Here is a 129,481-nt window from a genome sequence, read left to right on the forward strand (position 1 = left end):
CCAGGGATCGAACCCATGTCTGTCACATGCAAGGCATGTGCCCTACCTGTTGTACTATTGCTCTAGCCTACTTCCTTCCTTCTTCCTTTCCTTATTTTCTTCTTTCTTCTTTTCTTCATTTTCCTCCTTCTCCTTCCTCTCTCCCCTTCTTCCTTCCCTTCCTCCTTCTTTCCCTTCCTTCCCACCTTCTTTCTCTTGTTCCTGCCTTCCTTTTCCCTCCCTTTTTCCCTCCCTCTTTCTTCCTTTCCTTCTTCCTTCTCCATTCCTTCCTCCCTAATCCTCCTTTCCTCCCTCCTTCCTACCCTCCTTTCTCCTTCTACTTTTTTTTAGTATGTGTGCTTCAAGATAAAGCAAGCTTCCATGCATTTCTACCATGGTTTTTCTTTTAAACATATCACATGTCTAGCCAGGGAATTCCAAAGAGGAAGAAATTTGTAATCAAAATTTATAAATGATTTTCTGTTCTTTTTTTGAAAGAGGGACTCTTTTAAAAATCGACATTTCATAATCCAAATGATTTGTTCCAAATGAGGAATGGTTATACTTCATAATTATAGTCTTGTTATTTAACAAGCACTTTTTTGTCAGAAGCTGAAAATTTTTCATGACAGAAAGACAGGATGCTGGCTATAAAGCAATTGACCCATTAATTAAATACAGTGGTTTTCCTAGAAATGCATTAACTGCAAGAACATAAGATTGGAGCTTTGGGTTAATTCCCACATCTGTGATTTTTTAAATTATTTTTGAAGTATTAATTTTTACAGTTATGGTTATATGTTAACAATAGTATTAATGTTTATGGTTTTGGTGTAGAGTTAATCACACCTCACCATCATTAAAGTAAGTACCCACTACCCTTCACAAATGCTTCCATGTTACTTCCCATCCCCCCTCTTCATTCCCTTTTCTACTCCTACTCCACTCCTTGCTCAATCTACTCAGTTCTGTAACCCAGGGCCAGGGCTTATTTTTTTTTTCTTTTTGGGTCATGCTCGGCGATGCACAGGGGTTACTCCTGGCTCATGCACTCAGGAATTACTCATGGTGGTGCTCAGGGGGCCATATGGGATGCTGGGAATCGAACCCGGATCGACCGTGTGCCAGGCAAATGCCCTACCTGCTGTGCTATCACTTCAACCCCAGGACCAGGGCTTCATATCATATGATAGTGTCTCTTTCTTTGTTTTGTCTTCCTATATATATGCCAGAGATGAGTGGCATATACCAGTGATTCAGATGAAGACAAATGATACACAGATAAAGACAAATGCCAGTCAGCTGGTATTTGTCTTCTCCCTCTGACTTATTTTACTTAACATGATGCCCCCCTTTTCCATCCAAGTTGCACCAAACTGTATGATCTCATCGTTTGTTATGACTGCATAGTATTCCATTGTGTGACTGTACATATATACATATACATGTATATACACACATAATTATATAACAAAGATATGTTAAATAATATTTGCATTATATGATTATATACATATATAATTATATGTTTATAAAGAGATACATATTCATTCATCTATCATTGGAAATTTGGCGTGTTTTCATGTCTTGACTATTGTACTTGGCATGAACAGCAATGTGTGCATATATCTTTTCTAATTAATGTTTTAAGTTTTGGGTGTATCTGTCAAGAAGTGGAATCACTGGGTAATATGGGAGCTCTAGTCTTATTTTTTAAAGACTCTCCATTACTACTTTCTATAGAGGCCAAATCAAATGACATTTGCTCCCATTGTGAATGAACAAGTTGGAGGATAACAATTTTAAAAGTTCTTAGATGTCAGGGGCCAAAGAGATAGCACTGAAGGTATAAAGTGCTTACCTTGCATACTGATGACCCCAGTTTTAATCCTTGGCACTACATACAGTCTCCCCAATGGTCAAAGCACAGAGCCAGAATTATCCCCTGAGCACCATTCAGGTGTGATCCCAAAATAAAACAAAACAGTTGTTACATGGCCAAATAAACTCAGGCTAAAATAAAACAACACCCTACTGAATGGGATAAAATATCTGTACATCATGCATCAGATAAAGAGCTATAAAAAATTAATAGCCCTATACAAAAATGGGCAGAGGAAATGAACAGATACTTCCCCAAGGAAACCATCCAGATGGCTAACAGCATATGAAAAATATTCATCACTTATTATCAGGTAAATGCAAATCAAAACAACAATGAGATAATGGTTCATACCAGTGAGAAGACTTGAACAAACCAGTGTTGGTGGGATGTGATAAAAGGAGCTCTCTTATACTGTTGGTGGTAATGTCCTCTGTCTCAACCTCAGTGGAGAACAGATTATAATCACTTTTCTCTTTATAGGTAAAGTGTAGAGACCTTAAAAAATAAGAGTAATGGAATTGGAGAGATAGTACAGGGGTTAAGGAGCTTGCCTTGCATGAGCTGACCCTGGTTCAATCCCCAGCATTTCATATGAGCCCTGAGCACTGCCAGGATTGATCCCTGAGCAGAGAGCCAATAATAATCCCTGAGCACTGATGAGTGTGTCCCCATACCCAAATAAAAGTAAATCTAGAACTCCCCTATGGCCCAATGATTCCATTTCTTGGTATACATTACACAAATACAAAAACATTCATTTGAATATATATGTATACACTTATGTTCACTAGCCAGGGTATGGAAACAATTTAAGTGTCCAGTGATATATGAATGGAATAGATAAAGAAGTTGTGGTATATAGACAATGGAATATTATATAGGTATAAGATGAAATCTTTCAGTTTGCTCCAATTTGGAACTGGAGAGTATCAGATTAAGTGAAATAAGTCAACGGAAGGGGCCTGGAGGAGCACATACTCTTATTCCTATGTAGTTAAGACACATATCTTGCATGTGATTGATCTGGGTCTGATCCCCAGCACCCCATATGAACCCCTTAGCATGCCAGGCATGATCCCTAAACACAGAACCAGGAGTAATCCCTGTGCACCACCAGGTATGGCCCAAAACAACAAAAAAGTGGAAGGGAAAAGAACAAACATCAGATAATTTCACTCATTTGTTTTATGTAGAGAAACAAAACATGGAATAGATAATATTGAATGCTAAACCTTTGACCTTTGGTTACAGAACTGAGATTACAAAGCAGCGAGGGGAGGGAAGAAGAGGGGAAGAGTGAGGACTAGAAGGGACACAAGGACAGTGGTAAGGGGTCTTGGGCAGTTTGGTGGTGGTGAAGGAACAGTAACTTTGTACATCAAAATCATAAACAGCCACACTATTGTAATTATGTTATCTAAACTATAATGATAATATATATAATTAAAATAAACAGATTATAATGTGACGGAAGAAATTTTGCTCTTTCACAAATGAAGAAACTTTGTATTTTCCTTTCTTTTAATCAAATCTATAATAAAGTCAACATAGAGCACAGGAAATATTCTAGAAAGACCTAGAATCTTCATTATCCAGGCAGATAATATAGCAGACTATAATCACTTTTCTCTTTATAGGTAAAGACACAACTCAGCAAACTAAGACAACAAGCCCACCAAAATGAGGTACACTCTGTTCAGATGGGGGGTAGGAGGTGACCCTGTCTTGCCCTTCCTTTTTTCAAATAAGATTTCTTCTAAACTGGACCACCTCATCTCCTGTCCTCTGCTTTGAGTCTTAACTGCCCAGACAAGAACCCGAGTGCGCTGTTGCTTGCAGCTCTTCTGCTCATGTTCTCTCTAGGAAATCAGTCACCTACAGTGCCACCCAGCTTCAGGATTAATCTTGGAGAGACACTGGGAGCTGAGTTACTCCAGTGGGCCCAGCCACCACCGGGCCAAGATCTCTGGACACTAGGTGGGATGACGGCAGACCGAATCCCAGCCCTGCCGAGGGTCCAGCTCTCAATGCACCCACACAAGGCCCTGCCGCTGCCAGAGAAATCTCTAAGCCTTCTCAGAGTCCACATGGGCACCTCCCCACACCTCCCCGTACTTCCAGCCACGTTGCAGCCATACCCATGCCCTTCCACCGCCACCATGTAAGTCATCTACTGGCCTTGCTCCAGAGACTCATAAATAAATCTTGAAAGAGATCAACTAGAGCAAAAATTTCTTGGATACCTGGTCCCGGCTTAGATCTCTGGAGTGACCTCAGGAGGGCGGGGCAAGTTCCCTCCTACCAAAGTACCTTCAACCTCACTCACACCCCAACTGCCCTCAGCGTGCCTCTGACTGGAATGCCCCATTAAGTGTTCTGGATTTTCTGGAGTGACATCTCCAAACTCTACAGTACTAACATCCCAGTAGGAGCACACCAGATTGGATGGGAATGTAATGTAGAAGCCAACTAATCTCAACTAACGAAAGCGTTAACACAGAAGGCTGAACTTGCAACAACAGCTTAGTAAACCCTCAGACGAGGACTTGAGGTCCTCATGGTGAGGTACAACAATTTTCACAAATTTATCTTTACTGAAATAATTTTTATCATTTCATTAGTCATCATGGGCCTGCTATGGGGGCAGGCTTGAGGAGTGGTTGGGAAAATGGTGACATTGGTGGAGGGAAGGTGACAGTGGTGGTAGGGTTGGTGTTGGAATATCGAATGAATGCCTGTAACAAATCATCATGAACAATTTTGTAAACTACGGTGTTTAAATAAAGTAGGGGGGTGGGGAAGAAATGGCCCAGTTTCACCACTGATCTCAGAGTGATGCCAGAAAGACATCTGCAGCTTATTGTCCCAGCTCCAAAGCCCCTGACTCGAACGGCCACATATGCAGCCATGCAACACCTCCAAATTTCACTAACTGACAGACCAGGAGAGAAAAGAAAATTAGATGGGAAAACTGAGTGGAAGCCCACGAAGCTCAGTGAGTGAAACAGTAACACAGAAGGCCTCACTCCCAGCTAACAGCTCAGCAATCCTCAGGCCATGGCTTTAAGCAGCACCTTTACTAGATGTATGTTGTAACAAGAAATATAAGGTAATTTAATTAGTGCCTGCTAAGGGAAAAGTTCTGTGAAACTAGGGACCCCAGTGGAGGGAAGAGCACATTGGCAGTGGGACTGGTGTTGGAATATTCAATACCTGAAACAAGTGTATTATAAATAATTCTGCAAATTATAGTGCTTAAAGTTTAAAAAAAAGCATGCTAGTACTTCTCTTGAAAAAAAAACTTAAAGACTTCTTTTATCACACACAAAAATAAAATAAAAGATTTGAGATAGAGGAGGGAGAGTTCACTTTTTAGTTTGTTGCAGGTAGTTCAGTAAAGTGGGGGATGAGGGTGGGAGTCCCGAGAAAGAGGCTTCTGTCTCCCTGCTGAGCCCCCAGGCCACCTGGCCACCGGGGAAATGGTCAGCGTGGGTTTGGACTGGTAAAGTCTGCCATGAGCACCAAGGCACCGGGGATATTCACGTTCCGCCAACCCCCAGGAGGCAGCCACCCAGCTGCACTTGTTTTGCCCAGCTACACAATGGCTCCCCACCACCCAGTTCTTAGGGAGCTGGGGACTCAGGCTACAGTGTGAAATCGCTCTTTGCAGGAAAGCTGGGCCTAACCTCAACACACGCCTTCCCTCACAGAAAAGATTTTCAGGAGGAGGTAAAATAGTGAAGCATGATAACTTTAATTGAAAGAAATTTACTTAGGAAGACATGAAGGGGAAGAGAGGAAGACATGTCCAAGGAGAACACGGGCTTTTCCAGAGCGTAATAAATGTTTCTCTCAGAGAAGTAGAAAGATATGTGTTCAACAGCGAACATAGACTTGAAAGAACAAGCTTGGAATGGCTTTGGGAGCAGGTTATATACGTTTTCTCCAAATGCTCTTGGCCGGGAGTTCTCTACACCATAAAAATTAATCCAGGCTTTGTCACAGGCCTCCATGTGACATTGTATTTTTTTTTCTTTTGGGTCACACACGGCGACCCACAGGGATTACTCCTGGCTGTACCCTCAGGAATTACTCCTGGCAGTGCTTAGGGGTGCTGGGAATCGAACCCGGGTTGGCAAGGCAAACGCCTTACCAGCTGTGCTATTGCTCCAGCCCTGTGACATAGTCTTTTAATAATCTCATGAGTTTCTAGATTTTTCTGCAGCATTTCCTTTTATGAAGGGTCACCCTTCTCTGGGTGGGGTTCGGATTTCTGCATCTGGGTGGTGTCCCCTCTCAATAGAGTTCAGGATTTGTATTTCAAAGAGATGTGACCTTCATGCTTTTGGGCTACTTCAGGGCTAGAAAATTTCTTCTTTTTATTTTTATAAAGTTGTTCATGATCATTTATTTCTTTCGCTATTTCAACACCAATCCCACCACCATTATACCTTCCCACCACCATTATTTCGAATTTTACTACCAGCACCCAAGCCTGGCTTAAAGGCAGATGTTAAATAATTTATTTTGTATTGCTTGTTATGAATAATCAACTAAAAATTCACTGTCACTGTCACTGTCATCCCATTGCTCATCTATTTGTTCGAGCGGGCACCTGTATCGTCTCTCATTGAGAGACTTATTGTTACTGTTTTTGGCATATCCAATATGCACAGGTGCTTGCCAGGCTCTGCTGCATGGGCTTGATACTCTCGGTAGCTTGCCGGGCTCTCCAAGAGGGGCGGAGGAATCGAACTCGGGTCGGCCACATGAAGGGCGAACGCCCAACCGCTGTGTTATCGCTCCAGCCCCAATTAAAAATTATCCAAAAAATTTTTCTTAGAGGAAAGTGTGTGAAAATTATTTCTTCTTAAGTTTTATCATTTCCCAAAATGGCATTACCAACATTTCCTCCCCCACCACCCGCCCTGACACACAAACACCCCTATCCGCTTGCAATAATTCGTATTTAACTTTTATAACAGATTAATGGGATCTTTCCCACCTTCCTATCCCAAATCTCTCTTACTTTGTTAAAATTTTTACACGCTACAGGAACTACATTTCTAACTTGAGTATTATTAATTTAGGCAAATAAAATTATTAGCACAAATATGGGTTTGTCCCTAAGCTGGCGGACTCTTGAGAACTATTGAAAGGTTTGCATGCAAAACTCAGATGCTAAAGGAGTTAAAGTTTATTGTCCAAATTAAGTAGATGGACCTGGGTCTCTCCTGGGACTCCTCCTTTTACCCAGCACAGTGTCACTTGTCCTGTCCTTCACCATGAGCTCACTGCCAGTGTAGAATGAGTTTGTAGTTCTTGTCCCTACACTTTTCTCTGTCCAGTACAAGCATTCCTGGAATCTGCAGCTGCAACCCTGTCACCTCTGTCCTTTGCTGGGACTTGCTGCTCCATGACCTGTCGCTGGGTCTCTCTAGCACTGAACCCCAGTGGCAGCCCATCCCCTGCTTCCCTTAGTATCTGATCACAACCACATGCTGGTGGGTGAGGTCCCACCTGTCCTACCATCTCTCTGGGCTTAGGTGAGGGCTTCCTTAAGTGACCAATTAAATTAACTGTCTCAACTGGCACCCTCCTCCCCCATAACAAAATCACTTTCCAACTTGTTTTCATTGTGTTCTGTCATACAGTGGAAAAAACTGTAAATATATTTAGTTTTTTAAAAATAATGAGTATGGATAAAGGGAGTAGCAGTAGGAGTGAAGATCGGAGTTTAAGAGAGGAGACTTCTCCAAAGGAGAGAGAACCTTAAGTAGGTTGTGTGTGTGTATATATGCTATTTCTCTCTGGCCCTACTAGTTTATTAATGGGAGTCAACCGATGGTTTGTTGGGTTTTGAAGTTGTCCTTTGATAGAAATGGAATCAGAGAGTAGGTGCCTCTTGGACCTGGGCCAGGCTAGAAGGGGTGCAGCTTGTCCTCTGTATGCCGGAGGTTTAATTTTGATCCCAGCACTGCACGGTTCCCCCCCCCACCCCCCCCCCCCGCTCTGCTGGCAGTGACTCCCACCAAGCAGGAAGCAGGGAGTATTCTCCCAAGAAATGGTGACTATGACTCCAAACAACAACAAAAATAACTTTTCAGTTAGTACAATGCTTTCAAGGATAGTGCATGATGTAACAGGCATCAACACTTCATTGTTTTTTATGGCCAAGTCATATTTCACTTAAAGAGATGCCACTATTTGTCTGTTCATTTATAAGCTGCTGGGCATTTCAATCATTTGCACCTTCTGCTATTATGAATAGAGTGGCCATGAATGTTTGTGTAGGAGTTCTGTTTGAACAGCTGCTTTTGGGGGGCCCAACCAAGAGTGGAATTGTTAGATCATATAATAATTATATGTTTAACTTATTATAGGACTGCCAGGCTGTTTTCCATAGAGACTACACTATGGTTTGTCAGAATGTAGAAACTTTCCACTTCTCCTGACCCTTGCCAATATATACATTCCCTTCCTGTGCCCATAACTGGGCATCTCCTGGTTTGGGACTTGCATTTTCCTAATAGCTCAGTTCTTAGGTTTTTGACTGAACAGAAAAGCTGTTTGCTCTCAGAGGCACGGGTGTATGTTAAATATTTATTTCAATATTATTTATCCAGGATGAGGATGCAGTAGGTGAGGAACCTGTGTACAAAGCTCTCATTAAGCGAACATCCACAAGACAGCCTGAGTGGTGTACAGCGACTCAGTGCCAGAGTTATATTTGGCCACAGGAGGGAAGAAGACCTGAGCACTCTACATGGCAAGTCTCTGCAACTAGAGGCTCGAGCTGGCAAATTCACACGTGCACAGGAAGCAGGCGGGAAGCTTTAGAAGCTCTCTAATAACTGCACCAAGTGGTGACTGAAGGTCAGTTACCATTAAACCATGTATCTGCTGCCGTTCTCCTTTCCCTTCTCATACTTCATAAAATATGTCTTGGCAGAAACTTCTTAAGGCAGATGGTGCCCACTTTCCAGAGCTGTTTGGTGGATTCATGAGAGTAAAACATGCCATGATAATAGGGTTTCTGCTGTCATTGAAGGCCCAGGTGCTCTTATTAATGAGACTTTTAAATCTGCATATTTACTCCATGTGAGAGACTATTTACTAATAACTGAGTATGTCGTACACAGCTTTCAGACATTATCTCAAACTTGATGATAGTTCTTCCCCTGGCAGTTGCACGGGTCTGTCTGGGAGCAGATCTAGCTGTCACCAACTAGCTATAAGATTTAACCTCCATGACCATCAATTTCCTTATTTATCAATATGAAAATTAAAATGCTCCTCAGGCTATTTTTAGAATGAGCTAAGATACCTGCTTAATCGACCGTGGCTAGTACATGAGGGAGAGAAGTCTACCTGTGTTAGTTTTCTTTGCCTTTCCTTAAAAGTAGGGGAGATTACTGGTACTATTCCTTTTACTACTGAAGGAAAAACCGAGGTACAAGATTAAAGTGAATGGTAAGTCATCTTTTCATGTGTCTTTTCAGCTCCAATTTCCTGAGGACTGCATCTTGCATGAGGATGTTGGGTCCAGGTGGCTACCTATGTGCCACCAGTCACCCTTCCAAGATTGAACTGAGTGACAGACTAAAGCAAGCCCATTAGGATCTTGTGCAAGAATTTGGAATTGAGAACTAAAGCAAAAATTGGCATCTCTTTGTGGCTAAGATAGTATCACCTAATTTTTTAATTTTGGCTTTTTGGGTCACACCCAGCGATGAACGGGTTACTCCTGGCTCATGCACTCAGGAACTAACTACTGGCGGTGCTGAGGGGATCATATGGGATGCTGAGAATCGAACCCAGGTTGGCTGCATGCAAGGCAAACGCCCTACCTGCTGTGCTATCGCTCCAGTCCCAGTTTAAGATCCAGAAGCTACTGTGTTCTGGTCTATGAATGGCAGATTGGAGAAAACCTGTCCTCAGAGAAGAAAGAAGTGATTCTGCAGAGAGAAGCAACATCAGTGTTCTTGTCGGTTTATACTGTTGACGTTTTCATAACTCATCTATTTTGCTACTCCTTGTTTTGTATAGAGCACCACTCTTGCCACTTCTTGCCATCCACATCAAACTATTTTAGCCTCAGCCAAAGGGAAATGTCCATTTAAATCCCTGCCACTTCTCTGTGCCCGCCCCTCCACCCGGCATCCCACCCCGTCTCCACCACAGGTGCGGTTTGGTCTCCCATGGAGCCAGACAGCAGCTGTCTCACTGTGAGGTCACTGGGGCGCACCCGTCGGGAAGTGATCCAAACTCCAAAAAGGGAGGCATCTTCCAGACTCTGCTGCACCTCCACGGCCAATGGGCTGGGCTTCTACCACTGGAAGGATTTGTATAAACCCCTTGGCTTGTAGAAATAAAAGCAACTTTCAACGTTTTTCTGCTTTCTGGTTCTTGCCAAGTCCAGAGCCAGAGCTCACTAACTGGGAGATTATCCCCCTGTCTCAAAGACCACATGGGCTCGTTAGTGCTCAGGTTCAGTTCTTTCTGAGTCCAGCTCACCCCTTTCCCTTGGGGTGAAAGGTCATGAGTTCAGATGGACAAGTACCTGATCTTGATTTTCCTGCCATACACGTTTGGAACACTCATTTCCCTGCAGAAAATCAATCTAGGAAGCTCCAGGAAGGGTCAAATTTTTAGGTATTTGTACATCTCACTCATTTCAACATGTCCTCATGTTCTTTTGCTCTCTGTTTTGCATTGCTGGGCATCCTGGCATCAGGGGAGGTGTTTTGTCTATGTTCAGCCTCCTGGAGAGAGATAGAACTCTGACCCCAGGCCATTGCAAACCCCTCTCTACCTACCTTATTCTGAATGATAGAACTCCACTGTCATTCCAACTGCCAGACATTTCTGTGCCTCATGAGGACCTCACCAATATCTATCTATCTATCTATCTATCTATCTATCTATCTATCTAGCTAGCTAGCTAGCTAGCTATGACTCCTGATGGTGCCTGGGAGGACCATATGGGTGCCAGGGATTGAACCTAGATTGGCAGGACCCTTCACTACTATGCTATCTCTCTGACCCTGAACATCTACATAGATTTATGTACTTTTTCAGGTTACTGCTGAGCTGGGGATAAAATCCAGGGTCTCACACTTGCAAAACCTGTTCTCAGCTACTGATATACATCCCTAGCCCATATCTTTTTTTATTTGTATTTATTATTTTTTTTTGCTTTTGGGGTCACACCCAACAATGCACAAGGGTTATTCCTGGCTCATGCACTCAGGAATTACTCCTAGTGGTGCTCAGGGGACCATATGGGGTGCTGGGAATCAAACCTGAGTCAGCCGCGTGCAAGGCAAATGCTCTACTTGCTGTGCTATTGCTCCAGCCTCTCATACCTTTTTTTATTTTTAATGAAAAGGTTTTTTACCCTTATGGTCTGAGAAATCTCTTTAATTAATCTATGGAAATAGAGCTACCTAGTCATTCATTTTATCTGTTATCTATTGTTTTTAACAACATTAACTTTGTACTTTTGTTCTTTTTTTTACTTTTTTTTTCTTTTGTATTTTGGATCAAATCCAAAAGTACTCAGGGATTACTCCTGTCTTTGTGCTCAGGGATCGCTCCTGGCAGGGTTCAGGAGACCATATGGGGTGTCAGGAATTGAACCCAGGTCAGCTTTATGCAAAGCAAGTTCCCTACCCACTGTACTATCAAACCTGCCCCTCTATCTTTGTACTCTGCTATTTATGAAAAGCATCATTTTGAAACATAAAATTAATTTTTTCCCTCAGAAATTCTGCCTGTTGTAATCCCAAAATGTTGGAATTCAAGACCAGCTTTTTTTCTACTTTAAGTTTTAAGAACGTAACTTGGAGCTACTTTGTGTTTCAGGGACCCAATTTAGAACTTAAATCCTTTTGGCTGAGAAATTTCATGGTGCTAATTTAACTGGGAGGAACAGGGTGTAACTTAGAGGAAACATCTACATAGCATTTCCTCATGTTGCAGAAGCTTGAGTTGATTTCTTGATTAATGGCAACTGAAAACCTTGGTTTCCTTAAAATGTTTTCTGTCTTTTTACCATTCCCACCTCTTTTAATGTCCAAGGTTATCTGCTCCATGATGTTCAGTCTGATTTCCACAATCTTACATCTACCAGGACAAGGTACCATAAAAAGGCTTTGCTAAAGTTAGACCTGCATTCTCAAATCTCAGGAAAACAAACTGCCTATTTCTCCTGAAGACAAGCCACGTTTAGAAGGACAGAAAGGGAATGCCATTCCATTAAGCATACTTGTCATTCCCCAACTTTGGTTTCAGATCAAGTCCATGCCCTGGCGCATGCAGTCTTATTAATAAATTTTTTTCCTCTCACAATCCTTGCCTTGCAACCATGGGTGTGGTTAGCCACTTTAGACATTCCAACATTGAATGAGAAAATTTTTCAACAACAGAAACTTTCAATAAAGATGAATTGGAGCGCAGCTAAGTTATTGGTTCAGCAGATTGGACACCAGATATGTTCAGAATATAATTAGTTATTCAGAATAGTGGATGACAATCAGTTCTGTAATAGAGAGGCAAAATCTTCCGGCTTGAACTGTAAGGTAAGTATCGTGACACCCAATTAGGAGAGTAGGTGCAAAAATGAGGATTCCCTTTTTAAAATTTCTAGGTTAAACATAACAAATAACTCATTTTACAAAAACAGTCATCAAATACAATGCACAAAACTGCCTCCCATCTGTCTTGAAGCTTCTTAAGATATATGTCTTCTTTAATTGATTATTTCTTGAAGAATTTTAACAGTAGGACTGATCAAAATCATACACTTTGCACAAAGATAACCCAAATTCAATCTCCAGCACCCCACACAGTCCCCCAGCCCTCAGGAGTTATCCCTGAGCAGAGTCAGAAGTAAGCCCTAGTACTGCCGGCTGTGATTCAAAATCAAACAAAAAATAATTTTAATCATATGATAATAATAAATGGGAAATCCTCCCCATAAAAAACCTCAAGATTAAGACAAAACAAGTTTAGATATGAGGGCAGCAAACATGGGTCCTGGAAAGAATCGAATTAAAAAGTTTAAGATTTTTTTTTCACATTTTCAACTGTTATTGTTTTATTTTTATTTTTTATTAGTGAATCACCATGAAATAAAGTTACAGACTTACAGATTTTCATGCTTGTGTTTCAGTCATACAATGATCGAGTATCCATCCCTCCACCAGTGCCCATTCTCACCACCAATGGTCCCAGCATCCCTCCCACCACCCCCACCCTGTCCCCTCCACCCCACCCTGTGGGTGGCAGGGCGTTCCCTTTTGCTCCCTCTCTCCTTTTTGGCATTGTGGTTTGCTATAGAGGTATTAAGTGACCATCATGTTCAGTCTATAGTCTATTTTCAGCCTGTATCTCCCATCCCTAGTGGGCCCTCCCAGCATCAAAAAGTTTAAGATCTTTTTAGAGATGAGGGCAGAAAACCTGAGTCCAGGCAAGAACAGAGTAGGAAACTGTCATGAATTTACAGTTTATGAGTGCCTGATGATTGACTGTGTGGAAAATTCCAGCCACTGCTCTTAATGTACCTGTTAAATTTTGATGTGTCTACTAACTATGCTTAATGTAACTGTCAGTGTAAAAAAGGCTCACGAATGGGGAACCAGACTGGAGAGTGATATTGTATTGAATAAATGAGCATCCAACCCATGATAATAAAATAGAATTAAAAAAAACAGATTTTAAAAAGCAGTAAGCAGGTGTACACATATAAATCCTGTTGTATGATCTATACATATGTGAGTGTCCTTGTAGACATATGAGAAGAGAAATGGAAAAAGACTAACAATCTATCCAGGAAGTATCAATGTAAGAGTAGCTTATATTTTCCTTCTCACTTTGTGCCTGCTGCCTCCCATTTTTTAAATTATTCTTATCAGGAAAAAAATTTTGCATCATACTTTTACTTCTGAGTGTTTTAGTTCCTTTCCTTCCCTTTCCTTCTCTTCTCTTCCTTGCATGTTGCAATCATGGGCTTTTGCACACAGACTTGCTTAGAGTACTTGCACTTTTTAATCGTGGGGCTTGCCTGGGAGTCTCACAGTTGTTGTGGTGCTGGGGCTCGCGATGGCAATGCCACGGAGATAGTACTCAGCATGTAGGTTGGTGCCAGGGATCAAACTCATGGCCTCATACCTGCAAGGCAGGAGCTCTATCAATGACTTGCTCTTAGAAGCTGAAATGAGCCTTCCAATTTTCATAAAATAAGATGGGAAAGATCATTCAAAACCTTTCCTACCACATTGACTAGAAATGTTTGCTAAAGCATTTGATGGCAAAAATTATTTTAAACATCTGAGGTAACTGGCAAGAGAAAAAGGAAGCCCAAACACATGAAAAGCAAAGAGGAAAGTGAGTGATAAAGATGTTAAATGTCACAGTAACTGTCGTGAACCTGGGGTCCCAGAATAACAATGTGTTTAGAGGGCTGTACCTTTGGAAAGAGCAGATAAGGAAAATCGAATGACATGGGGGTACAAAAAGGAAAGTGTTTACTTCTTCTTGGGGGAATAATGTCCATCTGAAAAAACAACCATCCACAATTTTTTCTTACCTTGAGTTTGAAAGTTTAAGTTGACAGATGATTCAAGAACCATAATGGAAAAATACCTTCAGAGGATAAATGACAAAAATGTGGTCCAGGTCTGGTGACCTCTGTGTGACAAATGAAGAATATCTGTGTGGATCACAGTTAAGACTCAGAACATAGGGTAGTCTCACCAAAAGAAAAAAAAATCTCACAAAAAATATAGGTGTTTGGGCAGAGCACTTACCTTGCCTGTGTTAGGTCCTGGGTTTGATTTCTAAAACCAAACTGGGCAGGTAGGCAGGGCAAGGGGGAGTACAGGAAGACGATTTCTCTAGGAATATGATCACAAACAAAAAGTATGAAATGCAGGCAGACGAAATTCTCTGTGGTGGCCAGAGAGAGAGAAGAGTAGATAGGACATTTGTCTTGCACATGGTTGACCTAGATTCATTCCCAGCACCCTATGTGATCCCACAGCACCTCTAGGGGTTTTCCCATCAAAAAAATAATTCTTCCATGACAATTAATAGACATAATAAGAGGATACCAAAATATTATCCAAACTTCCACATAATAGTATGATCATTTAAGAATAAATGATGTTTAAAATGAGCAGACAGAATAATAATACCAAGATCAAGTCCCGTAAGCGGTCCTGGTGTCTAATAGTTATGAGCACAGAATGTGGGACACAAGGCTAGCACCTTGAAATCCCAGCACCATAACCCGTGCACATGGAAGCACCTATTTGATGAATTTCTCAGTTCCTAGGAGCTAAAATTCCTTCTCTCCCAAGACTGCTTTCATTGATCGCTTCTACTCATTTCTTAGAATTTCCAGTGTTCTCTCCAGCAACCCATATATCTATTGGGATGAGTCATTTAGTATTTCTGAGCCTGAGGCCCTTCATCTATACAGTAGGAATGTTAATGGTATCTGGATTGATGGATTATTTTGAGGATTAAATGAGCTCATATTAATAAAGTAACTAAATCTTGCAATATTTAAAGTATATATATAAACACATATACATGTACATACAAACTGGCTTTATATATACATATACATATATATATGTGTATATATTCTAAGTCCATGAGCTTTATATATATATACATGTATATATTCTAAGTCCATGAGTTAAAAGACAGACTCTCAGATATCAGGAATAAAACTCTAACTGTAAATATTCTTTCTCAATAAGAATGCTTAAAATCTGATGACTGAGAAAATATGAAAATAATACAATGGCAAAAAACATTATACCAGGAAATGACTGTTTTAAAATTGACATTATTGTCAAATTCAGCAATATATAAAAATTATTATACATCACAGTCAAGTAAGATTTACTTCAGGCATGCAACGACTGTTCAGCACATGCAAATCAGTCAATGCATCCAACTATGTTAATAAAATGAAAGACAAAAATCATAGATAATATCAACAGTTGTGAGGAAACATTAGGCTAGATTCAGCACTTGTTTATAGAAAATGATCAATAAAATTGGAATAAAAGGAATGTATCTTAGCATAATAAAGGCTATATACTATCAACCCACAGCTATCATCATATGCAATGACAAAACTCTAAAATCTTTTTCTTTGGGAAGAAGACCACATTATCCACCATTACTAACAATCATAGCCAGAGCAATAACCTACTCAACAAGAAATAAAAGGAATCCAGATTGGTAAAGAAGAAAACTACAATTATTGAATCCATACAGGTTCCATTAAAAAAAAACTATTAGAAGGAACCAGGAATGAGGCTCAAGTGGTAGAACATACGTATGTGCAAGGCCCTGGATTTGAGACCTGGCACTGATGGATCTTGAGCATGACTAGGTGTAGCCTTGATGTCCTTGAGCACTGTTGGACTGCCATTTCCCCCCCAAGCTCCCCCAAAATCAATTAAAAACATGGGCTGGAGTGATAGTACAGAGGGTAGGGTGCTTGCCTTGTATGGAGCAACCAGGCTTTGATTCTCTAGCACCCCATATGGTCACCCAAGCCAACCAGGAGTGATCCCTTAGTGTAGGGCCAGGAGTAAATCCTGAGCATTCCTGGGTGTGGCAAAAACAAACAGACAAAACTACTAGAAATTATGAATGAACACAGTAAGGTAGCAAGTTACAGAACAAACAGGCAAAAATCTGTTGTGTTATTCTATGTAACTAATGAGTGAAAGGAGAAACCAAGAAAGCAATCCCACTTACAATTGCACCCTAAAGAATTAAATATCTAGAAATAAATTTTACCTTAAAAAGTGAAAGATCTAATACAATAGAAACTAAAATTGTATATTGTAAGATCTATATAATATAAGACACTATTGAAGGACACAGAACAGCTATTAGGAAATGGTAAACTTTTCACATACATAAATAGCAAGAGTTAATAAAATCAAGATATCCATTCGAGTCAAAGGAATATACAGATTTAATACAATCTCAATTATTTTAAATAAAATAAGATTTATAAGGAATCATAAAAAGGCCAAAGAGGTATAGCAATCCTGAAGAGGAAATATAAAAATGAAGACCTCGTATTACCTGACTTGAAGCTCTACTAAGAGTGACATTAATTAAACTATATGGGATTTGGATAAGTATAGACACGGGGGAGCTGAAAATGTAGCTCAAAGGCAGAGTATGTGCTCCACATGTCTGAGGCTCCAGGTCCCATAGAATAGAACTAAATGGCAGAAATAAGCCCATACTTTTTTGTTTGTTTGTTTGTTTTGGGGCCACACCCAGCTTGCACTTGCCTTGTATGCAGCTGCCCCAGATTTGATCCCCAGCATCTCTTATGGTTCCCCAAGCACCACTGAATGCAGAGTCAGCATCACAGAGTGTGGCCCAAAACCATTGCAAACAACAGTGTGACGTTCATTCTTCACAACAGTTAAAGGACAGTGCACACGTTTTTTTCAAAATAGATGAAGGAGCTTCATGTAAGACTCCAAAGAATACAATACATGGAGGATAGCAGGTGGATTGTTATATGACACTAGAACTAGATATATCTGGGGAAGTAGATTCCAACAACAAAGGAACTGAAAGGGGACAACTGGAACTTCATTAAATTGAAAAGATTGTGTGAGGAGGCCAGCAAGATAATGCAGAGGGTAAGGCAATTGCCACGGACATAGCTGACCCAGGTTCAATCTTCAGCCCCCCATATAGTTCCCCCCCACGTGGCCAGGAGTGAGCCCTGAACACCACCACAAAAAGCAAAAACAAAGATTTTGTAAGCCCTCAAAGGAGAGGGAAAGAGGGAATGTGCCTGCCACAAAGGCAGGGGGTGGGAGGGGATGGGGGTGGTGGGAGGGATACTGGGAACATCGGTGTTGCAGAATGGGCACTGGAGGAGGGATGGGTACTTGAACATTGTATGACTAAAACGTAATCACAAAAGTTTGTAAGTCTGTCACTGTATGTCACAGTGATTCATTAAAATAAAATTTAAAAAAGGTTTTGTAAGCAAAAAAAAATGAGAAGAAGGAAGAACAGCTGAGAGAATAAAAGAACACATGATGAATTTATACCAGTTAAAAAAATAAAAAAGAATGCCAAACAACCCAATAAACATATGAGCATAAGACTTGAATAAACACTTTTTATATATTCTTTAATTAAATTAAATTAAATTGGGGGGCCACACCCAGCAGTGCTCAAGGATCATACCTGTTGAAGTTCAGGGGACCACAGGTGGTTGCAAAGATTGAACCGAGGTTGGCTGCATGCAAGACAAAGAGTTTAACCCCTATGCTTTTCCCTGGCCCCTGGACTAAACACTTTTCATAGGGGACATACATAGAGGTCAACAAGAAACAAGAATATGAGAAAGTGCTCATGATCACTAACCATTAAGGATATGCAAATTAAGACTATAATGAGTTACAATTTCACATCTGTAAGATTGGTGGAATCAAAAACAGAACCAACTCATTTTGGAGAGGGTATTGGTGGTGAGAATAAACTGATGCAATCATTTTGGACAATGGAGTTTCCTTCATTTGGAAGCTAAAGACAGCTTGCAAACTACCGTTGGGCATCAATCTAAAGAAATAAAACATTGACATGAAAAGTTAATCTACTTCTGGGGCCGGAGCGATAGATAGCATAGCGGGTAGGGTGTTCGCCTTGCACGCGGCTGACCTGGGTTTTATTCCCGGCATCCTGTAAGGTTCCCCAAGCACTGCCAGTAGTAATTCCTGAGTGCAAAGCCAGGAGTAACCCCTGATCATCGCTGGGTGTGACCAAAAAAGCAAAAAAAAAAAAAAGTTAATCTACTTCAGTGTTTACTGTTGTGTTATTTTACAGGAACTCAAATACAGAAGTAACCAAATTGCCCATCAGTAGATAATAAAGGAAGATGTGGTGTGTTTATACCACAAAATGTTATTTAGTTTGGAAGATGATGAAATTCTGTTTTTTAAAAAGTAAAATGGAAGAAATTCATTGTATCACTGTCATCCCATTGTTCATTGATTTACTCAAGCGGGCACCAGCAATGTCTCCATTCATCCCAGTCCTGAGATTTTAGCAGCCTCTCCTTACTCATCTTTCCCAATGATTGGAGAATCTTTCAGGGTCAGGGGAATGAAACCTGTTATTGTTACTTATTTGGCATATCGAATATGCCACAGGGAACTTCCAGGCTCTTCCGTGCACTAGGATACTCTTGGTAGCTTGTTGGGCTCTTCGAGAGGCATATATATATATACATATATATGTATATATATATAGTGATACAGTGATACATATATATATATTTCCCTTTTATGATGATGTGTTGTGTGGCTGCTTTTCGGATTCAAAAAAAAAAAAAGAAAGGCTAAAGGAATTAAAATTAAGTACTCTTTTTTTTTTTTTTACTTAGGTCATGCCCAGTAATGCTCAGGACTTACTCTTGGCTCCACTCAGAGATCACTCCTGGCAGGGTTCAGAGGACCATATCAGATACTGGAGACAAAACACAGGTCAGCCAAATTAAGGCAATTTCCCTACCTGCTCCAGGATCTCTCCATCCCTCAGCAATTGTCTTTATACCCACTCAGTTATTTTTTAATTTTAATAAAAATTTTAAGGTCTTTTTTCCCCTTCCCTTGGTTGTTTCAATGGTCAAGGGTCACACACATGCCTGGCTGTAGTATTTGCACATTTTCAGCTCTGGTACTAAGGAGGGAATCGCCCATCTGGCTGTGTGGCTCACACACTCAGACACTGTGATCAGCGAGTTGTTGTGGTGTCCACACGCGACCCTGTTCCTAACTGTGGCATAAGAGTTATGGTGGCTATGTTTACTGGGGGTCCACTGTGGTGCCTACATATTCTCACTTGCCAGAGAATGCACTCCCTGAGTTAGCAACTAGTTGGGGGTGCACTGCATTTTTGCAGGGCTCACACAACTGCTGTAAGGCAGAAAATCACTTGCTGAGCAAAGGGTCAGAGAGCAGAGCTACAGGATCCAAATCAGAGCTTTCAGAACTGAGCTCAAATCACATGGACAACAGGGATCTGCACTGATGACCACTCACTTGCACACAGATGCTCAAGCCCTGTGATCTTCCTCCCAGCCCATTCTTTCTTTTGTTGGCTTTGGGGCCATGCCCAGCAGCACTATGATGGCTCAGAACTTGCAGGTTGACTCCTGGCAGTGCCAAGGACAGCCTTCTGCACAAACAGCAATAGCCCTAGCCCACTGAGCTATCTCTCCAGCCCTTACCTGCTCTCTCAGAGGGACTGTGCCCGGTAGGGCCCACAGTGCTCAATAGCCACCAGAATAGTACTGTGGACTGAATTCAGGCCTCATATGCTGTACCACTTGCATGCTATCGCCCCATTCAGAGCCTTTTCCAATGTTTTACTTTGTATAGAACATATGGCCTAACTTCAGTGTAGGCACTACTCAAAGATACCACTGAGAAAACAACATTCCTAACCTCCAATACCATTCCAGTACACCATGCCTGGTAGTCAAAAGGACGCAATTGATTAATATCTGTGCAATACTGAAATGTAAAATTGATGAAAGACAAACCAGCAGACATTGATTATAGAGCTAAGTTTACCTGAGGAGAATAGAAGTAGAAGTTGTTTATATGAAAAACAATAGTAGCAATATTCTGTCATAGTTGACCAAAGAAGACCAGTGCAATGTGATTGCTATTTTTCACACATGTGCAAACACAGCCAAAACTTAGATCAAATCATAGGCTGTGATATATGTTGAATTTATTTGTTTACATTTAAATGCAGTAACTTAATATATAACTTAGTGAACATTAAAAAAAGAATTATATTCCCTAGTTGCCTGATAATATTTCATTTAAACCTTCTTCTATGATCAAGAAAGCAACAATAAAATATTTTATAGGATAGATGTCGAAAACTTGGAAGAAAATCAACAAGAGGATAGCAGATCACTATTTTAAGAAATGCCGCATCACTATGAGAACACATCGTTCCCATGTGTGGAAAAAGAGACATTTATAACAGTAAAAAAAAAAATGACTCAGAAGAATGGGAATCTAAGTATGTATAAGTGCTAGGAAGTTATTTTATTTATATTTTCCACAAAAAATGATTATACAATTAAAAATCCATCTCTAGGGGGACCCAGGGCGAGATCAGTGGCAAAGCATCAGCCTTCCCTGCATGAGTCCAATAGCTAAGCCCTGGTCTTGCGCACCATGCACCAAGCCAATCCCGGTAGTTCCCTCCATGTCTTGGTGCCACAATCAAGTGTGTGTGTACTGCCAAACTTTAGTCATCACAACAACAAAGAGAAGGAAAGCGGAGTAAAGTGCAATGATAAACTAAATGCAATTTTTTATCCAAAGAGGATTTTTGCTTTGTGGTTTATTTGGGTTTTTGGTTTTTGGTTTTTGGTTTTTTTCGGCTTCCCCTGACTGTGCTCAGGGCTCACTCCTGGTGATGTCCAGGGTACTCTATGCAGTGCTGGGAATTGAACCAGGATCCAACACATGCAAAGAAAGCACCGTATCTGCTAAACTAGCTGTTAGGCCCCTATATAAACTTTATGATTTTTTAAAAAACTAACAGTGAATTACTCAGTGATGAAACAGAGGGCAAAAACCCATGTAATTATATTGTTAATAGACAACAAAGACTTTAAGTGTTTTTTATGTTTTAAGGATAAAGGCATTGCAAAATGAGAACATGAACAGTTCACCAGTACACAACAGTTCTCACAGCATAATTGACAGATTGAAAAATGAACAAATCATATTTAAAATGTGGCAGACAGAAGTAGAAATAGAATGTGGACGATCTGAACAATATAATTTGCATGACTTGTGTGGACCCAAAATGTCATTTTTGTCTTGACTACAGTATACTACAATTCGAAATTAGCTAACAAAGACAATCCCTCTAAATGACCTTAAGGAATGGGAGTTTTTTTTACCAGTAAAAGCCATTAACAACAAAGAATAATAGATTGTGTGAATGTAGCATAAGTACATCCTCTTTGGTGACTTTATTTGCATACATTACAAAGGAAGAAAGCCCAAAAAAGGCACAAAATAAATGTCAACTTTCCAGTTTATAAAAATAAGAAGAAATGATAGAATAAAATAAAAGCTGAAAAATCGATGAACATAACATCAGAAGTGAAACAGAGAAAATCATAAAACAAAATTTCTTCTAACAAAAAAATGGAAGTTAAAATGAGATCACACAGACTAGCCAAAACAATCTTGAAAAAAATGAAGTTGAAGGACTTATACTTCTGAATTTCAACATTTACTATCAATCGATGGAAACTAAGATTCTTAGGCATTAATTAAAGAATTACATGAATGTTCAACCAAGTTTTGAAAAATGTACCAGAAAATTTAATGAAGCAGGAACAGGTAATTTTTCCTACAAAAGCCACCTGGACAATTACTCATACCACACACAAAAAGGATGGAGTTGAACCTTTCTCTACATCCTATGTAAAAATAATCCCCCCCCCCCAAAATATAGCAAAAAACACAAAAGAATATAAATTAAAATATAGTTCTAAAACTATAAATTTCTTAGAAAAATAACCCAGAAGAGTATATTTTTGTGGTCATAGACTATAACTTCTCAGGTGCAATAATGAAAAATTAAGTGATATCATTTTTAAAAATTAGTAAATGTGGTCTACCATCCGCGTCTGCCACCGTGTGGATCCCTCACGGACCCTGACCTACCCATCCTGACTAAGTCCTGTGGGAGATGCGCGAGCAGCTAAACCTTACGGAAGAGCCATCCCCGCTGCTGAAAACCCGGGAGTGCCCAGAGCTGAGAACTCTGGAGCCAGGGTGGGTGGCGGTCACCTACCCGCCAAACTTCCAGGACCCCCAGCAGTCCCGCCCACCACCCTTATCTGCCACTTTGTCAACTCTTTGGCCCAGACCATAGATCTGAAAATGCCTGACACCTCCTGAAGCAACAAAAAGCTTCATAAATTCTTAGGCAAGGACTTGCCAACATTGCTCTCAGATATAACAATGTTCACACGAATTTCTTTTCTAGATCTGTTGATAATGGTATTGCAACTTTGTCTCATCAATTTTAATCATAGATTTGTCTCAACAATTGCTGCTTTTTTCTATATTAAATTTTAAAATATAATAAAGGAGCTTACTACTATTAAAAATTCCTGTGACTTTAAAAAAAAGAAAGGACAATCTACAGACTGTGAAAGAAATATTTGAAATCATATATATGAAAAGGATCTTGAATTCAGGATATGTAAATAAATAAATAATAAAACAAATAATTCAAAATTGGGCAAAGGGTTTAAATAGACACTTTAAAAATTTTTTAAATTAAAAAAATTGTTTTGGTTGTTAGTTTATACCCGATGATGCTCAGGGGTTATTCCTGGCTCCGAGCTTAGAAATTAGTCCTGGCAGTGCTGAGGAACCATAGAGGATGCCAGGAATTGAACCTGGGTCAGCCATGTACTATTTCTCCAACCCCTTGAATAGACATTTCTTCAGTGAAGTTACTCAAATGGCCAATAAGAGCATAAAAGGATGTTCAACATCACTGGTTAGTAGAGGAAAAATGGAATTCAGACCAACAAAGACCACTTTCTATCCACTAACGTGGCTATAAAAAAAGAAAACTAGACAAGAGCAAAGGATGTGGAGAAACTGGAAATTTCAGTTGGAGGGTAAAATGGGGCAACCACTAAGAAAATATGGCAGTTCCTCAAAATGTTTAACAGGAGCATTCATAGGATCAAGCAGTTATGCCTCAGCATATATTATTGAAAAGAAATGCGAATATGGGGCTGGAGCGATAGCATAGCGGGTAGGGCATTTGTCTTGCACTCGGCCAACAAAAAAATGAGAATACACATAAATACAAGACATGGTAAAGCTAAGACAGTCATGTCTGCACTGCCGAGCTGAGTTTCACTGGGAGTGGCCATGGGCTCTGAGCACCGCTAGGTGCCTCCTCAAAAAACAGCAGGAACACAAATATTCACATTACTATTATTTCTAATAATCCAGAAGTAAAATAAATCAACTGTCCATCAAATGGTGAGTGGACAAACAAAAATGTGGCATAGTCAGTCAAACAATGGAGTACTATTTTTCATCAACAAAGCAGAATGAAATACTGATAGACTACAATATGGCTGAACCTCCAAGACATTTAGAATAGGAAAGCCAGTCATTGAAAAAAACACATAACATATGATTTTATGTATATGAAAAACACAGAACAAGAAAATCTATAAAGACAGAAAGTTAAATCATGACCATCTAGGGTTGATGAAGGGAGAAACGGCAATGGATACAAGTTTTCTATTTGGGGATGATGAAAAAAAATCTAAAGTTAAATTATAGTGGAGAATACCCAGCTTTGCAGATATAATGAAAACATTGGATTGTACATCTTAAATGTGTGAATTTTAAGGTATGTAAAATTTTACTCAATACAATTGAGATTTGAAAACTTAATTAAGATGACCTTACATGTAACCTGAGATTCCAGATCAAATCTAGGACAGAAAAAGGACATTGGTAAAAAAAAAAAGAACTAAAACCTGAATAATATCTATAGTAGTTGGAACAACTATAGTTAGTAGTGCTATACTAATGTAGTTGCAATAATGTTAATTTTTGAATTGTGCCAAGTTTTATGAGATGTTAATATTAGGGAACATTTGGGAATCTGGGGGGAAAACATAGAACTCCATATTGCCTTGGTCACTTTTCTGTTATTCCAAAATAGAAGCAAAGCCCAACCATGATTAGAACCATTTAACTACTTTTAGTGTACCTGATTCAGGGAGAGAACAAGAGAGAGAATGAGAATGAGTGAGAAGTTGCAAATAAGTAATTAGGAATGACAACAGGATAGAAGCTACAAAATAATGGTGATGCAATTATAATTGTAAGAACGATTAAGTACCAGTGCTGTGCAAGGCAGGTGTCTTCATTGTCACAGCCTGTCAGGGCTGTGGGCTTCAGGCGAATTCCCCAGTATGACAGAATTTAAGACAAGGAACAGGCTCCCCAGGGAGAGAGTTGCAACAGAATTCTCAGCAGGACACAACAGGATTCGTGTTCACTGTCAAGCAGAGAGGGCAGGACCTGGGTGAGGAGCTTGTCAGTGGGACACAAACAGGTGCCCTCGTGGGGGATCTGGATTTTAGTGCCTATGTTTGCGGCAGCTGCTGAGTAGCCGATTGCCTGGGAGTACTTGGGGCAGTTTTGGGGCGGGTGCAGCGAATGCTGAGAGTATCGCAGCCCCTCGGGCAGAGACACAGCCAGCCCCAGCTGCCCTCCTGTCCCGCCTCGCCAGAACAGGCCTCCAGGGCTAGAAAGACAGCACAGCAGGAGGTGCTTTCCTTGCACACTTCCGGCCTGGGTTTGATCCCTGGCACCTCAGAAGGTGCCCCAGCACCATCAGGAGGGATTCTCGAGCACAGAGCCAGGGTGGGACCTGAGCTCGGGCTGGTGGACCCTCCAAACCAAAAAGCAAAACTCAAAACACAATCCACCTCTTTCTAGGAAGCAAAGATCATTCTGATGGCAAAATCAGGGAAGTGCGGTAAGAAAAAGTCATAATTAAAGGGGAGTCTCACTTCGAAACGCAAGGACGCAAAAGTTCTAAACAAATGTTAGCAAATTGAATCCAGGAATTCTATTAAAAAGATATCATTATCAAGTTGGGTATATTTAGGAATGCAAAGATATTTAAAATTACTAATCTACTAGGAGAAAGCCATATGACCGTCTTGATTAACATATAAAAACTCAGCATTTTTTCATATTTCTGATTTACTTATTTAAAAATTGTATATCACAACATTTATTAAATAAAGACACCTTTGTGAGTAAGACCTCTTTGTCTGATATTTTATTTATCTGTGGTCTAGAGAAACTTCTGGTATTTTCAAAGTAAGCAACTTCATCCTAGCAGACATTACTAAGCCCACTTCCATATTCATAACTAGACTTTACTAAATTATGCCTAAGCATGAAAAACACGAGGAAAACTATAGAGTCCTCTTAGCACCTCCACTGACTTAGAAGCTGAGTGGTTGTGAAATTGAATATCATGGAACTATGAAGCAAAGCCACATGTTAAGATGTGGTATCAGTTCTTAACAAATAGAACTAATTTCTAAATTAGTTCTATCAAGAGAGCAGAATGTTTCTAAACTTTGATGCAGACCCGGGCTTCTCTGAAACCATCTTACTATGGTTTGTCTGTCACTGCCTCAGTCTGCTCAAGTAATTGCTCTTGGCTGCTGGCCACTGATGACCTTGAACTCCTGGTTTCCCATAAGCTTGCTGAAACTGCTGAAGGCTATTTACTCCTGGAGATACTCAATTAATCTCTGGGATGGGGGATTAGTGTGACCCACAAGAGCATCCCCCAAAATTTTAACTTCAGTGAGATAAAACCTTTTGTCTAATTTTTCTTTTCTGCTTGTGTTTGCTGGCATTTTGTCTAGTATTTCATTGAACCTTAAGAACAAGTTTGGAAGAAATATCACAAATGCTATGTTTTGATTTTTTAAGCAATGAACATGGTATGTCTTCAAAATTTTATCTCAGAAATACTTGGTGGTTTTCATTTTAGAGGCTTTGCCCATATCTTATTACATGCATTCTGGTTATCTTAGGAATTTTTTGCTATTTCAAATGGCACTGCTTTTATTTCCCTTCAAATTTCATTTTCTAATTGCTTTCTGCTAGATCATAGGAGTAAAATTAATTTTATATTGATCTCAACTTCTGACAATATACTAAACTCAGCTATTGGTGCTAGCGGTCTGTGCAGAACTCTAAGGACTTTCTTCGTATGTCATTTGCAAATGAAAGGTCTTATTTCTTTTTCAATCTGTGTGACTTCCCGGCCACCCCCCCCCTCCTTCTTTCCTTGCCTTCCTGTACTGGGTAGGATTTCAGCTTCAATAATGAAGAGTAGCAGTGAGAGCAGGCATCCTTACCCCAATTCTGGGCTTGGGTGAAAGGTGACTATATTATACTTTTAGGCATTATGCCAACTAATGACAGGATGGTTTTGTCTCATGAACTCCCAGACATGTCACCTGTGAACACTAATGCATATTTGGAAATAGGTGTTGATGGATGGAATCAAGTTAAGATGAGGCCATACTGATTTTGGGTAGGTCCCAAATTCAGTGACTGGTGTTCTTATAAAAAGAAAGGGATTTGGAGACAAAAGGAAGAGATGGCAGTATAAAGATAGAAACAGGGACCGGAATTATGCATTCACCAACAAGGCATAAACACCAAGTGTGTGGGCAACGTCAGGAAGCTAAGAAGTAGTAAGAAATAATTCTTCCCTAGAGCCTTCAAAGGGAGTTCAGCCCTGCCAGCACCTGATTGGTCGTCTAGCAACCAGAAACAGGACAAAATGAATTTCTGTTGTTTTAAGTCACTTAGTTTATGGTAATCTGCTATTTCCTGGGAAACTCAAAAGCCCAGTTTGTTGTTTTGCTTGTTTGTTTGGGTTACGGGCCGGCCATGCTCACTCAGAGGATACTACTGGCTGTGCACTCAGGAATCACCCTGGCAGTGCTTCAGGGACCATATGAGATGTGGAGCATCAAACTCAGGTCGGCCGACTGCAGGGAAAGCCCCTTCTCCACTGTACTATGGCTGTGGCCATCTCAAATGCCTAGTTTTATGGTGAAAGTACTTCATGAATTTTTGGTTTTGTTATTAAGTTATTCTATTCTAATATGAGAATTCTGTGACTGAAAAGTGTCATTGCTGGGGCCCAAGAGAGAGTAGAGCTTTGCACACGGACAGCCCAAGTTCAATCCCCTGAGACCCGAGAGGAGCCACCCTGGGGTCAGAGCTGGGAGTATAAAGTCCTGTGTACAGTCAGGTGTGGCTCGAAAACAAAAACAAGCAAATAGACAAAAACAACCCCCAAAACAAATCAGAAAGGGCGTATTTGGCAGAAAAATGGCTGGCCTGGTAGTCTCTGCAGTTTTTCCTTTTAAGGCAGTAAAAGCAACAGCACCATTCTGGGCGTCTCACCTTGTGTTGGACAGCATTTACCAAAATGGGTGACACCTTCCCCCACCCCAGGGCCGCTGGCATAATTTGGAGGTGCGGGAGGGGGTGGCATGCAGGCATCGCCTCAGTGCAAATAGGGGCACTTTGTGTTTTCCATTTGTTTGATTTAAAGAAAGAGTTCCAGGGGGCACGGAGTCGTTATTTTGTTTTCTGCAAAAGGCATGTTTGAACACATAACATGGAGAAGCCGAGAGCTGCGCATAGTAGGGACAATTTCTGGTATGATCCTTGTGACAATCTGTCACTTCCCCACTTGTTCTTGGGGACCATGTTCAGACTAGTGCTGGCAAGGATTTGGGATTTTCTAAGACTGAGAGTGAGAGGGGCCAGCGCTGCCCGCACACATGCCACCTTGGAACGCACGCCCCGTGGCACCTGCCAGCATGTGCCCTGAGACCACCAGCCCTGGCCAGCACCAACGTCAGTTGCGACTGGTTCTCGAAGCGCCGCTGGCGGGAGTCCACGGGGTGTGAACCATGGCTCTGTTGCTCGGCAATTTCACCCGGGCATGGAAAGCGCCGACATTTCATCTCCAAACTCACAGACGCACAAAGAAAGAACCTTTCAGCTCCTCCAGATGGCCAGCGGCCAACTCATGTGCAAAAACTCCCATGTTGCCTCAGTCTTTTCTGGCTTTCTCCTGCAAGATGCCTGTCAGCCGCTCCACATGGCTCCTTTTCCCGTTTCCCCTTTGTTTCAGTTGTGCTGGGCAAATCACTTGGTCTTATACGGTGTTTCTGTTTTCCCTGTGAGTCCCAAAAGACCTGGAGATTTCTGAGTTGAGTAATAAGGCTCTGGAGATGAGCAATTTCCGGGTGGGTCAAGAAATAATGGCTGACATGTGGGGAAAAACCAGTCTGAGAAAACAAAGGAAGTAGGGTGAGACTAAGTAAAATTAATGCTAGGGGCTGGAGAGCTAGCACAGGGACCATTCTCCTGCGGGGTTCATTCTCCGGCAGCTGAGCATGGCCGAGAGAAGCCCACAGCACTGCAGGGTGGCACTGGTGGTCCCAGGCAGTACAAACCCATGCAGCACATCTGCAGGCGCTGGCAAGGACTTTCCATCCCCATTGGCCGAGAATTGTTGGAAGGGGCTCCTGACCCCCCTTGAGCACTTCTTGAGACTCCCCTTTCCCCTGACATGTAAGTATCCTGCTGGGAGTTATAAATCAAATGTCCCTCTAAGTAGAGAGCAGAGGTTCCCCCCCCCCCCCACCATACAATGCTTTCTTGCTGTCTGTTTTTTGGGGGGGGGCACACCAGGTGGGACTTAGATTTACTCTTAGCGCTGTGCTCAGGTGAGATCACTGCTAGTGGGGCTTGAAATGGTGCCAGGGATCCAATCTGGACCAGCTGCACATAATGCATATGCCCTACTCGCTGTACATGCTCCCTCTATCCAACCCTCTATCCTTCTCTCTCTCCATATCTCCCTCCCTCTCTCCTTTTCTCTCCATCCCTCTCTCCTGTCCTCTCTCCCTCTCTCCCCTTTCCCCCTACTTCCTCTTTCTCCCTCTCTCTCCTTCTCTCCCTTTCTCTCTCTCCCTCTACCTCTCTCTCTCTCTCTCTCTCTCTCTCTGGCCCCTAAATATTTATTTATTTATTTATTTTTGGGTTTTGAGCCACACCTGGCAGTGTTCAGGGGTCTGCATTCCTGGATCTGCACTCAGGAGTTATTCCTGGTGGTGCTCAGGGCACGATATGGAATGCCAGGAACCAAAGCCGGATCAGCCACATGTGAGGCAAATGCCCTATCCACTGTACTCTCTCTCCAGCCCCCACAATGCTTTTTCTTTTTTTAAATTAATAGTTTATTTTTAATTAGTGAGTCAACGTGAGGGTACAGTTACAGATTTATACATTTTTGTGCTCATGTTTCTCCCTTACAAAGTTTGATAACTCATCCCTTCACCAGTGCCCATTCTCCACCACCAGTAAACCCAACATCCCTCCCCCCCTCCCCAGTCCCGTCTCCCCCCACCCCACACTGCCACTATGGCCACAATGCTTTTTTAAAGCTTGTTTGCAGAATACCTCCTCTGCCGTCTGAATATAACAAGCACCATGGTTATCCACGAGTGGTTGGGCAGTAAAGCACGGAAAAACTCAACCCCTCCCCCCCTTGCCTTCAGATGATCACTCCCAACTTGTTTTCCTATTGATAATATAAAAGGACTTTCAGAAACACACTTTGTTATATTTTTGATCATAATACTTTATTATAAAAAATAGTATTCAGAGAATTTGGTTGTATTTGGTTGTATAAGAATTGAAGCGATTGCTAAAAGTTTTTTGGTTTTGTGCTTAGGGATCACATGCAGAGGTGCTGGCAGAGGGTGTCAGATGATGCAGAGGTCAAACCCTGGGTCTCACACATGCTGCACAGCGTGTGCTACTTACTGATTCACATCCCTGACCCTCATCCAAATTTACATTTAAATTTTACTTTACTTTTGGTTTGGGGACCATGTACAGCAGAGCTGAAGAATCACTCCCAGTGGTGCGTGGAGGGGACTTTGGGTGTCAGAAATAAAACCTGGGTATCCCCATGCAAAACTTGTGACCCAGTCCTTTGAGCCATCTCTCCACACCCCAGGTTTGTTTTCATTTAATTGCCAAAACATTGAAAAAGTTATGATGATGGTATTATTACTAGACATTATCAACTTTCTATTATGAAAATGAGGTTGGTACTCATTTCTGCCACCCCTATGTTAATAGTTACATGATAAAGGTTTATACACTTTGCAATTGGTATCTCTAATATAACCATAATTCTTAGTTTGGTTTAGGTGCTTTATACAAATTCAGAGCTCATTATTTTTATTTTTTTATATCTTTTTAAAATTTTAATACATTTGTCCAGTTACTTGATTTTCAAAGACAGCATCTGTTTGTCTCTTGCTTTGTTTTCTCTTCCCCTTTTGTTGTTGCTGTGATGACTGAGGGTTGCATGCACTTGGTTGTGGCACCGAGGATCCCAAATGGTAATGCCGCTGGGGCTTTCCGGGGCCTGTTGGGTGATGCCGGGGACCCATCTGGGAAGCCCTGCTTGTGAACTAGCTCCTGGGCCGAGCTAGTTGATTTTTTTCTCCCATGGAACGGTTTCCCTAAGTTTCTGATGTTTAAAAGTCCTTGACATGACAGTCCTGCATGTTTTGGTGATGTGTAAGTGAGATAATTATGTACATTAATGTGATTTTTTGGTTTTTTGGTCTTTGAGCCACACCTGTCAATGCTCAGGGGTTACTCCTGGCTTTGCACTCAGAGATCACTCCTGGAGGTGCCTGGGGGACCACCTGAGATGCTGGTGATCAAACCCAGGTTGGCTGCATGGAAGGCAAGGGCCCTACTTGCTGTATGCTCAGACATCACTTCTTCCAGGCTCAAGGAACCCCATGGGGTGCCAGGGATCAAATCCAGGCGGCCCTGTGCAAGGCAAGCACCATGCTGTACTATTGCTCCCCCGACCGCACTGTCTGATCTCTTCAGCCCCAAATAAGTAATTTTTTCAAAAAAAGTGAGTTAAGGACCCAGGGTGGGTAGAATGAAGGAATCCTGGGTCCTGGGTAGGGGGACACTGACCCTGGTGGTGGGTTTGGAGTTGCAACACTGGATGTCTATTATCCAGACTTTCTGACTCACAGCAGTGGGGTGTCACAGCACAATAGGACAGCAGGTAAGGCATCTGCCTGGCATATTACCAATCTGGAATCAATCCCGGGCACCACATATAGTCCCCTGAGCATGGCCAGAATGATCCTTGACTGCAGAGTCAGGAGTAAGCCCTGAGCACTGCTGGATGTGACCTAAATCAATAAGTAAATAATCCATGGAGGTGGAATAAAAATGATGCACAATTTCAAATTTTAATCATACGTGATAAAAACACAAAAACAGGCAGTGGTATAATTGATATATAAAAGTCATTGTTATTTGGAGCCATAGCACAGCGGGCAGGGCCTTTGCCTTGCACACGGCCGACCCAAGTTTGATTCTGCCATCCCTCTTGGAGAGTCCGGCAAGCTACTGAGATTATCCCACCTGCATGGCAGAGCCTGGCAAGCTACCTGTGGCATATTTGATATGACAAAAACCGTAACAAGTCTCACAATGGAGACATTACCGGTGCCCACTCGAGCAAATTGATGAGCAACGGGACGACAGTGCTACAGTGCTACTCCATGTTATATAGCAATACTGTGCACTTTAATAGGGATGCTACGTTTGTCATTCATTTTTCTTACTCAAAACTTTGGAGACATTTCCCCATTATGTCCTGTCACTGAATGAAGGATTCTTCACCTGGAAATTTATTCTCCTCAGGGTTTCTTTTGGTGATCAGTCAAGTTTCCTAGAACATGGTGCACTCTTTCATTCTGAGTTTCATTTCTTTAAGGACAGCTTTTCCATGTTAAATCTCCTGATTGAACATGCTTCCTTTCTGGTGGGTCACCACTGGTGATACTTACATTAAAACTACATTAGTGCGTACATTAAAATACCTTTGTCCTGAGCCAGAGAGCATTCTTAGAGGGACTAAGGCACTTGCAGGAGATCAATCCGGGTTCAACCCATGGCAGAGCATAAGATCCCCTGAGACTGGAGCAATAGCACAGCAGGGAGGGCGCTTGCCTTGCACAAGGCTACTCCGGGTTCAATTTCTGGCATCCCATATGGTACCCCAAGTACTGCCAGGAGTGAGTCCTGAGTGCAATGCCAGAGTAGGCCCTGAGCATCACCAGGTATGGCTCCAAAATACAGAAAACAAAAACAAGCCACAGTACAAACACCAGCCTAAGTTCCTTGAGCACAGCCATGAGTGATCCCTGAGCACAGAGCCAGGAGTAAGTCCTGAGCACTGCTGGGTGTGGCTGAACTCCCCCACAACCCCTTGCCCTCCAAAATCCCCAACAAATAAAATTCCCATGGCTTTGCACAATGATAGTCTCAAGAATTACTTTTAAATTATTTATTGTAGTCCTCTCAAGCTTTTCATGACTCAGCGGCAAAGGCAGCTGCCTCGCAAGCACGAGGTTGTGAGCTGGATCTCTAGTTCCACCACACGCAGCAGGCAGGATCCTGGCCGCTGTACTGTTGGGATTCCTGCACTGCAGAGATTTCTACCTACTCTGCAGCCAGGTCTGTGCGAGAACTAAAGGAGTGTGACCGTCAGCAAGTACCACCATAAGCATGCGTGACCCTGTATTACTTCATTATTGCAACAACACTGACAAAGACCAGGAAGAGGGGAAAGCATGCTATTATGGCAAAGATGCTTCTTTACCTCTGCAATCTGCCTTTGGGGGAAAAAAAAATCTCACTGCTGCTTAATCAGCTCATATATACGCTCCTGATAGAATTCATGTTCAGTTCTCTTTGAGAGCACAATACACCAGTATGAACTTTTGTTTTTTGGGTTAACAATTCTTGCAAATTAATTTCATCTGTTTCTCCCTCCACCCACTTTGTAGGCTGTAACATATTTGACATTGTTGCCAGGTCATTTAATTTTCTCAAACTTATTGTGGGCAGCTACTTGGTCTAACTACTTGTTTTGACTTAGTGTTGGTGCATTCTTCTCGACATGCGCCCTATCTTACATGACAACTTCTGCTGCTTGCCTGTATATTTTCCCACCTGGTTCCATATTTTCATGGGTGAGATTCAAAACATTTAATTATTGTATTACAGCACGAACAAAGAGAACAGAGATGGGCTGAGGCCTGCAATCAAGACCTGAAGTTCCCTTGTGGGCTACAATCAGCGGTTCCCAAACTTACTGGCCTACCTCCCTCTTTGAAAAAAAATTACACAGGAGCCAGAATGGTAGCACAGCATTGAGGCACTTGCCTTGCATGCCGCCAACCCAGCTTTTATCCCAGGTATCCCATCTGGTCCCCTGAGCACCACCAGGGGTGATCCTTGGGCACAGAGCCAAGGATATTTATTTTTTTATTATATTTATTACCCCGCCTAAGCACTACTGGGAAATAAAATAACACAATAAATAAAAATAGTACAATAAATAAAATTACTCAGCCCTCCAGGAAAATAATCTTTTCTTGATCCTCAAGTACCACTAAAGGCAGAGCTGAAGGACACAACTTGGCAACTTTGGTAAAACTCTCATATGAGGACTCAACTTCTTGAGGCCTGGAAAAGGCAGGAGGCAGAGAACTGGTCCTTACAGACCCATCGCTGGTAGGACTGATGTGGATAGTGTAACACCAGTACAGAAGCGCTTGGAGAGATCTGTGGAGAATGGCCCACAGATAAGCCAAGTCCGAGAGACTGATTCTATATCTACTATGTACAGATTGGACAGCTCCTAGTAAGCTGGTGGCTCTTTCACGGAGGGCCCTTTCAATGGAGAGAATTATGACGAGTGAAATGAGCCTGAAGGAGAGGGACACACGTAGAATGCACTTGTTTGTGGGATAGTTAAAAAAATACTATGAGATTAATATCCAAGGACAGTGAAAACAAGGTCAGAAAAAGTGGTCCACACTTGGAAGCCTGCCTCTAGGGTGGTGGGGTTCCTTCACCAGTTTGGATATTGGGACATATGATTGAAACCCAAATGATCAACTTTGTAACTTATGTACCTCACGGTGATTCAATTAAAATTTTTTTTCTAAAAATTAAAAAAAAAACCCAAAATATATACTTCGGGTTTTAAGATTTTTCCACAGTCAGTGTGAAACAGGGCATGTGTGTTTGTCGCTGTGACTGTTCCAAGCGATGGAAGCAGTGTAAGCCGAAATGGCGAACTCCTATTGTGAAGCCGCAGGTTTCTCCAAGGGGGAGGCACATAGGGGAAGCAGCAGAGGGCCCTGCTCGTGCTGACAGCTGTGGTGCCTCAGCCCTGCTTCTGAGTGTGCCTCTCACTGCCCACCAGCTCTCCTTCCTCTCCCGTGTGCCACGCTGCCTCACTCTTCAAGACTCCTCTGCCTAAGCACCCACCACCCACTGCATGGTTTTCCCTCCTTCAGTCCTCCTGCTCCCAATTTTAAGGGATCCCAGTTCATGGTTTTAGCAGATGCATGGAAAGCAGGTCAGAGAGTCAACAAGTGGAATACTTCCATGAGAAAGGGGCGTGGACAAGGTAGCACCTGGATACCAGAGACATATTTACGTATCCACAGTACTTAAAATCCACCAACAAGTGCACTTGAGAAAATTCAAGTTCAACCCTACTTTGTCATTAAGTTATTTAAGTAAAAAAGGATGAGTGAGTGACCATGCCCACAGACAAGCTAAAACGTGCTCAGCAAATTCATCTATTCTGTTTGTGGTTCCTCTGAAAATGGAATTAAACTAAAGAATATGGTTGCTTGTGAAAGGGGCTAGTTTTTAGAGTGCTTTGAACACCCATGGCAATGCTATTTCAGAAGGCATCTGATATTTCAAAATTACTCTTTTTGGGGGGCTTAGGCTTATAGTTTTATAAAAACATGAGAACATTTGTGTGACTCATGGTACATTAGTGTGGGTCTGTATCTATTCCTCAATAATAGACTGGTCCTGGCCTTCTCGATTGATCCTGGGCTTCTCAATTGATTAGGAGGGTTAAATGCTCGATTATCTGTAAATAGCATTGAATGATACCTGGTTAATAGTATGTGTTTTGTTACTGGCATATTCAATTAAGCACAAATACAGCAAATATTTAGGACAAGCATATGACAGAATCCTTTAAAAATAAGTTTATTATAACGAATGAATATAAAATCTGACAGATGTTTTAAAACATTTTTTGAGAAAAAAGTAAAATCCTCCTTTGTTCCCCTTTCCCACAAGACAAAGAGTAAGAACTTGGAAGCATTTTACATAAAACCTAAACATGAAATTTTCATTCATCAGTTGGTCCTAAAAGGCCCTAATCATTATATTCTTAATGACCCAGGAAAATGGAAACAGCAACAAACTACTTGACACTTGCTTTCTACTGTCATAATGCTCCTTCAAAACTGATAAAAGATAAGAACAGGTAACAAGGGACCATGTGTGACAAAGTCAAAGTGCCTGGGTTTATGGAACTACAAACGTCTAAGAATACTGAAGGTGAAATTAAATACTAGCTTAAAAAATTAATCTAAAGAAATCTATGTACATTGTAGCCTTTGGCATCTGGTCTAATATGTTTCTTCTTTAAAGAGATCATTTTGTCCAATCTCTAACTCAGATTCAGTCCACTTGAACACATGTCTCATCTGACACAGATTGTCCACAGCCAATTTCACATGAGGTAGTTGGGCTGTTTGCTGACATTCTAGGAACTGTCATGACTCAGGGGTGCTCATACATGAAACATGCATGAGACTGGCTCAACAACCTTCTAGGAAGCCACAGGACTACTTTGAGGTCACCCTTCTTGTCACTAGTGACCCCACATGCACTTATAAATAGACACAAACAGGAGTCTGTGCGGATGAGATCAGCTTTGCAAGAAGTACCTATGATCCCAGAGCGGTTTCTATTTATAAAGTACAGGGAAGAAATACTGACCATACTTCCAAATACAGGTGCAATAGAAGGCATGTGCTTCAAACACACAGAATCTCTTCCTGTGCCTCACATAGATCAGCTAAAAACACCTGTTTGCTTAGAAAGGGGAGTGATTTTTAAAAGGGTAACCAAAGACTTATGGAAACATTTGCATTGCAGGGTTGTAGTGACAAGTGATCTTTTTCTCTCTTAACAAAGGGCGAAACAGAGACAGTGAGGGCAAAGATCTAATACATGTGGAAACTGTCTCTTCAATGATCGCCTAATCATGCCCTGGACACAGCAGTGCAATGAGCAATCATGTAGAGGGTCTCTGCACACAGGCTGCTGACAGACTGGGGTGGGAACGGGGGTGAGCTACCAAGACGGGCTAGTGAAGAGCATGTCCAAGGGATGGCTGAAAGGATCCCTAACAATCTGTCAGAGAAAAGCTGTCTTCAAACCGGTCCACAGCTAGTGGGCTTCTTTATGTCATACTATGAACCCCTGAGGAAGCAGCTGCAGATTACAAAGGGACATCCAGAAGCAGAGCGGATTTCTAAATAACACACTCGATGCACACAATGATGTCTCTACGGCCCGGGCCTGATTCCAAAGAACACCTGAAGCCAGGTGCTCTGACACCAAACAAATCAGCTCAGCTAACAGAAATATATCTTACTTATAAATTCTACATCTAGAAATGCACAAAAACACACATACAAAGTCGATGGCTCAACTTAAAACAGAAAACCGAGATGCTGGAGAGAGAGCACTGGATTACGGTGCATGCCTTGCATGTGGCTGATCCCAGTCTAATCCCAAGCACAGTAGGGAGTAGGGAGGGAGCACCACGGGTTTGGCTCTGGAGGCCACAAGTACCGTCATGGTGGCCCAATGGCCCCGAGGGGTGATTCCAGCACTGAGCATCTTCAAGCCCTTGCATTGAACTGGGCTTAATTGGCTGAGAATGGCCAGATGGGGCTCCACAGCCCCTGGAGCAACACTGGGGAGACCTCTCCCCACAAGAAGGAGCAAAGACATGATGGTAAGGACGTTGAGCTGTCACACTTATGACCAAGGTCAGAAACAACTGATTTTAATCCATGATTCAGATCTGTGCCACTGTGTAGCCAACTTCTTGCAGAACGTGGCAGTTTGTAGGAAACCAAATGAAACAGATTTCTTCTAGATAATTTTAAAATGCCCACATCATCTTGTATTGCTCATAACCCCGACTCTCTCTGCTGCTTCAAATGACATTTATACACAGATATGGTTTTCACCACTGGATTACAGATCCTTAGTAAGATATGTGCTACTTCAGCCCCACTGAAGTAAATAAGAATTTACTTCAAATTTTAAAAAGTATACTTTATTTGTTGGTAACTTGATGCTTCTTGATTATGCCTTTTGGATACACACACCTATGCAATGAAGCCCAAGAGAACCACATACAATATGCGTGGCGCTCATGAAGCCAAAGCTCCTTCCTTAACCCCACCCAGCACGGAGGCAGGGCCAAGTGATGGAATCCAGGTTCCTGCACCGCAGAACAGGATACCTGGAAGCTTCATGCACAGAGTGACACACAAATAAGGATGACAAAGTCAATTTCCTGGGGAGATTCCAAGCGATCTGCTTCCGGAACTCTGCAGGGGCTGGAGCGATAGCACAGTGGTTAGGGGCTTGCCTTGCATGCAGCCGACCCTGGCTCTATCCCCAGCATCCCGTCTGGTCCCCGAAGCACCACCAGGAGTAACTCCTGAGTGCAGAGCCAGGAGCAACCCCTGAGCATCGCCAATTGTGACCTAGAAACTAAAAATAAAATAAAACAAAAAAGAACTCTGTGCAATGCTAGATCAAAAGATGATGGACAAATCCCTGCCTCATGGTCACCAGTGGGTTTTGTCTCCAAGGGGTGAAAGGCATCACCCCAACTTACCATTTTATCACCAGGATCAGTGATAGTGAATATGTATTAGCTTGTACTAATACCTAGAAGACAGGCTGCTTCCTTTTCCTTCTAGGTTTTCTTGGAAGAATTCTCTAGATAAGGAGCCCTAGGAATGCTTTAAAAGAAGGTGCCCCACTCTCTCAACAGGTCCCATCTGGTGTCTACCTTTGCTTACTGGAGAGCAGAGAAAGCTCCGGTATCGCAAGAAGTCTAGGAGTGTTATAGAGAGAGCTTTACAGTAAGTTTAAATTAGCACAAATCACAACTTCAAGACAGGAGCGACTATGGTAGATGCGGCTGGAAGTTCCGACTACGCCATGTGTATCAGGGCAAACTGACTTTACTGCTTCTTGTTCATTTCCATTTCTAGTCATTTTTATTGAGGGGCCTTCAGAGCTTTACACATCCTAGATTCGAGGAACCGGGCTATCAAAAACCATGACCCCTCTCTGCAGTGCTGGGAAAGAGGCGAGTAGCAAATATCGTCCAAAGTACCCAGCTGACCTGGGTTTCCAGTGATAGTCCCATACAGTCAACACTTCTGCCACGGGAAACCCAGTCGCCACACTAGGGTGCTTCCCCCCCGCCCCCCGCCCCAGTGGCTTCTGTGTGTGGATTTGGAGTCTTGGAAACCTGATGGTGTGCCCACACCAGAGGGGACAGACGGCCAGCAGCAGCAGCTGTGAGGCTCAGGCTTCACACACACATTCCTGCTTGCATCCCTTTCCCAACCAAACAGCGTTAGTCCAAGTCGGCGGCTTTTCTTTTCCCTTGCAGAAGGTTATGTCAAGGGCCAGAACGGAAGTGATTGTGTGATGTTCACACACACAAAGAGGCAGGACCACACCGGGCCGCATGGGAATGGGGGACACACACACTGGGGCAGCTGCTTTTTACAGAAATGATGTCCTTTCAGTATCCTCTCTAGGCATCTGGTCTTTAAGTACCCAGAAGGCCGTAAGTGAACCGGTCCCGGTTTCACAAATATGAATGAAATAAATACCTATTTGATTAAAGACAGCAGAAGGATGAAATCAATATTCTTCCTGCTTCAACTGCTTAGCCCCAGGAGAGGGGTTTACCCTACCAAGGGGCTAGGCAGTCAGCCTCACAGCATTGCCTGGGTCCCACCAAAACCCTGACCTTCTGCCCTGGAACTTCCCTTCTGGCTGCTAGAAGGAAGTGGCCTCAAGTGGCGGTGGTGGTGGTGAGGAGCTTGTGGGATACTTGTGGCTTTCAGGACACGGACCCAAGGCACTGCTTTATGAATGATTTAAAGCTTGTTTGACATGATCCTGAGGGTTTTGCAATTAACCTGGAGCTGCTTTCAGCTTCCTCTGAACCACTGGTGACTAAGCCGAGTTGGCTCAGAGACCTCTCAGGACCCTGGTCCCTGCATACAACGCCAGGGTCCACCGGCTGCCTCCTGATGCTGATTCAACCAAGGAAGCTGTGGGTCAAGGTGCTCGGCATCTCACTCTCCCTTTAACCATTTATTTAAGTCATAGCCTCGGGGGGGCTGGAATGATAGCACAGCGGGTAGGGCATTTGCCTTGCATGCGGCCTACCCAGGTTCGAATCCCAGCACCCCATATGGTCCCCTGAGCACCGACAGGAATGATTCCTGAGTGCAGAGCCAGGAGTAACCCCTGTGCATCGCCGGGTGTGACCCCCCCCAAAAAAAATCATAGCCTCTTCCTCCTGGGGGGGGGGGCGGGGAAGGCTTGAGACTAGGAATCTTGGAAACTCTTGTTCAATCTAGTGCTCCTTCAACCCTGTCTGCATAAGATTCACTTGGGATCTCTGTGCATATACAGAGGAATGCAGGGCTTTACCCCCTGCTTCTGGTTCTTCAGTGAGAGTGAGGCCTGGGAATCTGCTTTTCAGAACAAGCATCCCGTGTGACTTACAGGCCCAGGTGATTCAGTCACACTTAGAAATGACCTGCCTCTTCTGCTAGGTGGCTGTGCGACTGGGGAAATTTCTCAACCTCTAAACCAGTGTTTCTAAACCAGGAACTGAAATGGGCCTGCAGGATATTCCAAGGGGGGCACAGGTGAAAACTGGGGGAGGCAGGGGCTGGGGAGGTACACAGGAAGGACATAAGGTGGGAAGGGCATCGTGGTAGGGAAAAGATTAAGGAACACTGCACCAAACCTCACTTCTGATCCTGGGGAAACGTCCTGAATGTCGTGGGTCTGATACGATATCCAACTGAGCTCATACATGGACGCATGGAGAGGGGCACCTCAGATCTGTCTCACCTCTCCCCCAGGGCCCTCTAAGTGGGGTCAGAGCATCTCTGCAGAGTCACATTCTCCCCACAGTTACGTAAACAGGGATGACACCTTTTACTGATGTCTCTGTTGCCCACACCATGTGTGAAGATCACCCCAGTACCCCAACAACTGGACTGCCTGAGCTCTTTTTGCCCACAGGCCATAGACATGGGGATTCCTGAAAGAATGTTTGAGAATAGCCAACTCTACATTTCAACTGTTCAACTAAGGGGTCTAGCACCCTTCAAATTTTGAGTCGACTCTATGTAGGCTGAGTAATAGAAGCAGAATTTGCTTATTTGCAGCTTGGGTTTGAATGATCTGCTAAAATTAAAAGCTAAGAAACCAAAACAAACACCAACGAGTTCATTTGTCAAGTCTGCTCTCAGCTTGCTATCCCAGCCTACAAGTAGCTATGATCTGGTTTCCAGGAGGCCCTTTCAACTGAAATTTATAGCACCTTGATTTTTAAACACACAAAACGCATATGCATTAAAAAATTAAATATGAAAGCAGTAGGTCTTGCCTCCTCTTTATGCCCTCTTTAGCCCGGAGAGGGCTGCTGCTGGAAACCAAGCAGGCAACGAGCCACGCAAGGGCAAATTGGGTTCCCTGAAGTTGGAAGGCGGGACTGGCTGCAGGTGTCACACCACCTCGTCCGACTCGAGTCCGTGGACCTCATACAAAGTGTCCAGGATTGCCAGCTGCTTTTCCATGGCGGGGAGATAAAGGCTGAGGTCCTTCTGCATCCCAGCACTGAAAGCTTCTTTCTGGTGGTCCCCTTCCTTTATGGTCAGCGCGGCCACAAAATCTTCATAGGATGGAGCTGCCCTCAGAGCTAACTGCAAGAATTGTCAGGGAGAATGTGTGTTACACTCCATTACTGCCCACGTGTGCATGGGTGTGTGTACGCGTGTGCGCACGCACACACACACATGCACACATACACATGCACACACACATACACACGCACACACGTACAAACACACATGCGTACAAACACAGAATTGAGGACAGTAGGAGGGAGAAGCAGAAACACATCTTTTCCGATAGATGCTGAAATTATGCTCCAAGCACCAAATCATTTCAAAGGTACAGTGGCATGTGTATACATGGGCCAAGAGAGTCTGAGAAAATTTCCCTTTTGTTCACGGGCACAGTGGTAGGGCGTTTGCCCTGCATTCGGCCAACCCGTGTTCCTCCGCCCCTCTCGGAGAGCCCAGCAAGCTACCGAGAGTATTGCACCCGCACGGTAGAGCCTAGCAAGCTACCCGTGGTGTATTCGATATGCCAAAAACAGTAACAATAAGTCTCACAATGAAACGTTACTGGTGCCCGCTCGAGCAAATCGATAAGCAACAGGATGACTGTGACTGTGACTGTGACCCACAAAGTAAGTGTTGATTTCATGTAAGTCTCTGTGGAAACATTTCGCACAAAGTGAAAATTGACAACTAAGGGGCAGAGAGACAGAACAGTGGGTAGGGCACTTAATTCACATGCAGTCTACCCAGGTTTGATCCTGGTGCCCTGAGCCCACCAGGAGTGACCCTGAGCACAGAGGCAGTAATGAGCCTGAGCTTATTCCACACTGCCGTTGTGGCCTAAAATCCAAAATAACCAAAACAAAGAAACAAACAAAAACGATGACTAAAGCTAAGAAAGCAACAGGCTCGAGAAACAGACCCTCTGCTCCTGAAGACTATGATCCAAGAGGTCTTCTAACCCATTTTGGCACCCAGAGCGGCTTCTTACAGAAATGCACCTGGACTGTGAGCTGTACTACGACTATGTGCCTCCTAGGGAGGGATTTTCCCTCTCCACCCTGTTTTTCTGCGCAGAAAATGGTGACGGCGGCATCAGCCAGTTGGTGAGAGCCACCCCCTAAGCCTTCCGCCCAGAGGTAGGAACTTTGCAATGTTGTGGCTCATAGGCAATCATGTCAAGGGGGCGGTACCGGCACGCCCTCGGCCCAGATAAGATCCGGAGCTGCTGCTCACGAAACAGACCCTCTGCTCCTAAAGATTATGATCCAAGAGGTCTTCTAACCCATTTTGGCACCCAGAGAAGCTTCTTACAGAAATGCATCTAGACTGTGAACTGAACTAAAACATCAGAAAACCAAAACTGCTCGGCCGCTGTCATGGCTGTGCGAGCTCATAGAATCTTCATTCTCAGCAATGAAAGGAAATTATTAAATGATGCCTTTTCAGCAGGCCTGATTGTTGGGGGGAAATTCCAAACAGTAATAGTGAGTTCTCTATTGAAATATTGAATGTATTCAAAGTATAGAGAATAAAATGAAGATCATTAGCTACTTAGGTGGGGGTTGGGTGGGGGGGTATTGGGGTTCTTGGTGGTGGAACATGTGCACTGGTGAAGGGATGAGGTTTCAATCATTATATGACTGAGACTTATACCTGAAAGCTTTGTATTTTTTTCATGGTGATTCAACATAATAAAATTAAAAAAAAAAAGCAACAAAGAGCAGTAAACATTTCTGTAACTACCAATGTCCTGGAAGAAATGGCCACAGGAGTTGAACTGGCAGCCCCTTGAGTGCGGGAAGCGGGAGGCCAGGGACTGCTTTTTGTGGTTCTACTCCTTCTGATTAGAACAAACAAGCCCAAACAAACCCTCTGCACATATGTCTAAGTGACAAGGCAGAGATTCCCTTTCTTCACCTGGGGATCTCCAGAGAGGGGCTCTCAGGATGGCCCCCGAGCATACACCAGGATTTGAACTCATGGCCTTAGGCTTGTGGCGAAAGGTGCCACGGGTTCTCTAAAATAGATCTTTCCTAAGTTTCTTTCCGGATTATGTATTGACTTCTCAGATTCACAGAAGATGCTGGTGCAACTGAACGATAAGAAAAACTGTTTTAAGGAACCCACAAAGACCATGGGACAGACGCCAGCAACCACGCTGGCAGCGGGGCCCAGACCGAGCCTCGGCTCAGCGGAATGTGACTGTCTGAAAATGAAAATTTACTATTTGACTGTTGAGTGAGCTAAATTCCTTGGGTGTAAAAGATGCTTCCCTGAGCAACTGAGATGGGTTAAACCAATCTGCCTCTGATAATGAGCATTTCAGGGAGCTTCACAAGCTTGCCACAGTAGGGAGAACTTGGAGAACAGAGCAGAGAATCTGAAAGGATTGATACATTCCTCTGTTGATTAAGACTGTTGTCAAACGCACACCATCTATTCCTAAAAGCAGGCAATTTTTAAAATGACTGGCAATTATATGGAGAGCCTGAAGACTGTCCTTATTCTCTAACCTGAGGTGTAGTATGTCATCTCGTGTGTCTGCGGTCTTCGCCTCGTAAGAAGGGTCATCAGAGACCCAACATCAGAGTCACGAGACAGATAACTCCGAGTATGGGTGGCACGTAATAGCTCCTACTGCAGAGCAAACGATCAAGATACCAAGATGTGCTTGTAGTTCTTGAGACATAACAATTTTACTTCTGAAACCATTTTCAGGAAATAAGTTTTAGGGGGAAAGGCATGAATGTATGCTGTTTTCTAATAAATTCAGAAGCAGCTAAGACTCCCAGCACAGAAAACTAGGCAAATAAATTATGGTACTTCTATACAGGAAAATATTACGTAGTTACAAAGATTTTCAAAGATTCTTAAGATGTTTAAAATGATAGCAGCCATTAAGTGGGGGAAAGATACAAAAATATAAGTGCCAAAAATTATATGTATAAAATATATAAAGATAATTACATGAATATAATATAAACATATGCACTGTAGCACTGTCGTCCTGTTGTTCACCAATTCACTCGTAAGTGGGCACCAGTAACGTTTCCATTGTGAACCTTGTTGTTTCTGTTTTTGGCATATCAAATATGCCACGGGTAGCTTGCCAGGTTCTGCTGTGTGGGCAGCATACTCTTGGTAGCTTGCTAGGCTCCCGGAGAGGGACAGAGGAATCAAACCCAGGTCAGCTGCATGCAAGGCAAATGCCCTACTCGCTGTGCTATCACTCCAGCCCAAAATATACATGTAAGATATAAAAATATAAATATCTATTACCTTATATTTAGATAAATATAAAATTAGACTCTTCAAAAAATTAAGAAGGCAAAATTTGAAAAATGTTTAAAATGGTTATGTAATGAAAATATGGGTAATTTCAATATTTCCCTTCCCTTTGTTCTATGAGTTCTAAAAAAATTTATAGGATTAAATATACTATAAATTGGGGGTAATGCTATAATTTATGAAGTCCTTTTAGAGACTCATGCTTACGATACATTTCTTAACTATAGTGTTATCTTTTGGGGGGTTTGCCAAACCTTTTTGGGCCACACCTGGCAGTGCTCAGGGTGTACTCCTGCCTCTGTGCTCAGGGATCACTTGTGGCAGCACTTGGGGGGAACCATACGTGGTGCCTGCGATCAAACGAGGGTCGGCTCTGTGCAAAGCAAGAGCCTTAGCCCCTGCCCTACAGCTCTGACCTCTAGCTATATTCTCATTGGTAACAACTTTTGGATCTTTGATACTTCAAGATTAAACTCAGTTACTGAGACTAAAAACCAGACCCATACTTGTGTTTGTCTTATCACCAAAGGAACTCAGATGTCTGCCACCTGCAGGTAATCCCGGGATTTACTGCAGAAGGAGACGGAGGGAGGCAGGGCATCCACTGCCAACGCACTCCCTGTTTCTCAAGGGTTCTGTCCTCACGGCAAAGAGCTGCTGTGCAGGAGGAAGCACTGGCCTTGGAGACGCCGTCTGGGCTGACCCTCGCACCCGACTCTGGGACCCTGGGGCTCAACTTAACAAGGGAAGGTACAAGACTATGTCTGGCGGAAAACAGGGATGTACAGCCTCGAGGCAGCCCATGCTGTGCTTATTCGACCAGCACAGCACCCGAAGTGAAGAGTGAGGCTGCGACCCGCCTGGCTCCTAACCCAGGGAGCACCAGGATATGGAGCTAGTCACTGCCATGCTCTGAAAAAGGACTTAATTTTCACTAAGATAGGATTTCTTCCATTAGAAATTCTTCCTCCTTTTTTTTTTTTTTTCCTTTTTGGGTCACACCCGCGATGCACAGGGCTTACTCCTGGTTCTTGCTTATGCACGCAGGAGTTACTCCTGACGGTGCTCAGGGGACCCTATGGGATGCTGGGAATCGAACCCCAGTTGGCCACATGCAAGGCAAATGCCCTTCCCACTGTGCCACCGCTCCAGCCCCCACTTCCTCCTTTCCTTACCTGCCTGATACATCACAACCTCCCAGAGCAGAGTTAACTCAGGCAGATGATGTCTCCAATTCTTTAGATTCCTATCCCCCCCTTTACCCCCGCAAGAACTTGTATGCTGTAGGACATTTCGGTTACATGGAAGATTGATTTTCAGGACTGCTCAGCCTCGGGCCAACTTCTCCCCTGCTGGGAAAAGCACAGGCTACTGGCACTGACACAAAGGGGCTCTCACTGCCCTGCGTGTATGACACAGGGTAGCAGGGGTCTGGCCTAGTCTGACTCCCATTTAATGTTCTTCCTACTCAACACGCAGGGAAGAAGAGCTGGCAGGTAACTGAAACCAGAACAGCTACACAATGACGACAACCAGACAGAGAGAGATGCCTAGCCTTGGCCTTTGGGATAATTCCAATCCAGTTAATAATCAAAAACACATCAACTAAGGGCGGCATGGGGAGTGGGGTGAACGGGAAACCACAGCTAAAATGTGAGGATTTGCAGCACTGTACACAACAGGCAGCAGGGGGCGCTGTGGCTTAAGGGCACCTGGGGAGTTCCCTCCAGGGCGTCTGCCTGAAGCGCCCCTTCTTCCTTTGCAGCGGTACACCCACTTTAGGAAACCTTCCCGAGACAAAGGTCGGGGAGACACGGTCACTGCAACTCCACAGGGGAAAGCATAATCTTGAATGATCCATGTTCTTTTTTATTCCCTACATTTCCACTGAGACTACATGAAATCAACAATATTTTGTGCTTATTTTAAAAAACTGACCCCAACAAAAGCACCACACACACACACACACACACACACACACACAAAACCACACAACAAAGCACTGCTGTGTCCATTAGCTACTTGGGAGACCAAAGGGTTACTTACCGCAAAGACCCCTCTGACCACCCAGCCGTGATGTTGCCGTAAAGTCTTACCATACGCGTTATCTTGAAAAGAAAAAGACTTCATTAGGAACAAGCAGACTGGAACTGGAGGGGCGATTTATCTCATCCTTTCTAACATATTCACAGCATGATCTACTGGGATTAGCAAACAATGGGAAAGGGTTGATGGCAAGGTAGTGATCTCCATAAGGATAGGATAGCAAAGAATTTTACACAGTTTTTTAAAAAAATAAAAACAACTATTCCCATGTTTACTCTGTGTCAATATATCTGAACTTCAGCTTACCACAGTGGGGAAAATTCAATACACAGATAGAAATGAAGTGGGAGAAAAGGATATTGAAAAACAAAGACTAAATGCAACTAGGAATGTACTACAAACACATAAAAATGTGATTTGAAATGTTTTTGAAATGTGTGACCTTTAGCTACTTCCTTAGTTGCTCTTTTGAATCATCTGCTTCCACCATTGTTCCTTTTATTTATTTATTTATTATTATTTTTTTTATTGAATCACCATGTTGAAAGTTACAAAGCTTTAAAGCTTAAGTCTCAGTTACATAATGCTCGAACACCCATCCCTCCACCAATGCTTGTATTCCACCACCAAGAACCACAGTAAACCTCCCACCCCACCCCACCCTGCCCCCCGGTCCCCCACTCCATCTGTGTAGTTGGTAAGTTACACTTTACTTTCTTTTTACCTTAATTACATACAACAACAACAACAACAACAACAAAAAAAACCTCACTATTATTGTTTGGAGTTTCCCCCCCAGAGTCGGACCTGCTGGAAAGGAAGCATTTGATAATTTGTTTTCCACTGCTGCGATTGAGGAGATATGAGGTCATGTGGCCACAGTAGTGGCTGTGAGGTTCTAGGTTTCTGTATTTTAGTATTTTAGTGACTAAGTCCAGACGGCTTTCTGCCAGAGGTTGCATCTTTGCTAGATCGTACCTCTCTGCTACTTTATATTCCACATATGAGTGCAATCTTACCATTGTTCCTTTTAATTGTAGCAGTGATGGTGGTCCTAAATGTCTCTTTCTATGACTGAATCGACAGCATTCTGCAGCATTAAAGCAGCAAACCATTAAAAATTTTGGCCAGTGAAATAGCTCAGTGGGTTAGGGGGCATGCTTTGCATGCAGAAGGCCTCCGTTCCATCACTGACATGACTCAGACCCTGTTAGGACAGATCCCTAAGCACTGATGAGTGTGACCCCAAAACTCCAACCAATCAACCAGCAAGAGAAAGAAAACAATGACTTGAGATTATTAAGCTCCCTGCAAAGTAATTGTTCAGGCCTATTAATAAAAAATTAATTATATACTAAACTTAAAGATCAATTATTGAGACTTGAGAGATAGTCCAGTGGGTAGGGCACTTGCCTTGCATTCAGTCAACCCATGTTTGATTCCTGGCATCCCATATGATCTCCTAAGCCCCACCAGGAATAATTCCTGAGTGTAGAGCTAGAAATTACCCCGAGTACCACCAGGTGTTGCCCCAAAACCAAAATAAATAAATAAATAAAGATAATCTATTATTTTTGCCCCGATGTGTTTTAAAGTGAAATTTTTAAAAACTGGTCTATAATAATATTATTGAAAAAAATTTTAAAAAGATCCATGGTTCTATGCAAGGGTGTGTTCCTAAAGGCTTTGAATAATTTAACATTAGCAAAATTAATTAAAAAATGTTTTTCCATAAGAATAAATTCATTCTTAATGAGTCAGAAAGAAAGAGACAGACATAGAAAAATTGCACTCATATGTGGAATATAAGTAGCATAGAGATACAAGCTAGCAATGATGCAACTTCTGGCAGAAATTCCTCTGGACTTAATTACTAAAATACTAAAATACAGAAATCCAGAACCTTGCGGCCGCTATTGTGGCCACATGACCTCATATCTCTTCATTCTCAGCATTGGAAAACAAATTATCAAATGCTTCCTTTCCAGCTGGTCCGACTCTGGGGCGGGGAGAAACTCCAAACAATAATAGTGAGTTTTTTGTTTGAACGTAATCAAAGTAAAGTGAAATTTATCAACTACACAGGTGGGAGGGGGCCTGGAGGGACAGGAGGGTTGGGGGGGAGGTTTACTGTGGTTCTTGGTGGTGGAATATGTGCACTGGTGAAGGGATGGGTGTTCGAGCATTATGTAACTAAGACTTAAGCCTGAAAGCTTTGTAACTTTCCACATGGTGATTCAATAAAAAAAAAAAGAATAAATTCATTCTTATGATGCTTATATCTACATCATCATAGAACATTTTAATTTCAATGCTGTGCTTTATTTTCCAATCATCATCTCCATTAGTGCTCACTCCTAAACTAGTAGTGTGCCGGACCAGAGAGGTAGTACAGCAGAAAGGCACTTGACTTGCATGTGGATGATCTATTTCGATCACCAGCATCCTATATGGTCCCCTAAGCACCACTACAAGTTATCCCTGAGTGCAGAGACAGGAGGAATCCCTGAGCACCACGGAATATGGCCCCATCTCCCACAAACAAACAAATAAATAGCATAGCCTGTGGGCAGGGTGACTCTTGGACCTTCATGCTTTACCATATCTAGTTCATATTCCAGGTGCATGTGCTAGCTTGAGCAAAAGCACAAAAACTACCATCACTTAATCAATGCTTAGTGACATTAGGAGATGCAAAAATCTTCTTAATCATAACAAGATGCTAAAATAACTGAAAATATTACTGAAATCACAAACACAGTTCCTATGAATTGAAAAGTAACATGGTCACAGGATACTGCCAAAGGACATCAGACATCTATCTGCAGTAACTGGCCTTCCATTGTGGGACTGGTTGCTTTAACCCAGTTTATGATCTACTCAAGTCCTATAACTCTGAAATCAAAAAACTTAAAAAAATTCTTCTGCTTCTTTTAGTTACAACCTATTTTCAATTTTACATCAAGTTTACATAAAATACAACAATATCTTATATGAAAGAAGACATTTAAAATGTAATAGCACATTTCCTTGGCTATCTAAAGCTTAGAGACTTTAGGTTGAAATTCCAGCATCCAGTTTGATAGTCAAAGCAGATTAACAGGCAGAATAAGCAGGCAGAAAATACTAGACACAGCCGTTTCAAGTCTTCAAGACAGCCAATTTCCCACCCATCATAGGAGTTATGTGGGCTGGCAAATAGGGTAACAAGTCCATGATCAGAGAGGAGACAGAGGGAATACATACTTTCTTATGACCCAGGCAAGGAATTAACTGCCGTTATCAATAGCAAATGAATGTCAATGCCTAATGGACCAGCAGACAGATGCAATGAGACAGCAACTCCATTCAGCAGGAATTCAGTGAGGGTGCCACGCTTTCCAACTGTGACGGGCAGCAGAGATCCATGGGCATTTGAGACTCAGTCCCCTGCCTCAGGAAGCTCACCAGCTTATAAGAAAGCCAGTATTTAAATAAATTATTATTATGAAAAGCCCTAATTGCCCCAGAAGAAACTTGTATTCAATGCTGCAAGGACAGAAAGAAGAGCAGCATACAGTGGCGAGAGGGTGGGTGGTGGGGTCTTAAATGCTGGCTTTGACAAGAAGGGGGTGGCAGTGAGTGAAGGGGAAGGAGCAGGCTGGAGCTGTGACAGAGGCTGGCATACCGGGCCCTGGGGGCAGCTCACTGGTGCTGGACTTAAACTGTGAGGACCTTTATACTCCTTGTCAAGAATTCAGAACTTTGCTTAAGGAAGACCAGCAGTGAAAAAAAAAAAAGTAACAATTACTGTTTTTTCCCCCACAAAAGAAATGTTCATTGTATTTTATAGCCCTTACCATGCAGTAAACACTTTTTTTCCCAAAGCATACTTCAGGAGTGAAAGACTGTTGTTCCTTGACTTTGAAATGCAATAAGTTTCACAACTCTTCTTATATTTTTTTACAGTAAATACTAGTTTTTATTCTGATTAGTTTGATGAATTAAAAATTATTTTTATTAAAGTACTGTGATCTACAAAGTTATTCATAGTTGAGCTTTAGACATGAAATACAAATCTCATTTGTACAAAGAAATATGTGATCACTTCCAAAATGGAGGTACGGTGCCACCAGCAGGCCAACTTGTACCTGTGGGGAGAATGCATCAGCAGGCTGATGGTGCCTTCAGGCTTCCTGATACCTTAAAATCGCCACTGTGCCTTTGGCCAGACCCAACAAACTGGGGCCAAATTTACCAAGAATTTAAATAGCCAAAAGTTAGGTATGTGGGAGCCACACCCACAGACCACTGCCAGTTCAGCTATACAAGCTCATTTATTTGCCTTGCTTCAGAAATGCATAAATAAATCTCAAAAGCGATAAAAACCGCAGTTAATCTCGGACCTGCGCATGGCTGAACAGACCTGGGTAAATCAGAGGGGGGCAGGTTAGGCTGGTGACCAACCAAGCAGAGCCTCTTGCTTCCACAATCCAAAACTGCTGCCAAGCCCTGACCTGACCCCACTGTCTCAGGACAGACTTCATCAAGATAGAATCTGATGAAAATTCGGGTATGTGGATTTTGTGACTGAAATCACCAGGCTTTATCGGAGTTGGGATGGGCTACCCCCTCCCACCTCCCAATACTTCTGGAAGCACTGGCAGTCACCCCCATGAACCAACTCCAGCACCACCCTGTAAGCTCTACCACTGGCCTTGCTTCAGAGACCCCTAAATAAATCTCAAAAGAGATTGAAAGCCACAGCTAATCTCAGACCTGTGCATGGCTGAACAGACTGGGGTAAATTGGAGGGGTGGGTTGGCCTGGGCCCAACCTCCGGCAGCCGCTTGCTTCCACAATCCAAAATTGCCTCCTACCCCCGGCCTGTCTCCACCATCTCAGGAAGGACTTCACCAAGATAAAATCTGCTGAAAATTCGGGTATGTAGGTTTTGTGACTGAAATCTCCAGGCTTTCTCGGGGTTGAGATGGGCTACCTCCCCCACTTCCCTGTACTTCTGGAAGCCTCGGCAGTCACATCCACACCCCACAGCAGCCACCCAATTGAAAAGCTACTCCAGCCTTACAGTCCTGATAAAAGCACTGAACACCCTGAACAAACACCATGACCTCTTAGCACCTGTATTGCAAACCATGACACACAAAAGGAAAAGGAGAGAGAGAGAGCAAGAAGGAAAGTGCCTCCCATAGAGGGAGGCTGGGAATGGGGCTGGGGGGTGGAGGATGGTGGTAAGAAACAGGGAACACTGGTGGTGGGAAGTGTACACTGGTGGAGGGATAGGTGCTGACCATTGTGTGACTGAAACCCAATCATGAACAGCATTGTAATGGCCTGTCTAATGATATTTATGATATTTATTTTAAAAAAGTTTTTTAAAGTACTGTGGAGTTCATGTCCAATTCAATCAGCTTAGTCAACAGCTGAAAAAAATAGCAGTAGTTTTATATTTAAAAATAAAATGGGAAAAATAATTGGGGGAAAGGAACTGAAAAAGCCAATCACATCTCCCAGAGATCACCATCATGGGCATTCTGCTGGGGTATTCTCTTGACCTTTTTTCTCATAGAGAGGATTATTTTCTCCTAGTAACAAAGTCCTGGTGATTCTGATCTGGAACTGTGGTAGTGAAGATGAGACTCACACTGGCTTACAGAAACAGTAAATGTGGCTATCTTGGACCCTGAGCCCGGGCTCCAATGCCCCACTAGCTTAACAAACCACGTCTTTGCAGAGGCTCTAGATTCAGTGCCATGACCCCCACCCCTCACCTGCCCACGTCCCCCCACAAGACTGTATGCCTTTCCCACACTTCAGCATTGAAGTCAACCATGAAAAAGGGTCAGAGGCACTTTTGGATGCCAATTTCTCCAGCAAGAATTAAGGAAACAAATGTGCTGTGAGCTGGAATACGCAGCCTGCCAGGTGTGAGGAAGGGAGCATCTGAACGGCAGCTCCAGCTGTGCTGTCCTCCCGTCTGGCCATCTGGATGCAGCTGATCCTTTCTGGGACCAGCACCCAAAGCAACTGTCCCCACAGGCAAAACGTAGGCCAGTGAGACTTTCAGCAAAGATGAAGTTGGAGAATTTGGGCTGGGTCCTGACTCAAACCCAAAGGCCAGCGCTGCTACTTAATATCAACAATGGAAATAAAAACTCATTAGAAAAAAAAAACAACACTTGCCAAAAAATCCTAGCTAACTTAACAGAGCTGCAAATATCCATGCATGGGAAGCTGCATTAAAATAAGATGGAGTATAAGCCTGACCTATTTTGGATACCTAGAGAAGATAATGAAATACATTAATCTTCTCTGTAATACCCATTCATTTTTCATAATGCATGTTCTATAATCTGGGAGTATTTTTGGCCTCTGAAAGACACAAATTATACCCTTCTCCAAGCTCTTTGAGATGTGTCAGTTTTTCAGAGATTGAATCAAAATTTCTATGTAGAAAGCTTTAACAATTCACCCTCCTCCCTTTCTGAGGAAGGAACTCTCTCCATTGTTGGAGATGTTCTTCCTATTCCAGTGAAGGGATAGGAGGCTCTGAGACAGTGACTGACCCAAGGTCACAAAGCTTAAAGCAGTGACAACTTGAGGCATTCTTGTCACATTAAAACATTCTGGGGAGCACCCTCCGCCAAGATGTGATCCGAGCGGCCGCACATGTGTGGTCTCTCTGTTGCTGAATGACCATGATCCCAGAGGCCACCTATCTACTTTTGGCACCAGTAGCTTCTTGCAGAAATGTCTCTAGACTGTGAACGAAGCCACGGGTTTTTCTCTCTCAGCTTTTCCTTTGAGGAAGGGGTTGGGGGGGGGTGGCAACTGCCATATTATAAGGACCACTAAAGAGAGTATGAGCTTGCAATGATGCAATTTCTGGCAGAAATTTCCCTGGACTTAGTTACTAAAATACTGAAATACAGAAATCCCAAACCTCATATCTCTTCATTCTCAGCAATGGAAAACAAATGATAAAATGCTTCCTTTTCAGCAGGTCTGATTTTGAGGGGGAAACTCCAAACAATACGAGTGAGTTTTCTGTTGAAATATTGAATGTAATCAAAGTAAAGAGAAAGTAAAGTGAAAATTATCAGCTATACAGGCGGGAGGGGGTGATATGGGAGGTATACTGGGGTTCTTGGTGGTGGAACATGTGTACAGGTGAAGGGATGGATGTTCAATCATTGTATAGCTGAGACTTAAGCCTGAAAGCTTTGTAACTTTCCACATGGTGCCTCAATTAAAAAAAAAAACCATTCGGGGGGGGGGGGGAAGACTACATTTATTCTTTGTGAAGCAAAATAATCAAAATAAAAATTGTGCCTTTTTCAGCTAGTTGAGCATAGTTATAATTCTATTAATGATAACAACTTGTAAAGTTACTGTGGATTGTAGCAAGGGCATCAGATAGATGAAATCTAAGTTCTTTGGGGTGCACGTGTGTGTGTTTGTGTGTGTGTGTGTGTATGTGTGTGTGTAACAACGGGTGGTGCTCACAGTTTACTCCAGGAAACCACAGAGTGCCAAGGATCAGACCTGGGTCAGTCACATGCAAAGCAAGTGCCTAAGTCCCTGCATTAACTCTAGACTTCTTCTTAGATTCTAAGCTTTAAGACAGTGCTTGGGAAGTTGACAAAGTCAGCAAAGGTGGAATAAACTGTTTGCTGATCTCAGGAAATGACAAAGCCAGCTCTGGAAATGAGTAAACGAAGCAGGATTCAGGAACCAGGAGGGAGAGGAGAGCCGGGGTCAAGTGCGGCAGGCAGTGGGGGAAGGTGGGCAGCGGAAGTCCACCTCCTGGCGGGCAATGATGAGAGAGGAATGTCCTGCATCTGGATAACAACGGTAAGAACCTCTGCCCTGCAAAGTGGCCAAATGCTAAAATGTGCTTGTTAAAGAAGTGAGCTGGAGGGTGAGGGTGCGGAAGGAGCTTGGGGTCATCGTGGAGGGATACAGACATTGGAGGCGGAACATTGATCATACCTGGAATTCTACTGCTGACAGCTTTGGAAGTCAGGGAGGGTGTTTTCCTTGCACATGGCTGACTAGGGTGCGACACCCCTTATGGTCCTCTGAGCATTGCTAGGAATGATCCCTGAATTCATAATGAGGAGTAGTCCCTGAGCACTGCCAGGTGTGGCCCCCAAACCAAATAAATTTAAAAAAAAAAAAGAGAGAAAGAAATCAACACTTAAAATAAAGCACAGAGGTAAACAAAGAGAACAATACACCAGACTATGGTGTCTAGAAAGATGCAAAAAGTATCACTGTCATCCCATTGTTCATCGATTTGCTTGAGTGGGCGCCAGTAACGTCTCCATTCATCCCTGTAACATGCCTAGCATAGCCCAATGGCGTAGTGGGGGCTCTTTCAGGATCAGGGGAATGAGTACCATCGTTATTGCTGTTTTTGGCATATCGAGTATGCCACAGGTAACTTGCCGGGCTCTCCAAGAGGTATAATAATATATAAGAAGGAATAGTGCACACATTATTTAAAACAACTAGGCTTTTTGGGGGGGTGTGGGGCAGACCCAGCAGTGCTCAGGGTTGACTCCTGGCTCTGTGCTCAGGCATCATTCCTGGTGAGGCTTAGGGGACCAGATGGTGCCTGGGAATCAAAGCCAGATAGACCGTGTGCAAAGCAAGCGCCCTCCTGGCTGTGCTATCTCTAGAAAAACTTGCTATCTCATTCTCAAAGACAGGTCCCAGGATGAAGGGAGATGTGAATATTAAAATGCTAAAATTTAGAAAAGTAACGGAACATCACTATAATCTCAAGGTAGACAAAAAAGAGTCCAAAGCACAAAAGTTTTCTTTTGAATGACATGTCTAATAACACCCAATGTTGAATATCAAAGGACAGTATGAGAAAAAGAAAAAGGGTAGAAAGTAACAGAAAATATTTATAACTTGTAACTGGAAAGGATTCATGTCTTTTTTCTTGGGACACTGTCTCAGTGACTGATTTCCACAAGATAAAGAACATGTGGAAAAGAAGCATACAACACTGTTCATAACAGTGAGAATCTGGAACCAAAGTACTGGTCAACAATGTGTGTAGTTTATGAAACTGTCTGTACAATAGAGCACTGCGTAGCGGGGAAAGCAAATGAACCACGTCTGAACCCAGAAAATGAGGAGCATCTCAGCGCTGCAAAAAGGAGCATGTTCTCAGTTAAGAATCAGGAAGCAGCAGAGGCTTGAAAGTGAGGATGGAGTCTGAAAATTAATACCCAGCGAAAAGGGAAGAAAGTACCTAGCATGGCCCCAAGCCCAAGACTTAAAAACATGCTGCACTACATAGTGTTCATGGACCCGTGCAGACAAAATAAAAACATTAAGACACATTATATGGCAAATTCAGAGTTAAGATGTCCTCTGGATAATCAGAGGAACAGTGGGGAGGGGTAGTGCTGAATCAAGGGGTAAGGTACTGAATTATTCATATGTTTGGTTAATCAGTGGATACAGAGTTCTAGAGCATTTATAATTTGGAGGGAAAACTGAGCTACCAGGAAAGTAACCTCTGAATTCTAGTTACTAAACTCCAGGCAAAATGAATTGTATGGGATAAAGCCAAGCCAAAGTCTAGTGGACAAAAGTGAAACCTACCCAGATACATCCTTTGTGAACTTCAGCCACTACCAAGCCACAACTTATATTAGAAGCCAATTGTGTCACTTAGACACAGCTGTTCAGTGGCTAATGAAAGGCTATGATTTGATTTCCATTTCACAGTATTTTCAGAATAGTGAGTCAACTTATGATTTGATGCAAAATGTCTGATGATAAGCTCTGTATCTCTCTGACATAGCTCTCCTTGACTGTGAAAGTGCATGTCAAATACATAACTGAACATCCTTCAGAGATTTTTTTTTTCCTATGCTATGTTGAGAGATCTTGATTGGCTTCCTGTTTGCCTGATGTTTAGGGAGTGATTTTGAGGTGAAGCTGGAGTAGTGCTCTATCCCAGGGAGGAACTCTCCAGAGCATGTAGCCTTTAGTGCAACGGTGCATGAAATGAAAGGACAGCCTCTCTTCCTTTCAGGTACAAGGATGTGTTCCAAATGCTCTTTTGGATGTGGCATCTGTGAGTGGGAAGGCTCACATCTAGGGTTAACTCAACTCTTTGCTCAGAATAACCTCCAGAGAACTGGGGTGCAGAGCATTTCTTGGCAAGAGACCACCCAAAATGTGCCACTCGGATCATCACCAATGGGCATCTCCAGGATGGCTCATATGCAAAAGGACGCAGGATAAAGCCTTCGAATGCTTCAGAACTCTGCCACAGAACTGCAGCACTGCAATGACTAGGCATGCATTTTCCAGAGAGTTCTCCACTGCGTCATTTAGGATGTTTACAAACATATCCCCCCTATATTGGCCATGGTAATGGAATTTTATGAATTTACTCAACATCTTTCTTCAGCAGTGCCATCAAAAGGATTAGTTTTCATTTATTCCTACTTGCTGTTTTCAGGTTGGGAAAACATTCTTTAAGTCATTAAAAAATAATTATCATGAAGAAGGAGGCAAAATTAACTGATGCTATGGCTTACTCTAACACTTTTATTACCACTTATTTAATAATCACTCAGATACAGTCAAAATTCTTATATAATTAAAATGAAGTCTTGTGAGAGGGGAGTTTCCTGGCTCAAGATGAACAGCCTGAACAGGCTAGGGTAAATCGAAGGGGGGCTGGGTTGGCCTGGTGCCCACCCAAACAGAGCCCCCGGCAGCTGCTTACTTCCATAATCCAAAATTGCCGCCATACCCCTGGCCTGACTCCACTGTCTCAGGATGGACCTCACTAAGATAGTATCTGCTGAAAATTTGGGTATATGGATACTGTGACTGACACCTACAGACTTTCTCAGGGTTGGGTTGGGGGTACTTCCCCCCACCTCTCTGTACTTCCGGAAGCCTCAGCAGTCACTTCCACATCCCAAAGCATCACTGAATTGAAAAGCTACTCCAGCCTTACCGTCCCAATAAAAATATGGAAATCCCTGAACAAACACCATGACCTCTTAGCACCTGTATTGCAAACCATAATGCACAAAATCAGAAGGAGAGAGAGAGCAAGAAGGAAAGTGCCTCCCAAAGAGGGAGGCTGTGGATGGGGAGCTGAGGGATGGTGGGAGGGAAACAGAGGACCCTGGTGGTGGAAAATGTACACCGGGGGAGGGATGGGTATTGGATCATTGTATGACTGAAACTCAATTATGAACAGCTTTGTAATGGTCTATGTCATGGGGATCCAATTTAAAAGAATTAAAAATAGAAGTAATGTGGAGTTCATAACCAATTCAGTCAGCTTAATCAATGGCTAACCAATGGCTGAGTAAATAGCAGTACTCCTACATTAAACAAAAATTAAAAAAAAAAGATGAGCAGCCCTTAAACTGTAGCCTGGATCTGAACCACTCAATGACTTGCTAATCTGCTCCACCTTCAGAGTTTCTAAAAACATTATGGGTATGGCCTAGTGGTTGGTGTTTCTAAAAGTTTCCAGTTGAAGAAGATGCTACTGAAGAACAGCTCTCCCTCAAGATGTCCTCAACGGGCTTCCCAGCACCCGTCACTGTGGCCTGTGGACTGTTTTGAGCTAAATTAAGTGGGGGTTTTAAGTTTCAAGAGAAACTATGAACACTGCCACAACTACCGAGAAGACCGGGGAGTGTTATCCAGATTTAAGGTCATGCCCAGAAACCTCAGGTTACTGTCAAAACCTATCTATGTGGTAGAGCAAGTAGTTACAGGGGCCAGGAAAGAGTACACGTCTAGAATATGCCTGACCCAAGCTTGTGTCCTGGCACTATCGGTTCCCCATGCATGGCTGGGTGCAGCCCTAGAGACCCCCAAGCACTGCTGGGTGTGGCCCTAGAGGACCCCAGCAGCAGTCAACCCATTGGGTATCCCTGGCCCTGCAAGCTCAAGCAGCATCACATCCTTGGGCCCCTGCATTGAACTATCAATGTGGATGGCCCAGAATGGGGGGACCCCAGGGCCTCCTAAACACGCCCCTAATATACTAATAGTTTCTAATGTTTTGTCACAACTTACCTCCTCTCTCCTGAATCTCCAGGCTCCTACCCATTCCTTCACTGGGGATAAAAATCCTTGGTTTTGAAAAGGGACCAGGGTTCATGACTAAATCTCCAGGAAGATGCAAGGCAAGCAGCTAAAATTCAATGAAACACTGTTCCTGCAGCTAAAAACACACACGGGGCTGGAGCGATAGCACAGCAGGTAGGGCATTTGCCTTGCATGTGGCCGACCCGGGTTCGATTCCCAGCATCCCATATGGTCCCCTGAGCACCGCCAGGAATAATTCCTGAGTGCATGAGCCAGGAATAACCCCCTGAGCATCGCCAGGTGTGACCCAAAAAGAAAAAAAAAATTATGAAAACACACACATCCCCCAAAACAGCCCCACCTACACCCTATCACTAAAGCAACAACGCCAAGGGCACAATTCCACTGCTTCACAAATATTCTCTGCAGAGATGCCAAACTGAGAATAATTTCAGGTACCCTGTGTGCACCTGAGAACTCTAGGGTCTTCTCAAAGTCAGGTGGGCAACTCCCCTCACTCCACTGCTTCCAGAAGCACCGGCAGCGTGTCCACCTCCCCCAGCCAACTCACTGGCCCAGACCATAGATCCTGGTCTCTGGAAACCTCCAAATTCCTCAGTACAAAAATTCCAGTGGGAGCACACCAAATTAGATGGGAAGTAACATAGTAGCCAACCAAACTCAACAAACAAAAACAGTAACACAGATGGCTCATCTAACAACAAACAGCTTGATAAATTCTTGGATAAGGATTTAACAACCCTATGATGAGACATAATAACTTTCAAATAAAAAATGATTTTTTAATACTTATTGACATTAACATTGGAGCTTTGTTATCTGATCAGCTCAACTTTAGAACTAGGTCAACAGTTGTGGTTTTTGTCTACATAAAATTAAAAACAAAACAAAACAAAACAAAAATACCCTTTTTTTTAGAATGCCCTGCTGCAGAGGCAGGGTGGGTTGGTGAGGGATGGGGTGGGAGTGGAGGGAGGGATACTGGGATCATTGGTGGAGGAGAATGGGCACTGGTGGAGGGAGGGGTCAATGATCACTGTATGAGTGAAATGCAAACACAAAAGTTTATAAGTTTGTACATCACAGTGATTCTCTAATAAAAATTTTTTTCTTTTTCTTTTTTTTGCTTTTTGGGTCACACCTGGCAATGCAGGGGTTACTCCTGGCTCTGCACTTAGGAATCTCTCCTGGTGGTGCTTAAGGGACCATATGGGATGCTGGGAATCGAACCCAGGTCGGTCATGTGCAAGGCAAATGCCCTACCCGCTGTGCTATTGCTCCAGCCCCTAATAAAAAAAATTTTAAAAAATTAAAAAAAAAAAAACTTTAAAAAAAAAGGGAACCAATATGAAAGCTAAATTCAAAAATCAAAACGCCAGCCAGCTTCTCTAGACCATGACAATTGTACTTCCCTTGCCCTCCCCCCAAGCCTAAAGAGGACACTGACTCATCCTGCCCTTCCCCTGGAAGCTTCACCCTCGGTTCAGGTTTGCAGAGAAGACCGTGCTTCAGGGGAGCCACCAGGAGAGACTTCTGAGCATGCGGGCACCTTCCTCAGGACATGCTCCCCTGTTCCTGTGGCCACACAAGTCCCCAACTGTCCAACCTGCTGCTGGTTGCTGAGTAAAGCTCCTTCTAGACCTGTGACATCGTCTCGTGATGAACTGGCCCTTGAGCCACAGCCGGACTGGACCCGCCTGTTCACAGCTGACTCTAGAATTGGCAGCCATGTCCACTCTCCATAGGCACATGCTTGATTTCACCGTCTCTCTCCTCCATCCTGCCTGATGGATGGAGACGAGAGACCACAGGGGAAGGCGTGCATCCTGGCTACGCACTGTAGGAGGAAGCCTCTGTTTCCGCCCACCAGCTGCTGGGAGCAGTCTGATTTTTGACTGTCTCCACCCTAGATTTTTTAACATTCCTGCGAATTCCTGGGATCTTTCTAATAAACAGGAAGTTAACATGGCCCCAAATTAGATTCTTTCCCAAATCTTAGGCTCATGGAGACTAACCCAAAGAACTTAACCCAGCCAGACCACTCTGTAAGAACCCTGTATTCTCTGGAACATTATTGTCACTGACAAGTAATACAAAGACCCAATTTTCATATTAAAAAAAGCCAGTAAGTGAGCCACACTTAGTCTTACACTAGATTCCTCTCAGTTGAGGAGATTCCTCTTCTTTCCCTTCCATCTTCCAACAAACCATTCCATCTCCAACTCTGAGCCTAAACATCTTCATTACTCTATAATTTTCATCCTTGAAACTAATGAAGAACCTGGGACCCACGGACTAACACAGAGACTCGCCATCACCATGCCTGCATCTGTATCCGTTTAGTGGTGGGGAAAGGGGAGCACTTGAAAGATCTGATGAAATGCTGCTCAAGAGTCTAGGGGGACACTAGGTGCTCTGTATATATGACGACCGTTGTTAGGACTCAAACTCAATTTTATAACAGAAAACGTGTGAGCTAGTTTGCCTCTATATGGCATACGAACTGCACTTTCTCTTTCACCTGCCACCCAAAAGCACTCAATACAGACATGATGATGGCTGTGATTTGGAAAGGGAACTCCCTGCAGTCTGAGAGAAACGTGCATTAAAGAGCCTATGGCCGCCGAGTGGCTAATATCTAGGTATGATTCATAAAACTGTATCTGTCTGCGTGGAACCTGTGCTTGTCTGGAGGGGAAAAGGAGGAGAGCCAGGGCTCTCACAGAAACTGTGGAAACCATCCCCGGCATCAGGATGGGAACCTCACATTCACACCCTTTCCCTTCCCACGAAAAACAGAGTGAAGGGAAAGGCAGGGCAGAGCTGCGGCACACACTCCCTCCCAACACTGACCCTTCACATTTCTTCTCTCTCTTACCAAGTCAGCATCTCTAGGCCCTGTCTCCAAATCACACAAAAGGCAGTGTTGGTGCTCAGCAGGACACTGGGACGAGCCTCCGGACACTGCCCTGCAAGCAGGAAGCAGAAGAGAGGCCCCACTTTGAGTGAAGTGGGCAGGCTAAAGCTAAAGCTTGAGTCCGGATGATCTGGGAAGCACAGCATGCTCTCCTGTACCCGCCCGGTCATACCTTATCTTGGCAGTACAAGCAGCAGTTTCCCCCTCTCTCACACATCCTTAATCTGGTCTGACCTTCAAGTATTGGTATGAGCCTTCTCTTTGCTCTATGTGTAACCGACCACAAGAATGTGGGGGACATGATCTGTGGAGACTACATGTCCGGCTCCATATCTTCCTCTCATGTTTTGATCATTACAACATAGCTTTGACAGCATAGCTTGGACAGGACAATGTATACCGTGATGTTCTTTTGATGAATGCTTATCCTACATCTGTTAGTACTCTCGTTAGTGATTCTTTCTCTGTGATGAAGTCATTAGGATGTAACTGATAAAAAAAAAAAAATAGAATAAAAGGAGGCCTCTGGCAGTTGCTCTTCACCTCGAGCCAGATCAACGCTTCGGCCCTCCGTGCTCTATACATTCCTCTCGCGTGTCTTGTCTCTGTGCCTCTGGCCAAAAAAATATTCATGCAATAGGCAGAGGACTGGGAAGGCAAAGGGCAGAACTGGGGGTGTAGATGGGAATGGGTGGGGGCGGTAGGGATTATTGGCACAAGTAGGGCTTCAATTTCCCCTCCACCTCCAGAGGTCCAGGAGGCACAATCACTTGCTGCGTTTGACCCCATCCCACCTCCCACTGAGGGGTCCATGCAACTAGCATCACCTTCTTCCTAATGCAGACAACCAAAACACAGCCACAGTGACCAGCGGCAAGGGGCATCCACCAGGCACACAGAGCCGGCATCTTGTCTTCCTGTCTTCTACACTTCTGGTTGGGGGTGGTGGGACTCTTTCTCAGGGTAAAACGCCCACAGAAACAGGCGTCCGATGGAGGACTTTCTGGCTGGGACCTGCGCTTGGTAAACTTTCCACTGCTGCTTTGTGACAAAGCTCCACTGCCCGGGTGGGTTATCACTCCTAGTTCTGATGAGGACAACACCAACAGCAACACCAGCTAGTGAAGTGCTCACTGTGTGTGCTGTGCTACTCCGTGCCAGACAACTGCACAGGCATGACCCTCTTTCATCACTGGAACAGTCCTACTAGGAGATTTATATCATGGGTCCCATTGTATAGATGAGCAAACTGAGGCACAAAAGACTAAGCATGCATTTTGGTCCCCAAACTGGGCAATAATCTTTTAATCACATCATTATCACAATGATTCTATTCATGCTGCTTCAAAGAAAACCGAACAGCAACCTATTGACCAGTGGCCTACAGCTGCACGTGGTCTTCCGGCATGCACTGGATGCCTACAGCCCCAGCCCAGGCGGCTGTCAGCACATTTCCAACCCACATCTCCCTTGTGTGGCTTTGAGAGCAGCAATACGTGGGCACCAGTGCCAATGTGAGGTGTTTGTCTGGGTTCTAAGTATCTCAAAGGACTGAGCAAGAAACAATGCGCCAGAGAGAGAGTCCAGCGGGCCTGGGTTGGATTCCCAGCACCAGCTCCCCCAAGCCCTCTAAGAGGGATCCTGTTGTGAGCACAGAGCCAGAAGTAAGTCCTGAGCACCACCACATGTGGCCCCAAACAAAAACAATAACAAAAAAACAAACAAAAACAAAGAGCGGTAAAAGATAAAGAAGTGCAGAAGTTTATATCAGGGTGTTTTAATACGGCCTAAAGAGAGGCACCACATGTATGTGTGAATGTGTGTGTGTGCCTGAGTGTGTTGTATACATGTGTGCGTGTATGTGCATGTGTGTGAGTGCATGCATGCATGTGTGTTGAGAGTATATGTGTGCATATATGTGTGTGTGGGCTGGAGCAATAGCACAGTGGGTAGGATGTTTGCCTTGCATGTGTCTGACCCAGGTTCGATTCCTCTGCCCCTCTTGGAGAGCCCAGCAAGCTACCAAGAGTATCCTGCCCGCATGGCAGAGCCTGGCAAGCTACCCGTGGCATATTCTATATGCCAGAAACAATAACAAGTCTCACAATGGAGGCATTACTGGTGCCCACTCAAGCAAATCGATGAATGATGGGGCGACAGTGCGACAGTGCCACATGTATGTGTGCATTTGTGTGTGCATGTGTGTGTGAGTGTATATGCGTGTGTACATGTGTGCATGTGTATGCGCGTGCGTGTGTATGTGAAAATCAGGGTGCTATGCTGAGTGACTGGGAGTTCTTGGTGGTTCCTACTGGCATGTGCAGTGTGTGGGACAGAGTCCCTAGTGGGCGGTTAGTGGTCCTGGTTTCTCTACGTTCTGCTGGTGTCCATGTGAATGTCTGGAGGGCGGGTCTACCCCAGTCACAGGCTGGAGATCTCTCCACTGTTTCTGTCTCTGAGCTGACCGCCTTGGTTAGTCACTCGATCCCATTGCAGGCACGAGATACACATGTTAACCAGAAAGCAGTGTTTCTCTCTGATTGTGGGTAAATATGAAAAACTACTCTAGGGGCCAGAGCAATAGTGCAGCAATAAGGTATTTGCCTTGTATGAGGTGGGCCCTGGTACGACCTCTGGTCCCTCCTATGGTTCCCCGAGCCCACCGGGAATGATTCCTGAGCGCAGTCAGGAGTAAGCCCTGTGCACCATGAGGAATGCCCCCCTCAAAAAAAAAAAGCCAAAAACACTATTCTTCAGGGAAAGGGAGTATCTTTGCTCAATAGCATGGAAACTGGGCTGCAAAGAGAGTCTCGACAGTGAGACTGGGGAAAACTAAAAGACAAGCTAAAACAGCACAAAACTTTCTGTACGCACATTTGAAAGTCCCCAAAGAGAAAAGGTGCAAAGTACCAGTGAAACAGGAGGCTGCGGTCTGGAGCTCTGCCCAGCATGCCTGGGCTACTCTGTGGCGTGGATCAACCCGGGCTCAGTTTCGTGTAAGGATATGTTTTAACTCCTGTACTATCTCTTCAGGCCCAAAGATAGGGGTTTTTAGTAAGTTAAATTTAGGTTACCAAGTCAGATTTTGTTTAATAGAGCAGGTAAGAAACCAATGATAACGATGAGACAGGAAAAGAAAGAAAATCCACATTGAAAAATAAAAATCAAATACCATGTCTTCTACCCTGTCTTCTCCGTGGTTCTCCATTCCTTCATCTATTCAAGGAATCAATCAAAATTTCAAAGCACTTACTCAGGGCTATCTGGATGTCCTTTTCTCCATTTTTCACTTCTGTCAAAAATCCCTTCAAAAATTTGAGACCTCTGAAAACAAAAAAAGAAGAAATATTTTCAAAGTTTGCACTTGTTGGATATGCGCTTGTTTGCACTTATTGGATACCAGCTTCCTGTCCACTAATTTGGGCATGATGGCAGAGAGCAAAGTTTGGGGAAGCATATCACTGGGCACTCTGGGCCTTCTCATCTGAGATACACAAATATTTGCTTTGACTTTTGTTTTGGGGCAGTATTTGGGCCATACCCAGACGTGCTCAGGGTTTAATCCTGGCTCTGTGCTCAGGGATCGCTTTTTGGAAGTGCTTGGGGACCCTATTAGGCAGGGCGTTGAAACAGGATCAGCCTTGAGCAAGGCAAGTGTCTTAACTCCGTAATGTTTCTTGGGCCAAAAAAAAACACTTGTTTTTGTGAACTCACAGGCTAGAGAGATATCACAGCAGGTAGGGCACTTACCTTGCACATGGGACCAGGCTTTGATCCCCCACACCCCATGTGGTCCCCTATGAGTGATTCCTGAGTGCACAGGCAAAGTAACCCCTGAGCATTGCCAGGTATGGCCCCAAAACAAAACAAAATAAAACAAAAAGAAGTGACACTGGACTGGCAGCTTTAACTTAGGAACTGGGTAGAAATTGGTTGGAAATGTATCTGGGGACCAAGACCAGACACCGAATCAAAAATCTGGGCTTGAGGTATGAGACTGCAGTTATGTGACACGTGTGGCCTCATAGGATAGGGGGTGGAACCGGCCCCTCCCCCTGCCCCGACGAGGCCTCGAATTGCAACCCACGAACAGCTCCTGGCTCCTGAACAGTCGTGATAACCGAGGCAAACAAACCAATCTCGGAATCCAGAGGCTTTTGGCAGAAATCCTCCAGACTTATTACTAAAATATCAGAAATCCAAAATCATGCGGCCACTTTGTAGCTGCATAACATCATATGCTCTTCATAATCAGCAACAGAAAACAAATTATCTAACAATGCCTTTTTGGCAGGTCTGATTGTTGGCGGAAATTCCAAATAATAATGGTGGGTCTTTTGTCAAAATTTTGAATGGGATCAAAGTGCAGAGAGAGTAAAGTGGAAGTCATCTGCCACATAGGCAGGGGGATGGGTGGTATACTGGGGTTCTTGGTGGTAGAAAATGTGCACTGGTGAAGGGATGGGTGTTTGATCATTGTGTGACCAAGACTTAAAGTGGAAAGCTTTGTAACTGTTCTCATGGTGATTAAAAAAAAAAAATCTGGGCTTGGGTGGGGCTGGATCATCTGTGTTCTTAACACACTCTCCAGGTGAGTCAGATGCCATTCAAGTTTAAGATCCACTGATAAAAGGAGAAACCGGTGAACACTGTCATCCTTTAAGAGTCCTATCAAACCCATACAATGAATAAAAATATATTTCACCAGCAAGAGGCAGGCAAAAGAGGGAAAAGAATTTTCTTCAGGCCTTCTAGAAAAGACTATCAATTGGCTGAGGCCCTTCACTCAGAAACAGTACTGAAGAGTAATTTTTCTTTTTTTTTCTCCTCCCTGCTGCCATTGCTCCTGAATCCAGCCCTCCCCACGGCCCGCACGGGCAGCTCACCTCTTCAGCCACAAGAGGGCTTCAGTGGCCGAGTTCCTGACCTGGGCCTCGTCCGTCTCCACTTCATGCAGCACGATCTTCTGGAGGGTGGTAAACTCTTCCTTGTTGGTTATGTACTTCTGGTTTACTTTCTGCAGCAAAAGCGGGAGACCACCAGAGTTGAAGTGGCAAAGGTTATAAAGCAAGTCAGGATACTACAGACACTTCCAGGTCCATCCACAGACCTCTAAGAAATTCTGATACAAATTTAGATTCTATACCATCACTCCTATGTTTTTAAGCTCATCTGATTTTTTTTTTGTCTAAGAATTCCAGTGTAGGGGGGTTGGAGTGATAGCACAGCGGGTGGGGCGTTTGCCTTGCACACGGCCGACCCAGGTTCGATTCCCAGCATCCCATATGGTCCCCCGAGCACTGCCAGGAGTAATTCCTGAGTGCATGAGCCAGGAATGACCCCTGTGCATCGCAGGGTGTGACCCAAAAACCAAAAAAAAAAAAAAAAAAAAAGAATTCCAGTGTAGGGAGCCATTTTACGGAACTTGGCTCTTATCTTCTAGTCTAGGGAGGCTGCTTGGGATTCCTGTAACAAAGACACCACTGCTGATCTTATCATTTCGCCATTTGTCTCTCACTAGCCAATGCCCATGCCTGATCTGCATTTTACTACTGTTCCTATGGGGGTCCAAGCATGCATACTATACCACCTCCTCCCAGCAGAGAGGTATAAGTATTGTAACGCAGTAGAATAAACTCTCTCTCTCTCTCTCTCTCTCTCTCTCCTCCTCCTCCTCCCCCTCCCCCTCCCCCTCCTCCTCCTCCTCCTCCTCCTCCTCCTCCTCCTGGCTCTGCGTCTGTTCATTCGGCTGCGTCCCCTCTTTAGCCCCACGAAGGGTCCTCCCTGCTGGACAGGACGGGACCCCCACATTCCAGGAGGTAGAACTGAGGAATCTTCAGGTTTAAAAGTAGTATGTTTTCCTGTTTCAGAATCTTTGTCTGTTTCAGAATCTTTCCCACCACTGGAGGATACTTGTCACACTGAGTATTAAAGTTCAATCAATGTGTGTCTCTGAATAAGATTTCATGCCCCTATCTCCCCCCCAATATACAGTCTCCAAAGAGACAAGCCAACAAACTCACCTTAATATTTCCAACAAGATCCATTTTAACGGGAGCAAACACTGTAGAACCAAGTTTATCTAGGAGAAAAGGTTGAAAACATTTTTGATAAAAATCACTTATTCAGGTGGAAAATATTTTTATATTAACAGATATTTAACAGCTCTTTCTCCCCCAAATTTCTTTGGCACTTAAAATCATTCTTGAAATGTAAATTTTAAAAGCTTCTGAAACACTGTCAGTCCTCTTTTCTATTATGGAGCCCTGAGGTGAGTGAGCAAAACAAGGCTCTAAGTGTCTGTGAGATGAAGACATTATTTTCTTCTCTTTTTCTTTGAGGTAGGGGACTCATTTTGGGGCCACAACCAGCAGCGCTCAGGGCTTACTCCTGGCTCTGCATCCAGAGATCCTCCTGGCAGTGGTGCTCAGGGAACAGTATGAGATGCTGGGAACTGGAGCCAGGTAGGCCACGAGCAAAGCAAGTGCCCTAGCTGCTGTACTATCTTTCCAGGCCCCTGAAAAAAATCACTTTTAGCAGTAATTACTCAACAAACAGGAGGGGAAAGAACCTCAAGTCTTACCTCGTGTAACATGTTAGAACTAATTTCGAGATGATCACAGATGTCAGGAAAAACTATGACTAAAGAATCCTGACAAAACAGACTGTAAGAAAATTATTTAACTTTGCAAGTAAGCAAAAAATTAATTAGGGCACATAAAGCATTACATAGGAAGTAAATATGGTAGATAAGTGTAATTTTATAAAGATCAAAATTTTCTAATGAATCAGTTATGTTCTGGGGAAAATATTCATAGTATATTTATAATAAAATGATGTCCAGAATAAAGAAGTCATAAAACTCTAAAAAAGTAAAAGAGTATCAAACAACTTTTAAAAATGGATTAGAGGCCTGAGCAGACCTCATATTCAAAGAGAAGGTAAAGAACGATAACTACATAGAAAAGTACTCAATGTCATCAGTCATCAGGGAAAAGCAAAACACGGACACAGTGTGATACCACTAAACACAAGAGTGACCCAAATCCTAAATACTGATACCACTAAATGCTCATAGTTCTGTGGAACAAGAATTCTCATACCCAACTGCTGAAAACATGTAAGTGTGCATATTCATTTTTAGAAAATGAAATTTATGAAACTATGTAACAGCAATGCCAATCCTAGATATTACTCAAAATAAAGGAAAAGACAAAAATGCTATGGGAAATTTCATTCAAAATTACGCAAAAAAGAAACTATTCACCAATGGGAAGATGAATGAACAAACTGTGCTACAGCCACCTGCTGGAATACTATATAGCAATATAAAGTAAATGACAGCCATCTGTCATATAGATGAAAGTGAGAGAAAAGTTAGACCAAAGGTTTAAAAATATGATTACATTTATATGAGATTTTGGGATAGGCAAAACAAATGTACTGAGACGAAGGTCAATAAAATGGTTGCCTCACGCTGAATAATAAACCAGGGTACAGGACACATTAAAGAGGGATAAAAATATTCTGTGTATTGGCAGGAATATGGACCAAGGTACTATGACTAAGGTAAGTACATTTGTCAAAACTCTGAATCAGGAGGTCTCTTAAAAAGATACAGGTGACAGGCCAGAACGAGAGTACAGAAGATAGGGTATTTTCCTAGTTGCCCAGCTGACCCAGGTTCGATTACCAGCACTCTGTATGGTCCCCCAAGCACTGTCAGGAGTGATCCCTGAGTGCAGAGCCAGGAGTAAGTTCTGAGCACTGTGGATGTGGCAAAATAAATAAATGAATAAATAAATACATAAAAATTTTAAAAGATACAGGTGACTGGAGCGATAGCACAGAGGGTAGGGCGTTTGCCTTGCACGTGGTTGACCCGGGTTCAATTCCCAGCATCCCATATGGTCCCGTGAGCACCGCCAGGAGTAATTCCTGAGTGCAGAGTCAGGAGTGACCCCTGAGCATCGCTGGGTGTGACCCAGAAAGAAAAAAAAATATATAGGTGACCGGGAGATGGGGCTATTGACAATTACACCTACTTAAACGCACAGGCAACAAATCCAACCCAAGCTGCCGACTGCACGCACTGCCCGGGATCCTGGCGGCTCTGTGGTCTGTCATTCCCAGCCTCGCCATAACTAGATGTGCTTAAACAGTGGAACTAAAGGATGCTGACAGTCCCTGCTGTGGCCACGGAGAAAGGGAGGTGCAAGTACCGGGACAGGGATGCAAGCACTGTGGGAAGCACCACAAGCTGCTGTGTGTCCCCAGTAAGGACCACAACCAAAGTGTGATCCCTCAGTCACTGCAACAACAGATGTCAACAAGGGCAAGGTATAGGGTGGGGGATGGGGGGTGGGGGAGATGCAGAGTTGAAAGATTCCACTGGTTGGTTGGTTTAGTGTGTGTGTGTGTGTTTTAAGGAAATATGACAGAAGAGAACTAGAACACACAGAGAGGAGGGGAAGCCCTTGTACAAATCACCCACACCACTTGGGATCTGGTGACTCCAGGCTGGATGGACGCAGCCTCTTACTGTCCCAGCATTGGTTTTAGAGGCCATTTACAGGAATGCCGGCTTGGGGGCTCTCTCTGTTAGGTAAGAGTTCATTGCTAGGCATCACCAAGGAGGAAGGCTTGGAGTACCAGGGATCCTCTGTGACTACAGTCCTACCAGGCCTCACTTAGATCCTACCGACTTAATCCATTGAGAGCAAAGACATAGAGTTTGGTCTGGGCCCTCGGTCACCTTGACTTGGTGCCTCAAACTGGTCTCAAGTCTGGGCTGGGTCACCTGAGCTCTGAGCTGAGGCTGCATGACAGGCCGACTTTGAGAGGGTCACCCCTCTCCCCCTGGATATTTTGATGCAGTTTCTTCCCTTTTCTCCTGGCTAGATCATAAAAATGCCATCAGTGGGAGAGTGTCCGCCTGGGGTATGAGGGCTGGTGACAGGGGTTCAAGCTCTTGCCTCTAAGTCACAGAAGCGAATTTATAGAGAAGATAAATAGCGAAGTAAAATAGTTTTATTCTGGAAATGTGAGAGAGATGATGGAGCCCCATAAAGTCGAAGAAAAGAATCAGGAGACAGACGATCTAAAAGGGAATGCCTGCACAGAAAATTCCAAAACCTCTGTGACCCTTCAAGTCATACTGACTGTGAACATAAAATACAGTGGGGCTGGAAACAGCTGGTGGCAGAGAACTCTGGTGTAAGCACACCAAACCTTGGGTGAATCTACACAGAAACGGGCCTGAGAAGCATCATGAACAAAGCCTTCCCACCACAGAAGGAAAGGGGGGCACAGTGGGCCACAGGCAGTGACCTGGAGAGTCCTACAGTGTGTGGGTTACCCCGGAGACGCTGGAGGGTGGCACCAACACCAGCACCTGAATCCTCTGATCCTCTACATACAATACTGGCATAGGGGGCAGGAAGGCATCACTGGGCATCAGCGCTGCTGGCAGAAACCCTGCTGGCAACGTCTTATAACCCTGCTGGTAACAGTGCCAGAGAGTGGCCTTTGAACGTCACTCTCCATGGCAACAGACTCTGCAGGCAGATTACTGGGGAGAGCTCCACCCACCTCTAGCAAACCCACTGAGAGCAAACTGGGAGCTAGGAGACGACTGTCAAGGGTGCCTGCTCCCAGCAGACAGACCAACCTGGCGACTCCCAGTCGACAGATGACTGCTAGCAAGCAGATCACTTCCCGACATCCAGAAAGTGCACAGTGGTCTTCCCAGAGCAAGGCCAGCTGGCCAGGGGCTGGCCAGACACAGAGAGTGCCCTGTGACAGGGACTGCAGCCTGCTCCAGGCCCACCCCCATGTGGCTTCCAGAGCAACTGCCCACATCTGTGTGAGCACAACAGGATAAAGGCTGCCGAGCATGGAGGACCCCACATCCTGCCTGCTGCCCCAGACCGCTCACCCTCGGCTCTATGGCACCTGGGCGCCCACCCCCACCCCCACTGCTACAGGGCATCTGTAATTGCAAACTCCTAGTGGGCCCTCGGGCCAACTTAAGCCTGCAGCCAGCACTGCCGCCTGGTAGCAATAGTGTTGCAGCCCAGAAGGGCTTGAACACAGGTATGTGGCCGGACCCCAGGACTAGGCGAAAGAAAGAGCAGTGACCGCTCGGAGTCAGAGCAGGAACACCAAGTGCAACAGAGCTAGGGAAACTCCCCAGAGACCGGAGAGCAACACTCTGAATGATGCTCATTAAAATGACAACATCACAGGAAGAGCACTTCTTCCAAGAACAGTAGGTATGAGGAAAGACAGTGTAAGAAAAGTCCTAGTGGAAACCAGAGAGTTCAAGAATGCAAAGGCCAAACTAAAATAATACAGCAAAGGGGCTCAAATGAAGAATGAAAATGTCCGAGAAACAAAATCTTCAACCAAACAAGTACATTTCGGGAGGGACAGGAAGCATAGGAGGTGGACCACTTGCTTAGCACGTGGCTATGGTGTCTTCAACCTTGGTTCAAATCCTGACAGCACATAGGGTTCCCTGAACCCTGCGAGGGACCACTCTTCTCTAAGCACAGAGCCAGGAAGAACCCCTGAGCACTGCCAGGTGTTTCTCTACCCCCTGCCCCCCCAAAAAAACTTGATGTACAAGGAAAGAATAAGAACAAAGGAATAGAGAAAAAATGGGATAACAATGCCAAATTCACATAGAAAAATAGTAAATTCTTCATACCAATAATTTCACTAAATAGCAAGCAAGGGTTTGAATGAAATCAAAAGTGACTGGTTAGGAAGGTATGGGCGCACGGTGACAAGACACAAGGGATCTCATGGGATGGGGGTGGAGCCGGCCCTTTCCTCCCCTGCCCCAATGAGACCCCGAGTTGCCGCCCACGAATGGCCACTCTGGCTCCTGATCAGGCTGATTAAAGGCTATGATCCCAGAGACTCAGAAACAAATCTCAAAACCCAGCGATTTTGACAGAAAACCCTGCAGGTTTAATTATTAAAATTTCAGAATTCCAAATTCTCGCAGCCGCTGTCATGGCCGTGCGACATCATTTGCTATTCACAGTCGGCAACAGAAAGCAAATTGTCTAATGTTGCCTTTTCGGCAGATCTGAGTGTTGGGGTAAAATCCCAAATAATAATGGTGGGTCTGGTGTCAAAATATTGAATGTAATCAAAGTAGAGAGAGAGTAAAGTGGAAACCATCTGCCACACAGGTAGGGGGAGGGGTGGGATGGGGGTATAGTGGGGTTTTTGGTGGTGGAAAATGTGCACTGGTGAAGGGATGGGTATTTCATCATTGTATGACGAGACTTAAACCCGAACGCTTTGTAACTGCTCTCACGGTGATTCAATAAATAAATTTATTTTTTAAAAAAAGTGACTGGCTAGGAAACAAATCCAGGGACTTGAGGACAGAGCGGTGGGTAGGGCCAGCCTAGTTCACTGCAGCGCTATTTACAATCACAAATATCTGGGAACAGCCCAAGCAAGTGACAAAGATGATGCAGCAAATATATATCACGGAATACTGCTCTCTACTAGAAATGATGAAATCTCGCTACAATGCAGATGTACCTGGCAGGGGTCACACTAAGCAAAGTCAGTCAGAAGGAGAAAGAAGAACACCAACACTCTCGGTTATCTGTAGCATGCAACAAAACAAACAAAAAAAAACTAAGGGAACAAAACCCAGCAGAAACAAACTCTTAGACTTCAACTGCAGAACTGAGGTTACCAGAGGAAGGGGGTGGTGAACTGAAGGTATATAAAGGCCAGACGGACAGCAGGGCGGAGAGGCTGGCATTTTAGTGGGTAGGAATATGGTTTCCCTGCACACTTAAAATATAAACACTTATAGCTTATAAATCAGTGTTACCTCAAGATAAGAAAAGTAAACATAATTCAAGCAAAATAAATGTATATATGATATATAAATTTTTTTTTAATCTGTGAAAAGAGAATTCTCAATGGTAAAATCTTTTTTTATCGGATTAACCTTTTTGAAGGTGTATGCCTCAACTTTTCATCACTTCTGTTTTGTATGACTTTTATGCGTGTAGAAATGCTTTTGCCTGACATTTTAGTAGCTTTTCTTCATTACCTCTGTGATGTTTCAAATCATAATATAGTTGTGGACATTTAAAATAAAAAAAATGAAATAATGTCAAGGTCATAGGTAAGTGTCTGGTGATACGGAGAGTTAGCTAAGGAGAGCCTCACAGAACAGCCGGCTCAGGCCGTGGCTCCTGGCGGGACACGCAGGGAGAGGGGCCGGAGAGGAAGCATCCCAGGACCCGGGCGTCTTACCCAACACCGGAACCACAGCATAACAGGAGGCCAGGAATGCTTCTGTGGGGATGCCACTATCTTCCAGAAGTTCAATGTCACTAAAGCTGAATCATGTGGTGCACAGAGGAGAAAAAGATGGGAAACACCACATGAGCCACCTGCAGTTTAGAGTCATCTCATGAAAATGAAAACAGCTGCTCTCTGCAGGACAGACCAGTGAGCCCGACGCCGTGGACTGGGTCCAAGGACAGTTAATGTGTGTTTGTTTTGTAATCATAATATACTCTAATAAAACAATTTTACAGAAGTAATTCACCAAAGCAAACTAAAAATGTATTCTCTGAATATGCTCTCACAATCCAGTCACTGCTCCGACCGGGTAACTGATAGAGCAGACAACCTGGTATACCATGTTATCTATTCTGTTAGCATCACTTGACGTGAACACTGAGACTGATCTTTCAGATGAAAAACTGGTACCCAATGTCCGTCATGTTAGAGAGCGTAGATTACCTGGTGTTCATGGTACTAAAGAAAGTTGGGATAACTTCTTGGCTGTCTTCCCAGTGGGATTCTGGAGAGTGACTGATGGAGATGGAGCCCGGTTGTGGCTGGCTGCTTTCAAGATTTCCCAGGTCTTCCTCTCCATCTTCCTTCATTATTTCACCTTGGACTGAAAAGTATAATATATTCATTGCTAACTTAATCTATTTTTATTATTAATATCAACGTATCTTACTTGTTGAACATTTTATTATTAATGCTGACATATATTGTTAGACACATAAAAACCTCAAACATAAAACAAAATTGGGTTACATATATAGAGATATAAGTAGCCCACTTAGCTCAGTGTGTCATGACCTTTCTCATTATCATTCAATACAGCTCCACAGATAATTTTATAATGGCGTAATATTGCATCATGCTCAGGTGGAAAACATCTGGTGGTTTTAAAATTTTAGTATTTTAATTAACAGTTGATTTTCTTCTGTATTTGTGAATTTGCCTTCTTGCTAAAATTGACTTTTAATTCTCAAATCAACTCTTGTGCACTTTGCTGGATATGTGTAATTGTGAAAAAATGTTCACTAACACATACTTCCAACCAAGTTGGCATTGCATTGTTTCCTGCTCTTCTACTGTGCAAGGGTCTTCTCTGAGAGATCTGTTCTTTACATTTCTTAGGCATGTTTTTGATTTCACTGTTTAAAATGGGCCCAATAAGGGCTGGAGCTCTAGTACAGTGGGTAGGGCATTTGCCTTGCATGCGGCTAACTCAGGTTCTACCCCCAGCATCCATCCATATGGTCCCCTGAACAATGCCAGGAATAATTCTTGAGTGTAGAGCCAGGAGTTAAGTCCTGTGCCTCGCCGGGTGTGACCCAAAAAGCAAAATATATATATATACATATATATATATGTAAAAAATAAATAAAATGGGCCTAAATAAGCCTAGTATTCACTAATGTTCCTGTGACAGAAGGCTATCATGTACATTATGAAGGGAATACAGGTGTTCGTTCAGATACATGTCATGGTAGCAGTTGACCGTTCAATGTTAATGGATTAACAATATTAATAATATTATATATAATTAGATAACAAAATGTTATTGACCTATTTTCTGCAGTGCCAGAGATTAAAGTTAGTGCCGTGCCTTGTGCATTCTAGACATTTATAAAATATATGCTACATTATAATAAACTATGCATTAGTTTATTATATATAATAATAAATCAACAATATATCCATTAGGATTTCTTTAAACAGAAACACCCACAAAATAAGGGTACACAATACTCAAATGACAAACAAGTTGTGACCAGATATTTGTAGGTCCCTAATTGTATACTTACCTTACCCTGGGACCAATATTTTATCTTTTATTGTTATTTTTTAATGAATTGCCGTGAAATACAGTTAGACTTACAAACTTTCATGATTACATTTCAGTCATACAATGATTGAATACCCATCCCTCCAGCAGTGTCAATTCTCCACCACCAATGTTCCCAGTATCCCTCCTACCCCCACCCCTGTGGCAAGCACACTTCCTCTTTCTCTCTCTCTCCTTTTGGGTGTTATGGTTTGCAATATAGGTTCTAAGTGGCCATCATGTTTGGTTCAAAATCTACTTTCAGAACACATCTCCCATCTCAAGCGAGCCCACCAACCATCATTTACTTAGTGGGACTAATATTTTAGTATTGACTAATTCAGTATCTGCATGAAGACTACACAGACTTTTACATACATATAGACTTTATACACAGACTATAACTCTAATTTAAAAAATGAGGACTGGTCATAATATCATAAAGAATACCTCTATCCACAGATATTTGTCCTTATGTGTGACTATTTCCTGAAGATAAATTTCTAAAAGTAAAATTACTCCGTGAAATAAATGAACCGTACTGCTTTGATCAAAATTCCCGTCTTTATTTACTCTAGAGATAAAACTTCAGTAATGAATACATTGACTTCTTGAGATTAGCAGGTAAGAAAGGGGGCCAGAGACACAGAACAGTGGGGAGGGCACTTGCTTTGCACACAGCCGGCTAGGGTTTGATCCCTGGCACCTCATATGGTCCCCTAAACCCCACTAAGGGGAATTCCTGAGTGCAGAATCAGGAATAAGTAACAGGTAAGAAAATTCACCTTATATGCACCTTCTTTCTTCCCAACTCATCGAGAACAATAGGGTCTCTTATTTGATGGGAAATAAGAAGTAAATTTAGTTCATTTTCAAAATATCTGTGAGGCACTTATAACACAATGAAAAGCTACACTATGGTGATCTTGAACTGGCCTGAAATGGCTTTTAGTGATTAGCCACTGAAGACATCAACAAATTCAAAAGGGCGGCATTTTCAAATCTGCCTACCTCAGGCGTGAAGACCCAGAAGGCAGCGGAAAACCTGAAGGGGCTGGTGAAGCCTGAGATCCCGGTGCCTCATCAGCAAGAGTGGAAAGTGACAAAACAGACCTGCCGTCAACTTCACATATTGCAGGACTGCTATCACAGTGTAACTGCTAAGGCCCAGGAGACTCCCCGGAAGTGACACACTCCTGCTCTCTGAACAGGCAGCAGAGGCCGATACTGTTCACAGGGCACGGGAACATCCCAGGCAAGAGCCTCCTCTTCACGCTGCCTTCTCTCTCACCACCAGGTCAGGTGGGGTGGCAGAAAATGGTCAGGCACCCGAGGCAGCATCCTTTGTAAAGTACACAGTCTTGGGGCTAATCACATGAAGAGTCACATCCCAGATAACCAATCAAGCCCCCCACAGTTTGTCTGGTGATTTTGCCGCAAACATGGATTTCATGTGTTACCTGTCATTGGACCCTCTGTGTTTTCTTCACCCGAGAGACTGCACTCTATCTCGGCGGGTTTCACATACAAGGAGCTCTTACTTTTCACTAGGATGTCCTCATCACCATTTACTTCCATAATGAAAGACCCATTTTCGCAACTGTTCGACTCCGTTGGTCTGAAAAAGTTTTCAAAGGGAAAAATACCCACAAGTCCAGTTATTTGATCCCAAACCAACCGCCCAGGTGGATCTTATGCTGAGGGATGGGGTAAGAGGTCACCATTACAAAATCATCTCAAACATCTATGTCAACACAACACTGCTCAGTCAAGCCAGCTCTCTCAGCCTCCCACCCCAGGGCACGGGCCCATCCGCCTGGGACGGGAGCAGGAATGTTTCCCAGCAGGAAACCAGAAATCAGAGTCACTCGCAGTTCTGCAAGTGACCTCGGCTGACTCAATCTTCCTGCACCCCAGCTGCACTGGACACAGAAACCAACAGAACGGGCCTTCAGCCAACACTACATGCAGAACACTGCACACGCCTCTCACTCTCAGCTTCTCCCTCAGAGGCTCTTGGTAGCTCCTCGGCTTTCAAAACCACTGTCGCAGCTCGCCTGGCAGCTGAGCTGTCTAGAGGCCAGCAGCTGTGTGAAATGCCTCTGCCCAACAGGGTGAAGCACGTCTGAGGGGAAGCTGCAAGTACGGGCTGTAGTCTCAGGCCCCGCTGCTCCGCCCCGTGCAGGAATGCACACTCAGCGTGCAAGTGAACGACTGATTCTGTCAAAGGGACATTCCTAACAGCCTCTCATAAATGATCAGATGCAGCCAAATTAAAACCAAATATCATATTCAAATAAAAATTAAAATGCAATGCTATTTGATGATTTGAGAGAAAGCATTTATTTCTAAAAGAACACCATATTTCGCTAGCAATTAAGAAGTGTAGAAATATATTGAGAAAATCTACCCCTCAAGATCTACAGAGATTTTCCTAGTAAAAATAATATTTAGAACAGAGCAGGTAGTTAACAGCTGCTAAAAATGAACAAAAAAACCCCGAAGTAAACAAAAAACAACAGGTACCAAATGGTGTCACTTGTGCTAAATCCTCATCAACCAAATAAAACTTAAAGTTTAACCTAGTAGCAATTTTCATCTCTACAAATATTATATTTATATTCATTTATTATATTTATTCATATATTATATTTATATTATATTTACAAATATAATCTTTTTGGTTTTTGCTTTCTGGTTTCTTAGCTACATGTGGCTAGGCTCGGGGCTTATTCCTGGCTCTGTGCCTAGGGGTCACTCCTGGTGGTCACTCCTTGCCATGTGCAAGGCAGCACCTTGATCTCCAAACTAGCTCTCTGGCCAGGACTTCGATCTTAACCCAGGAATCTGGAAAGTCCTAATCATAGAATCTGCCCCCAGGAAGCCTGGAGGGGCACAGGGGAATCCCCCCTTACCCCCTGGGTTCTCCTTGGGCTGGCAGAGCAAACAAATAGGCAACAGAAAGATAAGTGTGAGAAAATGAGCAAGTACAATTGAATAGCATGGCAAATTTTACATGGTCATAAATTTGCAGAGAATGAGGTAGACTGGGATCAAGAGGAGATAAAGGGGTCTCATGGGAAAAAAAGAGGGTAATTTGGATGTTAAAACTAGATGCTCGAGATCAGAGATCCCCAATTTTAGCTGGACTTCCACCCCTTTTCAGAAAAGCACTCACCAGGCACACTCCTGGGTTCCTGGATTTAGGCAAACATACAGCGCTCCCCTCGCACCCAGTGCTACTAAGTGCCCCCACTGGATGTTCCAGGCTGGGCCTGGGGTGGGTGGGACAGTATCCCTACTTTGAGAAATTGCTCTCTGATATTTGTTCCTTGTTTTTCCTTTTTGGAGAGTGGTAGGGGGTGATGGGGTGGGTTTGGGCCACACCCAGCTGTGCTCAGGGATTACTCCCAGTTCTGTGCTCAGAAATTATTCCTGGTGTCACTCAGGGGACCATAAGCGGTGCCATGTACAAGGCAGGCAGGCTCCTTAGCCACTGTACTATCTTTCTGGCCCACTAGATGAATATTTTTGGAGGGGCCTATCTTTCAACTCTAAACCAAGGCTTCTTAAATTTTGCACACTCTTGATACCTCTTCACTTGAGAAATTTCTATGCAACCCCAGGTATACAAAATCGGTATACAGAGTGAACATGTACTGCTCATGAATCATAAATTTATTTTCAAATGAAGGTTTTAAGACCCAGCTCCCCCATGTTCAGTTACGTGGGCCCCTGTGGAGTGTTCACCCGAAGTTTAGAAAGCCAGGCCCTAAAAGAAGGTGAGCTTGCCTGAAACAATGAACTCTTGGCTAGAAACTGCCTTCTCTCGCTCCCTTCTCCCTAGGAAAGCTTTCACTCTCGTCAGTTCTTCAGAGCTCCTTTCTGGCTGCTAGATGCGCTGCTGAATTCGACAGAATTTACTCAGCTGAATTTAACAGAACCAAAACGGGATCAATCATTGTACTAAAGAAGCAAACAAGTACAGAATGAGACGTTAATCATTTGAAAGGACAAAAGCTTTGACTATGTCAAAATGTCAATGGCACCGGTCATCTGACCTAAGCAAGTAAAGACCCCAAATAATAAAAAGACAGTTTCTTATGGACATGTGCATTTAGAGGATGAAATAGTTTCCATTTTAGAAGTTCTTTTTTTCAACCTTGGAAAGCTACACACAAGATTTTTATTTTTAAGATGTTTTATTTCTAAACAAAACAAAACAGTGCTGTCTTTTCTAATTAAATTATACTTAACTCTGTGCTTAGGCCCTTCCAAAAGAGGAAGTCCCAGACCTCAGTACACTAGAGTGATGGAAAGTTACTGGATGTGATAGGTGAGACCCCTATCCTGGGGAAAATGCAAACACCTTCCCTGGTTGCTGGTGATGAATGAAAGGTCTCCACGACCCTAGGTTCACCCAAGAGAAGAAAATGAGAGACTACTTCTGTCTGGTATTACTCAAATCACAGAAAAACTGCAGCACAATCCTAATATCTTTATTTTTTTTAAACTAGAATTTTTTTTTATTTTTTAGAAAGAAGAAAAAACAAAAAAAAGGTTTACTGTACCTTTCCAATGAATTATGAATCGGTACAATAGGATGTTTCATCTTTAAAGGAAGCAAAGAAAGGAAAGTTTACATGTTGAACTTTCATCACATATAAAGAAAGGGTGGTTAACAAGACTATATCAACACTGTCCTACTCGACAGGAACAACTGAAGACCCTTCCACAAGAAGGGGTCAATGACTCTACGCCATGCTTCCTCTTCATTCAAATACATTCCCCACATTTCTTTTCTTGTTTGATTTTTTTTTTTTTCATTTGGCAGTGTTCAGGACTTCCTCCTGGCTCTGTGCATGGGGATCACTCCTGGTGGGCGTGGGGGGCCATATGGGATGCTGGAGATAGAACCCGGGTTGGCCACATGCACAATTGCTCTACGCACTGTGCCATCACTCCAGCCCTGTGTACCAACATTTCTAAGGAAAAGACGATAATCTTTAGCAGAACTACTGATCATAGCTGAACTCTTAGAAGAGTTGGTATTCTTATGGCTCTTTAAACATTAATAAATACCAACCTATGATGCAACATGGTAACAAGCAGTAAAAATCCACGGTAAAAAAACCAAAAGTAAAATTGGGAGTGGGGGTGTTTCTGCCCTTGAGATAATTTGAATATAGAATAGAGATGAAATAGGGGTCCCCTCGAGGGGTTCTCAGCCCCAGTGTGGGATTCAGGGAAGGAGAGATGAAAATCTTGTGGACAAATAGAGCTAACCAGGGCGAGACAGTGAGAGGCATTCTTAGCGCTGGGATATGGCACAAGGGTGAGAGGGGAACTCTACACAGTTAACAGTGTCACGCCAGGTAAGGACAGAGGAAAAGGCTGGGAAGGGACCACGAGATTCTGACTTGAACTGGTAGGTAATGCCAGAGTCACTGATGGGCTCAAGCAGAGAAGCCCAGTTTATAGAGAGTGGAGAGAAATACACTGGCTTCCCAGAAGGGTCGGGGTGATGGCACGTGGTTAGCAGGCCACGGCAAACCTAAGCAAGCTTCCCTGGGAAAGGAGGCTAGGAGGAAAGGACAGCTACATCGGAGACATGTTTAGGAGATAGTGTTGCCCCAAAAACTGGACTGGGGGACTGAGGGCACATATAAACATGGACATTCTTTAAAGTCCATGAAAAATATCTTTATGGTGACCAAAGGGTGATGGAGAACATAGTCTATCACTTTTTTTGTTTGTTTTGGGGGACACACTGAGCGGTATTCAGGGCTTACTCTTGGCTCTGTGCTCAGGGATCATTTCTGGAAGGGGTGGGGGACTGCACGTGGTGCCATGGATTGAACTAGGGCCCGCCACGTGCAAAGCAAGAGTCTTTCCCCTTATTTTCCCTCTGGCCTTCTGTCGCTTAACTTCCCACTGTTTCATTATACCCTGCTTTTGCCAAGCCAGGCAGGGCTGTTACCTTGTTGGGCTTGAGCCTGCCCAGCTGCGGTGATCCTGGGGGGGTGCGGCAGAGGAGTTCTGAGGTAAAGGCTGCATTCGCAATCTGCATGCATTCCTCCAAAGTCTTCAGAAAGGTATTGCATGTGGATTTCAGCAGAGTTGCCACGTGAATTCCCTCCTACAAAACAACCAGAGAGGAAGACTCCTTTACCTTGTCAAAAAAAAAAAAAAAAAAAAGAGCCCAGTTGTGGAATGTCTTTAGATGTTTTAAAATCAAGATCACCCATAAACACAAAACTTTTCAGCATGATTTACCTTAACTCTGAGACTACCCTTCACTCCATGTAAGAATAACTGGATTTGGGGCTTTAGGGGGAATGGGGACACCAGATGGTGCTCAGGGGTTACTCCTGGCGCTAAGATCCACGGAAGGCAAGGGGGACGCTGCAGAGTGGCAGGGCCTGAACCAGGGTCTGCATGTGGAAGGTAAGTATCTTCTCTGCTGCATTGCTCCAGCCCTAGAAAAATAACTTTTAACCAACAAGCAAATCCCATGTTCCTGCTCACTGTGGACTATGAAAATCTCTCACCTTGAACAACTTCTTCAGAGCTCCTTTCTCTCTCACAGACTGGATGCAATTCAGCTCTGAAATACTGGATTAAACCCGTCACTGTATCACTGTATCACAGTCATCCCGTTGCTCATTGATTTGCTTGAGCAGGCACTAGTAACATCTCCATTGTGAGACTTGTTGTTACTGTTTTTGGAATATCAAATACACAACGGGTCGCTTGCCAGGCTCTGCCATGTGGGCAGGATACTCTCAGTAGCTTGCCAGCCTCTCCGAAAGGGGTGAAGGAATCAAACCCAGGTCAGCCGCATGCAAGGCACATGCCTTATCCGCTGTGCTATCGCTCTGGGCAGTAAAACCATTAAAATTTACTCAACTGAATTTTGTTCCTTAAACTGCTGATTTTCCTTCGATCTTACATTTCTAACAAGGAAGCAGGAGATGTAACTAGTCAAGTCCACCGTGCTTTGGATAAAAATTATGATCTAGATAATCTCATCGTCCACCCTCCAGAACTCACGGCTGCTTCTTCCAGAAGGGAGCATAAAATGAGGCCCCCATAACCATGACACCAGACTCCGTGCCAGGCTGTTTTCACTTGGGGCGCCCCAGAGAGGGGCAGTGAGAGCCCTCCCTGCCCCAAGGGACCCATCCCCTCCACTACCCAACCGCCATCACGCTCCAGGCCGCTTTCCACACACTCGGGACGAGCTTCACACGAGTGATCATATTCCTGGACCGTGATACATCATAAGACACTCCCTACTCATTTTCCATAATTACCACACCATATTTGAAGGGGTTCAAAGAGTAGGCAACAAATCATAGAGGGAAATATATATATACATATATATGCATATATACATATTTTCAGATATATATACCAAAGCTCACATCACCCAAATTTTAACAACATGTTAGTGATATCCTATAGAATGTCTTAATGGCTACTGGCAAAATAGAACAATCTTCACATTGTTTCCTATATGAACACTTTTTTGTAAGCATGTTCAGCAGTTCTTCATAACAAACAATACAAAATATATTCTTTCATTTGTGTTTTGGGACAGGGATTGGAGCTTGGGATGGAAACATCTCAAATTTGGTCTTGGGATGGAAACACCCCGAATTTGGTGGAGGGATTGGTGTTTGAAAATTAATTGTAATCAAATATTGTGAAGTAACTTATAAAAAAAATAAATAAATAAATTTTAAAAAATTGTGATCCATTTCCTTCCCCAGACCCCTAAGCTATTCTCCGACTCCATCTGTGTGTCCTGCAATTCAACTGGATACACAGAGACTACCTAAAGTTAGAAGTTAACCAGATTCTACAGGCTTAAGGTCCTTCCTTCATGACTATCTCCAGATCCCCTCAAGTCCCCTGAAGATCCTGAAGTTCAGCAGGTTGTCACCTGTTCTTCTGAATAACTGACTGACAGACTAAACAGTGATTGGAGATTCCTAGGACACACACACACACACACACACACACACACACAAATAATTTATTTACTACATACAAGATTAATATAATAGGCTGTAACTTAGGAGCAGCCAAGTTGAAGAGGCACATAGGAAAGGGCGGGGGGGGGGGCACAGAGTTTCCATGCCCTCGGGATACGCCTCTCCCTGAGGCTCCCTTGCTCTCCAGCTGGGAGGCACTCTGTACCCAGCCTTTGCAATTGCACTGCAGTCTCCTTATTTAGGCTTTCTTCAATTGGATTAGTGGCTACTGGTAACTGGACTCAATCTCTACCCTCTCTCCTCTCCAAGGATGAGGAATGAGGATGTCAACAAGCTCATGTTAAGTATTCAAAATAATTACCTCATCAATGGTATATAAAGCATTGGTTGAACTCTACAAGAAGAAAACATCCAACCCCATCAAAAAATGGGGCGAAGAAATGAACAGAAACTTTCCCAAGGAAGAGATACGAATGGCCAAACAGCACATGAAAAAGTGCTCTACATCACTAATCATCAGAGAGATGCAGATCAAAACAACCATGAGATACCATCTCACAGCACAGAGACTAGCACACATCCAAAAGAACAAAATCAACCAGTGTTGGAGAGGATGTAGGGAGAAAAGGACCCTTTTACACTGCTGATGGGAATGCCGACTAGTTCAGCCCTTTTGGAAAACAATATGGACGATTCTCAAAAAACTAGAGGTTGAGCTCCCATTTGACCCAATAATACCACTGCTGGAAATATATCCCAGAGAAGCAAAAAAGTATAGTCGAAATGACATCTGTACTTATATGTTCATCGCAGCACTGTTTACAATAGCCAGAATCTGGAAAAAACCTGAGTGCCCTAGAACAGATGACTGGTTGAAGAAACTTTGGTACATCTATACAATGGAATACTATGCAGCTGTTAGAAAAAATGAGGTCATAAAGTTTGTATATAAGTAGATCAGCATGGAAAGTATCATGCTAAGTGAAATGAGCCAGAAAGAGAGAGACAGACATAGAAAGATTGCACTCATCTGTGGAATATAGAATAATAGACTAGGAAACTAACACCCAAGAATAGTAGAAATAAGTACCAGGAGGTTGACTCCATGGCTTGGAGGCTGATCTCTCATTCTGGGCAACTCAGAGAATGGAACACCAAGTAAATGTGATCGGAGGTCATGCGGGGGAAGGGTGATGCGTGCCAAATGTAGGCTAGAGAATGAACACAATGGCCACTCAACACCTTTATTGCAAACCACAACACCTAATCAGAGAGAGAGAAGAAAAGGGAATACCCTGTCATAGTGGCAGTGTGGGGTGGGGGGAGACAGGACTGGGGAGGGTGGGAGGGATGCTGGGTTTACTGGTGGTAGAGAATGGGCGCTGGTGAAGGGATGGGCTCTCAAAATCTGTATGGGGGAAACATGAGCACAAAAATGTATAAATCTGTAACTGTACCCTCACGCTGACTCACTAATTAAAAATAAAGTATAAAAAAAATTACCTCATGAGATAATAAAAGATCATTTTCATCATAGAAAATACCAGGGCCTGGGGCTGGAGAGATAGCACAGCGGGTAGGGCGTTTGCCTTGCACTCGGCCGACCCGGGTTTGATTCCCAGCATCCCATATGGTCCCCCGAGCACCGCCAGGGGTAATTCCTGAGTGCAGAGCCAGGAGTGGCCCCTGTGCATTGCCAGGTGTGACCCCCCCCAAAAAAAAGCCAAAAAAAAGAAAATACCAGGGCCATTTATTTTTTTTTTTTTTATTTTTTTTTTTTTTTTGCTTTTTGGGTCACACCCAGCGATGCTCAGGGGTTACTCCTGGCTTTGCACTCAGGAACTACTCCTGGCGGTGCTTGGGGGACCATATGGGATGCCGGGGATCTCGAACCCGGGTCGGCCGCGTGCAAGGCAAACGCCCTACCCGCTGTGCTATCGCTCCGGCCCCATACCAGGGCCATTTAATCAGCTCTGTTCAGCAATAACCCTACACTCCTCCATCCCTCTCGGAGAGCCTAGGAGAGCCCAGCAAGCTACCGAGAGTATCCTGCCCGCACAGCAAAGCTTGGCAAGCTCCCCATGGCGTTTTCAATATGCCAAAAACAGTAATAAGTCTCACAATGGAGACGTTACTGGTGCCCACTCGAGCAAATCGACGAACAATGGGGTAACGGTGACATTCCAGCAATAAAATGAAGACCAAATGCACATATCTTATGAATCATAATGTCACGACTGGTTTCATTACCAAAGTATTCACAATAGGTTCCCGAAGCATTTAGAATGGGCACTTCTTTGAATGAAACATTCCTGTGTTCCTATTTCCCTTCCACCCAGACCAATGCTCTTCCAGTAACCACTGACAGCTGGCTAATCTGGGGAGTGGGAGTGGGAAAGGGAAGAGGAACAACTCTTGTTGGCTGCAGGATGCTCAGCTGCATCCATGGCCTCTGCCCCCTGGTGCCAAGAGCCTTCCCTCAGGCACGACAACCGAACACATCTCCGACACTGCTCATGTCTCCCATCCTGAGCGGGATGCACTGGTTGCTCTGGGATATAGACATTCCAACAGCAGGAACATGTTCTCCGGTTCCCTCCCTTCCCCAACCCTGCCTTATACACGACCAGCAGATGCTGAGGAAGAGAGCCCAAAGGGAAGTGAACAGAAGGGAGCGAAGTCCCCTTTACTAGGAAAACTAAAGTTCTACTTGACAGTAGGAGGGAGTTTATATATCTGCCATATTTGGATCCAGGACCAAGAGTCAGAGTTTTGGCCTACCTTTTACAGCACAGTTTTGCTTTTTTGAAGTTTCTGTTTTAAGGACACACCTAGTGATGCTTGGTACTTACTCCTGGCTCTGTGCTCAGGGATCACTTCTGGCGGTGTGTTAGAACCAACTAACACACTGCGAACCAAAGTGCAGCCATTTTATTGTTAGTAGTTATTTTGCTACCTGTATGATAATGTAACTGACAGCTGAACTGAGCATGAAGCCGAGACCACATCTTGGGAATCACTGTCACTGTATAACTGTCATCCTGTTGCTCATCAATTTGTTCAAGCAGGCACCAGTAATGTCTCCATTGTGAGACTTGTTGTTACTGTTGTTACTTGTTGTTACTGTTTTTGGCATATCAAATATGCCACGGGTAGCTTGCCAAGCTCTGCCGTGTGGGCGGGATACTCTCAGTAGCTTGCTGGGCTCTCTGAGAGGTATGTATATATTTTTTACTGTATTTGGGATATGAATACACCATGGGGAGCTTGCAAGGCTCTCCCGTTTGGGCAATAGACTCTTGGTAGCTTGTCAGGTTCTCCAAGAGGGAGAACAAGGCTATTAGGTGTCGCAGTTGGTGGGGGTCGTACCTGACTGTTTCTCTATGAGGTCTGGTCAGTGGTTAGTCTGAAACCCCTCTCTCTCCCTCTCATTTCCTCTCTCCCTTTCTCCCTCTCGCTCCATCCCTCTTCCTCTCTCCCTCTCTCCCTCTCTTTCCTTCTCTCTCTCCCTCTCCCTCCCCACCCCTCTCTCTCACAACTCTCCTTAATAAAATCTTTGACCTCCTCGCAGGTGCCTTGGGTTTGAATCGCAGATGCTGACAAGTGCTCCAGGGACCATAAGAGACACAGGGATCGCATGGAGGCTGCCTGTGCCCAAGGGAAGTGCCTGAACTATGTCTCTGGCCTCTGCACAGTTTTTCTATCTGACACGAGGCCATAGCTATCCACCTGCTAAACCAGTGCTCAAGTTTTATTATACTACTAGAAGCACTATGTTCTTTTACTGTGGAAGAAAAGTAATGTTAAATTACTGATTATAATCTAAAGGTTCTTCTGTGGGGAATTTCTTTTTGTTTTTGCTGTTGTCTGAGGCTTGGGGTCACGCACAGGTATGCCCAGAATTTGGCTGGGCTCTGCACTCCGACTCTGCACTCAGGGATCAACTTCAGAACCCTGGTGGGTGTCAGGGAATTGAATCCGGGTCGGTGCTGTGCAAGGCAAGCGCCTTACCCTCTGTACTCTCTCCAGCCCCCAAGCACTGTCTGTCATATTCTTTGAGAGCACAGTGGAGACTGCCACTGGCTATTGTGAGCCATTCAATACAAAACTGCAACCAGACAGATCCTTTACTATATCTTACCAGGAGTGAACAACAACTTTTGTGTTCCTTGCTGACGATGGAGAAAATTATGTGTGTCTCCATCTTTGAAAACACTGGCCTATGCTAGAAGAAGCATGCTGGTAAGTTAAGAGCCTGTGAAAAGCTTCTCCTGGATTACACAAGTGCATCGGTGACAGACACTATGCTGTACCTCAGCAGCCACCCCTGTAGACAGGCTGTTACACAGGCGAGACCGTGTTCTTTCATTTTTGTTTGGAGGTCACACCCAACAATGCTCAGGATTACTCCTGGTACTACATTCAGGAATTACTCCTGGTAGGCTGTGGGGACCATATTCTAGGCCCAGAGTCAAATCTAGGTCAGCTGTGTGCAAAGCAAATGCCCAACCCACTGTACTATCTCTCTGGCTCCACAAGACTGTATTTTAAAAGTAATATGAACTAGGGTGAAATGTCTTTTAGTAGATAAGCACCAAAGTTAGAAGATTTCAAATGTCATGAATGTATTAATTCTGAATTTACTCCAGGATGTAAAGCCACATTCTGAAATGCACACCTTTCTTCTCTGTTGAATGCTGTGACTTCCGTTTCCTGAAAAGCCGTGTGCTGGAAGGAAATCTGAGACTGAGTGAGTCGAGACGCAAGCTATAAACTGGATCTCGTGCTTCTGGGCCTGTGGCTAAGGACGGACACTCACCTGGGGGCTGGCAACACCTGCTGCGCTCACTTCCTTAGTCTTATCCACTTGCTGGACCAGGAGATCACAGTAGAGTCTCAGTTCCGACATTTTGGTTTTCAGGTTTTCTGTGTTTTCGGCAAACTCTAAGTGACAAAATGATGCTGAGGTCAGTGTCCAACTGGGTAATTTATTCTCTAGTTAGTACACCCTGCAGGGAATGGGACATGTAATGGGATAATGGGATAATAACCAGGCCTGACTCCGGTGTCCATAATGGGGTTACAGGTACAACGGGGGTAAAGGCATGTGAACAAGAACAGGGAAAGATGCCCACGCCTTCCAGGTGACAGCGTCCCGCCAACATACTGAGAGATGACACTTCAGCAGGAGAGCTGAGCTGCGTGGTCGCGTGCAGCTGTGAGCGCAGCCAAGGAATTGGGGTTCTGTCAAATTCTGCTGCAGCTGTTGCTACCTGAGAAATGGGGTCCGAGCTGCCTATTATCTCCTCTATGAAAAAGCTGTTTAATACCACCCACTCTTTGTGTCAAACGTCTCGAGTGAGGAGGGTGGCAGGTTTGCGCCTGATTTAGCATTAAAAGAGTAGCAGGAAGGGGCTGCTGCTCGATGGTCAAGTACAGGCCTCATGCCTCAAGCAGGAGGCCTTGGCTCAATCCCCGATGCCAGGTGAATGACAGGAACCAACGGGGAGGTCTCCTTATGGCCTCTACCTGGACAGGTAAGCGTATCAGCCACCCCTATCATGAGGACGGTGCCTGAATACTCATCCCCAGGAGGCCCTTGTCTCCCACCAACCACACTGGATTCCCCATGACTGCCCGTGCCCCAGGGAGCTGGGCAGGCAGAGGCCAGGGCTCAGGCAGGAAGTGGCACTCGACCCAGAACAAACATAAGGAGAGCCAGGGTTCTCAGGAGACCTAGAGATTGAGTGGATAAGTATGAAGTGGCAACTACCTGGCAATTAAGTCCCTGCCTGGCCTCAGGGAAAGGGAAGAGAGATTTCTGATTGCAGGGGACTCCCATTCAAGGCTCCTGGGCTCAGAGCCTCTTTGCCAAAGGTCGATCTCGTACCAGATGCAGTGCCAGACAGTTTCTATCACTAAGCTCCATGGTAAGCTTTCTAATGTTGGTTATTACACCTTAAAGTACACGGAACCAAGGACCAGAAGTTAGTAACCTATGCCAAGCCATGATGTGAACCCAGCTGTTTCTGGTTCCAAAGTCTTCACTCATTCAACTCCAATGTACTGAGAAAAATATCAACTGAAACTTGGCATTTCGATTCCACTGAGCTGAAAATCCTTTGCATGACACAAAAAAGCTGACAAGGGGGTTAGGAGCAAGATTATAGATACAGGAGTTTCGAGAGGACAGTGGCTGGATCTCAAACACAGGACACAGGATACTCGCCTTTCTCCTTCTGGGTCCTACTGTCTGTCAGGCAGGCCTTGGCTGACCCTAGAGCCACCAGCCACCGCTGTCTCTCAGCCACGCTCCTGGCCTTCAGGTAGAAATACTGTTCACCGGGGATGATCAGATCCATGCGAGTGTTATCTACGGAATGAACTGGGAGCGAGGCAGAGGCAGATTAGAGACCCAGGAGAGGGTACCGGGCACCCATCACTGAAAGCATTGTCTAGGAAAGGACGCTGAACTCATTTTCTCTTGAGTTTGTTTACTCTTCCTAGATATTTCTTGGATGAAAGAGGGGGGAAAACTGGCTTCAAGGTAACATCATGAGTTTAATTAAAATTAAAAAAAAAGGAATACTGAGATGAGACAGTACAGCAGCTATGGCACTTGCTTTGCATGCAATCACCAGTTCTACCTCTGGCACTACATATGGTCCCCTGAGCATTGCAAGGAGTGATCCCTGAGTACAGAGTCACAGGTCAGCCCTGAGCACTGCTGCGTGTGGCCCCCAAATCAACCCTTCCCCTCTCAAAGGATGACCCAATTCTCCTTCCTTAGGACCTCTTATCAGAATATAGGAAATCATTCTTTGGCATGCAAGGGTGTGTGTGTGTTGGGGATAAGAGGAGGGATATATTGTTTTAAGACCAAAAGGACACATGTACAAGTATAATAATTATTGGTTTTGTGTTTTGGTTTGTTTTGGGGCCCACATCTTGCAGTGCTCGATTAGGGTCGACCATGTGCAAGGCAAACACCCTACCTACCTCTGTACTGTTGCTCCAGCATAGTATGCTACTTTAAGGCCAAAAAAGGAACACACCAAAAATAAGGATATATCTCTTTGGGTTTATTGGAAAGCAATAAGAAACACATTATTTTGAGTTTATAACTCTTTGGGTTTATTCTTTATCTCTTTGGAAAGTAAGTTTTAAAATCCCCACATTATTCTTATTCACAGTATTTTTCTTCTTCATTTTTTCTTGACAAGTCTCCTCAAAACGTGAGAATTCCTTTCTCTTCAGGGACAAAAAAACAAGCAAACCATACCTGCCCTACCACCGCCCTGAACATTTCCTGCTGAACACTTCTCAGCGTGTTTCCAGAGTCCCCAGGCCAAGAAGCAAACGGCTATTTGTAGACACGCTGGGAGCTCTGAGTGTGTGTTGGTGGTGAGGAGTAAGTGTGCTCTGATGTAAACACAGATGCCTCTGAAGCCGCTGGGAAAAGGCTTCCGGGAGCTTTGCAAACAAGCCCCTGGGCCCCCAGAGGAGCAGGTGACTAAGGAAGAAGTGCTGGGTGTTGTGTGTGAGTTCGTGGCTCTAATGACCTGTGAAGGTCTCTCAACACGCCACCTGGGAGACAGGGGCGGCAGTTTTAGGTTTCCTTCACCAGACGTTCTTTAGGGACATAAAGCTCGGAGTCTATGTCTATAGGAGGGGCACAGCAGAGACCTGCAGAGGGACTTGTGTTTTTACATGTGTTGGGAGGAGGCAGAAAAGAAATCTGCAAAGCTCTCACCTTGGATTTCACAGACGGCCATCTGGATGCTCCCCTTGCAGCCCTTCCAGGCGTCTTCCGGAGAATCATAGTAGGACAATATTCCCCCACAGAGAAGGAACCAGCGAGGCTGCCAACCTGCAAACAGAGGAGCATGACACAGGTGAGGGGGACTCAGGGCGAGGACCAGCATGGCACAGGTGAGGGGCCCCTGGGACTCAGGGCGAGGACCCAGCATGGCATGATGAAGCGGATCCTGGGACACAGGTTAGGATCCTGCAGCCGAGTGCCAGCTCCAAGAAGAAATTACATTGGCTAGAGGGGAACTCTGATGCATGTCAAAGAGGGACCCTTCTGAAGAATCACTAGACACACACGGTGATGATTCTTTACGTAACGGTATCATCTGTGATTCTTACTCCCTCTGTCCCTAATAACTAGAAACTTGTGGTTCTTAAATTCTCTAAAGTAAATGATTATTATTTCCTGAAGCTTCTCATTACCATTTACTGATTCTCCTCCTTTCTGGTTAAGAAAAACTACCCCATGGGGCTGAGAGACACAGAGAGAGGCGGTGCATTGGCCCTATGCATGGCCGACCGCGCTCAATCCCTGGCACCCAACGTGGTCCCTCAGCAGTGTCAGGCGTGATCCTTGAGTGCAGAGCCAGAAGTAAGCCTTAAGCACAGTCAGATGGGACCCCATACCAAAACAACACCAAAAACAAACAAACAAAAGAATTAAGTAAAATTAAAAATTATCCCACACTTAGAAATGAAGCAGAACAATTATATGGTCTTTCAACACAATCTCTGCAGCAGGCGCTGGGCGGTTGTGTCTGCCTGAGGACATCCCTCGAGCCCGGGGAAAAGCTAAGTGAATGAAGAGAACCAGGCCACGGAAATGGATGATCTTAGTGTCAAAGGGCACAACATTTTCACTTCCGTTTCAAGGAGCAAACAATGAACAGTAGAAACATGCAACTTCTTTGGCCCTCACAGCACACTGAGGTGGCACATTCCTCAGCTTCTGCTAGAGCTGGAACTTCCCCCGGTGCCACCGAGTATCTGTGCCGTCACCTCACCCGTCTCCGCTCAGGCTGCTGTGCTCTGAACTGCCGCCTCCCTTTCACTTCTCTGATGGACTCTCCTGGGGTATGGCAGCTGGAGAGGCCGGTGGGGTCTCTACGCAGGGCCCAGGGGTGCCTGGGAACAAGCGTCTGATGGTGGACTCTTTGGAATCCATTAGCAAAACCTAGTAAGGCACACTGATGCCAAAAATGGTAGCAATTCTTCAAGATTTTTGGGAGGGATGATTCCAACCCACAATTCTTGGCCAAGCAGGTTGGCCGCTCACTGTGAGAGTCTGAAGATGCAGATGAAGATGCTGGTATCCCGCAGTGCCAGAAATCACCCAGGTCACCCCTGCACTCAGAGCAGGGGTGAGGAGGGGGCTCCAAGCCACACTTGGCAATGCTCATGGACCTCCAGGGCTACACCCACAGTGTTTGGGGAAACCACGTGGTATTAGGGATTGAACCAGAGTTGACTGCACGTTAAGGCAAGCATCCTAATCCCTATCACACTGGCCCAATGTCTTAGGTTTTAACAGGAAAGTATCACACTTCTGGGAGCATCTTCAGTCCAAGACCATGGGAAAGAATAATTACAATTCTGGGGCTTAAGGGGCCACCCATAGATCCAGGAGTGAGGTGACACGTGAGACATCTCACTCACCCTTCACTGTCAAGGATCTAGACAGACAGGTCTGTCAGAAACCATTCCTCACTGCTCCTTACACAAAACCGGATCCAAGTCGGGGGCTGGAGCGATAGCACAGCAGGTAGGGTATTTGCCTTGCACGCGGTTGACCCGGGTTCGATTCCCAGCATCCCATATGGTCCCCTGAGCACCGTCAGTAATAATTCCTGAGTGCAGGGTCAGGAGTAACTCCTGTGCATCGCCAGGTATGACCCAAAAAGCAAAAAAAAAAAAAAAATCGGATCCAAGTCTCAACACCCAGCCTCTAATAGTTCATAGAGCTGAATTATGTCTGGCATTCCCTACCATAGAAGCCTTTCTCACCAAGGACAAGCAATTTTCTAAAACAGTGGCTCTTGCTGCCAGGGGCTGGAATAGGACCTGAGACATGTGAGTCTGTGCTCTACCACTGGGCTCACACATGTGAGCTTCTACAAGTGGCTGCACGCCACAGTCACACTCTTGTTATACTTTACATTGAGCACCCAAGCCTTCTCTCCGTTCCCTCCCTCCCTGTCCCCTTCCTTTCCCTTTTCTTCTTCTTGGGAGGGAGGGGTAGGGGAGTGTGGGGAAGGTGGCATGCCTGGCAGTGCTCAGGGTTTATTCCTGGCTCTGCACTCAGGGATCATTCCTGGCAGGGCTCTGGGCAGTCTCGTGCCAGACAAGCGCCCCTGCTGTGCCACTGCTCCAGCCTATTTTGAGAATTTCTTTTTTTCTTTTTGTGTTACACCCAGCGATACTCAGGAGTTACTCCTGACTCTGCACTCAGGAATTACTTCTAGCAGTGCTCAGGGGGCCATATGGGATGCTGGGAATCAAACCTGGGTTGGTCGCATGCAAGGCAAACACCCTACCTGCTGAGCTATCGCTCCAGCCCCCACTTTGAGAATTTCTATCCCAAGAAGGCAGCTAGGCCCTTTGCTAGATGACAGGAACCCCTTATCTCTCAGCACCAACACAAGCTAACTACCGGCCAGTTAAACCCTTGGGAAGGACTTGTAAATGTTCGTTTCAGAAGGCGACACTTCCTGACCCTGGCTTTAAGTTCCGTGGAAACACAAGCTTGAAAGCCATAGTTCTCAGAGCAAACATTTCAGTGCAGGAAACCACAGTGGTCACCAAATTTTACCTTAAACAGAGAATCAGCATTCCTGAAACTAGGCACTGCTGGTGCTAACTTCCCTCTATAATGGAGTCTGACTTTTTACACCTTGGCTACAGAAGAATTCATGGAACAGAACTCAAAAAAAAAAAATCACCAAATCCAACCAGCTCATTTTACAGACAAGAAACAAATTTGACTCCAGAACTTACTTAAGGAAATGGGTGGAGTATGTAACGGAAAAATTAAATCTCTACATGGCTTCTCCAGGCATCATGCTCCCATGCTCTTCCTGTTTCCGGATAGTGACTCTGACACAGCTCGGAGCATCCTTCCTTTTACAGCCCAGCTTCCCTGACTCAAATGGTGCGAAAACTCCCAAATCCAGCAGGACTTGTGGGTATGAGGAATTCGGGGTCCTTGCAATCACTATACTTTGTCAAATTTAGGATAGGTTCTCTAGAGAAAGGAGCGATGACAGCATGTTTGTACATACAGACATACATGCTATGTCTGTATCAGTCCATATATTCACACTAAGCTCATGGAATTACGCGGGAAGAGAATGCCCAAGATCACAGCTGACAGGCTGAGGTGAAGCTCCGACTCCCTTCGGAAAGTCAGCTGACTCAGGGTCCAGTGGGAGCTGATGCTTTGGTCCAAGTTCAAGCGCAGGACAAGGCCAATACTCCTCCGACAGTTCTCTCTCACCCAGATGGGGGCTCTAACTGGGTGAGGCCCTCTCTCATCAGGGAATGCAATTGACTGTCTAGCGGCTAAACTTAATCTCCATGAGACAAATTCACAGAATGATACCAAATGGTTGGGGCACCCCAGGATCCAGACAAGTTAACCTACAAAATTAACCATCAGGCCAGAGAGAGAAGGCACCTGCCATGCATGCGGCTGTAACCCTAGTTCAAATACCCAGTTCCCACATCTGGTCCTCCGGGGGTCACTCCCAAGCCCAGAGCCAGGAAAAGCCCCTGAGAACTGCCAGGTGGAATCCCAAAACCACAGGAACAACAAAATCACCACAATCAACCTTAAGGCGTATTATAACCTCATGTAACACAAATGGAAAAATATAACTGGCTCAGTGAGTAATGATTTGAAATTTGAAATGATTTGAAATTGATTCTAAGATGCTTCCTTTCTTCTGTTGCTGAAATGTAAAGAAAGTCTGAAAATGAAAAATATGTGGAACTAAACTAGGTTTATCTTACAGGAATACAAAATATGTAACCAGCTCTCCCTACTGTACATGCACACAGAGCAGAGCTAGAAACAAGAGCTGCTGAGAAAATTCCTTTAACTCTTTATTGAGTCACTGTGAGACAGACCCTTACAAAGCTGCTCATGATTGGATTTCAGTCATACAGTGTTCCAGCACCCTTCCCTCCACCATGTACATTTCCCAGCACCAGTGTCCCCAGGCTCCCTCCCCTCACCCCATCCCCCACCTGCCTCAATGGCAGGCACTTTCTCCCTCTCTCACCTTCTTCCCCCCCCCCACCTCTCTATCCCCCTCCCCCTTTGGGAAACAATGCCTTTTGGCTCTGCAGTCACCTAGAAGTTACCACACTACAGAAAGCTTGCTCTATTGCGTTCATTCTACAAAACTACTACAAAACCCCTGATTTAAAAAAAAAAAAAAACACTTTTCCTTCAAGTTCCTGGAATCTCTGCTGGCTGGCACAGAAAGGGATGGAAGAAATCTCCTTCCTGTTACATGAGACCCAAAGTCATTGAGAGACGCTCCCCCACATTCTTTTCTCCCAAGAGAACAGTGCTGGAAACTCAGACTCAGACACCAGCCCAGGGCCAGGGCATCGGATGAGGAAGGCAGCAGATAACGAAGAGGCCTTTAACCTGCTTCTTGTTCTAGATTAATCTCAAATTACCGTGGGAGGTTAATTTTCTGTAATCTTGACTGACATGGCTAAGTTCCCAGGGAGGTGGTAGGACATGACTTCTAGATGTGCCTATGCTGGGTTCTCAAGAGAAGACCAGTGTCTGAATCAGCAGACTGGTGAACAGACTGCCCTTACCTGTTGTGGCCAACAGAACCCACAGGGCCCACAGAACAGAATTAGGGAGAAGCAGCAGCTCCTCCTGCTGAGCTAAGACATCAGCGGTCTCTGTTATAGACTTCTGGACTCCCAACAGACAGCTTCCAGCTTCTCAGGCCTTTGAACGTGGCCCAAATTCTATCAACAGTTGTCCTGGTTTCCCACCTTACGGAGAACAGAGTACAGGAATTTCTCAGCACCGATAACCACCCTATGTGTATGTATGTGTGCATACAAACGGTCAGGTGTACACACACACAGCACACATATGACCTGCACATAAGAACCCTAATACATACACTTGGAAATAAAATACTCAAAGGATGAAAACGGTATGGTCTCTGCTCCCTTAGATTACCCATCTCCCTGCCCATCCGCACTCCTTTTTTTCCATGATCTATTGGAAACAGAATGTGGTGTGGGATAAACTCCCTGCCTCAAAGAATTAGACAAGAAACTTCCAAGAGCAGCGAAGAGTTTCAGCTCGGACAAGCTTTCTATTGTCTGGGATTGAGTAGGGGGATAGAGAATATTTAAATGCCAATGCAATACTCTGTACTACCCTCTATGATTTCACTAGAAAAGGAATCTGAGACATTTAATTTTGTCAAACTAGCTGGCATTCACCCCAACATTCTGACTCCTGAGAAGCCCCTTCCTGTACCCTCTCAAAGCAGGCTGATCAGCTCTTACTCACAAGAGGTGACTCTGATATTTTTCCCGGAACTGGCAAAGAGAAAAATGGGAGGTCTTGTTTCTTTGATATTTAAGACATTTGCCTAGAGAACTCAACAGGGACCACAGCATAGTTCACACATAAAGGGGAAAGGGCAGGCGCCCTTGAGGGAGGAGGCAGGGAAAGGAAGCAAACTTGGGCAGCCAACAGTTCCTGAAGTTCAATCAGACCATGTCACACGTGGAGATGAGCTACTCTCTGGCCTTTTCAGTTAAGTGAGTCAATAAGTGTCCCTTTTAGGCTTCAAGTCTGAGTTGGGCTTCTCTGTAAACCAAAGGTAAAGTATCACATTACCACCTCACTAAAGGACAAAAACAAAACAAAACAAAAAAGCCCTAACATCCTTCCATATAAAAACACACAGTAGACCATATACCAGAATAGAAGGGAATTTCTTTTTACTTTTTTGTGTGTGAAACAGATTTTATTTGGAGGGTTTTTGAGGGAGAGGGAGAGAGGGAGAGAGGGAGTGGGGGATGGGGGGGGGGAGAGAGAGAGAGAGAGAGAGAGAGGTGCTCAAGAGAGAACGCAGGCTTCTCCAAGAGTGGAGAGAGAGCCCCTAGACACATCCCAACATTAAACATGAAAGTACACACCTCAAGAGGGGAGATTCGGGCAACACATGTGCTCAGGCACCATGGCACAAGCAGCACATGGGCTTGGCTAGCATATACTCAATTTTTTTTTCTTTTTGGGTCACACCCAGTGATGCACCGTGGCTACTCCTGGCTCTTGCACTCAGGAATTACTCCCGGTGGTGCTCAGGGGACCATATGGGATGCTGGGAATTGAACCTGGGTCAGCCTCATGCAAGGCAAATGCCCTACCCGCTGTGCTATCACTCCAGCCCCTAGAAGGGAATTTCTTTAATCTGACATAGCAGCATCAAAAAATCCACAGCACATATTTGATAGCAAGAGACTCGATGGTTTTCCCCTGAGATCTGGAACAGAATCTTGAGAAGGCCTGTTCGTTACTTTAATTCAATTGTGGACAGGAAGTTCTAGCCAAGGACTAAAGAAACAAAATGAAATGAAAGATATCCTGATGGGAAAGGAAGAAGTAAATCTACCTCTACTTGTAGGCAAGCTCTTGTGTATGTGTGTGTATGTATGTAGAAAACACACACACACACACACACACATTACAGCTGAACTCTTGGAAGAGCTGGCATGTGTCCCTTGGATACAGAGGTCTCCACCCCAATCCCCAGCACTGTGTGGTTCCCTGAACACTGCTGGGTACCCCAGCAGTTGGGCCTAAAGTAGCACCAAACGGTCAGGTGGAGGACACACTACACAACCTGTTCTATGCAGATGGGCATGTGCTTTGCATGCAGGAGGCCTGGGTTCGACTGGGTTCAACACTTTTGTTTCTCTGAGCACGGAGCTCCGAATAGCCACCCCTGAGCACTGCTGGGTGTTGCCCCAACTCAACCCCTGCAAATACAACTGAGCCTCCAAAAACTACAACATATTATTCAAAGAAGTTTAGCAACCCTTGAAGGTCCTTACTCCAAATTGTCAGTAGCTTGATCTTTTCTCAGCACAAATGTACTTCTACTGTTAACTGACAACAATCACTTGCAAACAGTCCAGATTACAAGACAACCACTTCAGTCTTCTCAGTGCAACTAATGTAGAACAATATGTGCTTTTCCAGTGAGCAGGATTTTCTCCAAAGTATGCACAAAAATGACACAGCCCATGTCATTTTGGCCCTTGATATTGCTGCCCTTAATAAAAAGTAAAAAAAATATGTATTATTGAAGAACCACCATTTTGTAATCAAAACCTCTTTCTTTTCATTCTGGTTTGAGAGCCACACCTTGAAGTGCGTGGATCTATTTCCAGGTCAGTACTTGGGGTTCTCGCCCAGCAGTGCTCCAGGACTCCAGAATGCAAGGTATGTCCTACAGCCCTTTGAGCTACCTCCCTGGCCCCAATCAAAATGTCTACATAGAAACGTTCTCATTTCTTTAAAGATTTGAACCAAAAAGTGACTGTGAGTCATATCCATGTCAGACTAAAAAAATACTGTAGCGTCTCTTCTCTTTTACTCAGCAGCCTGTGACAAGGAGTCACCAAACATCACTATGGCAGTGTATAAATATAACATTAATACCGATTACAAGTACTTACGTTAGGGTGGGGAAATAGTACAGTGGTACAGTGTTTGTCTTGCAGGTAGCTGACCTGAGTTCAATCCCCAGGACCACATATGGTCCCCTGAGCAGTGCCAAGAGTGATGCTTGGGCAGGCCAGGAGTAAACCCCTGAGCATCGGCAGGTGTGCTCGGCCCAGCCCCCCGCCCACCAAAAAAACACACAAAATAAAAATACTTGAACATTAAAATTCAAATCGTTCTTCCTTGCTTAGGCTTCTGACTTTTGCTAAATGCATATTCTTCCAACCAACCACCCCATCATAGTAATCAAGATACAGAAAAAGTCTATTCTCCTTCCCTCAAAATTCCCTTGCGCTACCCCTGAGTAGCTAAGCCCTCCTCCTCCACTGCTTTAACTGAAAATATTTTCTAATTGTCTAGGGTTCTTCCTCTTTGGCCCATAGGCTACTTAAAAGTACAATGTTTAATGTCCGATATCTGGGGAGTTTCCCGTATATAAACTTTATTTTTGATAAAGCCAGAGCATTCTTTTAAAGCTGGCAGGGTTTCTACTGAGCTCCCAGAATATGGATGATCTTGGAGACTGTTTCACATTCTTTAAATGTACTCTTTTGCTTTTTTCCGGGAATTACCTTATAATACAAGTCCCATAACCACAAATTAGGTCATTGATGGAATCTTTGGATAAGCTGCTAACTACTCGTTCCACGAATTGTTAAGGAGTTTCCAAGTATTAAATTTCCAAGTATTAAAGAAAAGAAAATTTCCAAGTATAATTGTGGATCTGTTTTCCTTTCAGCTGCTTTTGTTCCACATGTTTTAATGTTCTATTTGGTAACAGTAATGATGACCATGGTGCTGATTTTGAAGATCCACTGGAGGTGCTCTGAAGTCTACTCCCCACACAGTGCCGGGGGTAGAGGTGTAGGGCTCCGGCATGCAGAAGCACGCACTCCAGTCCTTGGGTCATCTCCTAGCAATGCCCTATTTTCTTTTCTTTTTTTGAATTACATTTTATTAATTTTTTTATTGAATCACCATGAGATAGTTACAAACTTTCATGATTAAGTTTCAGTCATACAATGACTAAGCACCCATCCCTCCACCAATGTAGTCAGTATTCCTCCTGTCACCCCCACCCCATCCCACCCCCTGCCTCTGCGGCAGGCACCTTCCTTCCTTCTTAGTCTCTCTCTACTTTGGGCATTATGGTTTCCAATACAGATACAGAGAGGACATCACGTTTGGTTCTGAGTCTACTTTCAGCTCACATCTCCCACCCCGAGCGATCCCTCTAACCGTCATTTACTTAGTGGTCTCTTCTGCATCCCAACTGCCTTTTCCCCTAGCACGTGAGGCAGGCTTCCAAACCACGGCACAATCCTCCTGTCTGCCCTATTTTCTGATGATATATATTTAGGATTCCTGTGTCTCTTGGATAAGTTTACTCTTTCATGGGTTGGAGAGATAGCACAGTGGTAGGGCATTTGCCTTGCATGCGGCCGACTGGGGTTTGATTCCTTCGCCCCTCTCAGAGAGCCAGGCCCAGCAAGCTATGGAGAGTATCTCTCCCACACAGCAGAGCCTGGCAAGCTACCCGTGGCACATTCAATATGCCAAAAACAGTAACAACAAGTTTCACAATAGAGACGTTACTGATGCCTGCTCGAGCAAATCGATGAGCAATAGGATTACAGTGATACAGTGATATACTCTTTCATAATTACACCATCTCTCCTTTAATCTTTATGGCTTTCTTTTCCCTTGAAATTGACTTTGTCTAATTTAATATAGTCTGTCTAGTTTTTGGATCTAGGCTGGTTCACCATACTTAGGTAGCCTGGTGGCCACACAATCCTGGGAAGTGACCATTCAGATGCCAAACTGAATGTGGTCACCCTGTCACAGCAGCAGAACTGCTAGCCTCAAGCAAGCTTAAGTCTCCGCCTCCCGAGTGGCTGGCACTACACACTCTCCTCGGCGTCCAGCAAGCCCATCCGGTTTTCTTTTGGTTCATGTTTGTACGGTGTATCTTACTGTTCCCATGCAAGCCCCCATTTTTGGGTATGAGATCCGATGTTATCGCATATCCGAGGCATGAGTACTCAGCTGTGCAATATCCATGGTCATAAAACTTATTTTAGAGCAGTTTTAGGTTTACAAGAAAAACAAGTGACTCCCCACATTCCCATATACCCTCTGCTCCCACACATGTAGAAACATCTGTCATCAGAATGGTCAATCTTTTACTATGGATGAACCTACAATTAATAAAAGGTACTCACCCTACCCCAAGCCAAGAATGTTTAAATATGTTGGAATTATATAGCTAAATGCTAGCCTTTTCAGACTGACTTCTTTTACTTCATAACATGCACTTAAAGTTCCTCTATGTCTTCATGGCTTGAAGAATCCATTTCAGTGCTGAATACTATTCCACTGTGTGCACATATCACTGTTTATCCTTATACTTACCTATTCAAGGACATCTCGATTGCTTCCAAATGTTTCAATTATGAATAAAGCTATAGTAAACATTCTTACATAGATATTTTTTGAGTATAAGTTTTACTACTTGATTTAGTGTTTGGTTGGATGGTGCTGGCCTTCAAGCACAGGCCCTTCCACATACAGGATTATGCTCATTATTGAATCATATCCTCAGTCACAGTTTTTGGGTCCTTTGAATGAATACTAAGGAGTGTGATTACTAAACCATTTGACAAGACATTTTAAAATGTGCACGTATCTGTACACAGAATGTCAGTAGAATTGTTACTGACATCGCTGCACTATTTTGCATTCCTATGAACTGTAGAGCCAAGTTCCTGTCCCTCCCTCCATAGTCATGGCAGCATCTGGCTTGATCAGTATTTCATATTTTGGCCACTCGAATGGTTGTATAATGGGATCTCATTGTTGTTTAAATTTGTTGTCCCTGATAGCAGGCAACATGAAATTATTTTTAAGAAGTTTATTATCTGTGTATCTTTTTGATAATATGACTTAAATCTTTGTTCATGTTTGAGATTTTCTTGGAGTTGTATTTTAAAAGACATTTATGTTTTTTATCTGATACCCTTATGTATTTGACCAGATGTATTTTATAAATTATTTTCTCTCAGTCTATGATGCATATTCTAAGTCTCTTGATATTGACTTGTAGAGAAAGCTTTTTTGGGGGGAGGGACGGGGAGTGACACACCAGGCAGTGCTCAGGGGATACTCCTGGCAATGCTCAGGAGACCAAATAGAGTGCCAGGAATCAAACCATGTTGGCACATGAAAGGCAAGTGCCCTACCCACCATACTACCACTCCAGCACATGCAGAGAAGGTTTAAAATTTCATTGAAGTCCAGTTTATCAACTATTTTTCATTGAACATGTCTTTTGAATTCTATCTAAACACATATCAGAATACTCTAAGTCATCCAAGTACCCTAAAACATCTCTTATTGTCCTTTAAGAGTTCTATGGCTTGGCATTTATTATTTAAGACTATGACCCACTTCTGGAGGCCTGTGCTTAGATTTTGCTGTTTTTCCACGTGAATAGTCAGTTATTTCAGTTTCACTGCTGAAGATACTTTCTGTCCCTCTGTCAAGGATCAGTGGTAGGTCTATTTATGAACTATTTACTGTCTCACTGATCTATCTGTTCTTTCACCTATACCACTAATTCTCTTCCTGGAGCTTTACAGAAACGCTTAAAGTCAAGCAGCACTGCCCTTCAATTAATCATGTGCTAGCTACTCTGGCATTTGACTCTCAAATGTACCTTAGAATCACACAATACCTATAAAATAACTTGCTGGGATTTTCCATGGGACTATGCTGACTCTAAACATCAAGCTGCAAAGACCTGGACAACACTAAATCTCCCTAATCATAAACATGGAATATTTTTCCATTTATTTAATAGCACTGTCATACTGTTGTTCATCGATTTGCTCGAGCGGGCACCAGTAATGTCTCCATTGTGAGACTTGTTGTTACTGTTTTTGGCATATGAATACACCACAGGTAGCTTGCCAGGCTTTGCTGTGTGGGTGGGATACTCTCAGTAGCTTGCTGGGCTTTCCCAGAGGGATGGAGGAATCGAACCCGGGTCAGCCGCGTGGAAGGCAAACTCCCTACCCGCTCTGCTATCGCTCCAGTCCTCCATTTATTTAGTTCTTTGATTTAACTTATGAGTTGAAAAGTGTTTCTAATAAATATCTTATAGACATATTTTATTAGATTTATTAGATACATAAACATCTTATATACATATTTTATTAGATTTCATAAACGGTGCTGTTTTAAATTTAAAATTTTACTTGCTCATAGCCGGTATGCAGGAAAGCAACTGACTTTTGCATCCTGCAACAGTTTAAGGAGTTAGCTTATTTGTTCTTAGGAGTTCATCAGTTCTCCTGAATTTTCTACATAGAAGAATATATTATCTGTAAAGGGAAAAAAGAAAAGGCAGTTTGTCTTCCTTCCATAGCTATATAACTTTTATTCTTTTTCTTAAATTTTTCACTAGTAAGAACACACCAGTTTCTTCAGTACTCTTACCATTCAGGTATAAAGGCAAACCAAATTTGTATCATTTTATTACTTAAAGAAAAACTGGGTAAACAGAAAACCTAGGGTGCTGAAAAGATAGTACAGGGGTAGGTGTCTGAGCTTGACCTCCAGTATCACACTTGGAACCCTGAGCCCTGCCAGGAGTGACCCATGGGCAGAGTCTGCAGAGACCCCTGAGAACAGCCAGGTTTGGCTTCCCCCTATAAAAATGTAAAAGAAAAAAGAATTTTCATTAAAATGTTTTAAAAGAAAACAATGTATTTCAAACTTTTAAAAAATCCATAATGAGATGATATTGTATAGAAATGCAGAAGGAAATTAGAAGGGCCTATTTAAATCCATTATGTAAATGAATTTTAAAAAGTGAAGGAAAGATGCTTTGTCATCAACCCTATGATAAAAAAACCAAAACACCTAGTGACTATAACTAAGAAGACATGGAATGGAAGAAGCAAAAGGGGCTGAATAATCATTTTCTTTTTTTTTTTTTACTTTAGTGTTTTTTCTACACAGTTACAGCATGAGTTTATATAGTCTCTAGTGATCTTCCAGCCTTCAAAAGGGCATCAAGTAACAAGAAACTCAACTTTTGAAGATCTATTTTAAGAGAAAGTAAGTAATGTCTTAAATTTCGGAAAGACTGACAGTCTTTCTGAAGTGGCACATCAGACTTACTTTGTTGACAAGGAACTTTGTCTGCTTTGTTATAATCCATAGGTATGATGCCATGATATAAAATATTATGGGTGTTGCACAGATATGTTAGTAGAGACAAAACACAGTTATTGACCCCTGACCTCCATGCCGTGCTGCCTTCCACTGGCTAGCTGGGAGTGGTCAGCCACTCACATCCCTCGTAAACCAGCTTCCCTAGGGGACAGGGCGGGTGGTAACAAAGCACGGACGCTTCTGCAAGGGCAGTGGTAGTGTTTCGCTGTGGCTGGGATAGAGAGAAAAACATGAAACACCTCTAATGGTAACAGACAATAACTAAGCATTAACTAAATTATAGGTTTCATAATTTATCATTAACTAATTCACCAAGCATATTTTAGGCAGTTATAATTTTCCAGGCTTGGCAATTTAGAGAAAGAAGATCCCAGCTCTTCAAAAGGAGGGTCTCACAGGGAGCCTGTGGTAGGGAGACCAGCTCTAATTATAACATCTCCCATCAAATCCTCCTGACAGCCTTGTCTGCCACTGCTCCTTTGGGATTCTCGAGACTGAAGCAGACATTAACTTGTTAGATTTCTTTGTTCTGGACTCAGCTTGGGGTAGTCAAGTCTGATTCAAGTTCCAGCTCCTGTCATCCAGATTTCTCATCTTGAGCACGTCACTTGATTTCTCTAGGCATTGCTTTCTTCTTCTTCTTTTTTTTTTTAATGTATCAAAAACCTGTAAGACAACATCAGTTTGTCCTTTCTCCCTGGCCGCAGGGAGCTTAGGTTTACACACATCACAGTGCTCCCAAGGCACTCTCATTCCTGTGTGTTTATCTTTAACCTCTTCTTCTCTGTGCTGTTTCCCCAGCCAATCAATCACCTTTATCCCCGAATCAGACTGCTGATTTGTATTTGTAAGTGAAATATTGCTTTTCTCTTCTACTTAAGTTCTTTTGCATAGTTTACTTCAGAGCAATGTCCTTTTTGTATAGACACAGGAAGACAGTTAATGCTATGCTTTTGTAACTTGGGATTTAACTGACTCCGAATAATATTCATTCCTGGGCATCTATTTTCTCAACTAAAGCCTGTTGCCCTTAATTCCTAGGACCCTAAAAATAGGGCCCTGATGAGGGACTAGATGGACCCAAGGCAAGCTCTGAGCTACCCTGGCATTGGAATGGGCCAGGCCAAGAACCATAATACTTAACTGTAAATTAAGAGCATGGTCATGGACAGATGCTGTCATGTCCAAAAGTAACAACTGGATTAGGACGCTGGTAGGGTTAGGAGAGACTAATCTGGCCTGAGCACTGTAGTCTAGGATCTATACCAAGATGTCCCCAGGAGAGCCACCCTACAAGCTTAATGTATCTCTTACTGTGTTTATACAAAATGACTAATATTAATAAGTATAATTAAGATGAATGTTTAAATGGTTATTGAACTAAGGAAAGGTGAAACACACCCCTAGGTGGTACTTCACCCTTGAGCAGATCTCTTGGCTGCAGGAGATCAGAAGGAAGGGCTTTCATACGTTGATAGTGCTGTGGGACCTGGGTATAGCTGCTACCCCCAATGTCTGGAGGTAGGGCGCAAGAACCAAGGCTGTGAGAAGAGCGCGGAGAGACTAGCATGAGGGACAGGAGGAGACAGGAATGAGGGGCAGTGTCAGACTGGAATGGGGCACTCAGTGAGACTGGAACAGGCGTGTGGGGAGAATGGGATAAATGGCAACTGATCACCAACCAGCCTGGCAGCACTGTTTCCTCCTTCATGCATCTGTTGGCGGTGGCTCCAAGCCAGAATGGGGAAGTGGCTCATGGCCACTGAACGCACGTGGTGGCGAGAGAGACCGCACCACCACCAGCCCACCCCCGATTACTTATTTATTTTGTGATTACACATAACCCCATGATTTGCCAAGTTGTTCATAATACAGTTGTTTCAGGCAATCAATGTTCCAACACCAATACTATCACCAGTGTGCCCTTTCTGCCACCAATGTCCCCAGAATCCCACCCACTACCCCAGCCTGCCCCCTTTCAGGTACAGTTAAATTTACTTTACACTGTTTGTTATAACACAAAAGCAAATAGAACTACCAAAACTTAGATCAACATGAGATAATTTGTGATTATTGTTCTATCTCACAGTGATGTTACTAAAGTCATTGTCTGAGGATCTACAGTTCTGATTAGAGCTACCTGAACCTTCTGTGTTATTGTTTAGGCCATGTGTGTGGCCACATATGTGACCGCACAGTCCACGAGCTATAGACCTGGGTCAATTTGGTGGTCAGGCAGTTTGATGAGACTCAGCTGCAAAGCTGGGCCGTTTCTAAGTTGCAGCTGAGCTGGGTATGGCTGTGGGCTGCTGGGCCTGCGGGCAGGGACTGGAATCTGTATGGGCATTATTTTTCCATGTGAGTAGTGGAACTAACCCAGTGTTTCCTAAAGTGGGCAACACTCTTTCCTGAGGGGCTGGAGGATGGAGAGGGACTCAGTAGCCTCGTGTTCAACTGGGGCCAAGTTTTCTGTTTGATTTGTGGGGGTGGAGGTCGGCAGGGTTGTTAGAATTTTTTTCCTCTGGAAAAGGGGCCGCAGGTTAAATAAGTGTGTGAATCTCCGAACTGCAGTAGGTACCTAAGGCTGAACATACCATCATCTTCCTTCTGAATATAGTAATATTCTGGTATCCTGTCCCAAACTAGCTCCAAGCCAGAGCTCTTCCCAATAACCTTCACTTCTTCTCTTGGCCTCAGCATTACCCCATACCTATATGGGGGCCATGGGTGAAGTTATGGAAACAACAAGGAGGCCCAGGTGAGCAGCAGTGAACGATCTGTTTGTGAGCTGAGTCACCAACTGTGAAACATGGACCCTGCTTCCCGCTCCTCTCTCCTAACTCCCCAGCCCTTTATTTCAGTTTTCCCTTCTCATTTCTGTTTCAGCCAGCTGAACCTTCCTGAAGTCCTTATTTTATCTGCTTTTTCCTCCCAGTCATAAACTCCCCACCAATTCTAAGTTCTCAGGCTTTGCCTGGCTTAGTCATTTAATCCCATTTCAGCCCCACTCTCATAGTTCTGCTCCCAGGAAAGAACTCTCCTGCTCGGTTCCTCTTTGTGGAGGTCATGTGGGCTCCTTCACCTTAGAGTCAGACCTAATCATTCACCCACCCTTTGGTCTAAGGAAATAGTTTACCCTGTCACTCCTGAAAAAGAGTTGTGTGTGTGTGTGCGTGTGTGTGGTTTTTGGACATACCCAGCGATAATCAGGAGTTACTCCTGGCTCTGCATTCAGGAATTATTCCTGAAGATGTTCAGGAGACCATATGGGACGCTAGGGATTGAACCTGGGTCAGCACATGCAAGACAAGCATCTTACCCAAAGTACTATAGCTCACCAACACCCCCCCTTTATTTTTCCTTTTTTGGGCTACGTCCAGCTGTGCTCAAGGGACCATATGCAGTGTCAGGGATCAAATCTGGGTCTGGCCACATGCAAGGCAAGTGCCTCACCTCCTGTGCTGCATCTCCAGCCCCAGGGTCACATATTTTATTTATCTGAAGTGCAGGGGTTTGGGCCACACGTTGTGATGTTCAGGGATCACTTCTAATGGAGCCTGTGCTCCAAGGATTATATATGGTGCCAGGGATTGAACCGATGCTGGCCACACACAGAAGAAAAACACTTGACCTCTGTGCTATCTTTCTGGCCTCCTCTGCAATTTTCTTGACAAAGGTATGATTTCTTTTTTTTGTTGATTTTGTACCTTCCTCTCACTTTCTTCTCTCCTGATTTCTGGCTGTATATATTGGCCTCAGGAAAAATGTGTGTGTGTGTGTGTGTGTGTGTGTGAGAGAGAGAGAGAGAGAGAGAGAGAGAGAGAGAGAGTGCGTGTGCGTGTGTGTGTGTGAACAGAGGTAAAGAAAACCAAAAACAGAAAAACAAAACCCTAACTGAGGCATCTATCACTTCAATTTGGAGAACTAAAGACTTCAACATTCCAGCCTATCAGTGGTGTCCCAACTCTGCCTTTACAATACCAGTGAAGGCGAGGGAGATAGAAAAGGAGTTAGGGCACAGTGTCCTGCATGTGCCCTACCCAGATTCAACCCTTGGCACCACATGAGCCCCTGAGCATCACCACATGTGGCCCTGGCAGCCAATATGTGCTTAGGTGTCACTGTGTTGTTCCTGCAGGTTCTGGTGTCACAGGACCCTCACACTGAACCACCAGTCAGAAGAATCATTGGGAGTGGACCCCAGGTCCCTGGAGCACCAATGTGAGCCTCCTCAACCCAGGAAAAACAAACAACAGCAACAACAACAACAACAATGACAACAAAATCCACCCATTCCTGTGAAGGTATCAGAGGACAACATGCTGATCCTAAAAACCCCTATGAAGTCACTGTATAAAATGTGGTTCCTCCTAGACTTGGCAAGCTACCACTTCTAAACAACCACAACAAAGTTTGAAAGTCCAAATGAACGATGTTAGCCAGAGAGACATTTCCAAAGCTGAAAAGCAGTTCCGCCTTGAGAGCAAAGATAATGCCTTACCCAAAACAACAGCCCCAATTAAGTTGGTAAGAAGCTGAGGGTCAGTGTTTCTTGAGTCAAGGAATAAATAACCAACTGGAGGTTATTAGATTTTTCTTAAAGAAGATTACTAAAACCTTTCCTTTAAATAGGTAAGGCAATTCTTTATCTGGAATTCAAAAAAATATTCTGTCTGAAGGACAAGGAGAAGATTCTCCAAAAAAATGATATTTTTCTTCCTTTGATGTGGCTTTTATCATTTCTCCTGCTTTCCTAGCGTCTAAACATCATGGGTTTGAGGGACCTCGTCTCATTCTTCTGTCCTGGGACCAACATTAGCTCAATAGTCTATTTTCTTGTCCGTCTCTAATCTACTTCTAATGGAATTTAACTGGCTTTAGTGCAATCTAAACAAGATGAAAGAAATGGTAACAGGAAGTGGTAAAGATTAAACACTCAAGTACAGTTCCAGAACAATGATCTTCAGGCTCTAACCGACCAATGACATCAAATTCCAGGGGTCACAGCCAACATCTCCAACCACATCAAACATCAGAATCAGTGCGAAGACTGGTGCTGCTTTTGATGAAATGGCAACGAGGCAATGGTCTAACACTGGAATGTTCCCTGAAATAAATTATTCTTTGCAGAACACAAAATAATACAGAGTATGTACACTCTAGATCTGCAATCATCATTCAGTAAAAAAGATGATTATCATGGAATTATAGAGTCCATTAGGAACTTCTGGTGACTTATTTATATCTTATACTTCTATACTTTATAACACTCTAGCTTCCAAAAGGAAGATTAAGTAAATCAAAATACATAGACTCCCTTTGGATCCGGCTGCGGAGCGAGCATGATGGAAGAGCCCAAGGGAGCGCCCTTGGACTCCAGGCAGCCCACTGAACTAATTCCGGCATGGGACCAGAGACCCCACGGTGCGCTGAAACAGTGGGACCCGGGCATCCCCCAATTCTTTTAACCTGTCTCTCTCTCTCAACTCCTCCCTCCTGAGCACAGCACAGGATCCGCGGTTTTCCTGAGCGCAAAATGGAACCGGCGATCCAGCTGAAACAGGACGCTTTCGCGCGCTTGCGGGAGACCCCAGGGGGCGGGGGCGGCGACCCCCGCCCGCCGCAGATAGATATTTAAACCCACCTCCCCCACGTGTGCTTCCCTTTGGATCCGGCTGCGGAGCGAGCATGATGGAAGAGCCCAAGGGAGTGAGTGCCCTTGGACTCCAGGCAGCCCACTGAACTAATTCCGGCATGGGACCAGAGACCCCACGGTGCGCTGAAACAGTGGGACCCAGGCATCCCCCAATTCTTTTAACCTGTCTCTCTCTCTCAACTCCTCCCTCCTGAGCACAACGCAGGACTTCTCCATCTTATGAGCACCATAAAAGGGTAAAAGTTTGTAGTGATGTTATTTCTGGTTGTACTTTCCCTGGACTTTATACAGAAACCCAAAACCGCGCGACCTAATGTCATCTTAGCATCAGCAATATGTAATGGTTCGCTTTTAATGGGTCGGACTTTTGTGGGAGATCCTAACAAGAATAGTAAGTCTGTTGCTGAAATATTGAAGGCAATCAAAACGGTAGCCATCTCTCTAGACTAAACTAAGCTATATCCCCACGCCAGCTGAGAAGAAATTTTCTTCTTTCTCGGGAAGAAACGCGGCGTGTCGTCAACTACAGTGTGATGTCCATTAAGCAAACAGACCTGGTGGCGTGGGAATGGGATATAAGGGGAAAAATTATGTACATGGAACAGTGGGACGCTGGTGGAATCTCGAGCCGGAGCCGATACCAGCGCAAGACCTTCGGTTCCAGAAACTGCTTCCAGACACTCTACTAGTCTATCAACTAAGCCAGAGCCCCACGTCTGCTGATGACGGGAAATAACCATCCTTTTCGTTTTTTGTTTTCGTTTTTTTTTCCCTTGTCAGGCAGCGTGGCGATTACTAAACAGGCGTGAACTCGGTGGCGCGGGGCAAGGGGGAAAAAGAAAAGTTATGTAACAAACAGCGGGACTTAATATCTCTATATTCTTAGTAGTGGAGAACTATCAAATGCCTCCTTGGCAATAGGACTGCTTTTCTTTTTGGGGGGAAACCCCAACAACGGTAGTGAGTTGTGTGTTGAAACATGGAATGTAATCGAGATAAGGCATAAACGAAGTGAAACTTATCAAGTACAAGGGTGGGGACTGGGGAGGTGGGAGGGGGCGGCAGGTATACTGGGGGGGTTGGTGATGGAAGATGGGCACTGGTGAAGGGAAGGGTGTTTGAGAATTGTATAACCGACATAATCCTGAGAACTATGTAACCCTCCACATGGTGATTCAATAAAATTTAAAAAAAAATACATAGACTCTCACAAACAATGAGAAGAGCCATTTTGCACAGAAATAAAGAAATCTGAACAATGACTAAATTTTTCTGGCATCATTAACTGAAATAGCTACCCACAGGCCAAGGAGACAGCACAGAGATTATCTTGCCTATCATATGCCTATCTTGCATGCAGCTGACCCCAGTTAGATTTCCTGCCCCAGATTTGGCCTCCCCAGCACAGTCAGGAGAGAACCCTGAGCACAGAGCCAAGAAAGAGTAACGCATGTGGCTTCAATCCCCTCCCAACACACACACAACAAAACAACAGCTACCCAATGAACCTGCCCTTTGTGAATTATGCAGCAAGCAGGCTCGTTTCTATTACACATTCCATTTTCACAACACACTCAAGTCTGGCTATTATTCTTACTGTCGTGTGAAAGCACAGGAGTGACTCAGGAATTCAGGGCCACTGAGTGACCTGCTCAACGTATCAGGGCTTTATGAAGCCAATCTTCTGTTCTTAAACCTCCGAGTAACTAGCCCAAGTCCTGCACTGAAACTGTAAGCTTCAGGAATACAGAGCTGGCCAACAAAAGATGTACCTTTACTTCATATAATAGCACTGTAGCACTGTCATCCCACTGTTCATCAGTTTGCTGGAGCAGGCACCAGTAACATCTCCATTGTGAGACTTGTTGTTACTGTTTTTGGCATATCAAATACGCCATGGGAGGCTTGCCAGGCTCTGCCATGCAGGCGGGATACTCTCGGTAGCTTGCCAGGATCTCTGAGAGGGACTGAGGGATCGAACCCAGGTCAGCCACGTGCAAGGCAAATGCCCTACCTGCTGTGCTATCACTCCAGTCCATATAATATACAAAAAAAGAAAGAAGAAGAAGAACCAAAAACACTTTAAACAGATCAAAGACCTAAACATACTAACTAAAACTAGAAAAACTTTTAGAGAAAAATAAAAAATAATAAGCACAGGAGTAAATCTATGTGACCTTGAGTTGGGCCACAGTTTAAGACAGCACTAAAAGCAAAACCAAAACATTTTAATAAATTGAACATCGAAATGAATAGCTTTAAGGGCTGGGGATCTGGCTGAGTACTAGAGAACAAACCGTTCATGTATAAAGCTCTGGGTGCTGCAAATAAAACGAAAACATAAAATACTCAGAACCTTGTGGTGCAAACAATACCATCTAGGAAGTAGAAGACAATCCACAGGCTAAGATACAGTATCTGCAGAGTACGTGCTAGTGTTTGCTTTCAGTAAGAGGGGGTGCTGTGCGGGGATCCTAATGGGTGCTGTGCTGCTTCTGGAAGAACAGAAATATTCTAAAATGTACTATGGCAGTGGCTGTATTCCATAAATATTCTAAAGCCCATCGACCAGCAGCACACTAAGTGGAGGGCTTTACCTCAACGAAGACGTGCTGAAGACCACCAAGGTTAACCATGGGGATGCTGCAAGCACCCTGCTCTTCCCCTGCACCTGGTGGGGGGCAGGGCAGTCCCTCTTCGGACCCACACCCTTGGAGTCAGCATGAAGCAAGCTTCTGCAACTCAGGGCAGCAGCCACCTGTCTGCTGAGCCCCCAGGAACGGGCCTAATGTTGCAGAGCAGAAAGCTCGCAACGCCCCCCAGAAACAGTCCTGTTCTGCCCATGCACAACACTGGGCAAAGCCTTCCTCGATCCTGAACTTCTCCCACTTCCCACCCACCCACAGTCTGTTATTCTAGGTCACCAGACTTGAAATAGGTGTAGCGTGAATCAGCTGGAATTATATAACGCTTTGAGAGGAAGGCCCTTTCCCAGTCCTTAATCATGCCCTGAGTGAGGCAGGCTGTGATGCTGCCCAGTGATCCCACCTTTCTGGGCCTTGACGGTTCTGTAAAATGGGAATAAAGGCAACTGTGTCTTAGAACTGCTATGAAGATGAAATGAGTTAACCCCTGTAAAGTGTTTAGCGTAGTGCCTGGCACTTTATGTTAATAAACATTCCACTAATCTTATTACTAACTAGTAAATCTCATTTTCTTTTTTTAATTTTTTCTGATTTTTTTTTATTGAATCAATGTGAGATAGACCCTTAAAAAGCTGTTCGTGATTAGAGTAAATCTCATTTTCATGGAGAAGATACAGGAGTTCTACTAAGCACGTATAAACATGCATATGGCATAGTCCATGCTTGAAAGTATTGAAAGCCCATACTTTCCAGGCTTGAAAGATACAAGTACCATGCAGTACCTGGCCCTCTGCTCACATACACACTACACACACGCACACACACAGGGGGCTGTAAACTGAACAGCCCGTTCCTGTTCATTCCACTGCAATCTTTAAGATCTGAATCAAGGGTTTGCCACTGTCAGAAAATTCAATGTTCTGCCACTCAAAGACAATACAGGTCAGAAAAATCAAATCAAATAAACTCTCCACCTACCCCATTTTCCTCTAAAGAAGCACAAGGTACCTAAACATATCTGAGTCTACTAGAAATAAGAATTTTTCTTCCTCTGTTTTTTCTATTTTACTGTTACTTGTGCAAGCAATTTAGACACTATTCTTGGATCTAGAAACTCTCAGTGATACCTGTCAGTTTAACTCCAATTGTGCCTGAGCTGGCCTCCCCACTTATACTGCTTCTACTTATCCTTCAGCCTCTGCTTAAAATTCTTCTTGAAAGAGGCCTTCGTGATGACACAGGGGAGCCCCTACAGCAGACACATTGAAGCATGCTTCTAACGACTTATAGGAAGACTGCCTTTCTATCAGACCATGAGCTCAGGGAGAACAGGGCTGGACCTGCCCCGTCTGGTGTGGCCTGTCCCCTGCTTAGCATAGTGGTAAGTGCAAAGTCAATACCGAGTGAAACAAACACTCTTGCCACCCGTTCCAAGGATCAGCTGCTATACTGCTTTCCTAACCCTTCCACTCAATTTTGACACCAAGCATCCCATAAAGTTGTATGCACGGCAGAAATAGGCAAACATGTCTGTGTTCCTTTAGGAGAAAAATTCAGAATGAGCGAGAACTTCGCCTGGACATATAATTTTAAACTATGTGCAAGATCATAGGGGGAGGATGGGAAGCATAATCCCTCCAAACAAGCTTCCAAAGAAGAAGAAAGTGTGCGGAATCCCGGTAAAAGCTTGTCACTAATACAGGATGCTTTCTTAGGAGACCGCTGCTTAGGACAATAAAGGGCTCGAGAATGAATCTGTCCTTAGCCTGGGCTATTGCTGCTCCCTCCTGACCTAAGGGAGAGTGCTGACGTCTCTCTGGGCACCAGCAGGGCAAGTCCCCTGTAGCATGAACTTCTAGGAACAGTGTGCCCCAAAGAGGGTGCCTTCCTGCCAAATGGTCACACAATGGAAGCACAGGGTGTCCTGATCCCAGGACCACACTCACAGAAGTAACTTCTCTTCCTTGGGGAAGAAAAAAAGTAAATGATGTGCCAGCAAAACAGCCAGCCCCGGGCATCACATGGCCAAGATCTTAGCAGATCCTTCCAGAGATGTTTTCCTTTATTGAAGGACACAGATGGAGGGGGAGGAGAAGTTATTTCCTGACCAGGAAGTAGTACAGTACCAAGAAACTCAAGAATGAAGTACAGAAGGAAAGGGGGGGAGGGAGCTTTGAGGCGCACAGAAACTATGCGACAGAAACGGGCTGAGAGCAATGAAAAGCTCAAGGGGAAATGCTCAAGGGAGCAGAGGGCTGAGCTCAGATGTGGCTTCAAAGGAAACTGTGGGTCCGTGTGGCCCTGCAGGCTGCAGGCTGCTCCCCAGCCTCTGACACCACCAGTACCACAGGGCCGGAGCTAGAACAGCTCCACAATGGGGGCACAGCAAGGCAGGTGCTGGGAGTCAAGACCCCATCTTCTGAAACACCCTCCTCACCTCACTCAAGATGCCGGGCTCTAACAGGTGCGCCTGGTTCCTTCATCAGTCACTCAGCCAGCGCATCCTCCCAGACACACCCTCCTTAGAACGCCCAGAGCATCTCCACACTATCTGCTTCACAGCAACATCTGTTAAAGCCTGGAGGGTACAGCCCCAAGTCCACACAAAGAAAAGGAGGGAGGGGGGAGGAAAACATACCCCGCCTGCCCCCCTTCTCTGAACCTCTGGGAATTACTCTGGTTTCCAATACAATGTAATTCAAAGTAACTGGATCATTTCCCTTAATACAAAGTTTCATTCCAGAGTGCCTAAGGAGTACACAGCATACAGAAGGCGTTTATTACGTACTAGCTGTACAAATTTAAAAAAGAAGGAAAGTTCCTCCTGATCATCTTAACAGTCAAGCCACAGCTCACGATATGTACTTTCACAATAAGAAAGGAGAAGAGAGTGTTATTTTAAAACCATTCGGTTCAGCGGAGCAAATAAAATCTCACTAATATTTGCATTCATGATTTCGGAATTTGGGAAACAAAAAGAAAAAAAGAAAAAAGAAAAAAAACACCGCCACGTCTCCCTAGGAGGGCGGCAGCTGTTGACCCGGGACTCTGACACCCGGCGGGCAGGCTGATGACTCTAGGGAGGACAAAGGGAAAGTGTCCGCTCAGGCTCAGAAAAGGGACCTTTCACCTCGGCGATGGCCCGTGGCCGCTGGCGTTCGATAGGAACCTCCCCGACCTGCGAGGTGCGGGCTCCTTCCTCCTGGGGGACCCCGCCCTCCCGCCCACCCCGAGGGCAGGGTAGCGGGCTTTTCGGGTCACCCGGGGCTTCCAGACTCCGTGGGAAAAGAGTGGTCCCTGCCCCCCGCAGCCCCCGAGGCAGGAGCAGGGGAGACCGCGGTCCTGCTGGAGAATTACTACGGGGTGGGGGGCGTGGGGGGCGGAATGTTTCCTCTCCGCACAGACCTCGCGGCCGGGAGATGCAGAGACCCACAAGTCCGGGGCGCAGAGACCCCGCAGCCCGGGGAGGGCGTGGGGACCGCGCAGCCCCGGGTGGACGCAGAGACCCCACACCCCCGGGGAGCGCAGAGACCCCGCAGCCCGGGGAGGGCGTAGAGACCGCGCAGCCCCGGGTGGGCGCAGAGACCCCACACCCCCGGGGAGCGCAGAGACCCCGCAGCCCGGAGAGAGCGCAGAGACCTCGCAGCCCGCGGGGGGTGGGGGGACGCAGAGACCCCGCAGCCCGGGGGGGTGCAGAGATCCCGCAGCCGAGGTGAGCGCAGAGACCCGCAGCCCGGGGGTGGGCGCAGAGACCCGCAGCCTGGGAGACGCGGGGAGCCCGCACCCCCGTGGGGCAGCGCAGACAAAGGCCGGGCGGGCGGCCGCACTCACCGCTCAGGTAGTTGGTCCACTTGTACAGCACCCCCTCCATGGCGCCGCCGCGCCCGCGGGCCCTCACCGCCCCAAGCCCCGGGACTCCAGGCCGAGCCGCCGCCGCAGGGCCATCGCCGGGACGCGGGGCCGGCCGCACCTCCTCGGCCCGGGGGCGGGGTCACTGCGGCGGCCGCGGCGCGGGGGCACCGGCGCTCGGGCACCCGGCGAGCCCGCGGGGACGGAGCCGCCTCCAAAGCGCGGCGAGTGACCCCGCCGGGGTCGGAGGCGACGCGACCGGCTCCCTGCGCCTGCCTCGGCCGGGCCCCGGGGCCGCGGACGCATGCGCCGCGCGCCGCGCGCCGCGCTCGGGCCGGGTCCGGAGATCCAGGCCGGAGCTTGGCGGCGACCGGAGGCGGGGCCAGCTTCGGAGGCGGGGCCGGCTTCGGAGGAGGCGGGCTCGGGTGCCAGGAGTGGGGGTGTGTTCGCGGCTTAGCGTGGGACCCGCTGCGGGGCGAGAACCGGCCGCTGACGAGTTTGTCCCACTTCCGGATGCTTGGGCGTCCACGTGGCACCTTGTAGGGTACCTCCTGATTCGCCGGTCCAGTTCTTATCTCAAGACGGACTCATCACACAAGCCCCAGATACCCAACAACAGAAAGAAAGTCAGGAGGGCCAGGAAATTTCAAGATAGAATGCTGTGCGGTCGGTGTCAATAGACGTGATTTAAATTAAATTATATTGGAAGTGGAGTACCCCGGCAGCAGCAGACGCACCTCCAGGAGACTAGCAGAGCTGCAGATCCCCGCCCTCAGCCCAGCCCCCTCGATGAAAGTATGCATTTTAATTTAAAAGTCCGGAGGATTCCTACACATCCTAAAATAAAAGCGAGTATTGTGTGAAGGGAATTTGACCATGGGGAGATGTTAACTGTAGATGAAGTGGAACAGCAAGTTATGAAACAAAGTACACAATCTCATCCAAATTGTTTTAGGCATACGTGGCAGAATTCTGCACCAAAATGTTAAAACGAATATTTGTGGAATATTTTATTATGGATTGTGACTTTATAGGCAACCCCTTTTTCTGTCTTTCTTTAAAAGTTGGCAGATTCAGTCAATAAATGAAATAAGTCAATAAAACCCACAATTAATTTATCATCAGAAATTCGTATTTAATTCGACTCCTGTATTTTAACAAGAATCCCTAGTTTAGTACTTTCCATTTTCTTCGAAATTAGACAATTTTTTGAAAGGGAAAAGTGTAAAATTTTTTAAATTCTAAATTAAGATCATCCTGTTTAACTCGTAACCATTACAATTTCTCTAAAGTCTGTACGTCCTTATCCTCAATAGTCCTGACCTAAGACTGTTTAAGTAAGAAAGTATTATCAATCGAGTCATTCCTTGTGAAGTATTGTAGTAGAAAGAATCAGCCTAGTTTGACGACTGGGCTCAACTGCTTTGGAGATGAACGACTTGATGCAGAATATCTGCCCTCTTCTGAAATATATTTATCTTTTAAGTGGGACCAAAATAACCGGTCTTACAGGTAAGTGTAGTGAGGTTCGTGAACAGGAACACGCTCTGCGAATCCTAAAACACCTTTGAGTTTTCTTCCGTTAGTGTAAATTAAATAAACCACAGCAAGTGTCTCGGAATGTGGGATTGGGGCGGGGGCTGTCTCTCACCCACTGCGAGAGTCAATAAGTCTTTCCTGAAACCACTACCATTTCCTGGGGCTATGGACTTTTCTTCCCACCGCTGAGGGAGTCCAGGTAGTTTACAGATGTAAATCTGCAGGAGTGTCGGTGTGCTGAGAGCTCCCGTCTTTTCCCGGCTTCCCAGCTGATGGGCTTAGTCAATCCACAGGACCAGGGAGGCGTGCACCGCTGCGCGGGGATGTGAATTTCACTGTCACCGTAGCTGCATTGGATGGAGAGCCATTTGAACGACAGCATGCAGACCAATAGGAGGAGGCGCTCTCCAGGCGGCTTCATTGTTAAAGCCAATCAGATCCGCGTTGGGTTTAACTCTTTAGACGAAATTCTCAGTGTCTTGAAAAAGTTGTTGATAGTAAAGGTGCCACGTCTGCTAGGAAGGAATAGTCATGGACTCGCCAAGGGCCGTTATCCTTCAACTTCCAACTCCATTCATAACTCTATGAGGTCGGGGGGCACGAGTTTTTGTAGAAACTGCATTTCTGCGTCAACAACATGAGGCTTTTCTTGCGGAGTGCGGTCCTGGCGCTACTGGTCCCCGCGCTGAGTGGGGCTCTGATCCCTGAGCCCGAAGTGAAGATCGAAGTTCTGCAGAAGCCCTTCATCTGCCATCGCAGGACCAAGGGAGGAGATTTGATGCTGGTTCACTACGAAGGCTACTTAGAAAAGGACGGCTCTCTATTCCACTCCACGTAAGTAAAACAGGAAAGATTATCCATCTGTGTCAGCTCTTTGGGCAAGGAGAGAGCCTGTACCCAATTTTAATTCCTCTTTAAAAATCTAAACGTAAAAAAAAAATTAAAAATAAATAAAAATCGAAATATTATTTTCTTCTTTGAGAAAGGGAATTGTTTAAAGCCAGTCTTACATAACGAGATTTTTGAAGGCCTCCTTGAAAATTTGTGATCGGCGTAAGACAGTTGTGTTTTGATTAAAAATTCGAAATAGAATCTCTGGAATGCTGCAGAGATACCTAGATATATAATCAAGCAATAAATAATAGGCTTACAGGAATTCCCATAACTCAAACTCTATGCCAAAGGGAAAATAACTCCATTCCATTTTTCACTATGATTCAGGTGAAATTGACTTAAATTTTCATAACTGCTTCATGAGTAGGATACTCAATCGTTTATCTGCCCGTCACGTGATATATTATTTGTCTACTGACCTATTCAACTTTTACTCTGACAGATGGCATTTTTGCTGAGGAATAGGACCATGATTTGGATCATCATTGGTTTCTTTCTAGAAATTCAAATACTTTTGAATTTTTGTGTTTATGAGTGTTTATGAAAGATTAATCCAATGCATAAGTGAAGGATTTTTAGATGTTTACACTATAATTCCTATCCTGTAAGCAAAAGAAACTGCAGCTTGGAATAATCACAACAGCAGTGATTGCTAAGTAGGCATTGTCGTCTTCAGTCCATTTCAAAAGTATTTACTGAACATTTTCTTAATGTTCCATTCTATGCTTGATATTAAAGACAATTTTCGGCTTGTCTTCATTGCCATTTATTCATTCCTCTCTTCATTACCATTCATCCTTGCATCTGTTCATCCATCAAACCCTTATTGCGTGGACTCCAGTCAGGTCAGGGGAAGGTGCGTGTCCTCTAGCAATGCAAGGGCAATGAGTGGGGGTAAGGGAGACAAGTAAGTAACTCATGATACAGAGTGGGATGTTCGAATTGTTCACAACTATAATGAAGTCTAGATTTAATTATGCTCCATGAGGTGAGGAAAGCAAGACTTCCCAGAGGTCGTAATTGAGATGGGCCTTGAGTGATGGGTAGAGATTCCAGGTGGAGTTGGGAAGAACATTCCAGGTAGAGAGAATGGTATGAACTAAAGAATTATGGCCCTAGGTCAGTGCTACAGTGTATATTAAATTCATTGTTAGATTCATTAAATGTAGAGAATGATTTCCATTTAGTTTTCAATTTTTATTGCCTACAGTTAGGTGGTAAATAGGTATGTATAAAGGAAATTCTTTTATATTTTTATCTTTTATTGTTTGTTTGATTGCCTCAGGGCTGCAACCGTCTGTGATTGGGACTTATTCTTTTTTTTTTTTAATGTAGGAGTACTGCTACTTATTCAGCCATTGATTAAGCTGATTGAATTGGGCATGAACTCCACTTTTTTTTTTTAATTGAATCACTGTGAGCTGCAGTTACAAGCTTTCATGTTTGAGTTACAGACATAGAATGATCAAACTCCCATCCCTCCACCAGTACACATTCCCCACTATCAATATCCCCAGTATACCCCCCCTTTCCCACCCTCCTCCTGCCTCCATGGCAGACAATATTCCCAATACTCTCTCTCTACTTTTGGGTGTTATGGTTTGCAATATAGATACTGAGAAGTTATCATGTTTGGTCCTTTATCTACTTTCAGCACACATCTCCCATCCTGATGGATCCCTCTAACCTTCATTGTCTTAGTGATCCCTTCGCTATTCCATCTGCCTTCTCCTCCAGTTCATGAGACAGGCTTCCAACTATGGAGCAATCTTCCTGGCCCTTGTGTCTACTTTCCTTGGGTGTCACTTTCATGTTGTGTTATTTTATGTTCCACAAATGAATATGATCCTTCTATGTCCATCCCTCTCTTTCTGACTAATTTCACTTATCATGATACTCTCCATGTCTATCCACGTATAAGTAAATTGCATGACTTCATTTCTCCTAAAAACTGCATAGTATTCCATTGTTAGATGTACCAAAGTTTCTTTAACCAGTCATCTGTTCTCAGGCACTCAGGTTGTTTCCAGATTTTGGCTATTGTGAACAGTGCTGCAATGAACATAACAGGTACAGATGTCATTTCTACTGTGCTTTTTTTCACCCTTGGGATATATTCCCAGAAGTGATATTGCAGGGTCATATGGAAGCTCAATTTCTAGTTTTTGAAGGAATGTCCCTATTGTTTTCCAAAAAGACTGGACCAGTCAGCATTCCCATCAACAGTGAAGTGCCCCTTTTCCCCCACATCCATGCCAGCACTGGTTGCTTTTGTTCTTTTGAATGTGTGCCAGTCTCTGTGGTATAAGATGATATCTCACTATTGTTTTGATTTGCATCTCCCTGATGATTAATGATGTGGAGCATTTTTTCATGTGCCTTTTGGCCATTTGTATTTTTATTTTGAGGAAGTTTCTGTTCATTTCTTTTTCTCATTTTTTGATGGGGTTGGAGTTTTTTTCTTGTACTATTCCAGCTGTGTCTTGTATATCCTGAATATCAATCCCTCTCATATGGGTATTGGGTAAATTTTCTTTACCATTCTGTGGGCTTTTTATATATTTTGGTCACTGTTTCTTTTGAGGTGCAGAAGCTTCTTAGTTTGATGTAGTCCCATTTGTTTATGTTTGTTTCCACTTGCTTGGTCAGTGCTATTTCATCCTTAAAGATGCTTTTATCTTCAATATCATGGAAGATTCTGCCTACATTTTCCTCCATGTACCTTTTGAATTTATGTCTGATATTGAGGTCTTTTTTTTAATTATTAATTTTAAATACCTTGGGGCTGGAACAATAGCACAGAGTGTAGGGCGTTTGCTTTGCATACGGCTAACCGGGGTTTGATTCCCAGCATCCCATATGGTCCCCTGAGCACCACAGGAGTAATTCCTAGGAGCATAAGCCAGCAGTAACCCTTGTGCATCGCCAGGTGTGACCCAAACAGCAAAAAAAAAAAAAAAATTAAAAACCTTATAGAGGAGGGACAGAGAGATAGTACAGTGGGTGGGACACTTGCCTTGCCTGCAGCCAACTTGGATTCCATCCCCAGCATCCTATATGGTCCCCCAAGCACCACAAGGAGTGACCCCTCAGTGCAGAGCCAGGAGTAACCCCTGATCATCACCAGGTGTGGTCAAAAAAAAAAAAACAACAACACAGGCCCCTCAGTGAGGGGGTGGGAGCCATGGGGCAGTATAGTTCTTGGGCAGAGTGGTGTTGGGTCTCACAGAGGCGTTGCTGTCCTTCCCCAAGCACTGACTCAAAGACCAACACCCCTTTTCCAGATGCCTCAGAATGAGGGTGGCTTGTTTGGACCTTGCCATTCGGACCAGTGACTGGGCTTTGGTCAGAGCCTTGTGGGCCTCCATCAAGCCCTGACTTTATCTCTGAGTGGGGAGGTATCACCTCTGTGGGCTGGAGTTGTCTATGAACTGGGATCCTGGCAGGATGCAGGACTGAGCACGCACCTTCCAAGTCCTCGGCGGTACAGTTCCTGGCTCTGCACTCAGGGCTCACTCCTACCAGAGCTCAGGGAACCATATGGGTTGCCCAGGAGAGAACCCAGTTTGGCATCAAGAAAGGCAAGCATCCTACCCACTGTACTGTCTCTCCAACCCTTCAACTCTTTCAGTCTTAACCAAATTCTTTCAAGTTTCAGAGCCAAAAGATTGTGAGAACTTTGTCAATTAACCATGGGACAATATTTAGCACTTTGCTATTGAAATTCTATTACACACAAAAGCACTAGTGTCCTATATCCTTCATGTAAATAAATCAGGAGTTGCTAACTCTGAGAATAGGAAGAAGTATGTCAAACTATTGGTTTATGAGACATGTCCTATCATTCTGTAACTCTGTCTTTATAGCAAGTATTCTAAAAGTGTTGGCAGTGACAAGAAACATGCCCGGACTATAGTCATTGCTGGGTGGGGTGGATTATTTTTTCCTCCTTCTTTTCTAGACTCCCCCATATTTTCTTCGTTGCTGTTTGTTTCTAAGATAATGGGGGTGGAAGGGTGGGAGTAGGGAAAGGAGTGATAAAGGAAAAGAGGAGTTAATGGCCATTACCTAAATTTAGTAAGCAGGATACCTTTGAAGGATAGTAGTGACTTCCTTCTTTTCTATGAGATATTCCTGAGTAGCACACTCTCCTTATCGGTCTCAAACCTTGCCAGGATCTGGGTTGGTTAGTGTTCTTCCTCTCTTCTCTCTTTAGTTCATGAGTCTCCTTCTATTGACCGTTTCCTTCTTCATTCCATGGATGCAAGTGACTTTACGTCAGAGAAGTTGGTGAGAGTATATAAACTGCTGCACTCTTGCACTGACCAGGTGGGATGGGTCAACATGTTGGTAGTAAATTCTCTCTAGCCACTCATCCTCCCCCAATTTCCCATTATTTTCTCACTCTTCTGCATCCTAGTGTCCTTCCTGAGGTAGCAACATTCTGTGGTTAAGACCTTGAACTTATAGGTACTGGCATGCTTGACAGTGTACAATGGGGAAATAAGAGTACTTATCTTCTGCGATCATTGTTGGAATTAAAATAGGCAAACAATTTTAGAATAATGGCTAATGGATAAAAAATGCTCAAGCGAGGCTGGAGCAATAGCACAACTGGTAGGGCATTTGCCTTGCACGCGGCCATCCTGGGTTCCCAGCATTTCATATGGTCCCCCGAGCACTGCCAGGAGTAATTCTTGAGTGAGTGAGCCAGGAGTAACTCTTGTGAACCTTTTGCATCTCTGGGTGTGACCAAAAAACAAAAACAAAAAGCTCAAGCACCTGCCTCATGAGCTGGTAGCAGAGATAAAGAAGGGACCACTAAATCAATGATGGTTGGGGGGATCATTCAGGATGGGAGATGCGTGCTGAAAGTAGATAAAGGACCAAACATGATGGCCTCTCCGTATCTGTATTGCAAATCATGATGCCCCAAAGGGGAGGGAGGGAGAGAGAGAGAGAGAGAGAGAGAGAGAGAGAGAGAGAGAGAGAGTAAGAAGGAAATTGCCATAGAAACAGGGCGTGGGGTGGGGTGAGTATGGCTGGAGAGATACTGGGGACATTGGTGGTGGGAAATGTACACTGGTGGAGGGATGGGTGTTCAATCATTGTATGACTGAAACTCAATCATGAAAGCTTTGTAATTGTATCACGGTGATCCAATAAAAATACTTTTAAATGCTCAAGCAAAGGCTGTTATTTAATTGTTATTCCCTTTGCTCATATTAAGTCAACTAAGTAAAATTTGCATCAAGAAAAATGGACAAAGAATTGAATGCTGACTTCAGGGAGGGGGGTATACAAATTAATAAAAAACTAACATACACTTACACTGTGTATGTGTACAAATCAATGACTGTTTTGATTAATTTCTGAACTAATTAACTTAATTGCTCACAGGTGGAAAAAAGTACACCAGAGCAGTAAAAATAAATAAAGTTACTAAAGGGTTCTCACCTGATTTGTTTGTTTTTCTCTCTCAGTCACAAACACAATAATGGGCAGCCCATTTGGTTTACCTTGGGCATCCTGGAGGCCCTTAAAGGATGGGACCAGGGCTTGAAGGGCATGTGTGTAGGAGAGAAGAGAAAACTCATCATTCCTCCTGCCCTAGGCTATGGAAAAGAAGGAAAAGGTAATAACTTAATTTTCTTTCTTGCTTTCTTTTTTTCCTATATCACTAGAATTCTTTTCTGGATTAAGATCAGAAGTGAGTATAACTAAAGAGTATTTTTCTAAAAGTAAAATAGAGAACTTGTATTTCTTTTATAAATGTATAATCTTGATTATCATTTGGAATAGCCAACTTAATGTCTTATTATCTAAATGGTCCACTGAGCTAACAAAGAAGGTAAGAAAGGTTATGTCATGCAACTCTGTTATTGCCATTGTTTGTTTGTTTTGTTTTTTGGGTCACACCCGGCGATGCACAGGGGTTACTCCTGGCTCTGTAACTCAGGAATTACTCCTGGCGGTGCTGTGCTCGGGGGGCCATATGGGATGCTGGGAATCAAACCCGGGACAGCTGATGCAAGGCAAATGCCCTACCCACTGTGCTATTGCTCCAGGCCCTATTTCCATTGTTAACGCAATATGGTGGGTGTTTGGAATTGTGGTGTGATACACATAGCATGTTTACCATTTTTTAAAAAGCACTTCAGGGACATTAAGTACAGTCACCTTGTTTTACAAATATCACCAACTCTTCATCACCAGAACCTTTTTTTCCACTTCCGAGAGAAACTGCCACTTTCTTTAAACAACACAAAATGGAAGATTGCAGATGGATAGTGTTTTTGATGAGTGAAACATTTGTAGACATAAAGACATTGAGGGTTTGGATGCAGGATATATGTGACTTATAGCTGAAGTCTCCCACAGAACTTTCTGCAGGCTATTTTCTTTGGGCTACTCTGGGGTTGGTGGTTGGGGTGATTCTCATGATGTCTGGGGACCATGCAGTGTCAGAGACTGAACCTGGGGGTCCTACATACAACGTATGTGCTTTAGCTCTTTGAGCCAACTCTTTAATCCTCTGGTCCTTTTTATTTTTATTTGTTTCTTGGCTTTTGGGTCACACCTGTGGTGCTCAGGCTTACTCCTAACTCTGTGCTCAGGGATCACTTTTGGTGGGGCTCAGTGGAGCAGACGAGGTGCCAGAGACTGAATCCCTGTCAACCACGTGCAAGGCAAGCGCCCTGTGCACACTACCCTTCTGGCCCCATTCTTATTTTATTGTTAAAGTTAGTTTGTGAAACTTCTGATAATTTATTTTATTTGTTTTGATTTTTACTTGGGGGGTACCCTGACTGTTGCTCAGGGATCACTTCTGGAGGTACTCAAGGATACGCAGAGCTGGGGATCGAGCCAGGGCCAACCACTGCAAGGCAAGCACCATAACCTTCTGCTATCTCTCCAGCTCCTGAGAGTTTTTATTTTATTTTATTTTATTTTCATGAAGTTGTTCACAATAATTTATTACATTCAATATTTCAACATAAACCCCACCACTGTTACACCTTCCCACCATCATTTCAAAATTTCCTACCACCACCCTAGCCTGCCCTAAAGGCATATGCTAAATCGTTTATTTTGTATTGCTTGTTATAAATATCATCATCATCATCATCATCCCGTTGATTTTTGAATTTCTTTTTTTTTTTCTTTTTGGGTCATACCTGGCGATGCACAGAGGTTACTCCTGGCTCTGCACTCAGGAATCATCCCTGGCGGTGCTCAGGGGACCATATGGGATGCTGGGAATCAAACCCGGGTCAGCCGTGTGCAAGGCAAATGCCCTACCCACTGTGCTATTGCTCCAGCCCCAGATTGTTGAATTTCTTGAGTGGTCTCAGTAACGTCTCTATTCGTCCTAGCCCTGAGATTTTAGAAGCCTCTCTTTACACGTCCTTTCCAATGGTGCCACATTGGAGGCTCTTTCAGGGTCAGGGGAATGAGACCCAGCATTGTTATTGGTTTTGGCATATAAATACACTATGGGGAGTTTGCAAGGCTCTCCCGTGTGGGCAGGAAACTCTCTGTAGCTTGCCAGGTTCTCCCAGAGGGAGAAGTAGGCTGTAAGAATCCCTTCCGGGAGCTTGGTTTTTAAGTCTCTGGATGTTGGCCGTTGGTAGGATTACACGGTGCCGGGGCAGTCCCTGGGTATGACCGCCTAGCTACTGGCAAATGGGGAATCTGGGTGAAAGAGGCCCAGTCCTGATCTGAGCAGGCTTGGAGGTCTCAGCCCCGGGTCCCACACACCTGGGTTTCTCTGCCAAATCCTTCATGTGTGAGGCTTGTCCGAACGTGTGGAGAGGGGCCTTGAGCATGGCTCTGGCTAGGCTCCGGAGGTCTTCAGCCATGGGAGCTCTGCTCAGGGTGGGGAGGGAAGCTGAGGGCCCCCCCTCCCAAGGGACCCCGGAGAAGACAGCCAGGCATGGAGGCAAGAGACTCTCTGCTTGTTATAAATAATCCACTAAAAATGATCAAAATGGTTTCCTTAGAGGAAAGTGTGTGAAAATTGTCTTATATCATCTTGGAGCCATTAAGCCCCTGTATAAGAGATCACTAACATGCTGGGACTTGTGTGCTTATATACATATATATATACATATATATATAAGCATATATATATAAAAGCATATATATAAGCATATATATATAAGTATATATATATATATATATATATATATATATATATATATATATATGAGAGGTTGCTCCAGGAATTCTAAAATTTTAAATTTTAGCTAGGGTGCTAAAGCCAGAATCAGATTTTTATCTGGATGGTGCTTTTGGGGTCTGGAAAATCTGTGCAGGGTTTTGCTCTCTTTGGAGATTTTATCTGTGAGTCCCTGGATAATGGCCATTAATAAGCTTATTTGTCACCCAGAGGCTTCTTGTGGGCGTGACTGAGAAGCAGCCGGGAGCACAGGCAGATGGGGGGAGGGTGCCCATTCCTGACTGTGAGCCTGGAGGTTTCAGTCGTAAAACCTGCATACCTGGGGTTCTCAGCAGATTCAGAGAATTTATTTTTTAAATGAGTGGAGGAGCTGAAAATAGCAGAGTAAGAAAGATGCTTGCTTTGCCGCAGTCAGCCCAGAATCAGTCCCCATTACCCCATATGATTCCCCAAGCACCTCAAGTGATTCCTGGGTCCAGAGTCAGATAAGCAACACCAGATGTGGCCCAGAAACAAGAAATAAATATTTTTTAAAAATTAAAATATAAAAATGAATGGAAGACTATGAAATGAGGGTTTTTTTTTTTTTTTAATGAAAATAGACGTGGGCCAGTTGATGGGAAAACCTTGGACTAGTGGTTTCCTGGGAACACACACCCCATGTCGGAGTGGGAACATACGCAGCTACTCAGAGTTACTTACTAGAAGCCTGAGATCTCCATACGTAGGAATTATATCACACCTTTATTAGAATTCAACCTAAGCAATTAACTATTGAGAACAAGGCTTATTAACAGGGATAGCCATCACTGTGTTATTAAGTAGAAAACAATTGGAGCCAACATAAGTATATAAAAAGAAAAGTCTAAGTGAAAAAAATGAGGCTCAATTATTTAACACTGTGCTTTACATATCTGTAAATACTAGATCCAAAATGTGTTTTTGCTATAGATGAAAGAAAAAAATAAAAATCTCAGGATATATAATTTGTTTTAACATTGTGGCATTCTTTCCTTTCTCTGGAGAGGTCTACACTCTCTCTTGAACATGTTCCCTTTTCTTTCTTTCCTTTTATTAGAATTATCTTACTTCAAAAAGTAAAAAAGAAAAAATGGACTGGAGAAATAGTACAGTAGGTAGAGGACCTGCCTTGCCTACGGCCAACCTGGGTTCGATCCCCAGCATCCTGTATGATCCCCAAGCACCGCCAGGAGTGATTACTGAGAACAGAGCCAGAAGTAACCCCGAAGTGTTGCTGAGTGTGGCTCAAAAACTAAAAATATAAATATAAAAATCTAATAAATTTTTAAAAATTGAAAAATAAAATTACAGTGTATAAGTATTGTGAAAAAGCCTCTCCATGAAAGTGAATCTTAAAGAAACAAATAAGAGAAATAATGATGAACAGTTAGCACAGCGCGTAGGGCGTTTGCCTTGCTTGCAGCCGACTCAGGTTCGATTACTCCGTCCCTCTCAGAGAGACCAGCATGCTACTGAGAGTATCCCACCCACATGGCAGAGCCTGGCAAGCTCCCCGTGGCATATTCAATATGCCAAAAACAGTAACAACAAGTCTCACAATGGAGACGTTATTGGTGCCTGCTCGAGCAAATAGATGAACAACGGGATGACAGTGCTACAGCTTTGGTTTTGGTTTTGGGGCCACACCCTGCAGTACTCTGGCTCCCTTCTGGCTCTGCACTCAGGGATCACTCCTAGTGGTGCTCGCCTCATGTGCAGTGCCAGGGATTGAACCCAAGCTGGCCATGTGCAAAGCAAGTGCCCTTCCTGCTGTACTGGAGCTCGGAATTAGTTTCACCTTTGGTTTTCTCTCTTCCAAATAGTGTGCCATG

General features: G+C 44.1%; 2 protein-coding genes across 3 annotated transcripts in view; one reads left to right on the forward strand and one right to left on the reverse strand.

Moving 5' to 3' along the window:
* Positions 1 to 35,711: 35,711 nt before the first annotated feature.
* On the reverse strand, positions 35,712 to 117,289 carry PLEKHA8 (pleckstrin homology domain containing A8). The gene is made up of 14 exons (XM_055139735.1): positions 116,996 to 117,289; positions 91,787 to 91,903; positions 90,263 to 90,418; positions 88,853 to 88,977; positions 82,014 to 82,172; positions 80,605 to 80,645; positions 77,494 to 77,651; positions 74,668 to 74,827; positions 74,173 to 74,258; positions 67,899 to 67,957; positions 66,762 to 66,892; positions 65,129 to 65,199; positions 46,845 to 46,906; positions 35,712 to 41,585 (listed from the first exon to the last, which is right to left on the reverse strand). Exons 1-14 carry the CDS (start codon positions 117,033 to 117,035, stop codon positions 41,388 to 41,390), a joined length of 1,563 nt encoding a protein of 520 aa, XP_054995710.1. The 5' UTR covers positions 117,036 to 117,289; the 3' UTR covers positions 35,712 to 41,387.
* Positions 117,290 to 119,050: 1,761 nt separating this feature from the next.
* The window catches only part of FKBP14 (FKBP prolyl isomerase 14), a 17,127-nt gene continuing 6,696 nt past the window's right edge, over positions 119,051 to 129,481 (forward strand). Inside the window, exons 1-4 of one of the 2 annotated variants that reach the window (XM_055141705.1) lie at positions 119,253 to 119,386; positions 121,458 to 121,516; positions 123,663 to 123,736; positions 124,930 to 125,081. In XM_055141705.1, coding sequence (XP_054997680.1) covers positions 123,666 to 123,736; positions 124,930 to 125,081 — 223 coding nt within the window. In that variant the 5' untranslated portion in view covers positions 119,253 to 119,386; positions 121,458 to 121,516; positions 123,663 to 123,665. Of the gene's footprint in view, positions 119,387 to 121,457; positions 121,517 to 123,662; positions 123,737 to 124,929; positions 125,082 to 129,481 lie in introns of both variants that reach the window. The other variant, XM_004604046.3, reaches the window with a different exon arrangement.

Source organism: Sorex araneus, chromosome 1, assembly GCF_027595985.1.
Source record: "Sorex araneus isolate mSorAra2 chromosome 1, mSorAra2.pri, whole genome shotgun sequence".
Taxonomy (NCBI): domain Eukaryota; kingdom Metazoa; phylum Chordata; class Mammalia; order Eulipotyphla; family Soricidae; genus Sorex; species Sorex araneus.

Coding starts and splice junctions, on each gene's coding strand:
- PLEKHA8 (XM_055139735.1), bottom strand. CDS start 117,035: ATGGAGGGGGTGCTGTACAAGTGGACCAACTACCTGAGCG. Junction 91,904..116,995: donor GTGGACCAACTACCTGAGCG/GTGAGTGCGGCC, acceptor CTCTGTTTGCAG/GTTGGCAGCCTCGCTGGTTC. Junction 46,907..65,128: donor GGACATCCAGATAGCCCTGA/GTAAGTGCTTTG, acceptor TTTCTTTTCAAG/ATAACGCGTATGGTAAGACT.